Source organism: Amblyomma maculatum, chromosome 5 (assembly GCF_055883805.1).
Source record: "Amblyomma maculatum isolate TAMU_Amacu chromosome 5, ASM5588380v1, whole genome shotgun sequence".
Taxonomy (NCBI): Eukaryota; Metazoa; Arthropoda; class Arachnida; order Ixodida; family Ixodidae; genus Amblyomma; species Amblyomma maculatum.
In genome coordinates, this window is record NC_139348.1 from 108,934,953 (window position 1) to 109,079,131 (window position 144,179).

A 144,179-nucleotide genomic window follows, 5' to 3' on the forward strand; every position below is an offset into this window, starting at 1 on the left:
ACCTAAGTCAAATTCGCATCAAGGCTTTAGAAGCACACATCGAACGCTCACTCCACACAATCGGCTCACAAGTCACGCAACAATTTGAGATGCTGAGCAAAGCTATAGAAGCACAGGGCAAACTCCTCGCTGCCGTGGTACCCGCGGCCCTTGCGCCGACACCCGTTCAAACCCCACAACTATCCCAGCCTAATCATGGCGAGCAGCTCGGGTAACACCACCATCTGACAGTGCAACTGTCGTGGGTTCGCGCGTAAGCGTCCGGTCCTCCAGCAGTTCCTCGCCGCGAGTGATCGCCCCGAACTAATAGCTCTCCAGGAATGCGACAAGAACACGAAACTTGCCGGTTACAGTACATACCTGTCGGAACGAGTAAAACCTCGAATAGCTACTCTCGTCAAACGTAATCTCACTGTCCTCCAGCACAATGTAGATCCAACTTTCCCCGAATACGTCTTCTTAGAAATATTACCTCGACCCTCGCGTAAACGTTGCACTAGTCTGTTTATAATTGATGTCTACAGCCCTCCCCGAGCTCATAAGGATATTTTCGGTCCGCTTTTCCTCAAAGCCCAGCAGCTGGCGCAGGGGCAACCCCTCCTCATTCTCGGTGACTTTAATGCGCATCACCGCGTTTGGGGCTACCACTATGACTCTGCTAAAGGTCGACGCCTTTGGAATGACTGGCATACGCACCAGCTGACCCTTATCGCGGACGTGTCCTACCCCACTAGACACGGTACGGGCCTACAGCGTGATACAACGCCGGATCTTGCCTTTACGACCTCCGGAGTTAAAGCAACTTGGTGTCACACTCACGAAAACTTTGGGAGTGATCACTTCGTACTCGAAATCGTAATACACGAGCCCACCAGGCAATGTACGCGGCCGGCTCAGGTGATTGACTGGGACTCCTTCCGGACGCACAGGAAACAGCAGGACAAACCTCCCGCTATTACTGATATCAAGGCGTGGACAACCGAAATTGTCAAACAAGTGGCCGACGCCACTCAAACCGTCGAGTTAGAGGACAGTATCCCACACTGCGACCGCTACTACGCTCATCTGTGGAAGCGCAAGAAGTCGCTCGAAGCTCTACTTGCCACCCGGAAATGGGACCGCAATGTCCAGCGTAGACTGGAGCGCGCACATACGAATATTGAGAACTATGCAATAGAACTCACTCGACAGAGCTGGCACAATATATGTGACCAGATGAACAAGACTCTAAACGCTCGTAAGACGTGGAACCTCCTTCGACATTTACTCGACCCAGCAGGAGGCAAGCTCCAGACACGCCAACAGCTCGAGCGAATCTTCCACCAGTATCCTGGCACGTCTGACGAGCTCAAACAGGAGCTTATAAATACTTACATCCGCCCTGAACCAACAACCAACCTCCCCTTCTATCAGGGCGCGGACAATCTCTGTCTAGACGCACCAATCACTTTTGCGGAGGTCCGAGCAGAACTCAATCGCCTCAAGACGACTTCGGCGGCCGGCCCTGACCGCATTTCAAATAAAATGCTTAGGAATCTAGACGACGCGTCCATTCATGTTCTTACCGACTATTTTCAAGAATGTTGGGCCAGCGGTACCATCCCTCAAGAGTGGAAATGCGCCAATCTAGTCCTCATCCCCAAGCCGGGCAAACCACCAACCTTGGCCAACCTCCGTCCCATCTCTCTCACGTCCTGTGTTGGGAAGTTGATGGAACACGTTATCCAGACCAGACTCTCACGATACCTTGAAGACAACCATCTTCTACCAGACACAATGGTCGGCTTCCGCCCTCATTTAGCGGCCCCGGACGTTATGCTTCTCCATCATCAGGCTGTCATGAGAAGTACACTAGACACGAAAGTCATCGTCGGCCTCGATGTTGCCAAGGCATTCGACAACGTCCTCCATGAAGCGATTCTTCAACAACTTCAAGCTCTCGGTGTTGGACATCGCATGTATGCGTACATCCGAAACTTTCTCACCGACCCCACAGTGCAACTTAAAGCCGGCACTGGAGATCCTTCCATCATCTCTCCGGGAAACCGTGGCACGCCGCAAGGCGCCGTACTTTCGCCGATGCTTTTTAACGTCGCACTGATAGGCCTGCCGAAGCTACTGGCCGACATCCCCCACCTGCATCACAGCATTTATGCTGACGACCTCACACTGGATCACGCGCGGCAGTGGCGGCCAGATTGAAGAGACTTTACAGACCGCGATCGAACGGATTGGAGATTATCTAAGTACAGTTGGCCTCACTTGCTCGGCGACAAAGTCCGAGTATATCATCATCCCTTCCCCGGGACGACGCCCTTCAAATATACTTCCTGACATCAACCTCCAGGTGCAAGGAAACCCGATTCCTCGAACAGACAACATCAGGATCTTGGGCTTGCATCTACAGGCCAACGGCAGCAACAACATCACGATCCAACGCATCGACCAGTCGGTTGTACAGATCGGACGCCTCCTTAAGCGAATCTCCAACAAGCATCATGGCATGCGAGAGTCCAACCTCCTGCGCCTCGTTCAAGCTCTCATCTGCTCCCGCATCACCTACTCTGGACCCTACTTACGTCTCACTCGTGCCGAAAGCGAACGGCTAGAGGCGTCACTTCGAAAAGCATACAAGACGGCCCTAGGTCTTCCCATGTCCACAGCTACCCATAAGCTCAAGGCTCTCGGAATCTCCAATACCGTGAGCGAACTGATCGAGGCAACCCTCACCGCCCAGTATGAGCGGCTCTCACTCACACACGCTGGCCGAGCAGTACTGCAGCAAGTTGGGGTCTCCCCGCCGAGATCGGCCCCAAGTTACGCTGAACTTACTCCGGAATATCGCCTAAATCTCCGCATTCCTCCCATTCCCAAACGGATGCACCCGGAACACCACGCCGAGAGACGGGCCGATCGGGCTCGTCAATTCGAGAAACGCTTCAGCGGACGTCCGGACGTCACGTATACGGAGGCCTCTTACCATCCATCGAGGCCAGCGATGGTGGCGGTAGCTCTCGCCCCTCACCGCAGCTGGTACACAGCCTGCAGCATTCTCAATGCAGAAACAGTCACCGCAGCTGAGGAGGTTGCCATTGCGCTAGCCGACCCTATACCAAAGTCGTCATCAGTGACTCTCAACAGGCTATACGCAATTACGATGCTGGCCGTATCTCTTGCCAGGCGTTACACATTCTACGTTCTAAAGCACCCTCTTCCACATCTCGCTTACTTTTTTGGGCTCCAGCCCACGAGTCGCTCAGCGGAAACGCCCAGGCAAACACTCTCGCTCGAGATCTCAGCTGCCGAGCCGAGAGTATGATCAGCCACCCTGCTTCCGCTGACGCTAATATATCACGCGCTTCTCTACTCACCACTTACACGGACATACTCCAGCACTACCGACTCCAAAGGTGCACATATCCTCCCGCACACCGCGATCTAACAAGACGCGAGGCCGTCCAATGGCGCAAATTACAAACTGGCAGCTTCCCACACCCCCTCTTATACAGCAGGATCTTTCCGGATCAGATAGCCCCCATGTGTAAACACTGCTCAACTCCGGCCACACTCATACACATGGTGTGGACTTGTACACATTACAACACAGACAACACAAACACCCCAGAGACGTGGGAGTCTCTCCTGTGTACTTCCGAGCCAGCAGACCAACGCTGGCTTATCCAGCGCGCGGTGGAGGCCGCGGCATCCCAAAGGATCCCCGCCGACCTCCTCTAAGTCAGCGCAACCGGCCCTTTGACTGGTCCCCTGTTTTTGGGCGCAATAAAAGAGTTCACCACCACCACCAGATGTGATGCAAGAGCGGTGCGACCACTACTTGGCCTCCGCCGCGGCCACAGCGTAAATGCGATTTTGCGGAGCTCACGCTATAAAAAATTAATTCAGGCTCTATCACGGAATATCGTGCAGCAGCAGGACGTTTTGACAGGATTGTGCATGCTGTGTTACATCTAGTAAATGTTATTAATGCGAAAGCATTACTTCGCTATGTTCACAGATTTCTGTCCGCAGGCCATGTCCGCAAAATCATGTCCGCAGCAGTTGTAATTGAGAAGTGGTAGAGGTTAATGAGTGGTATCAATCGATAGAGAGTGACGTAATTTTATCGCCGAAAAAATAATGAGGCCAATAAGTTAATTACGTAATTAATTAGAATAACTGGGTCTCAGAAAAGGAAAAGCACAGTATCTGCCACACTTGTTCTGTGGACACCTGAACCGCGTGTAAAGGAAGGAAGGAAGGTGGGAGTGAAAGTGGAAAGAGAGAAAGGGGTGCCATAGTGGATATGACATCAAGGATGACGTCACGCAACCGGAAGTAGAGCCGAACAAGGGCATAGGAAGGGATTGGAGCGCAATTTGGAAGTACCGAAGACTAAAATGGGCAAACAAGCAGCAGTATCCGTGCTTTCGCATTACTACAATGAAGATTCTGCAGTGCTCTTTAATTTTTTTGCTCGGTTAATCAGGCAGCCGTGCTTCTAGACCACACTTTGCATGTGCTTGAGATACGACCTTCTTAGGAGTAATGCATTTTAAGAACCCCGCCGGGGTGGCGCAGTGGTTACGGCGCTCGACTACTGTTCCCAAGGACGCGGGATCGAATCCCGCCCTCGGCGGCAGCTTTTCGATGGAGGCGAAAAGCAAGGTGCCCGTGTGCTGTGCGATGTCAATGCACGTTAAAGAACCCCAGGTGGCCGAAATTTCCGGAGTCCTCCACTACGGCGTCTCTTATAGCCTGAGTCGCTTTGGGACGTTAAACCCCACAAACAAAACCAAACCAAGCATTTTAAGGCGGGAGCCTTTATAGGCTCATGGAACGAAATCCCGTGCGCGAGAGTTGTGCGCAAGATTGTCATATTCCGCGCGATTCCACGACATTAGTTCTTATCTAGCGTTCCTGCCATCTGCAATGCCACACTTCAACGCGCGCCAAGGAACGCCATGCGACAGGAGCGATGGTGTACTTACTGTCCAAACACATTTTCCGAAGGAAGTGTGATATATATATATATATATATATATATATATATATATATATATATATATATATATATATATATATATATATTATAGATTGGTTGGTTGGTTGGTTTGTAGGGTTTAACGTCCCAAAGCAACTCGGGCTATGAGAGACGCCGTAGTGGAGGACTCCGGAAATTTCGACCACCTGGGGTTCTTTAACGTGCACTGACATCGCACAGCACACGGGCGCCTTGCTTTTCGCCTCCATCGAAAAGCTGCCGCCGAGGCCGGGATTCGATCCCGCGTCCTTGGGAACAGTAGTCGAGCGCCGTAACCACTGCGCCACCCATTATAATTATATGTAGCACTGCAATGAACGCGATAAGAGACGATTTGATTTATTCATAGGAAGGGTAAGGCGCGGTAACTGTCTCGCTTGTTTTTCTGTGGACACCGCAACCGCGCCGTAAGGGAAGGGAGGAAGATGGGAGTGAAAGAGACGAACGATCACAGGAAAGTGACAAGAGAGGAAGGGAAGGCGCTCACCAGAGACCCTCTTATTAGCGATGGCGTTAGACACGAATCGCACTTTGTACGAAAGTCTGAGAATTGCTGTTGCGCACGGTACATCGCTTGCCCATTCTCGAACACAACCAGCGTTCCGTCGAACGCATCAAAGTTCACCGGCGTTCTATAATTAGTTTACAGGAAAGAAAAGGAGCAGTATCTGTCGCGCCTAAAGGGTCAGTCAAATCGGCTTCAGTTTTGATGAACGCGGGTAGTATAAACAGCATAGAGCTTGTTCACATGACGTCACTGTAGATTTACTGGCAACCATGCCGCGCAGAACGCAACCTCGGAGAGGCAGAAAGAGGGATAGAGTGGGCCTGCGGCGAATCATGATGCGATGTCGCTGAAATCCGAGCTTTGGTTGGACGGCGTTGCAAAGCGTCTCAAGTGTCCTACAAATGAGCGGAGCACAGCAGGGAGGAGGGTGGTAGACTGGCACCGACGCCTCAGAGCGGGAGGTGGCGAAGGGTGGTTTGGGGGGTTGTTCCTGGCTTGCGGCGGGGGCTAGCCTGCCACCGAATTTTAAGGCGAAAACCTTTATGGGCTCATGCTGTCGTGGACAAAGTGAGTCCCGCTTTTGCGGCGTTCTGATTGTTATGATTGGTTTATAAGGCGCGGTAACTGTCTCACTTGTTTTCTGTGGACACCTCAACCGCGCCGTAAGGGAAGGAAGGAAGGTGGGAGTGAAAGTGGAAAGAGAGAAAGAGGAGCCGTAGTGGAGGGCAACGGAGTAATTTCGAGCACCTGGAGATCTTAACGTGCGCTGACATCGCACAGCACACGGACGCCTTTTCTTTTCGCCTCCATCGAAACGCAGCCGCCGAGGTCGAGGCGGGATGTGTTCTTTGTAGTTGTGGCTGTAGGAAGATGGAAAAGAAAATGCACGGGCCTGCTACTGGCTCTGTAGCTGAGCCACCTACGCTGCCTCGTGCAGACAGAAGAGATTGATTTATTAGATTGATTTATAGGAAGGGAAAGGCGTGGTAACTGTCTCACTTGTTTTCTGTGGACACCTCAACCTCGTCGTAAGGGAAGGGAGGAAGGTGGGAGTGAAAATGGAAAGAGAGAAAGAGGAGCCGTAGTGGAGGGCAACGGAGTGCGCTGACATCGCACAGCACACGGACGCCTCTTCGTTTCGCCTCCACCGAAACGCAGCCGCCGAGGTCGGGTTCGAACCCGGGTACTCCGGCAAGACAAGAGAAAATAGAGAAGAAAAGAAAGAGGGAGAGAAAGACGCGCGCCGCAACAACTAGCAACAGCAGCCGTCGTCCACCACCGAAACGGTGGCAGGCAGCGCAGGGCTGCCTGCGAAGGACCTGCTGCGGAATCTGCGCAGCCCGCTCGCTCGGAAGCGCGTGCCACGCGCAGTAATAATTGGTTCACTGGAAGGAAAAGGCGGAGTATCTGTCACACTTGTGTCGACACCGGAACCGCGCCGTAAGGAAAGGGAGAAAGGTGGGAGTTAAAGTGGAAAGAGGAGCCGTAGTGGAGGGCTACAGAATAATTTCGACCACCTGGGGATCTTTAGGGCACTATATTTAGGGTGCGCTGACATCGCACAACACATGGACGCCTCTTCGTTTCGCCTCCTTCGAAACGCAGCCGCCGAGGTCTGGTTCGAACCCGGGTATTCCGAACAGTAGTCAGGCGTCTTACCACTGAACCACCCCGGCGGGGCTGCCACGCGCAGCCGCACGTGCACGCGGAGGAGGAGAATGAGGAGGAGGGCGATGGTCGCGTGCAGACGCGCGCAAAGACGGTGCTCTTTGCTGTGGGGTTTATTATAATTTCTTTTTGTTCCTTAGCTCGCAAAGAGGCTGGCTGGAAACGTTTTTTATCCGTGCTTTCGAAAGCGAGAAATTATAATTGATCGCCGTGAACATTGTTTTCAAAGTGGCGGACGACGGCTGTTGTTGCGGCGCGCGTCTTTCTCTCCCTGTTCTTTTTCTTTCTTCTCTTTTCTCTTCTGTTCACACGAGGCAGCGGAGATGGCTCAGCTACACAGCCAGTAGCAGGCCCGTGCATTTTCTTTTCATCTTCCTACAGCCACAACAACAAGAGCGCTTGTTGGCAGGCTCCGGCTTAAAAAAGACATGAACGCGAATTCGCTGTTCGAGAGGCAAGCGACAGGTTTTGGGGCGGCACCTCTTGATGTCTCTGTCCATATGTTGTTCAAAAATGAAGAGTCCAGCCTTCTCGTGGAGAATAATTGATACGCGTATACACAGAGACGAGTGCTCAGGGCGGCGCATGGGGAGCTTCCTTTCCCTTTGTGACTGCTCTTGAAAGAGGCCCATTAAACTCTTTCGGGACAGACGTTTTAGGCGACCCCCCAACAAAGTGAACGAAAGTAAACGTTGCCATCCATAATGACCCATTCGCTTCAACAGTGTAGGATGCTACCGGCGCCATATGGTGCCTCTTTTCGGCGCGTTTTGTACGCGTTCCCTACAACGGCCCAAAGCGTACCACCTTACCCTTTGGTTCATGCCGACAGCAGCCAGGGTTCGCTGCTGCGGCGCTGCCATCAAAAATCAATGACTTATCTACCTTTAACGATGAAGGGTTTCTAACGGTATAAATTTGGGCAAGTCGTTGTTTTGATCCATACCATACGAGAAGTGCAACACCAGGACGACGGACAAAAGGGGAGAGAACACACACCACAACAAAGGCGCTGTCTAACGACCTGGGTCACTGACGAGAAGACGAGCCATGCCATTTTTGCGGCAGTTTCCTCTCTCCACGAGACGAAGAGCGAGGAAATGTCAGACGACTTTCCATGCAGACGGGGACATCTCTCCATGGAATCCTTTGTCTTCATAATTCCATGGCTATAGGCTGTGCAATTCCTAGGGCTTTTTTTTTTCTTTTTTAAGCAAGATTGCCATAAAGCATATTATAAAAACTCGTGTAAATTATTATCCGTAAGGAACTGGAAGGCCCCCTTATTGTCGTCAGTAAGCCATTTAGAGAAGTCCTCTTCCCTTGTTGCGGTTAATCCCACTTCCTGCGGAATCTTTATCCAACTGATGCCCTTGTACCCGCCCAAAACATCCACTTCTGCAGCTGGCGTGAAGCACTTCGGACTTGTGGTGGGTCCGATGCCTTCTTCATGATTCCTATCGGCATATGTTATCCGACGGGGTAAGGGCCGCCCCAGCTCTTATCCTTCTAAGGGAAACCTCCTCCAATCTCGTTAAGTTATGAGGGAGGGGGAAAGTACACGGGGGAATGAGATCACGTATACTTTTCCTTAAAGAGGATGCTAAGATGGGACTAGCGGAGCGGGCATCAAAGGAAGCATTGTGGGGGGTGCAATAGTGTGGAACTTCGTGTGTGAGGTGGTCAACTTTTTTCTGCTCAGCGTTCTGAGCATCGTCTTGAGTCCAGTGTATCTGGATGCGTATCTTTGCTTTTTTTATTCAGTGCGTGGATTTCCTGGGTTACACATAGTGTCTGTCACTTTCTTCAGTTGTTTAACGGCGGCTAAGGAGTCTGTGTGGATGCGGGCTTCCGTTATTGAATCTATTCTATTTATGGCCTCCATAGCATCGTGGATTGCATATAGTTCCATCACAAGCGAGTCCGGGTATTCTGATACATATTCATTATGTACTTTTAATTCACTGTGCGTTAGGCTAGTAGCTGCTGTTCTACCGCCATTTTCTATAATTGATGCGTCCGTATATGCAATGCAGGTACCTGGAAGTACATCAACCAGAGGCCGCGATGCAAGGTTTCCTTTACGACGAAGCCGAGCTAGTCGTGAATTCCCACGGAGGGGGGTCAGCCATTTTTGGTGTTTGCACTATTACTTCGTCATACAAGGATGTTATGGGCATAACATATTTTCGCTTCATATTCTTTGTTGCCTCTCGTTGTTCAATTAATTCTGTCACTGTATTCAACTGTGCACATTCTTGGAGAATAGGGATAGGGTAAGTTTTGGTAAGGCCGTGATTGTGCGCATTGCGTTTCTATTTATTTTTTCCAATTCCGCCCACTGCCACCTCGCGAGTCTGGAATTGGGCCTGGTATAGTATCCTAGACTGTAACGCCAATTGTACAAGACGCCTTGCCATGACCGCTCGAGCTCTTCCTCCCCTAGACGAAATGCGTTTTATCAAGTTTAGGGAAGTCGCAGCTAGTTTTTTAACTTCATGTAGCCACTGTGTTCCTTTGATCTCCTCTAACGAGTGCGCAGTTTTCAGCTCCCGAAGCAGGATCGCGTATGAGGGTAGAATTAACGATTGACGTGTACCTGTTTCTTAAGGCCGACTCGGTTCCGCGATGGCTGCTACGGCACCGCCAGTTACACATAGGTGCGAGTACGAGCAGTACGAGTATAGTGTAGGCAGTTGTAGGTACGAGATACCTGAAAAAAGGCAGACAACCATCCCGTTACCGTCTCTTGCGTGGCGTCTGCATCGAACATTCCACCACATACCAGAAACGTCGTTTTCCGCGAGAGGAGAGACTAGCCTTTCACGCATCGGCGTCATCTCCACCTTCTCAGCTCTCGGCGGCGATGATGACTCACCTGGCCGGAAAATACTAGTTTCGGCCGCGCCTAACCAATCACGACGCGCGGCTCGGCGGGAGGAAAAGGGAACGCCTAAAGGAGCGAAGTGTACGAGTGCGCCAGATATGCGAGGGGGCGGCGCTCATCTTGTATGGCGGCCACATCGCGACTCTCAGGTTCTAGTACACTCTACTTCAGGCGTCGGTCTGCGACAGTGCCCGGTGAACAATTTGGTGTTTGACTCCGGTGTACTGTTCAGTGTTGTAAAGCCGTTAATGAATGCCTCTTTAGTTGCATGCTTAGCATTGTCTATCTGTGAACTGTATCGTCTCTTGCTGTGTCTTTTTCTGTCATTTTAACTTCTTACGGCTTGAACCGGCGAAAGCTGGGCACCAAACGGCCACCCCTTTCTGCCACTACAAGGTAGTTTACTACCGGATGGGCTTGTCACACGTCGAGGACATCTTTGCGACCGGAACATCTACCCCCACTCAAAGGGTGTTTGGGAGTGTGCGCACCATTAGTGGCGTATCACTATTAATGGTGACAACTAGCAAACCTTCGGCTATTCACTGTACAGGTGGTCTACATAACTTTGATACCAACTGTACTTCTGCCAGCGAAGAATGCTAGTGGGAAGCTTCACTCAACCATATGAAGGCAGGATTCTGGACAAGGACACAAGCATTTTTTTTTTTCACGAACAGAAAAAAGTTCTTTTTTTTTATTTTTCGACCTCTTTCATTCACATGGGGGGTGGGGGACTTTTAAAGTCCAGACTCCAAAGCGGGGAAGGGGAAACGCTTGGTCCCCCCCTGCCCCCCTATTGAAATATATTTACACAGTGCCCCAAGGCGCGAGATCTGAAAAAACCTTGTGTTCCCTTGACCCCAGTGAACCACGGCCCCTTGGGTTTGACTCCTAGGCACCACCCCCTCCATACACCGTCCTCACGGCACAACCATCCATTTTTTTTTGGCTCCGTTGGTGCGACTCCCCCTCCAAGAAAGACACCCTATCCAAACAGTCATCTTTATCACTTTTTCTTTAACCCTCATTGTGCTCCGGTTGAAAGTGGCATTCGAAACACCTTTTTCCCTTGCTCATTCAGAACTCCGATGAATGACCAACAAACAAATTTCTTGCCCTCTGTGGGACACAAGGTGACACACAAGTTCCAAGGCCTTTAGAAAGACACTTGGGCATTGGACACAACTCTTCAATGTAGGCATTTCACGAGCGTTCTCTCAGGCCATTTGTTTTAGACTCTTAAGTCATTTTGCAAATTGAAACTGAAACAAAGTGTTCACACATTTTCATTCACAGAGTTATTCAATTTAGCAATTGCATGCACATTCATGCATCAGTGGAACAAAACAGTGCAGAAAGAACAGCACACAGCATTACAAGTCTTTTCTAAAACCCTTTCTTTCAGAGACCCCCTCCATACTAACACATTTAGTGCAAATTCTTGTACTGTCAATAGTATTATTACACATTTGCAAATAAAAGCTCTGTAGCATCAAAGGAGTCACACACACTGCTCGATGAAATACTGAAGTTTGTACTTGCTTTCAGGAAAGTACATCACCAATACCAAGTCCAAACTTTCTGAACAAGACAAGGCAACAGGAGCAATTACAACACCACTTCCACACATTTTTGTGTTACAAGTTTTTTTTTCTAAGTCCCACCCATTTTGTTCAATGTGGTCACAATGATCCGGAGCAGTGACAGACCACACAGTGCGACACTGGCAACCGGCCGCGTACTAAAGAACACGCGCTCCACTTCTTTTATTCGCTACTTTTTCGTTCAATGCATAAATTTTCACAGTACAATTATTAATCTGCCGAAAACTTCCAACAAAAGTTGGCGGTGTGAGGGGGCAACAGCAAAGATGATCGCAGGATGTTATAATAACACGAGGCACCCATTTCGAGGCTCTCACTCCAAATTCCAGCCTACACTCCAAGACTAAAAAAGGGGTTTAAACCCCTTGAACGCCAAAAAGCTACGAAGGACAATAAAAGAAAACAAATGTGGGGGACACATGGCAAGACGGTAAACCGAAGTCTAGTGCTCGAGCTAACGGCCCTGCGACTTCGCTGGCGGAAAGAAAACTAGAAACTGTCAACCACATACCCAAGAAACACCATGTTTGCACCAGCACTCAGAACCAAGAATACATACCATAGCCAAATTTCTTTTTCCTTTCAGAAGCACTTTTTCCCCAATTGCGTGCAATAAAGGAGGACCGCCGTGAGACCACTTGCTTGGACCAGTTTAATGAATTTTTCCATTTCTGGTCAAAAGTACAAAGACCATCAAACTGCCGAAGGCACTACAATTATGGCAACTAGAACGGCGCCCCAGTAAAGTACACAGCCAGCGACGACTCGTCACTGGCACGGTCGCTCAAAAAACTACAAAACATAAATGCAGCGACCAAATTCCCACGGCCCTCGCCAGCGCAGCCACAGAAATGCCGCAGGTCAAATTCATTCCTTAGTATTTATATTTTATATATATATATATATATAACGCACGTGCATAATAGATATATATGTACATGGCCACGCACATATGTACACGTCTCTCTTTTCAGCTGGCACTAGACTTCGCTTTTCAACGTACCAGGTGCATATAAACACATCAAAAAAAAAAAAAAGCCTTCAAAACTGCTGCCGATGTTCTTGTACAAGTTAAAAACTCCAGAGACTGGAGGAAGTGCCATTAAGAGTGCTTCTCCATGTGAATGGATGCAATCGCCATCAGCGTCAGCAAAACACTTTGCATTGGGGGTGGAGAGAGAAACAAAAGAAATACGGACTAAGGCAATAAACGTGCGCTCTCTCCGACGCGAGACTAGTCATTCGAGAACTCTGGCCTGAAAATATGCCAACTGCCGCGGAAGAGGTGCTGGTGCGCAAGGCAAGAACGCACTTGCCTTCCACAGCTTGCGGAGGACGACTATGGAGACCAAACTGCCGAGAAGTAAACAGTGGAACAGAAGCAGCACAGCCAGTTGCAATTACACACAACTCGAAGAAAGGAGACGAGAGAGTGGGGAATAGAGGGAGAGTGGGAAAAAGAAAGGACGAGTTGTGAAAAACTTGCACAGGCCAGCCCGGCAAGAGGAAAACTCCTCGCTTCAGTAACACGTGCAAAACAATAAACAGAAAAGAAAGCGTCGAAGAATGACCTCTTTATGTACATGTGCCATCATCGATGAGCACTGTGATCCATAAACAAAATGGCGGGGAGGCAAGGAGCAAAGAGGCACAGATGCCGAAAGTTGTGTCAAGTGTCTGCCGTGATGTAAACGAAAGTAACGAGACGCTTTATGGTACAAGATGACGACCAAGGGGACGGAGGAGGTAATATAAAACAGCTAGAGGCAGCAAACAAGATGCGTGAGAGAAATAGAAAAGAAGGTATCAGGAAACAGAAGGCATCACAAGCACTGCACAAGCATACGGAGCTGCATTTTTTCTATGCCCTCCCACCAAATATCCTCCTACCAAATCACTAGCGTCTCACTACTCTGCACTCTAAAAAAAGTAATAAAGTACGTGGCTGGTTGCCAGTCGATCGCAGCACACGCAGCTGCTCACCGTTTTCTTTCTCTCTTCCCAGTTTTGATACCGTGTGTTGTACATTCCCTAATGCACAACTACTACCCCATCTCTTCTGGAGACCAACACTTGGCACGCTGCAAAAAAAAAAAAAAAAAAAAAAAAAAGCAAACGGGCTTGCCACGCTCCCAGGACTGCATTTGTTTACAGCGTGCTCCGCAGCCCGCATGCGCACCGGAGGAAAAAAAGAACAGATTGCCAAGCTTTGTGCTCGTCAGTACGCCCGTCCATCCAACTCCATCCCGCACGAGAAGACACAAGAGGGGGCTTGTGAAGCAAACGCGGCGGGACAACACGCTCTCCCTTCTCCCAAATGTGATGAGCAAAGAAGAAGACCAGAGGTAGCGACACAAAAATAAATACAAAACTAAAAAAAATAATTGTGTGAAGATGCGAAGACTGTGAACACACTACACGACAAACGCTGGCAGGCTTGTGTGTTTGTCCCCCCCCCCCCCCCCGCTTACGACGAACAAGGGGGGTGGTGGTGGATGGTGGCTGTTCGCCGAGTCCAGAGTGGTGGCATGGTCCTCTTCTTCAGGTGAACTTTTTCAGGCATCCCTTTTTTTTTCTTCTCTTCTTGCATGCTCAGCCCTCCTTCCCCTCTATTGCGCAGCACAGGTGTTGATGATGATGACAACCACAGTGCCAAAAGTGGCAACCGAGAGGCAAAAATAATAAAAAAGGGCAAGAAATGAACAAGGAAAAAAAAAAATAAAAAACAAAAAGCACAGAGCCGAGGGGGAGGGGGGCAGCAGCGGCATCACAATGCCCTTGGCAGGCTGTGCTGAGCAAGGACGCCCGAGGAGAGCTGTTGCGTTGGCGGCGCGGCAGGTTGGAGTGTGGCACGTGGTGACGGTGGCAGAAGGGGAGCGCATGGAGACACACAGGCCGGAGAGAGAGTCCCAGGGGGGGGGCCGAGGCATGGGCGCCGAAGAAGCCCCACACTCAGTTCAGATCTCTGTCTTCTAAGTACCTATACTCGAACGTGAAACCTTCCTTGCGCCTCTGACTCCACTTCTCGTAATCGAAGTAGATGTACGTCCCCTGCAGTGAGAACAAGAATGCGTGAGAATGGGACAGAGTTAACAACGTAAAAAGTCCGAGAGCACTGAGGAATCTACACATCAGAAATGCGAAAGCCTGGGCGTTGCTGCTTGCTCTCATTATCAACTAGACGCACAGTCGTTATCATTGCTAATGCCGTCATTGCCATTATCACCAATTTCAGCGTCACTGTCACTGCAACTATCAACCTCATGGTAGATGAGGATAATTAAGATGTGCGTTTCACGATCCCTGGAGTGGCGCAGTTGGTTAAAGCGCTTTTCTGGGCATCTGAGGGATGGAGGCTTGATTCCCGGTGGCGATGAAATTTTTATTTTTCTGATGACGTTACTTTCGATTTCAGGTGATGATGTCATTTGATTGACAGCTGTGACCGGACAAACGAACGAATGAAAGCCGACAGTATGAGTCATTATTGAAGATGGACTGTAAGTGCATGGAAGGTGGGATGAGAAACAAAAAATGTGCCAAAGTGGGTCTTGTCTCTTTCAGTGAAGCAGCATGACTACCACTATTTTGAGCAAAACCTAATCGAATACAGTGCAACTTCGATGTAATGAACTTCAGTTTAACGAAATCCTCATGTAATGAAGTAGTTCAGTTTCTCTAACTTCGGGCACATAGAACACAATGTATTTTAGACCCCTATAACAAAGTAAATTTCGCCGAACTTTCAATGTAACGAAATTTAGTTGAAGGCTCAATGCCTGAACAAAGGTGTACCATGAACCTGAGCGGTTGAGAGCAGCGCCCATCAAAGCGCACGCAGCCTGAAAACAAGAGCAGCGCGGCCAAGGTAGGTCGACCTTGGCGCGGCGGCGCGGCAGAGCCAAGTACGCTTAAAAATGCGACGACGATAATATGATGTGGCATACACTGCGCCATCTGATGTACTAGTGCGCTGGAGATGCAAACATGGTGTTGAGCAACTCCATTACGCGGCATGAGCATTGCCCCAGTTTAGGCGCAGCATGCAGGCTCCCTACCCAGTTTATGCCCATTTTTTACGCAGCACACATGGGCGTGTAGCATGTGTGCATTTGTTTGTTGTCGCATGACTGGTGACTTGTCCCTCGTCATCGTCGTAGCTGTGACGCTTGTCTGGCGGCTCCGTTCCAGCAGCATGAGTGGCATACGAAAAGTGCTCTCTCTAGAAGTGAAGGCCAGCATATTGGATGCTGTCGCGAAGAGTGAGAAAAAGAAGGATGCCGTCGCAAAGTTCAGGATACCACAAAGTTCGCTGTCCATGATTTTGAGCTCCGAGGAATCCATCTTCGACTCCTTAAAAAAGGGGACAAGCAGCCAGCGGAAAAGGTTGAAGGCAGCGACCTATGACGACGCGGATAAAGCCATTTTCAAGTGGTTCATGTCAACCCGGGCGCAAAACATTCCCATCGGTGGCGTGGTCGCGGCGACTTCCAGGCCAGCAGCGGCTGACTGCATTATGTTTAAGGCTCGACGCTCGATCGTTGGCAAAAGCCTGAGCGGTGAGTCGTCATCGGCTGACGCAACAGAATCGGCTACCTGGATCACGAACGCAGCACCAGATATTCTCAAGCGCTATGATCCACCAGATATCTATAATGCTGATGAGACGGCATTGTTCTACCAGATGCTGCCTAATCGCGCACTGCCTTTGAAAGGTGATCATTGCCACGGCAGCAAGCATAGCAAGCTACGGATCACAGTGACAGGCGTTTGCCGCTTGTGATCGGGTGCAGCAAAAAACCACACTGCTTTAAGAACACGCGGCAACTCGAGATTTTCTAGACATTGAACAAAAAGGCATGGATGACCCGTAGTATTTTCTGCAGTTGGCTGCAAGATCTTGAAGAGGACATGAAAGAATTCCACGTGTGCCTCACCCTCGACAACTGTTCCGTGCATCCCGTTGACAACTTGGAGCTTGCACCATGTGGAACTGAAGTTTATCCCACCCAACTGCACATCCCTCATCCAGCCGCTCGATCAGGGCATAATTAGTTTGAAATGTGCCTATCGCCGAAGATTAATTGACAAGCTGCTCCTTGACATTCGAAACGGTGATTGAAAGTTGATTTGTTTAAAGCGCTTGAGATGCTGTCCGCATCCTGGAAAGTAACGCCGAAGACAATCATAGAAAACTGTTTTTTAGGGGTGTGCGAATATCAAATTTGTCGAATACGAATCGAATATGAATACTTAGGTTCAAATATCGAATAATTAGTCAGGCACATTTAGCCGTTACAAAACTTTTATTTGAGAATCCAAGAACATCACAGCTCAAAATTGAGAGTAAGTGAACACAAAAGGTATGGCTGCACAAACCACATCACATCACACCACATTACCTAACACAGCTAGCACAAAGCAATGACTAAAAGGCTAGCTTGCCGCACAAAAGGGGCTTGTAGGGATGAGCATGAAAGGTTGTCGTGAAGGAAAACCAATTGCTCCACATGGCCACAGAAAATGCCCTCTCACTTGGCACTGAAGTGGCAGGTATTGCAAGGTACTTCATACCGAGCTTTGATAGACTGGGATACCTGAAAGAACCAACAACCCACCACCACTCGCATGGATCACTGTCACGCTTTAACAGTGCCTCCTCTGAGTAAGCATCAAACCCCCATACTGCAGCAGGAACTGCCTCAGTTCCCTCAGCATTCTCTGCCAAATTGTCAAAAGCATGCCAGATATTAGATGAAGGCTGTTGGTGCAGTTCTGGCCTCTGCTTTTTAGCTGCTGGATCTGTTCCTTCCACAGGTGCACATAGGAATATTTCATGAAGCACTCATTTCATGAAGCACATCATTTTTTCTTTCTCGGCTCTAAATATGGTGGATTTGAAGCGCGGGTCTAAAAACATGGCCAGGCATGCCTCCTTGTCCTCTGCATACAGGGGGAACCTTGTTTTGACAGAACAAGCCAGTGCTGTATCAAATCCAATTGTACCAGTAAAGTTGGCGAGATGGTGCAGCATTCCAAAAATGAGGGGTATTTGAGGTGAAAGTGACGGATATATTTCCGTACTGGCAATAACGGTGGCTTCAAAGAATGGCTTTAGCACTTCTACATATTCTGAAGCCTCTTTCCACTCCTGTGAACTGAGCCCATCAATATTGTTGCCCGAAGTGGCAAGGCCTACAGTGACTGCCTCCTTCAGTTCCAAGAGACGAGACAGCATTAGGTATTGGCTATTCCACCTAGTTTCAACATCTTGCACCAGACGGAGAGGATCTTTGCCCGTTTTTTTTTTTTTTTGGTATTCCTCTAGTCGCTTTTGTGCCGATGAACTGTGCTTATAATGGCCAACAATCTGTCTAGCTTTCTTGCACAGAAGATCGATGGGCGGCGTACGAGATCTTGCATCGTTAAGGGCAAGCTGTAGGGTGTGGTCGAAGCACGATCGCTTGGGTCTATGGGAGTCTTCTGACAGCGGCAGGGATGTTCTGTCCATTATCGGTCACAATATACTTTTCACAGTTGTCAGGTATTTCCCACTCGCTGCACATCTCGTCCAGCATAGCTGTGATATTTTCAGCATAGTGGCTGGCAGCCATGTAACATGTGTTAAGCGTGTATCGCTTTATTTGAAAATTAGGAGACAGAAGGTGGCAAGTGAAGCTCATATAGCTTTCGTTCGCTCGCGATGTCCACATGTCGCTGGTAAAGCAAACAGCTACAGTTCCCCCTTCAAAAGCATTGCGGAGTTCCGTTTTCACCTTTTTCGCGTATTGTCATACATGCGCGGAGCAAGCATGCGCGAAAGTTTAGAGCGCGACGGCAGGCGATAGTTTGGAACAGCTGTTGCCAAAAGCTCTTTAAATCCGCGGTCTTCAACGATGCTGTAGGGCTGCAAATCAAGCGCCACCATAACAGCCACCTTACTATTTAGTGCTTGCGTCCTCTTTTCTGAAAGCGGCTCCACCGGGCGCACAAAGTCGGCCATGGTAGACTGACCTTTTTCTGGTACACCTGCAGCGATCTTACGATACTCTTTAATCAAGGTCGGATGCAGCTTCAAATGGTTGACAAGCGGCGTTGTCGTACCTGTAGGAATTTGAAGCACTGAGCTGCACGTCGTGCACTGCACCGTCGATGGCGTCTTTACAAAGTACTTCCAAATGGAACTCTTTCCTTTTCGTTTCGGCGGTATGTCTGCATTGTCCTCCCGCTTCGCGGACGGTCCGCCACAACCTTCGTCTGCCATGACACGAATTACCGAGTCGAATGCGCAGTCGTAGGTCGCATGCGTCCATTACGGTGGTTACGGCATGGTCCAACGTTAGGCTACAGTTAGGCATCAAGCACTATCACGGATCTGGGTGCCGCCATGTTGCTATGTCGATGTCGATAGGTCTTGCGGACAAAATCGAAACCAGTGCTCGCAGTGGAATATTCGGTTGATTGCGAATATTCGTGTCTTATCGAATATTCGATGCAAGACAAATACTTGATTTTCGAATCGAATATGAATAATAAAAATATAATATTCGAATTATATTTGAAAATTTCGAATATTCGCACACCCCTACTGATTTTGAAAAGCAGGCCTTGGAGCAGACGCGTCCGCAGCAGCTTGACCTGGAGGTGGTTTGTTTAAGCTTGAAACAATAGAAGAGCAGGCACTTAGGAGTTTTGGGAGCGCCTTCGCAGCGGTGGTGCTGTGCCGGGGGGCGTCGAGATCAACAATTTCGTTTTTGGCGATTCCCGTCTCCTCGCGACAGAAAAGGTGACCACGGAATCCATCCTGAACGATGTGGTTCAGGAATTGCAAGGTGAGAGGTGACGGTGAAACGGAAAATCAGGACGAGCGCGACGACATCCCCACCTCCCGTGAAGTAGTCGATGCGATTGACGTACTGAGGCGTTTTGCGGGCTCTACAGGAGTGGAAGAGGCTATGCGGTCGTTGTGGGCCTATGAATGGTGCATAATGCCGTTGTTGAATGCAAAGAGGACTCAAAAGAAAGTGACAGAGGACTATAAAAGTTCTTCCATGTGTGCTTTGCACCAGCAACACCATTTGAGAATTTTATTTGCATGTTCAGAGCCTAATTTTGACGTAACGAAATTTCAATGTAACGAATTCAAGTGCAGATTTTACCGACTTCGTTATATCGACATTTAACTGCACATGATGCCTCTAGAGTCATGCAAAAAGCCATGCTAGTGCCTGTGTCAGTGGTCCGTGTGAAGTAACTTAAATGTGCCTGTGTTTTAGTGCAGTAGCAACACTACTAGCATTCTGAAGAAATCAGTGGTTTGTGTGTTGTACTTTGAAAGTGATACAGTAGCTGACCGATTTTTAGGACTCCAATAATTCGGACTTGCGCGACAATTAGGACTTTGTTTGGGAACGCTCGCACACCCAATAGGAACATGTACCGTACACATTCACAGCCGATATTGCAGACCAAAGTAGGCACCGTGAATACGGACCAGTGTTTCTCAAGGCCAAAAGCTAGCTTTTTTTTTTCCGGCATGGTGTAGACGCAAGTGGGCATCCCTGTCACAACAAAGCGGTCCTGTGAGGCAGTAAAAGGTACCATTTTGCATTTAACTCTTTCGTTACCACGTCACAGTGATTCGATCAACAGTGATAAAAAAACTTTGATGTTCAAATTTTGCGCCACCAGCGCCGTAAAGGACTTCCTGCACCATCTACAGTCGAACCTGGATATATCGAACTCGAAGGGGATCGCGAAATAGTTCGATATATCGATAATTCGATATACAGAAATCAGCTTGTGACGGCACTTACGATGCGAAAAAACGATACCGTATTTGTCGCGTAATCAACCCACTCGCATAATGAACCCACCCTCCCCTTTTGCACCCGAGAATTTGAAAAAAAAAAAATAATAAAAAATGCGTTAAGGCTAGCTCGCTCACATGCAAGCGACGAGCGGCAGCGACAGCGAAAATTTTCAAACTTGTTGCAACTGCGTCCCTCTCGCCGCTCGAGCCACCGCGGCAGCTCAAAACAAGGTTTCTGTGTTGCATGTCGATGGCGGTAGTCTCATCCACAGCTCACTGGCAGGGTGCCAAGATGCGATAACGTCAGGGCGCGTTTATCTTTTTATAGCTCCTGCGGTGGCGGAGAGGGAACTTGGCAGAGTGCCCGTGATGGCTTGATTGCACAAGCCTGGTTCGATTTATCACGCCGCGCTTGGGGCGGGCGTCATGATCGCAGCAGCTGACCGCGTGCTTTCGCTGATTCATACATGCAAGGATAAACGATAAAAAAAAAATAAACAATCCGCAAAAAAAAAAAAAAAATGCCGTTTTTTAACGTCCGCAGCCGCCATATCTTACGCTACGCCGCACGTACAGCCCAACGATAGGAAAGGATGACTCTCGCAAAAAAAAAAAAAAAAAAAAAAAAAAAGAAACAGAGAGCTGGCGCTTCTTAACATCCGCAGGCGCCATAGCCACGTCCGCCGCCGCGCCGCCGCACGTAGAGGGTTCGCAACACACGCTGGAGAAAGCGTCAGACGGCTGTCTGAAAATGGGCTGAGCTGGCTTGGCGCATGCGTTGCGCGTGCTGAAGGAGAGAGATAGCTCAGCAAAAGAATGGGCACACCCACGCACATGGCTTGCAAACGACAACTGCAGATGCGCCTACCACTCTCCGCACAGTCATCTTGTTAGAACTGTGATCGCTACAGATATAACAAAGGCATATGATAACATCCTTCACTCAGCCATTCTTGCCTCCCTAGAAACTCTTGGTATTCCTCACAGGTTTCTCCTCGCCATTCACGCCTTTCTAACAAATAGAACATTCAGTGTGCGTGTCCATGGAAAGCCCTTTGGTCACTTCCCCTCAAACAGAGGAGTGCCCCAGGGCTCCGTTCTCGCCCCTACTTTATTTAATGTGGCCTTCATTCCACTTATTCGAGCCCTAGAGGCCATCCCTTCTATACGGGTGCTTGCGTATGCCGATGATATAACCTTATGGTGCTGTCACCCAGATACGTCTGTCCATCAGGCGGCCCTCCAGCATGCGCTGGATATATTGACATTTCGCCTCCCTCCTTTGGGCCTAACTCTTTCGCATACAAAATCCTGTTTCATTCGAATTGGAAATAAAGCTGGCTTACGGAAAGCTCCCAATATAAATTTTATGATAGATAATACCCCAATTCCTCAGGTACAAACCGTTCGCATTCTTGGTCTTCTTCTACATTCCTCTGGGACTGGCACACCGTGGCTGACAGCCATCCGTAAGACCGCTCACGCTACTTTAGGCCTCATTCGTCGCATAGCTATGCGCTCTGGCGGCGCGCGTGCTCACACGGCCCGCCAGCTTGTTCGCTCTGTCCTCCAGCCACGTATAATATACCAGGCACAGTTTCAACGTCTCACCCGCAGACAGTGGGACTCCCTTGAGGCCATCAATCGTGAGGCTATGCGTGCAATAACGTACCTCCCCCGCCTAACACCCATACCAGTACTTCAGGAGTATGCCCAGCTAAATACGCTCACTGAACTCGTTGATCAGCGGACGGCAAACAGAGCTCGCAAACAGTCTTTACAACTACATCATTTAAAGACACTACCTCCATGGTCGTACTGCCAGCTCACGGACAATCGCCCCACTGCTTCCCCGTCGGTATCATCCGCACATCTGCCTGAAGGGTGCATATTATATACCGATGCATCACATACTGCAGAGCGAGGAGTTACTGCCGTGTATAGTCCCTCTCATCCGCATCTCAACACTCACGTGACATATACCGCGGATACGTGCACCCCTCTGGCACTGGAACTCCAAGCAATTTACAATGCTATACATTCCCTCCCACCAGTTCCTACATTCAATGCAGTTCATCTTTACACAGACTCTCTCACTGCCCTTAAACAGCTTAAGGCCGTTCGACGCACATTCCAAATAACACAGTCCATACATTTGCTATGTTCAAAGTACCCATGTCCTATTCGCATACACTGGATTCGCGGCCATGCTCGCGATCCCCATAACATACAAGCAGATGCTATGACGCATATAAACACATCAGAAGATCCACCACCTTCCCCTCTTCCCCCAGATCCGTTCCTGTCCCACGTTTCCGATTCGCAAGTTCTGCGCCACCGAACACGCGCTCTCATTCCTCCGTGTTCGCACCCTCTCCCCCGTAGTCTTACTCGGCAGGAGGAGGTGACAGTGCGCCGGATCCGGGCAGGGGCGGCTCTGACCCCATCTGTTCGACATCGATGGCGGGAAAAAGACCTACCAGTGACTGACAGGTGCCCTCACTGTGACACTCCACCTGACGTCTGCGATGTGCGCCACTTGTTGTGGACGTGTCCATCAACAACGCACATCAGGCAACGGATAATCATGAAGGTGGGCCTGCGGTGGAATCGCGATAGTGATTATGACAAATGGACAATGGACAATCGCTATACTGCCAACCTTCTCGAATTCATAAGCACAACTGGACTACACTCCTTCTTTTAACTTTCTATCTCCTGCATCCCATTCCCCCTTTCTCAACTTATGCCTTGTGGCAAACGCTTCGAAAAAAAAAAAAAAAAAAAAAAAAAAATACTGCAGATGCGCGCGCCTTTGGGGAATGGGCGCGGCGCTGCCCAGACCAGCCGTCGCCGAACTGTCCCCCCTCATTCCTTCCGAGCGTGGCTTGAAAACGTCACGCGGCAAACGGCCAAGGGTAATGCGACTGTCTTTGGGGAAGGCACGCTTTCCAGTGCGTGGTGCGGAGTTCGATATATCGAACGACCGGTGAAATTGAGTTCGATATATGACGCGGCTTTCCTATACTTTTACATGGGATTTTCAAGGGGATATTTCGTGAGTTCGATATAACCAAAATTCGATATATCCGGGGTTCGATATAACCGGGTTCGACTGTAGTTTGTGCTTCAGACATTATATTTTTGTTTTTGGCGTTGTTTCTAATTTTTTTTTCCCACATGGTGGCTATTTTTTTAAACGCCTCTGAAGTTCATGTTGCAGCGTGGAATGCTCCCAACATGACATCAGCCATGAGAACAGCGCTTGTTCGCAGAAAAAAAAAAAAAAAGGGGGAGGGGGGGGAGGGGAGGGGGTGAATTTCCTGCCGCTGGAGCTGAATTGTTGGATGCTGTCAACAGCCGCAGATCAAAAAATGATGTCGCATTTTTGGAATTTGATTGCAACGTTGAAACTCGGCAACAACAGCGCAAAACATTGACGAACTTATTGGTTTTTGCCTCTCATTTGATTGTTCTTTCTTAGAGCTTGTTCACTTGATTGAAATACAGTCGCCGACCATTTTTTCGGACTTGAAGGGACCCGAAAAATGGTCCGAATAATCGAACAGTCCGAAAAATCCGTGAAGCACAAAAAATCACTTTATTCAGAGGAAATCGGCTTAAAAAAGTCGCCGATTTTACCTTGCGGCAAATTTCTTTCGCTGGCGACGATTTGCGCTTGTATTTGCGCCAAAGTTGTCGTTTCGCTGTACACGCTAGACAGCAAGTTCACAGCGTTCGTAATTTGTGCAAGCGATGGCTGTGGTAGGCTGCCCGAGTCGTCGTTGGAGTCCGACTCGTCTTCAGGTTGAAGAACCTGGCGTACAAGTTCGTCGTCCGTGAGGTCCGCACACATATCGAGGCCGTCGTCCACTTCAACAAACTCGCGGAACGTGGAGCCCGTTGGAATGTCCATTCCGTTCCCGCGAAGGTCAACGATGAGGTCTTCGCCACTGTCTGCAGTCAAATCCTCAGAATCGTTGCAGTCTTCTACGTCGTCGACTTCATCGGCGGAGAATCCAGCGTGCCTGAAGCAATTAGCAATTGTTTCCGCTCTCACTGCCTTCCACGCGTCAGCCAGCATGCTAACCGCCACAAAAAGATCCGTGGCGTAACACGCAAAAATGAGGCACTTTTCGTTCAGAGCGGTGGAACCGCCGGACGCAATCACAAAACGGCCAAAGGATTGACGGCGCGCCACTCGGTTGACGCGGTCGGAGAAACTCGTGTGACAACACGGCGGACGTATGAGACAAAGCACAAAGAGATAGCTGCCCGCGTCAGCGTTGGCGACAAAAGCAGGTTGACGGCGATGACAATCCGACTGCCACCTCGAAGTGGCAGAGATTGCAGGGGCCTCTCCTGGCAAAAATGGGGCACCGAAACCATGTCAAGCCAATCCAACTGCAGAGCCAATCCACCTCAATCCAAGATGGCGCTTGTTGCGCCGGCGAAAAGCCGATAAGATGGCAGATTTTGGCCTGCAGGGGACTGAAATTAGTCCGAAAAATCGAACTTTCGGACTTTTAAAGTCCGAAATATCCGTCGCGAATATGTATGCGCTTCTATGGGGTGACTGACGGTGCCTCACTGAAGTCCGAAATATCCTACAAGTCCGAATTATTGGAGTCCGAATTACCCGTCGGCTACTGTATGTCATACTTGATATTTTTCTCATGTGTAGTGCTTCAGCAACAGATGAGGAGACGTTCTTTCGCCATCGCAAAGAAGGGTTTCGTTTTAGCCAAGTGCGACTATAGCATCGACAAAAATTTGACACTCTGGAGCAGGCCTTCTGGTTGCTAAGAAGCATCAGTGTATAAGGTTTACCAAAGTAGCAGACTTCTTCAACCCGTTTTCATCGCGGTAGTTCTAAATCACATATCCTTGAACACCAAGAAGCATGAAAAGCTGTATTTTCGTACATGCTCGATAAGTTGGACTTTTTCACGGCACCACAATATGCTCCATAGAGTTAAGGTATATGAACACCTGGAATTTCGGACACACTGTGACTGAATGCTTGATTTTTTGGACTTTCTTTGCCCCGCTACTCTTTGAAGATGCCTCACCGTAGGGATTGTGAGGGCTATGTCGTGAAGCACCCATCTAATGCAGGGTTCAGTGCGAATGCGCAGTCGTCGAAGGTCACATATTTGGTCACGACGTGTCGATGGCAGTGCAGCCATTTAATGCTTTCCGAATGGATTTTTGGTAAATATTAAAAATGTCTACGCCTTTTATTACATCATGTTTTGTTTCTAATTTTCATATCAAGAGTTCATCACAAATGTTAGGGCAGCTATACTTTTTGTTTTGCAATTTTTTCCAGCGTTTCAGTGCACTGGTTCTTGTAATTCTGAGTCGGTATCTGCATGACAAAGAATAATCTAAAGCGTAGCAAACAAATGTATGTATGACACAGCGTAAGAAAAGAAGAGGAAAAAAAAACCCGAACATCTTGGATAAAAAAATAAATTTTTGCATCACTAGCGTTTCAATTGCTGGGCAAATAAAGAACGACTCGGCAAAATTTTATTCACGGAGGCACCCTAGAAACATTGGAATTTTTGTTTAGTGAGAGGCCGGCAGCGCCTGCATCCACTTTTGGGCCCAGGGATACGGGCCAAGAGCGCCATTTTCAAAAGCCTCATTCCTTCCTTTCTCCAACACGTACACAAAACTGAAGAGGCAGCAAGAAAATCGTAGAATGGCGAGCCCTAGAACAAATGTCTTTTCGAGCTATGCGAAGGCTCGCTTTGTCGTACTACGCTTGATCGCACCTGGCGTTGAATCTCGTCAGCTTGCTTTTCTGGTTCCTTCAAGCATACAGAATCTGTTGAAAGGATGCCAGCTACGTAGTTCGCTCGCACGACTTAGGTAGACAAAGCTGCTTCACGAAAGTGAGCGGTCGATGAAGCACAGGCCAACTTCTCAGAGTAAATGTACAGACAGCTGCAGGGTTGCACTTCAAGCAGAGGAGCTGAAAAGTTTCAAGCAGAGGAGCTGAAAAGTGTCTTATACTAGCTGGACACTGCATGTAGTGCACACGCTGCCAAAATTATACAAGTGAGCAACACACTGTGTGTGGTGCAGGTGAGAGCAGGAGCACTTCAGTAGAGCTGGAAGGTGACGAGAAAATTAGCGGCAACTTGAAGTCACTGCTGCTGAGCAGCGTATGGATGAAGAAGGACTAACATATGCTGGTGCGATGCTTTCTTGAGCATTGGAGCTTGAGAATTAAAGTGGGGCAATTTTCAAACTTCGAGTACATTTTTCTCAATTTCTGTTTCTTCAGCAGACTGTCAGGTTAGAAAAAATATCCTCCCGCTACTACTTGATATTATTATTACGGGCGAGGAAGAAGAAGTGGGCACTGGAGTGGGCAGGCGCGCTCGCGCTAGGTTCGCCATCTTTCATTAAAAGCCATCTACCATCGCCATCAGTCACATCCTTGCCGCCTCGTAACATTCTGGTTGAAGGTGCGAGGTATGTCATCATCACTCATCATCCTGGCCTGGAACTTCGGCGCCCAGTGTCTTCTTGCATCGTTGGCAGCGGGTTCCTGGTACGGCTCCTCACCTGGCAGTTCCCCAGCCTGCCGGACCTGACACGACATCACCGTTCTCTACCCCGCAGCTGTCCAAGACATGAAAAAAGGCAAGTAGCCCGTCGTTAAGACGACACATCACAAGACACAGCACATGAAAGACTTGATTGACCAAACGATCCAACCGACCCGAGATAACGACTAGACGAACCCACTGACCTGATACAACAATACACGTGAAGACATCGCATCACGCCATTTGATGTGTGCCTGGGACCCAGCCGTCAAATCCTGCCGACCGAAGCAGCAAAAGCTTCCTGGGCCAGGCTTCATCGGTCATCATAGCAGCAAGCCGTTACCTTCTTTCTCTTCTGTCTTCACCGACCCACACAAGATCATAGTCATGTAATAAATCTGATTAACTTTGACTACTTCTTCACCAGCCGATCGGGATGATCGCTCGATGGCCCCGAGTAGTGTTTCAAAACAACGGTAGCAATGAAGAATCCAATGCCGTTCTTTATGCGGTAGAATCCCTTAAAAATGTAGCAAAACTAAGAAATATCATTCCAGAGTTGTGTGCTCTAGACATCCATGAGGTCACATAATATAAAAAATCAGGAAAACTAAATTTCTTTTCTGAAAAGTAGTTTTGCCAAGCAAGTACAGTCATACTTGTCGCACAGGTTGCACAACACCCTTCATACCTTTTCTAGAATAATGACATCTGACAGAGATGGTCCCGTCAGTGCTATAAATTAGCCTCGAAGTTTCAGTGAAATTGACCAGAGGGTCCAAAAGTTCACTCTTCAGGGTAATGCACCCCATTATTCTGATTGCAACTCAGAAGCAAAAAAGTGCTTGGCAAGAGGAAGCTCAGCCATGATTTTATGTGCGGGCTGCCAGGTTAACCACCAAAATGACAAAACTGAGCCATCAGTGCGCGCACATTTCGTAGGAGGACGCTAGTCGCGCTCAGGAGGCTCGACATCTGCATAGACAAGAACAGACTCTTCTCGTCGCAGACTGCAAAGATTATCGGCGGCCTAGCAAGATAGGGGCACGGCGGACGAGAGAGCGGAGACCAACTTTCAGAACAGCTATCTCGTAGCAAGTTCATGCTAGGAGGGCCATGCTGGAGTAAGAGTGCAGTATTTGTCAGTGCTAGGAAACCACTAGCTCATGCCGTTTACTAGCTAAAGGCATGCTTTCATCATGCCACCAATACCAGACTAGAATGCGGCCGCCACGGTTCATGGCGTGAACACATCACATAATCGCGTGCAAAGCCAGAAAACCTAATACCAACAAGAAGAAGCGTAAGGAAGAGAGCACCTCGGAGTTACGACTGGCCTCCCTTTTTTACGCATCACAGGAACCGTAATTTATCTCATGCCGAATGCTCCTTTGCACCCTTTTCAACGCGATCACGCACGCTGCATGGCTCAAACGCTCTTCTCTTTGCTGTAAGTACCATCAATGGCTGCAACGAGCACTTTAATTCGAGTAGCAAAAATGGAGAACAAGAAGCCAAATCAATCCAAGCCAGTCTGTCCATTTGACTCTGTCTAAAATTCAACACGGTGCCTTCCATGGCAACGAAGAGCCAGTTCGTGGGGACAGCAAAGCGCACTAGTGCCTTGTTGGCAGAAAAAAAGAGAGAGAGAAAAAAAAAAAGGAGAAACACTACTGCTGGTTTCCATTTCCACCCAAAAGCCAAAGTTTTAAACTTTGCAAAATATCAGTCATCAATATGTACAGGTGCTGCCAAAAGTGAATGGAAGGCAACTCTCAAAAAATTTTTTTTTACTTTCAAAACCTGCTGATCAAAATTAACTGCTGGGCGGGATAATTTGCAAAGAGGCAATTAGTAGGCATACATCTATTGAAGTACGAATAAAATTATGGGGATGAAAATAAATGTTTCCTCAGATATCGTCTCGAATTTACTTTTGCGAGCACCTCACATTCATCGAAGGTACATACTTGACAGTTTCTCAGTAAAGTCCAGAATACGGCGAAACTCTGAAATACTGGAGTCAGAAATATCGGTTGGCTACTGTTAAGTATTAGGTGGCGACTTGATAGAGACTGTCGCAATCAACTCCCAATTCACAAAATATTAAGAGCAATAGTACAGCAACACAGCGAAAAAGGTATGCATGCATCAACAAGTACACTATGTACAGTGGAAGCTCGTTAATTCGAACCTCGATAATTCAAATTTTCGGATAATTCGAACTACACTACTTGGTCCAGTCAAGCTCCATAGAAATCTGTATATAAAAATGCCCGTTAAGGGAGGACGCGGGCTTTGAAAGTCGAAAAATCATGAAAAAGTCGGCTTTTCAAAAAGTACATATCTCGGCTGTATATGTTATAAACTACCTTTCCTATAATTATAAATGCCTAATTCATCGTGGAACTGCTTTAAATTAAATATACAACTGGGCGCGGCAGCCCCAGAGTCGCGAGCGAACGGCAAAAGTACCCAAACTTCGCGCGCGCGCCATTTCTCTGCCGCTGAACCGAGCGCCGCCTTCTTGGTCTTGTTTTGTTTGTGAATGCTTGCCCTTTTCCATAATGCCTTCGCCGGCGGCGTACGCGGCGTAGCAGAAGCATGGCTCGCTTGTGATTGGGGGCCTCACAGGGATTGTCGAGCTTCCCGCGTCTCGAATTCGGGCTGTGATTAGACAAAGTGCGCGCTCCGTGAGAACGCGCGGGATCGCGCGACTGCTATTGGCTGCTGCGCGCGCTGACGCGGTGGCCCCTCCCCGGCGCGTCGTCTGCTCCGGCTGCCTACTGAGCTGGCGTTCTTAGTGCGCTCGCTGAATCGCTTCACGTTTCACCATTCTGAGATCGCCGTGATCATCGCTCGTTACGAATTCTGGTGGCGTGTTCTGAACAGTTATGTGCACTTTGTGGATTATTGCATGGTCGGCCACGATGCGCGCTAAGAAGTTCAAAACACTGCATAAGTCGTCGTCCGAATAGCGAAGTTAGCGAAAAGGGTTGCCAACAGGCGCAGAGACGCTTCTATTAGTGCTGCTTCTGCTACATCACTACTAGACCGAACTGCGCTGCCACTTCCAACTGCGTATCTTTCGCGTCAACGTAAGGAGCCGGCGTTTGAAGCGTGCCTGCTGTACCGACCATATCAACCTCGGCGATCTCGCCCTCCCGTATCGCGTCTGTCATCACAAGCGATAACGCGTCGTCAGCGTCGTCCGCTGTTCGCATGAAAATGCACTTTCCGAGGGAATCGGGGAGGTGGAGGCACAACGTGCTGCAGTGAAAAACAAACTTTAGACTTGAAAATGCTGTTTTAAACTTCAAGGGCCATTTTCTCAGAATGAATTTTTTTCATGGTATGGTTGCTTATTCCCGCAGTATTTCTGGAACCGCTAATCGGATTCCCACCTGGTTTTTTTTATTGTGTGCCTGAATAAATTTCCTAGGGCAAGACAAGCTCATTTTTTCAAATTATGGAGTCTGGAATTTATAATAAACAATCAAAATTAGGCTAATGCAAGTCCAATTAGTGGCACTAACCTCAATGCACTGCTAAAATTTTTCGGCAGGGAAATTAAAAAAAAGGGCTCTGCCTTGCCCTGTGGTACCTATTCAGGCATCTTCATAATGAATTTCATAGTGCCAACACATTTTGCAAGTTCACCAGGCATGGAACAAGGAACCCATGTGAACCATTCTGATATACTTCTCTAACTTGAGTACCAGTGTGCGCAGCTCCATGAAACTTTGCAGTTATTCAAATGGCTGTGCCATGAGTCTACCCTGAAAATTTCATTCAATTATCTCAAGAAACAACAAAGTTGGTATTCAAAGGTAGCCTCCCCCCTTAATTCAAACGCGAGTCGACTTTGTTACGGATAATTTAAACTACGCGCCGCCGCGTCTAGGCGGCTTGGCGCACATCACGCGACTAAAGAAAAAAGTAAAACACAGTAAACAGTAAAGTAAAAAAGCACAATTAGACGCTGCGCACGTCCAGAAAGGGGACAGAAAATGGAACCAGGTAAAACCATGAAAGAGTGGGTAAAACTCAAATGGCGCTTTGACCGGCGCAGCGGCCGCAGCAAGGTCAATGCATGGCCGCGGCGGCGGCTGCCTGCTCTCTCTTCTCCGTAACTTCCGTAGCTCGCAACTACTCTTTATTTCCAGCCCTGCTAATTTGGAAATACCCATAAGTACTTCCAGTGCAGTCCCAGCCAACGCCCATAAGAGGCTATGATCTCGAACTGGCACTATAGGTTAAACTTTCTTTTTTTTTTTTTTTTGCGATAGCCATCCATCCTTCCACCCACCAGTCGTCAACGGAAGCACGCAAGTCAGCTGCGATCATGACGCCGGCTTTTAGCATCGTTCTAGCATTTCTAGCATCGTTCGCTGCAAAGGTCGCGCATTCCAATGATTGGAGCGGCAGACGGCGCCCACCCCAGTCACTCATAGCATGATAAAGTGAATGTACTGTACTAAAAAGGAGGCTGGCACAACCGGACAAGCGCTGGCACTTTGCAAAGTTCGCAAATCGCTTCCCCCTCCGCCCTGCTGGAGCTAAAGTCAAAAGATAAACATGCTTATATCGCTGCGCAGTATCTTGGCGCACTGCCAAGAAATGTGTTGTGGACCGTGACTATGGGAAACAGAGGGATGTGCTAACGAATAACTGCCTTTTTTTTTTTTTTTTTCCAGATTCGTAGGCAAAAATCGGGACCGGGTGGGTTCATTATGCGAGCGAGTTCGTTACGAGAGTAAATACGGTACATTTTCCATAAAACAAATGGCTCTTGTCCGTTTTTTCGAGGCCATTCCATAATTCAAACATCGGATAATTCGAACTTTTTCCCCGGTCCCGTGAAGTTCGAATTAATGAGCTTTTACTGTATGTGTATGCATGTAAAAAACTAGGATCCTAAGGCGCAAGAAAGAAAATGTGGCTGGTGCCCACGTGTATAGCAAGCAGCATGTTCAGAGCCTATGGGAAGCTGCTCCTAGAGACCCCCAAGTCATTGCCTGGCGTGAGGCTGCCTGTCTAAGTAAGAATGAAGCACAGAAAGGTAAGCGCGTGTCAGGCACGCATGAACTCCATTAGTCCATCAGCCGTCTTGCTCCAGTCCAAGATGCCCTCCCGATGTGCAGTCCTTGTGTGGTTGGTTGCAGCCTTCCCCGGGCCATTCAAGCAGGTTATGTCGCATCTTGGCTTCGGAATGGTGGAGGCAAGCCCGTCTTTACAGAGAACGGGTGTTGGTAACGGGGATACTCGGCGTGGAGGACAGCTAGCAAGACGGCTGACGGACTAATGGAGTTCATGTGGAAGACTGTTCGCCTCATGTTGCCGTCTCAGAAGGGGCGCGCAAGTGTACAGGGTAAACTGTTGATCCTGGGAGACGAGAAGTTGGATGTAAGGTGCAGGCGGATCTTGGAGAGTGAGCCGAAGTTTTGTCTGCAACCCCATGCAAGTCCAGTTTATCTTTGGTGGTGTCTCGAAATATTGCTCGTCATGTTTCGGAAGATGAGAAGAGTCGGTTTTTGAGTGAAGCCACGGACGTAATAGCGGCACAGAATTGTAAGCAGAAGCCACGGTATAGACTGAAACTAGTATGTGACTACCTAGTCGACAAACAATTGCTTCTGGTGGTATCTGATAAGGAAGGCTTCTTTGTTGTTGTACTCGACAGCTGTTTCTCTGAAAAAGCCTCGGCCGCGATTGCCAAGAAGTTTAAGAAGGTGAAAGCGAGGCCATCATCTTACAGGAAGCAAGCTATTGCATGGCTAGATGATAACAACCTGAAGGCTTTAAGTTCAAGGGTGAAGGCAGCAACAGATGCCAATTTGGATGTTTTCTTCTCGGCGAAGATGCACAAGACGGACATTCCTTTCAGGACCATTGTTTCGGAATGTCGAACCTGGCAGTACGAGATTTCGGGATTTTTGAAGAAGCATCTAAAGATGTTGAAAGTTCAGGACCCGTTTTTGATTCCGAGTTCTTCTAAGGTGCTACAGTTTCTAATGGACTGAAATCCTGGTAGGTGCTCTAAGATGAGCATCGATGTGGAGGACTTATAATATTCTTTGCCACAGGACGGACTTCTAAGGTGTGTGCAAGACTGCATCACTGTGGATAATGATGAACTGCTTTTATTAATGCGTGCGGTATTTTGGTTGCTAGTTTCTTGGAGTTGTTGTCCTTTTACCTTAGTTCCACTTTTGTCTGTTGGCAAGGTAGCATGTACATCCAGAAGTCAGGGGTATGGATAGGGTCGCAGGTCGCTCCTATGCTCAGCGACATTTTTCTGTCTAAAGTTGACACCTCATTGAAGCCAGGTTTAGATGCTTTCGGTATAGTAGCGTTTCGCTACGATGATGACTACTTAATTTTCTTGGATAAGGGTGGTTTTGATAGGTTTACGCAAGATGTGTTAGGAATGTTCAAACAGCAAGGTCAAGGCCTGTCTTTAACGTACGAGTTTCCTGAAGATCAACATTTACAGTTTCTTGATTTAGACCCGTGCTTTGGAGACGATCACGTGTGTTGGGGCTACAGCCCCAGGTCAGGAAAGCCTCTGCTTAGCTTTGAATCGGACCACTCGAGGTTGGTAAAGGCGGCAAGATCACTAGAGTGATGGGCAACACAACATAGTATGAACAATTTCCCGGTGCCAAACTGAACAATCACAAGCATTAACTTTTTGTTTTTATGCTTCCCCTGATCGCGGTAACCACAGTGGCCCTCATGAGTGAATCCTGCTAACAGAGACAGTAGTGCCTTGCCTGTTCATACTCGTCCGTGATGGTCTTGGGCTCCTCGTGCCTCTGGAACCACATCATGTACTTGGTGTGGAACCTCCAGGACTGCTTCTTTAAGGCCTTGGCTGCCAGGTACTGTGCCTTGGATCCCTGTGTCCAGGAGAGGAGGAGGAGGACAGTGATGCACCCCCACGTTCACAAGGGTCGACCACGTGCACGATGATCACACTTCCCCCTCACCTCCATGTAGTAGAATACAAAAAAGAGCGTCTCGGTGGACAGCTTCTGGAAGAACTCCACCGTGTCGCAGTGGGGCAAGCTCTGCGGGTAGAAGTTGGGCACCAGCGTAGGATTCCGCGGGAGGTAAGGCCTGTGCGCGAAGCGGGAAAGTAGGAGACGCGAGTTGCGGGACGGCCCTAACAGGCGCAACGACGAAACGAGGCAACAAAGGTTTCATTTCAATTCCGCGCCATAAGCCTCAGGAACAACATGCACTTGCAACAACACATCATGCAACACGCAAGAAATGAGGGTGTGGGGCACAAATCTCCCACCTCCAGACACCCTTTGCAACAAGTGCTGCAACGCGGTGGCCACACCACACAAATCCCTCGGGAACACCAGAAGTGTGGCACATCATGAGATTGCACCTATTTGTGGGGGCAGTTACACTCGCCCGCACAGAACGAAAGGTGATGCATCATGTGTTTACACCAAGCTTTGAATTAAGAAATACAGTGTTGCACCTTTGTATTAACCTTAAAGAGCCCTCTGTTTGGGTTTAATCCTTTTGCTGTCGGATGATCCTGGCTGTGACACACACCTAGTTTCAGCTCGGTTACAAGAATATCAGATATCAAACATAACTTACTTCTAAGTAATTGTTAAAGTGATCCAAACAACATAGTTCAAGGAAAATGAACGTTTGAGTGCTCTCAACAACACATTTTAAACACAATTTGCCAGAGGCATAGCCAGGGGGTGTTTCGTTGTCAGAATAATACACCGTAAAATTTCCAACACAAAAGAAAGAGAGAGTGAGAGAAAACCACTCCTTGGAGGCACTTACAAGATTTGATACATAGTACCACAGCGGCTGAAAATTGAAAACCAAAATGCCAGGATTCAACACCCCATGAGAGTCATTTTGAAATTTTGAACATGCACATGGCACTAGAAAATGACTCGAGACAAGCTACTAAGCTCTCTTTTGTCAGTTCAGTCGTTCAGTCGTGTCCGAGGTACTACTTACTGCGGCCTCTGGTAAGTGCTACACAGTTCACCAAAAACAAGAAATCACTGCTAGATGTAGCGCATTCAGAAGAGGCTGTGGGTTCAGTATGCACACAACTGTGTACAACACTCCTCAAAGGGTAGAGGAAAAATTAGGCTGGCACATCTTGCCAATACATTTTCACTTTTTAAACCTGGCTACAAAAAATTCAGTGCGAATTACACGGCTATAGCTCTGCACGGCCTGACAATTCACCAATCTGTAATCAAAACTGCACGGCAATAACGAATGTGGCCAAACAGGCACCACATAATGCCGACTATATTTTACTGAACGATTCATATTGGTCCTGTCGAGACAACCTAATAAATAACGAATACTTCTTTGACCTTCCAATAACTTCCCCTCGAAGGGGAGACTTTCAACACAGTGCCTGTTACAGGTCAGCCTACAACACAGACGACAGGGTCCACGTTGACACTACAAGAAAAAAAAAATGAAGTGGATAATTCCACAATGCTTACTTGTAAATCCTGAGGAAGAAATGACACAGCACACGCGACACAGTTAGTCTCACAGTGACACACAAAACAAACAAACAAACAAACCTGCTGCAAGAGTTGCCGGCAAGCCAAACAACTATAATACAACAGAAGACAAAGCAGAGGTTTCTGCAATGCTTACTTGAAAGCCCTGAGGGTGAATACAAAAAAAAAAAAAAAAAAAAAGGACGTCAATAAATCAGCAACCAAAACACATAATAAGTGCCGTGCAAATGAACAAACGACCAAACACGAGGGCACTGACCTGAGGCGCTCAGAGTCCGAGGGGTGGGGCATGTGCATGGAGGCTGCCTCCAGCAACCGCAGCTGATAGTAGCACTCCTTGGACAAGGGGGCGGGGCCTAAGGGGGCCACGCCCCTTAGGGGAGGGATGTGCGCCTCTGTTGTGGCTGCAGGCTGTTGTTGTTGCTGCTGAGGCCGCGGTACCTCTTTGCTGCCCACTACCGAGTCAAACAGCCCTGCAGACAGCATCGGGCAACACACCGTCACACAGTGTCACGCGCTCTAACTGGGGACCCGTGTCACCTAAGCCCCTCAAACAACACAGAGATTTGGAATTGGGGGAACCAAGGTTTGGGGGACCCAAGAGAACAGCATGCCTGCCACAATGTACGAGCCGATCGGCGAGTTTTACACAGAGGTTTTCCAAACGCAGCAGAGCCGGTCTTGCGTTGGCCGATTGCAGCGCCCTTACGGTAAACCCCCAAAAAAGCATTTAAATATAATTAAAAGCTAACCTTAAAAGTACAAGTAATATAAACCGTTCTCTTCGGACAAGACAAAATCGCCCAATTTCAGCCAACCCATGCTGAGCCGAAATGGAAGCTTCGAATGGCTCATGCCTTCAGTAAAAAACGAAAACGGCAACCTCGGACGCACAAGGAGTCATCAAACCCGCCAGCACCGGCAACAACTAGTACACCGAGCCAGTGCAGTGCACATACGGAAGGATCGGTGGCACGTGCTGTGCCAACGCCTGTCGTGCCACCTAAGAGTGTGCGCGTCGACACAGCAAAGCTGATAAACTGCTTTGTGAAATAAGATCTAAACAACTTAAGATTCTCTCTCACAAATTCAATTATACTACTGGGATCTCGAATTTAAAATTTTCACACTTTAATGGGTCCATTCCATTAGCCGATAACTTTTATACTAGGGAAGCAAAAATCAAGAGTGATATAGTTTCACTCCCTGGTTCAGAACACGCAGATATCAAATTTTAATAATTTTTGATAAGGAAGTTATTACGAACTTGGACAGAATGATCAGTCACAAATTTATATATTTCAAAATTGATCCATGACAGGTAAAAACAAACTGCATATTTGTGTTCAGCCCACATTAGGCATGCTGTTTTAAACCTCCTCACTAATAAGAAGTAATTACTGAGGATGAAAATTAACGAGGGATGTGAAAATATATAAAATTTCAATTATGAATATGTTTATTATTCGCTCATATTTGATTAAAAAGTCACCACTTCCCCCTTTTTTGCTGCCTGTTATCATTATTTATTAATATTAAGTATTTATTAATTATATTTTTATTAATATAATAGATAATTTTTGTAATATAATAAATAATTTATTAGCATTATTATAATTATTTTGACTACTAATAGACTAATATTAAAACTAGTACTAGTATGTTACTACTACCACTACTACTGTATGTTATGCTATTCAGAATTATGCCACCATAATTCAGCAGCTGCCAGCTGCCATTTGGACACGCCCATAAATCTCCGCTACCACTCACCTCGCTCACATGAAGACTGCACCTGCTGCTGCACCTGCTGCTGCTGCTGCTGTTGCTGCTGCACCTGGTGCTGTTGCTGCTGCTGCTGCACCTGCTGCTGTTGCTGCTGCTGCTGCACCTGCTGCTGCTGCACCTGCTGCTGTTGCTGCTGCTGCTGTTGTTGCTGTTGTTGCTGCTGCTGCTGCTGCTGCACCTGCTGCTGCACCTGCTGCTGTTGTTGCTGTTGTTGTTGCTGCTGCTGCTGCTGCTGCTGTTGTAGTGTCTGTTGAAGCGACTGCTGTAACGATGCTTGCTGAAGCTGCTGCTGCTGCTGCTGCTGTTGCAAGGATGGTGACTGTAGGTGACTCTCGAGACCAGCGTTTAGGACTGCCTGCTCCGCTATCGACTTCAGTGACGACATCGAATCCCCACTCTGCATGGTGGAGAAAAGGTGGGAGAGACGGCGTTACACTCCAATCGACAGCAGCTATGCGCTCACTGGTGAACGGCTGCCCGTGGCCAGTTCTACTTACGCAAGCTTCCCGCATTCCGGGGCGGCTGCGTGACAGAAAATTCTGTCGACCTACCTGCAAGCATCGCAAAGCTGCACTAAAGTTGGAGGAGAAGCAACAAAGCTTGCTATGGTGCACTAGACTAGAGCTCCTGCGCCACCTGTCACCGAACTGCCCCGCTTGGTTCAGGGGGAGCCTGACAACATGCATGTGCGCCTCTCCGAAACACTTCACACACATCGAGCACCAACACTTCTGCACTTACAACCGAGGGCGGTCGAGGGATACCCACTGCTATGCGGCAACGCACTGGTTACTTCTCACACGTTGCATTTTCCCCGGAGTCACATTTAGCAATGTACAGCTGTCACCGGCCATTTACCCTACACTTATTTATAAAACCAGAAGCATTTTTACAACCCGTGCACAGGGCCTGGCTTCTGCAAGACACAAGCAACGTACCGAACACACCAGAATTTATACATTCCACACTCTGAGTGTGTTGGAATTTCCCATTCATTAAGGGGCAATACTAAACATTTCAAAAACAATCAAATGTTTTTACTCAATTCGTATTAGAAAAACAGATATTCGGAAATTTTCAATATTTGGAAGTTTCCGAATTCCCTGCAGCCTCCCCACACTGCACACTTCGCACGGGAATCGCAGTGAAGCACCCTCAAAGCGTTCTTAAGTTTCCGCTCAAATGCAGATATCTATCAAACGCATTCATAACAAACTTAACTGCAATAAAAATGGTTTTCAGCATTTTTTCAGGCCTATTTGATAATCCGAGCTTTCCCTTAATTCAATCATTTTCTGGTAGTCTTTTGAAAGCCGATTTAAACAGAGTATTTGCATTTAGCAGCAATATGACAGGTTCACCCGCTTTCATGCAGGTCGTTCCTGTACAAAAAACAGGTGTACAGAATCCTCTGAAACTTATGTTGGATTTTCGTAGGGTATATACACTTCTGCACAATTTCAGTAAATTTTATTTGCAAGAGCCATATTCTGAAATAAACAAGACTAACAGTGGTTGGTAGTTTTTATTTTTTTTTTTTCCCTGATCAGGCATTTGATATTCGCAGGCATTTTTTTTTCCAATGTTCGTATTCGACCCGTATTAGAAAATTTCTTTATTCACACACTCCTACCACTTGCGCAAGTCACGAAGGCTGTGCAGCTGTTTCAGTAAGAAAGTGAGGACAGTCACGGGACGGCCATGTGCCGCTCGGTTTCCGTGCCTCGCGATTCCGACTTGCTCGAGGCAACAGTCGACACTGTCAACCCACCCTTTGGTCAAACGTCACAACCGGTCACGAGCCCTTCGCAACTCCTGCATAGGTCGCATGCTGCATGTCTCATGGGTCCACTGAATGCTGCCCAGCTCTTCCTCAGTTCTGAAGGCAAAGAGCAGGCCCTCCGCTATGCTCGGACTTTAGACAAAACAGAAGGTGTTGGTTGCTGCCTTCCGGGAAAACAATGCAGGAAGTGTTCACAAACTTACTAAAATAATTAAACAGTGCAATCTCGTTATTCCATTACTTTTCATTACTTCCCAACTACAGTGCACCATATTTTCTGCTCACTTTCTACTTTGAACTTTAGAAATCTCAAATTGCATTGATACCTCAAGTGCAGTTATAAATCAAAAAGCTTTCTCTATACTTGCGTACCTTCCACAATGGCACACGCTAAAAGAAAGAGAGGGCATAGGTTAGAGGTCAGGCAAAAAAAAAAAAAAAACACGCAAAGAGGGAGTGCTTCCAAAGGCAAGCAAGGCCACGCACCTTATCCACCAAGGGACCATTGAAGTGCAGTATCGACGGTGCCGTCGGCGAGTTTGGCCGGCCTTGAGAGCTCGCTAACGAGGCGTACAAGGAAGCTGCTGCTGACGACACTGCTGAGCTGCCATGGTCCGCCATCGCTGTCGTCCCACTGTGTGCCAGCTGCTGTGACCCACTGGCCCAAACAGGAGACACGCGCGTAAACAACTATCAAAAGCTCCACCTTTAGGCATCCGTGCAAAGCGAAACTGACCACCGAGAGCTTATATCAAAGGGCTCATTCCAATCGGAAATCCAGAGCCCCTTTTCTCGCTCCGCGAAATGAAAAACGCATTTGATTGGGCTGGTCGGACTGACCCGAGTACCTCAGTCAGGCTGCCCCGACTTCCCCAACCAGTCGGGACCGGCAACTTGATTCGAATAGTAAATTTCATTTTCTCTATTCCGCGACAGAGTTTGCGCTACCTCTCTGGCTGACGGGGTTTCTTCCGATTGCCAATTGGAACTGACCGTCAGAGACTTCAAAGGATGCAGGCTTGCACCCTGTAGCAACCCGCCAAGTGCAGAGAACGCACCTGCTGTTGTTTGTGGTGACATTGTTGGTGCTGTTGTGCTGTGTGGGCGAGGGCGCCCGGTGGAAGTGGTGGTCCACACTGACAGCTCCGTCGATGGAGGGCGCCGTCGACGGCGGAGGGGAGGGCGTGCCTGCACATGGCGCCACCACCCGGTTAGAAGACTTTTATCCCTTGGTAAAACCCACTGTGAGCTTGCTTTAAAATACAGTCAAACCCACCTACAGCGATACCGCTTTGAACAATATAGTGGATATAACAATGATCAGCTGTAGCACGGTCAACCTTGCCACGTGTTCCATGGTAAAATAGCACGCATATAGCAATACTGTAACAGTAGATTATTGGTTATAACAATTACATTCGCTCACTGAATGCGATCTCTAGCAGGAAAAAAGCTCACAAACACTGCGACCATGCCAGCCAAACCACATCACTAAGTCCCAAGAATGATCAAGTCCTCGTGGGACATCACGTAAAAATCTTTCACTCAGCTTTGCGCAGCAGTCGGACACCCTGCAGAGAGATGTGAACAATATTGGTGCGAAGCGGTCAAATCAAATTTAAGCTCAAGCAAGTGAAAAGTGTAAGCTACCTCCTTTTTAATAAAATTGCAAAGTGTCTTAAGTTTTCTTTGTTGTTTTGGATTGGCCCAGTTACAACAATTAAATTATGGTTATAACAATTATATTTTCTTGGCACTTCCACACTGTTGTAAGTGGGTGTGAGTGCACTTGAAGTGCCAGCCTGCACTGCATCGACCCACTACCTTTATCGTAAAAACCTGCATATTACACGAGGCTTCTTTCCAGATTTAAGCACGTCAGATTTCCACCTGGTTTTATATGCAGATCCAAATAATTTTTCAGCCTAAATTCGCGATTCTGGTCTCATCCTTATTCAGTGCTATAATCATCAGTCTCCCAGCCAGAGGAGGCGCTCTCTAGCAGTGGTGCCAGATCACTGGCACTTGCCCCTTCTTGTGCGAGCGCCCCTCTTCCTTTTTCTGCTTATTCCCCATTGCCGTGCACTACCAAGCAAGTGCCCTTCCTTTTCCAAATACAAGTCCCTAAAAAGAAAAAAAAATTATTTCTGAAAAATTTGAGTGTACACACGTAATCACACCAACAAAAGCCCGTTCTTCTTGGTCACCCAACCAACCTGCCATTCTACTGTTTGATGGTTGGTTGGTTTGTGGGGTTTGAGTTGCAAATTTTAGGTAGAGACACTTGAGTGGCAAGAGGTGTATCAGACATTTCCTGAGTTTGGCTCTACGGGCTGAGGATGGAAAGCTACACAATTGGCTCACAGAGATTGGTGCCATTGCCTCGAAGACCACAATGCGCTGAGGAACGAACGAGTTTACCTCGTTTTCGGGTCGGATTGCGAGGAACACTTCTACAGCTATGACGGTGACTAAAGAAAAGAAGAAGAAAAAAAAAAAAAAAAGAAAGAAGATTGCACCAGAGCATGCTTCGCAAATCAGTTCTGCTAAAACAGTGAAGACTGCACCACACACATTTAGTGGGCACTGTTTTCTTCAGTTGCCACCTTGGTTGTTCGAGTGTGACTGGTCAAGGGTCTCATGTTTCGTGATATATCCCTAGACTAGAGGGGGGCACCTGGTATTTTACGGTAATGAGTGCATGATGCAAGAGCACCACGCTCTCCCACCATTTTCGCTATCTCGACATTACCCCTCCCATTATATCCTGGTCCATATTCATGTTGGTTTTCGCGGTACTTTTTTTTTTTTTTTTCGTTCCACAGTATATGTAAACAAACTAGACCCATACCACCTACTCTCGTGCACTGTAATCAAAGTAAACCCTGGCCCCCTTCCCACCAAAGACACAAAAAGGGACCATGAAAAAAAATAAATAAATAAAATAAAAATAAAATAAAGTCCACCTTTGGCGTTGGCTGCTGCCGCAACAGCATAGGGCGTAAGAGGTGGTGATGCCACGGCGTGATTTTGATGGGAGTTGACTGATGGCGAACTGTTACTGCTGCTCTGTGATGATGTGCTGCAACACAAGGAAGCGAGAGACGGTCTCAGCCAAGTCTCCACCAAAGATTGCGGCAGAGAGCGAAAAAATACCGCAGCCAACAACCAACTTGCCAACTCCTGATTCTCGGCCCTGCCTGATATTTCGGACTTTACTCCAGAACCGTCACACACAGACCTCACAAAAAACATGCACATTCAGGCCCAATGTAACACGCTGCGGGTACTAACTAGCCTCATGTTGTTGCGAGAAGCAAGACCTTGGATTTGAGCAATATTTCACCTCGCAAGCGGCTTGCAGCACCTATGCCGATCTCGGCCAATCGCAACGTGAGCCGCACAAATGCTTTGCTCTGTGCCAATCATCTCATGACTGGTGCGGAATACCTGTTCGCGAAACATGGCGCACCATTTAGCAACAGGCCGCCACAGTGCTGTGTTTGCAGAAATCTATTTCCAATCGCTGCAATAATTGTTCAAAAAATTGTTTAATAGTGCTCCAGTACTTGAGGGACTATTGCCAGATTTTCTGCCCCTTCGATTGAACGAGAGTGCCGGAGGTTCCGTAGTGCTGCAACCAACTTTGCAAGATGGAGTATATATAACAACCAGATGGGCGGCAAATATTATTCAAAAACTACTCGAAATTTCAGATATTCACACGCCCTTAGCAAGAACTCTTTACCATTCCCCCAAGCAGCCATACAGCTACAAGGAAGAGCTAGCTGTATAGCTCTCTTTCTTAGCCATACATATAGCTGCGCTTGAGTGCATGTTATCGAGTGACCACTTATTGCGTTTTTTCTTTTAGTACCTAGTCACTTTAAATGTCATTTTGTGACTCATTTTCTATGATCACCTTATAAGTTTTGCAGTGTTAGCTGATAAATCGGTGAAGATTTTAAAACAAATACTGTATAAACCGAATATAGGTCGAGAGTTTTACTCACAAAAAGCAAGGTAAAGTTGCCCCTCGTCTTATATAGCCGTCTTTAGCAGAATTTGAGGCACAGTCTGGCAGCAAGTGGCGTACCTGCTCATGAGCAGATAGCCAAAACCGTATCGACATCCTGCAGTTCCTCGCATTTAATTTTCCATCTCAAGCGCATCTATCTTCGCGTGCGCTCTTTCGTTCGACCTATATGAGTATAAAATGCCTCTTTAGCAGTGTGGAGGCAGCTTACAATAAGTTTTAAGAAAAAGTGATGTTCACCGAAGCGAACGGCAACCTGGCCGCCCTCTCGGCGGCAGTTCGGCGGTTCAGAAAAATGCATGCGGGCCCGTGGACAAGATCAGCTGTTCGCATGCAACCTTTCAAGAAATGATGCATAAGCTACACGCTCAACTCCATGACACACTCTGGGAGGTGGCAAGCAGCAGAGTTGTCTTGTGACGACGCTGCTGGTTTGGAGTGAGATCATAGCTCCGGTGATGCAGGGACACCGCCGATGTAACTAATATGCGCTTCTCCACTTACTTTTTCGTTTTATTTTTATTTACTGTTTTTTTCTTTTCACAGTAAGGGGGTCAACCTATATACCCACTCGTCCTATAATTCGGTTTATACAGTAATTGTTTCTGTGCAATGCCAAGTTTTTGGCTCAAAGTATACATACAATTCTCAAAAAAAAAAAAATAAAAATTATTGCCAACTGAATTTTTCTGAAATTTTTCTTCTATATCGCAAAGACATTCAAAGACCCTCCCCCCTTTTAGCATATCAGATTCACATTTTAAATTTTCAATATTTGTCCATATTATGTAAATGACAGAAAAGGCCATATAGGCCCTCAAAATATTATGTAGCACCTTTCCTATGTCTGGATGTTCCGCCAACGGTTCTTAAAGTTGGTTCTGTGGAACTGTTCAGTTCCCCGAGCAGCCTTTACCACCATTCCTAAACCACTTCATGCTTGGGAATATAATCACAATAACTGCTCACAGCAAGTATTACTGGGCAACCCCAGTAATTATTTAATATTTAAATATCTTTACATTTTCTGACAGGCCTGAACACTTGCATTCTCCTTTTTGCATCCGTTTCAGATTACAGGAGACATTAGCCAAGACACCCTGGAATCCTCTCGGCACAAAACGTGCCGGGGTTCCCCAAAGAAGGCCCGAGACCCCTGCATTCCACAATCCCGCCTTCAAAATCCAACGCGGCTGTATTTTGCACTCCACCAACCTGTTGTTCCGAGAGGTGATGGGCGCCGGTGCCTTGCTGTTGACTGTCGCGTTGACGCCGGAGTTGACCACCACACTCCGCGCCGTTTTGACCACTTGACTGCTCTGCTGCACGAGACACATTGGAGCGTTTCTTTCCAGAAGCCCTCGCGAAATCCTCACCACACCAACACGCTCAGCTCGCAAAGGAAGAATAATGCAGAACTTCACGGATGCAGCAACCGCCCTTCTAAGATTGTACCACAAGCGCATCTACAGCTGCACTGCAGTGAAGCATGGCGCGTACTTCAGCGGTCCACAAACCGTACCAGTGTTTTGTTTTTATTTTTTTCTTGGGGGGGGGGGGGGCTGGGAGCTCTGGGGTTAGGGTATTGCACCATATTGAGCATGAGCTCTAATATATGACGCTGAGATGACACTGCTTCCCTCGGTCGCAGCTAAATCAAAATCAGGCATTCCTGTGTAACATTACAAATTTTCTAATTAACTGACTTGGTGCATGCCACAGCTATCAATTCTTCAGTAATATTTACATTACAAATCATGAGACTGCACAATTTCTTCTATTTATCCGAGATTTTGAATCAACCAAGTTTGAATTATCTAGGTGTTATAGAACAGTTGAACTCCTTCATAGTAAAGTCACCAAGGCAGTACCTCGATGATACGAATCTCACGAAAAAAATTTGCATCATCCGAAAATTTGTATCATAAAAACGAACGAAAATAAGTATGCAGAAGCATGGGAAAGGCAGTCGCGCAGATCTGTTTACGTCCAAGAAGGTTTATTACAGTCGAGGTGTTATAGTACAGTTGAACTCCTTCATAGTAAAGTCACCAAGGCAGTACCTCGATGATACGAATCTGACGAAAAAATTTGCATCATCCGAAAATTTTTATCATAAAAACGAACGAAAATAAGTATGCAGAAGCATGGGAAAGGCAGTCGCGCAGATCTGTTTACGTCCAAGAAGGTTTATTACAGTTGAGGTGTTATAGTACAGTTGAACTCCTTCATAGTAAAGTCACCAAGGCAGTACCTCGATGATACGAATCCGACGAAAAAATTTGCATCATCCGAAAATTTTTATCATAAAAACGAACGAAAATAAGTATGCAGAAGCATGGGAAAGGCTGTCGCGCAGATCTGTTTACGTCCGAGAAGGTTTATTACAGTCGTGCGGTCACATCTCGCCACTCGCGACGCACAGTGCGACATGTGATCACGATGTCGGCGACGTGCGAAATGCGTGCCTCCGCGGCGCGTAAAGCACAAGAGATGGCGATGTACAGCGCGACTAGCGGTCGCATAGTCTGCAATGTGCAGCCCATGCGCGTTGCCGCTGACTACTACTCACGGCCGCGCACCGCTGCAAACCTTTCGCGGCGTGGAAAACGATCGCGATGTCGGTGATGTGTGATCCGTCCGCCTCCGTGTACAGTATGACTAGAGATGGCGACATCCGAGCCGCACGGCGCCGCAAACTGCTCGCAGATCGCGATCACGAAGCACGCAATGTCCAATCCATGCGCACCCGCTGCGTACGCCGCCGCCAGCTACGGCGGTTGCGACGTCTGCGGTTTATCCGCCCCGCAACGTTGAAAGCTTTTCGCGGCGTGAGCACGACAGAAAATCGCAACGCCGGCAAGGTGCGGATCACGCGTTACCGCAAACTGCCCGTGATGCGTACATACAGCGCGGCTGGCGATTGCGGAGTCAACGATGTGCAGGCAGTGCATAGTGCTCAAGGTTACGGCCGCAGTTTGTGCGTTCGTATAATCCGTTGTGGCGCGGGAGAGTGTTCAGACCATCCGAAATTTTGCACAATGTACGCAATGCACTCTGGCCGGGGAATTTCGCGAATTCGTATCATCTCGAAATTCGCATCACCGAGGTTTTACTGTACATCAGATGATGCAAGTATTTGCTGGCTGACTGCTTCAGTCTTTGTGCCACGCAATATGACCAAAATGTTCGTAGCATTGAGAATGAATTCGAAAGAACAGAAACACCATGCACTGGACGTGAGAATTAGTGGGCCGACAGACGCACTACAGAAGCATGGAGGGGCCTCATGCAAGCATTCCACAACAGAACAGGGTCGTACCTCACTAGACCTGGAATGATTGGTGAGCCCAGGGCTGGGCACCGGAGAACTCGAATTGGTGGAGGCTGGCGTGTTGTCAGTGCCAGGTGCCTCATCGTTGGCATTGGCTGACCCGTCCATGATACAGTTGTCCGTCGGAAGCTCCAGGCCAGTGCCCGTGGTGGACTTGGTGAGGAAGTCTGCCATGTCCCTTAGGTCCAGGTCGTCGTACAGGAACTCGTTCTCCTCAAAGTCCGGGTCCTGACAGGACTCGATGTAGTACTCGACATCCTCCTTGATCTTCTTGATCTTGCACACCTCGACCGTACCGTTGTCGAGCATCCGCATTAGCGTTTCCAGCTGCAGGATGTGGTACCGGTGCCGCGCCAGCAACGCCTTCAGCTCGTCTACCCGGTCCTGCATGCGCCAAGGGTGCACAGCTGCATGACGGATCCGTTGTGATAACACAACTTAAATCGCATGCACAACACTTCCACACTCTCATTGCATCAACAAAAAAATTTCGCCTCCCCGTGATTTAAACAACCCTTCCCATCAGGTAGATTCTTGTCACTCACAAAAGGCAGGCTTACTGCAAATCACACTTTTCCATTAACACTGTGCGAACCCTTAAGGAAGAGGAGGGGGGCGAAGAGAGCCACTGGAACATTTTTTTTTTATTTTTAAAACTAAATACAATGAAAATGCAATTTTATTCAGTTTTTTTTCTGTGCTGATTTAAAATATGTTATTACTTTAAAAATTACAATTAGCTTTCAAATTAGCTGACATTCTCACTCCTTTGTTTATAGAAACAATGGAGAATAATCCACTAATCAGAAAACTATTATTGACATGTGGCTAGATAGTGTACAGCATAAGAAATACAACGTAAGAACTACACTTTCAATCAAGGCAATTAGTGATTTTACACATTGTTGAAGTTCGATGCAAGAAAAATCTGTTTATGAGCCATTAAATTAGAGCGTGCAAAAAAATTAGCAAGCATAAAATTTAAAAAATCTGCTCCCAAAATTGTACAGTTTAGTCATCTAGGAGCATATTGAAATAAAGTTTATGCTTTTGTCTGCTCTAGATGTGACGCTTTTTGTAAACCAGCAATCAAAGTTTTGACAGAACGAGAAAACATTGACTGAAAATTTATTCAGTTCGCTTGCACCTTATAAAGTGGAATGAATGGTCCAGGGAGTGAATAAATTAAGAGGTATGTAGACAATGGGTGGAAGTTTTCGAAGAAGTCATTTTCAAAAAGCCGCTTTTTCTCTTTTCACGATTTTTGACCCTTCAAGAGACCTGTCCCCTCTTAAATCCTTGTAATTAGCCATTACTCGCTTAAAATCGTCATGGCTCTGTATACAAGCAAAATTGCACCACTAGAGGGCACATTTCGCGCTTGCGTGACCGAGAACGAAGTAAACATGACTCTGTTGCCAGTAGCACACATTGACATCATGAGACTCCCTTTTCTCGCAGCTTTTGCCCGACTAGAATGCATTGCGCTCCTTATTGAACGTTGAACTGTGCAACGACATAATTTTCTAACCTGCAGAACACCTGCAGAAAGCGCATTCGAAATGGATAGTTTCTTTAGAAAAAAAGAGGCAGAACTTTTGCCCTTTTAAACAGCGGAGTTAATCTTCACAGCGAACCAAAATGACTGATACACGTGGAAATATACGTCAACACGCTGACAAGCTGCCTTAGAATTGCAAATGAACCACAAAACACCAAGAAAGAGGTCGTAATGTAACTCCATGGTCATAATGTAACTGAGACTAAGGCTTGTAATACATAGCCTCTACGATGCTCGCAGCTAATGCTGGATGGCATCACACACTGCGTCATGTCTACGACACACGTGCGGTGCCATCAATACAATGGACTGTACAAATAGGCTGTTCCCTTGTTTACAATGTGGCAGTGATACACAAGGCCAATACAATCACACTGACGAAGTCCCTATCAGATTAATGATGCTTGCAGCATTGACCTGGCAGCAAGCTTATCACCGAGTTCTTATCACGAAGGTAAGCTCAAGCAACACTAGTGCGTGCATGTGCATTGAATTTTATGCCACATAAGCAGCTGAGGCTGCAATGTGCTAAGCTCGGGGCTGGAAAGCTCGGGGGGGGGGGAAGCTCGGGGATTATTTTTGCCCACTACTGGTTCTCAAAGTGTTAAACACATAATTTTTACTGATCATATTTGCTTCTTTTCAGAATATTAATCTGCAATAAGTTGACTACTGTATTTCCTGCCAGGATTAAGTTATTGGGGCTACACGGGTCTGCAAAGAAATAGCGAGAAAGTATTTACAGTAAAACCTTGTTAATTCAAATCTCACAGAAGTGAAAAGAGGAAAAATGTCCGAATTATCCGAATGTCGAATGAGAAACAAAAACTGCATGTGAATTTTTTTAATTGCGTACCTTTACTGCGAGAAGAAGTCAGTAATGCTAGTTTACTTTTTCGCGGGAAAGCTGGGCAGTGAGGACCAGTTTGCGGACATGAACAACCCTTCCAGGATGAGCGTATTGCCAGGAGCATCGTAACAGAAGTCCTCTAACACTGTGAGAGCATCTGCAGCTTCTGTAGCGGTACGATGCACCGGGGGCTCATCACACGGGCCATGGCTCATCGAGCGAGCCCTCTTCGTCGGACGCCTCATCCGCCACACCGAGGCCAGCGACAACGTCGTCATCGATGAAAGTGCAGTAGGCGAGATTCACTTCCGATGGGGAGCAGGCCAAACTCATCGTCGCAGCCTTCCTCTGCTACTGGCCAAGCTTTGTGTCAGGCTGCACAAATCCAGTGCCTAAAACAAGTGGCGACCACTTCTGCTGGCGTGTGTGCCCACACGTGAGCCGTAATATGTATGGCACTCAGAAGTGTGATGACGCATGCTTGCTTCCGATCCATGTAAAGAAGCATACACTCCAGCACTTGCTTATGATACTTTTTTTTTTAGAAATTGGATAACGCCTTGATCCACAGGCTGAAGCACGGCGGTAGTGTTAGGAGGCAGAAACACGAGCCAGATCGCCTGCAGGTTGGGGACGTTGTAGAGTGTAGTGCAGTTATTAATCACGAACAGCACCTTGACTTTTTTCGCGCCGAAACATTGGTCGAGGGCCTGCGGCCAGGCACAGAATATCTCAGACATCCTCCAAGCTTTACGATTTGCTCGGTACTCCATGGGCAGGTGTTTAACGTTGTAAAAACATCTAGATTTCTGCGCCTTGCCGATGACCAGAAGTGGTAGGTGGTCCGTGCCCGTCATATTGGCTGCCAGCAACACGGTCACTTGCTCCTTGCTTCTTTTTCCGCCGCTGCATGTATCCCCTTTCAATGTGTCTTGTCTGGGAGCGCTTTGAAGAAGAGTGCAGTTTCGTCTGCGTTAAAAATGAAGCTTGGATCATAGGCTGCCACGTGTTCTTTAAGCTGGACGTTGTGCCACTCTTTAACCATGTTTTCGTCCACTTTCCCCTTTTCATCGCCCACAGCTTTAAAAACAAGGCCATGATTGTCTTTAAAATGTGCAAACTAACCCTCTGAGGCCTTGAATGAATCAATATTCATTTGGAGGGCATAGGTCTTGGCTTGTGCGCAGATCAATGATCCGCTTAACAGGAGCTTCACATCACGTGCAGCAGCAATCCACCGCAACAATGCGTCCTCCAGGGGTGAGTGGGCTGCGGTTCGCAAGTGCTTCCAACTCGAGTGGAATTTCTCACCTTGAAAGGCTTTCATTATCAGTGCTTCATCCTTGATGTACGTTGATAGGGTGCTTCTTTTGACATCGAATTGACGCATCACCTGTTCTCTGGAAGTGCCGTCCTTTAACGCTTTAAGGATCTCCACTTTTGTCGCTAGATCCTTGGCCAAGTACATTGCACGTTTTGCCAGCACCGCCATCACGACAGAAAGCAGTAGCACCGGTAGCACTACCAGAGTCTCCGGGCACTACACATTTCACGCACGGACACAACACAAAGCTTTTTGCTCCGACCGCACTATTCAACCTTCCAAGCTCTCGTCTCCTTAGAAACTGGAGAAACTGCAGTAGCGAGTGCTATCTTTTGTACGTTAGTGGATTGCAGTTACGGGTGGATAGGAGGCGATCGCTTCTAAAACCATGGAGTTAATAAAAGTAAGAATAGAGCGAAAGCGACGGCGGCACTCCCATGTAAACTCTCTTCACCCTTTTACTAATAGTGTTCGCAACCACAATGATACCTCTCGCATAATACAGCTGTGTACAGTCAGCGTCCTCTAGTTCTAGGTAAAGCAGAGAAAATGATGCGAAACTATCAGCCTTTATATCACTTAAATTTTAATAATATAAGAAAATAAAATGTGAAAACATTTTTTATGAACTTTAATGCCTTTTTAGAGTCTTTTGTGTGAGTAAGGCAAAAAATACTTCGTGGGAGTACCATCATGGCGCTACGCGAGTGTAGCACAACCCCCACGCCACGCTTTACCACCCTGCCTAAAACCCTAAATCACACCTTTCAATTTTTGCACTTTTTTCGTATAGAGCAGTGTCGCATTCCGGACATTTTCGAAATGGCGGTTTCCGGTGCTTCCAGTCCTTGGGGAATGATGGCCGTAGCGATGCGTGCTCCGAAAACTAATTTCAACGGCAGCTTCGGCCCGTCTCTAGTCTGAATTAATCCGTGCGCATGCAATTTAGTGCCCAATTAAAAAGAGTTTGCTACCATAGACCTATATACAGCCGTTGTCAAAAATCTACGGCCCAAGGGTTTCACTTCTAAGCCCCGTAACGGAGCTCATTGCGCTTCTACAGAGCTCAATATCTTATTGATGACAAAGCTCGTCCTCACTCTACTCAAGCTTACATATATATTCCAGTACTACTTCCAGGAGCCCTATTACAAGGCTGAGAAGTGAACCCCTTGGGCTGTATATTTTTGACAAAGACTATACAGTAAAAGCTCGTTAATTCGAACTTCAGTAATTCGAATTTTGGGATAATTCGAACCGTACTACTTGGTCCGGCCTAGCTCCATAAAAGTCCATGTATAAAAAAGCCCGTTAATTCGAACGTGAGTTGATTCTGCCACGGTTAATTCGAACTATGCGCCGCCGCGCCTGGGCGGCGTGCCGCCTGGCACATGGCCAGAGCAGGCCTTGTCGCGAGGCTGCAGCGGCTGAGTTGCCTCCAAAATGGGGAGAGAAGGTAAAAGCGGGTAAAACCGGTGCCAGCACCCGGCGCAGAGGCTGAAGGGCAAGGGGTGGCAGCTGTGGCCTCAGCTACGCCCTCTCTCTACCTCCGAGAACTGCGGCTTCCGGTTTTGAGCCGCCGATCTCAAGAGGCCTAAGAATCTTGTCGTATAGCTGCAGTTGTTAACCGATGGATGGCGCAACCAGCACAAAAAATACAGCGAATCCAGTACATCGCAGCTCCGCTAGCACTCGAGAATTGAACGAATAGGAGGAGCCTTCGTCAACGTCTTTGTCCTGAACTCGCGGTGGTCTCGGCCGCTTTCGGCAGCCTAGAGTTTTCTGGTTTTCGGCGCGCTTACGACCTTTGTTGTGCGAATCGCTTGAAAAGTTAGGCCTCTGTGGTGTGCTTGACTGTGCTGACGTGCGGTTTCAGAATGGCGTGCGCCCGCGGTAAATACCGCGCCAAAACACTGAAGGATAAATGCGACATCTTACGGGAAGTGGATGCCGGAGTCTTGTCGAAACAAGAAATCGCCAAGAAGCATGGAATGCCGAAGAGCACGCTGTCCACTTACATAAAAAATAAGAGGGCGATTGACGCCTTAGAGGCAGAAGTTGCCAGTGAAAGGAAGAGGATGCGGCTGGCAAAGTACCCCGACCTCGAAAAAGCGCTTCTCCTCTGGATTAAGGAGATGTGTGCTCAGGACATACCGCTGAGTGGCCCCGTCATATTGGCGAAGGCAGCGGACTTCGCCCTGCGGCTGGGCTACGACGACTTCGCAGCTTCAGATGGGTGGCTGCACCGCTTCCGTGAAAGGTACGACCTTGTGTTTCGTGCGGTGTCAGGGGAGATGAAGGCTGTTAACTTGGAAACGTGAAAGTTGGCGCTCCGAGGTCCTACAAGGCTACCTACGGAAGTACTCTCCGCAGGACATTTTTAATGCTGACGAGACAGGCTTATTTTTCAAGTTACTGCCCGCCAAAACGATCACGTACAAAGATGACAAGTGTACGGGGGGTAAACAAAGCAAAGAGCGGGTAACGGTGATGGTTGCGGCAAATATGACCGGAAGTGAAAAGCTACCGCTGTTCGTGGTAGGAAAGTCGAGCAATCCTCGCTGCTTCAAGAACATCAGGTCTCTCCTAACAGACTACGCGGCAAACAGGAAGGCTTGGATGACTGGAGAGTTGTTTAAGCAGTGGCTCATGAAGGTAGACAAGAAGTTCGAGCGCTGTGGCCGCAAAATCCTTCTTGTCGATAACTGCTCTGCGCACAAGATTGAAGTTCAAACGAATGCCGTTGAGTTGGCCTTTCTTCCAGCCAACACAACGGCAGTGCTGCAGCCCATGGACCAGGGCATTATAAAAAATTTGAAGACATTTTATCGGCGCCACATACTAGAAAGAATTATTCTATGCCAGAATTACGAAGTGACGCTCTTGAGTGCACTGCATATGCTTGTGCGTGCTTGGGAACAAGTGACAGGGGCTCCAATAGCCAATTGCTATCGCCACTGTGGCTTCACCACGCAAGGTGAGCACGTGGACAAGCCACCTGCGCATGGAGACTGCGTCACTAGCGTCACCGCTCCCATGTCGGACGTTCTGAAAGACGTTTCCTTTGCCAACTACGTAGACGTGGATGCGAGCGCAGTTGTCTGTGGTGTGACCACAGACGAGGACATCATTTCCCAAGTTAAAAACATAGAGCCTATCGCTGCCAGTGACGACGACGAGGAAGACGACGAGGCACCGGTGCGGCCCTCCGCTGCGGAAGTCATGGCCGGACTTAATGCCGCCCGCCTGTTCTTCAGTTTTCAAGAAAGCGAGGAGGAAGCCTTCCGCAACATTCGCTCTTTAGAGCAAAAAGTGCTTGCTGTTGCCTTCAAAGAAAAAATGCAGACCACAATTACGGATTTTTTCAAACATTAAATTGAACTGGCGCCATGCCCTGCTGCTTCCTGGTCGCGGTGTCCTGTTTTTCTTCATTGCTTTCGTTAGTTCAAACTTCGTTTAATTCGAACTGAGATGGCGTCCCCTTGCGGTTCGAATTAACGAGCTTTTACTGTATTTTTCAAGTAAGGGAACGAGCAGGCGAATTATTCATATCGGGGGCCGAATAACGAGGTTTTACTGCATCCTGAAAACAACATTTACCAGCACGTTTATACATTCAAATTTCTCAGTTCAGAATACAAAAGCACCGTGCCTGCATAACCGAAAAATGGTCGAGAACGGCAGAAGCAACCGAAAGCTGCCGTTGCTCTGCTCCTTTTCATCCGACCGTAACCATTTAGGAACCTTTATTCCTTATATTGTCTTCCCTCAAAGGCCCCGCATATAGGGCCCTACACGAGGATCCAGACGAACTAAGGTTAAAAAAAGTTGCTGGAAAGCTCGCTCCTTCCGCCACGTTCCGAATACTTTGGCATAGCTAAACAACTGTGCACAGCCAGCTATTTCTCGCCTTTCCTGAAACACGTGACTGGCAAAGTGTAAAACATAAGGCGGCGATATTCGCGTTAAAAAAGATGATCGTAAATAAGAAATCGCCGTCAGACTTATTCTCCACTGCGGGGACACGTCGTCGTCATAGGGCTCGCCGGGCACTTGCGTCGATCGGATCGCGTTCATAGTCTTTAGTGAATGCGCTTGCTTCCTGTGCAATGTGGAGCACTGGGATGCAGCAAACAGCTCCAAATGACATTTTTTCCCCGCAATGAACGTTCCTCACCGTGGTCTCAATGCGAGAACGTGGCAAAACGAGGTACGCAAAAAAAAAAAAAGTTGCTGCCTGCATGTGACTTGCGCAATCGAAAAAGTGACAAGTGAATGTGCTGCAACTGCAAATAAAAATGAAAGAGGCGACACTTGGACGTTGGAAAGCAGAGACTACATCCCTGAATGTTTCTGGCCATTTTAGATTGTAAATGTGCGAATCGCACCAGTAAATGTATGTTAAAAAATCCCGTTTCTTTTTTTGCTCTTTTCTCAAAACATGCATTGTCAACCACATGCAATTTTGCGGCCTCAATATCCCGGCACCCAAAGCACACAGAATTTTTTTTTTTTTTTTGCAATGGGAAGCTGAATGTATGCTGTGTGAAATGTTGGAAGCAGACTTTCTGTTTTTGAAAGTTAAAAATTATTTAATTTGATGAGTTTATTCCCACTTAGTGCACGTGCTTTATATGCTGAAATTAACAAGGCTGCGAAATGAGTGCTAATTAACATACTGACAAAATGCTCCCAACATTTCATTCTTTACTCTTCTGGCTATCTGACCATGCTTTAATTTTAAGTTTCTAACAACCCATTATTTCAGAATTTGGGTCTTAAAGGGAATTATTAGTTTTCTCATTGTCTTTATGTAAAAATAAACCATACATAATGATCAATTATAGCCACAATATTGGGCACAATACTTCTCTGGCCACTCGGAAGATGCTTACCATGATAATTTGTAGAAACCGTTTTAAGAAGAATAAAATACTAAGAGAATGATGCGGAAATAGCATAAGTGTCGTGATCGGACCGGCGTGGCCAAATCCGCAGACTCGAGATTTCTGGCAGAGTTTCAAGGTTCACCCTCTACAATTTTACCATCGGGGCTGAGGAAGTCCTGCAGTTCATCCAGTCGCGGCAGTAGTCAGGCTTCAGCTGCCGCTCAAGTGAGGGTGAACTGCTGACTTTATTTAAGCATGCTGTCATATCATGGCTATTTATAAATTCTGTAATCAAGTGCTCGGTGCTCTTTACGACGATTCGCAATTTTCTATCTGATTCACTCGCTGCTGGTAAGTAGGCAAGCGGATGTGATGCAAGCGGAGACACTGCTTTGTCCCTTCCCATTACCATATCATTTTCCTATCCACAGCTCTCTACATTATTTACAAGTGAATTTCAAGCCTTTCGTGGTATCACAGCCTTGCCAAACCAAGATCTCTACCCCAAGGTTTGACTGCGTTTCCAGCTCAGAACTGCTAAATGACAGGGGGCAGCATTCAATAATGGGCAACGACAGCTCACCTGGTTGTCGTTTTTCTTCTTCTTGACTCCGATGGTGAGCGACTCGAGCTCGCTCTCGAATTGGTCGACATGAATGTTGAGTGACGCGATGGAGTTGGCTAACCACACCGTGATGTCCTCCTTCTCCTTCTGGGCAGGGTCCACCTTTTGGGCACCGCCAAGGCCCTCTTTCGAGTACGCCTTGGTCTTGGTCTCCCGCTCCACCACCTTGAACCTCTCCATTTGCTGTACAGGCATCACAAAACACGGCTCACCACGATATCTGGGTTGAAAATTCTTAGCTGCTCATCCTTTCATTGAAGAGATGTTGAAATTACCAGCACCCTCTAAGTAAGCGGATACCGAATCTCTTTTCCCGCGAAGTAGCGAATTTCAACATCTGAACAGTAGCTAGGACATCGGCACCGGCACAAATAACTAACACACCCAAACTACGAACACGATCGCAGCTTCTACATATTAATGCATTCTAGTTCTCACACCAACGTGGCCCTCAGATGCCTAAATGACACACAGCGAAGAAACAGCTACCACATTGGAGTTTCTTTTATGGTTCTGGTTATCTTGCACCGCATCGGTAACGTTCCGAAGACTGTCGACCAGCTGAAACCGAAACGACACTACAGCGCAAAAAAATTCAGCTTTAAATTACTTACTGGACAAAGGTCAACCTTAACAAAATTACTCCAAATTACTCAGGCTAAAATAACACTAAAACAAGCTACCAGTATGTACTCCAGCCCTATATCACAGGAAGGCTGCCGACAACGGCAAAAGCAAGCCTGATAAGTCTGGCCAATGCTCCCTCATCAATCACGTCCTTCACCTTGCATACACAGCACCTATCTGCAATATCAAGCAACCTGATATGGTAGTTACATTGCCACCTCTGGAATTTCCTACAGGTGCTGCCAAGAAAGACCACATTACTACAAGCATGTTCAGCATGAGAACAGATTAACTGATAAACGCTGCATTCAGGGGTCAGCTGCGAAATCATCGAAACATTATTTTAACATTATTGCACTTCCTGGTCCACAGACTTGCTAATTACCTTATTTGCTAACGAAAAATGCCCAATCCCACAAGCAGTCCAAAGTTCCTTTAAAGGATGCCTACTGAACTTTTCAGTCATCCCAAAAGAAAATGCCATACACACGTAATTAAAGGAGTATAGGACCTAATTTTGGGGCTCATGTTTTAGTCTTTGCAACAATGTGTAAGACGGCGCCGGTCATGGACCACAATACGATATTTGCCACCGACCAGCAAAAAATTTAAAGCTGAATTGTCTTTTCTCGCTTCTTTCAGTTTCAGCAGCGAAGTGATGTAACGTCACAGTCAAGTCTAGGCCACGGAAGGGATGAAAAAAACAACATAATCGTTCCACTGTCATTTTAACTCACTATAATGATAAACGCAGCCTGCCTCAAGAACAGGGATTAAAACAATTGGCCATTACACTGCTGGTTTTTGATCCCTCACGTGACAATAGAGCTCGACCTTTCAGTTACAGCCATCACGCAGCAGCTGAAACGGGAACCAAAATAGGTCAGAAAAGAAAATTCAATTACAAATTATTTAGCAGTAGCAGGCGAAGATCACGTGGAACGCCTTCCACATCTTAAGACAAGAAGAAAAATGTAACCAATATCTGCAATCGATGCTTTTTCGTGTAACACTGCATACCCCGGATCATTTACAACTGAGACTAAGCAGAGTTTAATAAATTAGATGATCCACTCAAATATCAGGTTCATCAATAACGCACCGAACACAGAGTGAGCCTAACAATGGTGCCCAAGAAGCTGAGGGCACGAGAACCAAATACAGGCAGCATAATTACACAGTGGCGGTGGCCACGTGCTAACGCGATTGAGTCTGAGCTCTTCTTACAGCCTGCATTACCAATATGTTTATTTCAAGTTACATTAAATGTTAAAATATGTGAGCCTTTTTCAACGGCATACAGACTGTCCAAATACTATCGTGTCTCTACAACTGACTTGAGGCAGGGGATATCGAAGTCAGTTCAAAATGAAGTGCAAATGATTTACCCACACACATTTAAATGCAAATATTATTCAAGCTGCTGACATCAAATAATGCTGTCAAGCAGTCAATGACACAAGATGCTAATGAATTACATGAGATGCTAATTTCATGCAGTCAACTTCCCATGTGACAGAGGTATTATGTACACTGGCGGGAGAGTTTACGACCTCACATTCAGAACGATAACAGTCCCGAAAAGCAGGACTGGATAAGAAACAAGTGCACATGTACAGGTATGAGACAGAACAAGGTCCCCAGACACTCACCGTCTCTATTAATTTCCGGTTGTCCATAAGGATCCTCTTGTCCTTGATCTCGCTGGACGCCATCCATGTTTTAATCTGGTCTCGTAACCTCTGCACGAAGGCGGCACACACAAGGTCAGTGCCCTTGCCACAATTCCACACAGATGGAAGATTGCACATCAACCCACTGGGAACCAACTCGCACAAATGCACTGAAGATGACACGCATTACTCCTACACCGTAGTGCAAAGTGAACAAGTGGTTAGAGAAGTTAGAATGGTTGGCACCCACTGTATCTCCATGACAGACCAATCCGCCAACAAAACTAGCAGGACAGCTGTGGTCTTTGCCGGGCACACACAGCACGATTTGGAATGATGCAAGAGGGGCCAAGTTATGCTGAAGATGCTATGTGAACCACTCAGACGCGAGCCCCGAATGCAAGCTAGTTCTCCCACTCCTTCCATTTACAACAGCAAAAAGACTGCTCCCATCCTGTTTCAACGCATACTGCCTGGCTTTACAGTCTAAATGCAGCCGGTACTAAATATACCGACTGGGTACAACTGCCAATTTTTGAGATAGCCCAGTCAACCGAGACTAAACCAAAGGTTAACATAATGTCACAATGTCAATAATGTCAGCATAATAAAACAGTACAACAATCGAGCACATTTCTTGTCCACAATGCACAGTGGCCTTGATTCATGAAGCGAAGTGTGACGGGTGTTGATACCACAATACGAGAGCCAAAACATTAATGCAGCAACATGGGACAAGTTACAGAATAAGCCCACCATGTACAGTTCACGCAAGCATAAGTGTGAGGCCAACACGGGTGCGCAGAACAGCGATTTATTGGAGAACACGCATTGTTAGAGTGACATACTTAATGTAAGGCACGCTTGCCTATGCCAAATGCTTGTTCCGTGTTGCGGCATGCTCTCAAATTTCATTTCAGCTGAAGCACTCGACAGCCTTCTTCAATGAGAGCACATGCACATCTGGATTGCAGGCATTAACAGCCGACAGTCCTAGATGTCAGCAGCTGCACCACACGTGCATTGCTGCCATATCAGTAATGGGAGCCCAGCTGAATCTAAAATACAGAACTGAACACGACCGACGCCCCATTACTGCTATACTTGCCAAACCACCATAAAAGTTAAAAATCACTGCTTCACCCTGAAGCGAGCAATGTTGGGAAAAATATTGCTGACTAAGGAAGGTACAGAGCAAAACTGCTGTGACTGGAAAATAGTGCCAGGCACATAATTCCGCTTCTTGTTGACACAGTAAATAATTTGGTCGAGCAATTTACAATATACAAACCTCTCCAACCAATGTCCCCTCTGGAAGATTCTGAATGTAAACAAGTATGACCAACGTGAACCGCCTGAATGTGATTTTGAAGTGAATAAACATTTAAATTAATCTGGGAGGTCTAATAGAATTGGACATAAAAAAAGATCACAAAAGCCCCCAGGCTACCAAGTGAGGACAATTAATTTGAGCTTTAATCACCACCACAGCCTCTTTTTAAGAATCACCTGCTTGCTAGAATAGAGGCTATTTCTGAAGGAAGGAGCTGCATACTTCCAGCAGAGTGTACAACCTAAAGAAAAAATAACTGCATCGTTTTAACTGTTGCAAGTGCAAGCTAACTAATGCACGAGGTTCAGTTAATGCGAGAGCAATGAACTGCAATCTCTGCAGAGCAAAAAATGCAAGTGTCTGTCATGCCAAGCACCCTTTATACACCTTTTCAAAAAGTGGTCGCTGGCCGCCACCATATTGCTTGCTGGACTGCATTTTGGGCTTGTCGCTAGCACAGTGGAAGCCGCAGCGGAACCGGTTTTTCTGTGCAAAATGCAGTCCAGCGAGTACTATAGCAGCGCCCAGGGAGCCCTTATTGAAAAGGTGTATAAGGTAGAGTGGAAGGCTGTAAGTCAGGCACTTCGTTCAGTTCCCTCTCTCTCTGTCTGTGTGTGTGCACGTGTAAACACTTAGGCATCAATAGCATGGCATTTAACCTCCCAAAGTGACTGAGGCGTCAAGGGCGGCCATAGTGGAAGGCTTAGGATAATTCCAACCCCTTGCACATGGACTGACAATGCAATGAACACTATACGGGTGCTTTGTGGGACATCATCATCAAAACATGGCCGCCATGGCCGGGATCAAACACAGGTCTTCCGGCACGTTAGTCAAGCATCCAAATGAATAAGCCACTGCTGCAGGTCAGCAAGGATATAGTAGTGAAGTGTTGACCACTAACAGTGCAACTACCCCAAAAAATGTCCTTTACATACTGAAGAGTGAAGCCTTCAGAACCACTCTGTTTCGCCATTTAGCAGAACTAGAAAGAAAATGTCAGCTGCATCCAAGCACAGCTAATCAAGAAGCTCAAAAGCTGCTCCTCAATGCCTAACATATTGGTTTGCCTAACAACAACAAATTTAACAGCAGACCTCTCATACTTTAAGCAGACAGTTATTCCTGGCACACAGCATCTTTAATCATATAAAAACTAACAAAGTATGACATCAATTCTCATATGAAGGTCCTTACCTGCAGCTTTTTAATCTCTTTCTTAAGATCCGCCTCATACTTTTCCTTTTGGTTCGTGTTGGTTGCATTGTAGACCTGTGAGCAGCAAAGGGAGAATACAAACCGAAGTCAGTGAAACGAGAGCTGCTCCACACGACAAAAACTAGCCACCCAAAAATGCACAGGGTAGGCCATCGCACTACAGTAACCCGTGGAACCACGACAGGAGCTACAAAAAAATATTTCACTTTTCTATGTAAAATCTCGCACTAGAGTGACTTTCCTCACTAATGACACATCCCTGAACAAATCATGCCTCAAAGGAAGTGGGGGACTTGAAAGCATTGCTGTTTGATTTCAGACAAAGAACTAGTAGGAAAAGCCATTATTCTTATATGCATATGACTATCGTTTCCCCATTCAGCCACTAGGCACAACTTTTGTCGGTGGTCAACGCCAACAAATCACGGGCGATGACAAAACACAACATTACCTATAGCCAAACTACTCAGACTAACACACACAAAAATCATCACTGAAACAAGCGATAAGTGGACAGGGCATGTAAGGGAAGAAAACCATCAAGAAAAATCAACGAGCGTGCAAAGCTGCGATGGAGGTAAAAAAAAAAAAAATGGTCCGCCCGTTTACCTTTTGCCAAATGTCCTCGAACTGCTCCACGCCTTCGGTTACTTTCTTTAAACACCGTTCTATTTCTCCTGTTCAGAGGGGCAAAGGGAGAGGACGATGACACATCGCTCAAAAGCAGCACCAGGCCAAAACAAGGATGTCAGCACAAAAAAAAAAAAAAAAAAAAAAAGAAAAGAAAAAGAGAGACTTAACTATATATACACAGACACAGTGGCATCACATTTCCAGTCATTAACCACGCCACACAAGCGCCCGCATGCACACCGACTGCCCACAGCTGGCAAATGTGCAGCTGCTGATGGGACTTCCCAACGAGAGCTGCACTACTTCCTGGCACTCGAGTTTCTGTACATGCAAACTGTTCAGGCAGAAAAAAAGGACGCAACAGTGCCGAACTTATGTTTTAACAATGAATTGCCGGGAGGGATTAAAATGCCGCCCCACTTTCTGACACTTGCCAATTGCACAGCTCGTAATTGTTTAGCTGAAAACTGGAGCGATATGGCCCTACGCAGTTGCCACACAGATAATTGGACACCACGACACAGATTACCGGAAAGGTCATTGCAAATGCCATGTCTTTTGGAAAGGTGGTGAGCAATAAGAAGCAGGTGGAACCCATGGTTAGGAGGATATAACTAGCTTGCCCCAACTAGCATAGTGGAAGGTGCCCAAACTCCTTTGCCTTTTCCGAAACCAAAGCTCCATTGGGCCATAAAAGACAACCCAGGAACATGCGAACAGTTTCTTCTTGCTCTGCTATTTCTTCGGTGTTCGAGCTCAGAAAGAATTACATATAAGTCACATTTTTTTTGCCTCCCCCCTTCCCCCAGTAGCATTCCCTCTTTAAGCAAAACTCGAGATTTGCAAGCATCAAGATGCACTACTAGTGCGCTCTGCAGCAGAAGTTACACCACTGACTAGAAGTGTCCCCACTCTTACTTTTATCTTCTAACCAAAAATAAAATTGCGACAAATATCTCATCAATTAACCTAATAAATATAGATCTCGAGGCTACATAAAGCGAAGTTAAAGCTGGCCTCTTCTATTAGCTGTCAAAGGTCACGAGAAACCACACCAAACCTTTACTATCAGTAATTAAAATTGATAGACATGTGCATACATGCACAGAAAGGTTCTATTAGAGACTCCTTTCGCTAAACACATAGCAAAAAATAGCTACCAAAGAAGGCCCACTGCCATTCTGTTTCGTGCTACACCACTGTATCACGTTGCAAAAAAATCGGCACAACTCGTTAAGCTCACTGGTAGTGAGCATGAATCAACGAAACTTAAAGAAAAAAATACGAAACTTTTAAGGCACGTATTGCATTCAACTAAAAAAAAAAAACAATTTGAGAGTTTACATTTATACTTTTCGAAAAAAAAAAAAAAAATCCTAAAGATCACACAGGCAATATGAATCTCTTGCAAAACCACAGAAATTCATGAATGCTGAACGGTCATAATTAAAGCCCTGTTCTTCTAGCAAATATTTATGCACAATTATTTCCCTTATCCAAACACTGTTTCTGTAACAAACAGTCTGTGACAGATCTGTGTAATTTAAACATAACAACATGTGAGAGGAAACAAAAAAGTATGGTGTCAGACAGCACTTCCTGCCCTGTGACATCCATCTTCATTTCTCTTTTCGAAAAAGTGATTTGAGGGGGGGGGGGGGGGGATAATGGCCCTACCATCCTGTGATGCAGGGCTGTCAAACGTAGCTGCTGTCATCTGATTTCGCGAAAAAAAAAAAAAGCCCTAAATTCTTTGAAAACAGTTCTGGTGCGCAATCGTAGAGGGTTCAATGCAAAATGGTTCTTGGTAGAAAGTAGAGACATCGCTATCCCATTTAGGGTTCCTTGGCATAACTGATCAGAGACTACACTACACACCACTATCCCATACTATAAGGTTCCTTGCCACAACTGAAAGCTAGGAAAACTTTCTGGAACCCAAATTCCAATTTCAAATGCACACAATCGCGTTACAGTTCACAGTTATGTGATGGGAAATTTTCCAAGCTACACAATTATCACATATAGTACCTTACACCATTTTAATTTTGCGATACTAGGGAATTGTTCTATCTGACACCACAACATTTGATCTCTTGCAACCAGGGTGTGTAGATAAATTTTTTGGACTCTGTACTTTAGAGGATAGATTAAAAGTGTAGATTAAAAAAGCACCTTTATGGCACTGCAACGAAGCTGAATTTCCACTATTATCAGGTTGAATTAAGCTGAAAGGTATGCTAATGCTTGTCAATTGCATAACTGTGAGACAAATCAAATGAAACCTGAAAGCAGGTTATAGTTGAATACAAAATGCAGGTTTGATTCTTCACAAGCTGTTAACAAAGACCACATGCAGATTCCTCAGCAAGTGCATTCAACACTGATAGTACTTATCCCTGCACTAATGCAACAACCTCAGCAGAACTCAGAAGCACTATTTCATAATAGTTATTGTTTCATAACACAATGAATGATGTCACAACCTTCACTGTTTGTACAAAAACACTGCGTAACAAGGGCAATTTGAAAAGCTTCCCATGCCAATGCTTTACGGAGATCTGCGAGATAACGATTTCAACTGTCACCCCCGTTATTAACCACTAAAGAAACAAGCCAGAAGCAAACCTTGATGATGCACATTAACCATGAAAATTATGCAAAAGTAGGCTTGTCCATAGGAACCACAAGAAAGGGAGAAACTGAAAGTAAGATATGATCGCACTCAAAAGACCACGGAAGAACTTCAGGCAAAGTAACGCCACAGGAAGCAGAACAACGGCACAACAAAAAGGACAAGCGTTTATACTAAAAGATACGTGAACCTCACACTGTGGCAGGTTACAACGAAAACCTAGTCGCGAGCCAGAGAATGGCAGTAGACCTGAGGAGCCTGCTACGCTCGCTCGAAGTCAGCTGCAAAACTTGCGAAACCACAAGTTTGTGAGCAGGTGTGCCTTGAAGTTCAACCAACAGGAGGTCGAGACAGCACGGCGACCGTATGCGTAGACGACTGCTACCTTCGAAGCGAGCGGAAAATAACTCATAAACAAGGCTCACCCCGAAAGGACGTTTCGACAATGCCACACCGCATTGTGCCACAAAACGACCAGTGCAACCTACTCTCAACCAGTGCCGGCGTACAAAAATCGACAACCGCAACAACGGACAGGGACAATGCAAGGGGGAGCCTTAAGTTTTCCGAGCGTAACACGCTCCGTGCACACGGGCTACTACTTGGTCCAAAAACACGCGACACAGCAGTCGAGGCTACGTACCCGAAAGCGGGACAGTAGTCCCGAAGAGTTAGGCTTATGGTACTGCCAAAAACAGGCTTTACAGACATTAAACTGACTTCGCACGGCACACACGTCCCTTCGTTGCTCGTCTCAACGCTCGAAATAATACAAGTTTTCTCCGCACGCCCAATAACAAACACAGAAAACGACTTTTCACCCCCCCCCCCCAACCATCACCTGGGCGCTCACACAAACACACAGCATCACCGACAGCAGTAGATACGACGGCAAAAACAACTGCAAACGGGGATTTAGCTCTCACGGCTCTGCATGCTAACGCTGGAAAAGCCTCGGCGACCGTGTCCTCTCTCTTTAGCTTGGCGATCCTCCCCGGACGAGTAGAGATGTCGCGGTCAGGGTTCAAAAACTAGAGCGCACCCCTGCTCTGACGAGCCGCACACCGTCCCGTTTGAGGCGAGCGTGCTCCGTCGGTCGAACCCCCGGCCAGCACGAAGCCCTACTACAGGCACAAGCTCGATCCGAGCACCTCAAAAGGGATGGGTGCAGCCGCAAACGAAACTGCAAGTGTCGCTCAGACGACACGACGCTTAGCCCACGTCCGACCTCGTGTATCGACGCCGCTGAAAAACTGTCAAATTGCACCGTAAACGTCGTCCTGGGGATCGCTGATGGGGGGGCACCCGTGCGGTCTGAGGAGCGGGCTCAGCGGAGGGCACTCCCGACTCGTCTCGACACTGCGCAGCTGTCTGGGACGGCTGGGAACGGCCTGCCCCTGCCCTGCCGCGGCGGACTCGCAGACTCTAGGCGCAGATTTTCGCTGTAAATTCACCGATTTTCGTCCGAGGGCATCTTAGGCTTAACGCGCAGTCCCTCCGCTGAAAGCGGTGTACGATACCCGTTCAAGCAGCAGACAGGTCTAGCAGGCAACAAGCACCGAGATTTTGACAGACGTTTTTTCTTACCTTGGAGTTTCCTTCTATCAGCCATGGCTACGAATACACATAAGAAAGTTGCTGGAGCATAGTAACGCGTGATGAGAATTAACTGCAGAGTGAGCACTTAAAGAGAATTTAATCCCAAAAAAGATTGCCAATATCTTTGTCCACAACCAAAATGGCTACCGTCTGCTTATTACTTGCAGTTCGGCCGGACTACGTATTCTTCCGCACAACAGCCCGCCAAAACGTGTCTTCAGCGCGCGCTGAATGGGACGCAGGCGGCGAAAACTTTTTATTAACAATTTCTCAGGCGCGAAATTGCAGATGCCAGACAAATTGCGCCTGTTTGTGCAGCGAGCGCAGTTTTATAAACAAAACGTAGTTCCCCGCGGAAGCGTCCAGCGGTGCTGCGGCACATCGGCTTGTGGTGCGTGAGGTTGTTTTCAAAGCAGCTCTGCGTGGAAAAAGTACTAAACGGGTAGTTGTAATATCAACTGCACAGTCGAATGATCCCTTAGAGTTTTTAATTTGAAAGCTCTTCTGCGATACCAACCTTTAGCACTGAGCGAGGAATGACAATTTCAGCAGCTACGCCGTACTTCTGAACATGATGAGGGGCCGTCCAGCACTCGCCACCAGCGCTCTGCCTCTACCTTTTTCTTTTTTTTTCCTTTATCGCTACGCACGCGCGCCGCGGTTCAAAACAAACAAGTTCACAAGCGCGCCTTACCTGTGAAGTAAGGCATCGTAGGCGCTCCACGGCACGTCGAATCTGCAGCGGTGCACTCGACTTTAGTGCCGGTTTTATCTAGTATGCATCAGCTGACTGAAGCTCGTCGTCAGCACGTGGTTTAAATAGCGCGATGACCCGTACTGCGGAAGAAATGCTGGCGCAACGATTGCCGGAGCGAACTCCATTGTCGTGGCCTACAGCGCGCAAATCTCAAATCAAAGCTCGCACCAAAAAAAAAAAAAAAAGAAGCTAAGCCGCGTCTGCGGACCGGTGTTATTCAACGCTAAAACGGTACAATTTTCGACGAAATTTGCTTGGTTTATTTCTCCTTGGAAGTTAGATTTCTCATGTGAAACACGAACTCGGGGAAGAAGCAATGAGAAGGTATTCAAAGCGAAACTGGCCGGTTCGTTTTTCCACAGCAGTGAAGTGCGCTTTATTTTACTTTTTTTTTTTCATAGTTTTTAGGCTGCAGCTTCACAAATGCCGGTGGGAAACAGTTGCAAGGACTGTTGTGACCTGGGTGCGAGACGCTGCGGGTCCCAATTTCTAAGCGACCTTATAAACAACAGCATTGAGTACAAAACAAATTTCGAGGAAAAAAAGCTCTCCGAAAGAAATAAACATGCATCATGTAAATGGGTCCTACAAACTTTATATGTCCACTTCGGAAGCGCACATACGCACAAATCTAAAAAAAAAAAAAAAAAAAAAAAGCTTTCGCGCAATCACCACCGATGTTCAACCATCTTCAGTTTCTAACCAGCTCCCCACGAACCACACTTTTCACAAGGAAAAAAAAAAAAAAATCTCCCCCAAGAACATCACCACCACATTCACTCGTGGGACAGACAGCCCAGCACACAAGCATAGCTGTTGTTCTGACAGTACTATACGGACAGAGGAACAGGAACAGTCTCTGTTGCACAAACAGGCATAAAACATAAAAAAAAAAGGACCCTTTTCCAGCAAAAAATGAATGTGCGCATAGTGCCACCAGCATTCATAGCTGAAGGACGAACGTAAACAGAATGGGACACTGTAATAGTCTCTCTTTCGGTGCTATTTGTGGTATGGAGTCCAGATGAAACCATCTGCAGCTGAGATGTGGCCTTCATTGGCATTTCAGCATCCCATTAAGACTCCTCTTACGTCACTACTGCCTCGACTGACCACGGTTTTGTATGAGGGCAAGACTCGGCAACCTGAACCGTCCTAGGTGCAAGTGGGCCACGGCCCGAACACCATTCACACCACACACCGCTTTAGTTCAGCAAAAGCAGGCAGTGCATTTTTTTTTCTTCTTTTTCAGCCAAGCGCAGCACGTGGGTAAACATTGGCCTGATAGACACGGCGGAACTATCACCACCGCAAGCATACGAGAACCCGCTGTCCTTAACACCGACAATGATGAGACACTGCTTCGAAGAGCGTTCGGGGGCGATGGACGTTGTGCCCCCATTATTCAACACAACGTGTTAGTTCACTGCAGAGATGGACGACCAGTCTGCGACAGTGTGCCAAAGCCACAACACCGTATTCTCTGCACCAGTCCACATTTTTCATACTGGTTGTAGCGTATCCAGTATCGACCCCACAGGTGGACACAGATCCATCACTTCTGCACCACCAATCGAGGAGGTGTTGGCAACAACTCCACTCAACAGTGATCGGCCACAACCGTCTGGCTGATGCGGTTATCTCTCCAGCTGGTTTCACTTGCACTGGCTGTAACACGTGGAACTGTTCCTCCGACACCTTGGTCACTATCGCGTGCGGCTGTAATGGTGTTTCCGTCGGGGTGGCCCGTAGCCGGTGTGCTGCCGGTTGTGGTGTCGTGCGTAGAACGGTGGCGGGCCCTTATGGAACCTCTGAAACTGGGCAGAGGGAAATGGCAGAGAGAATAAAACAGCCCAGCATCAGTGTTAATGCATTGGCTGCTTACACTAGACATTAAAGGGCAACCACAAAAAACACCGAAGCTCTCCCCAGGTCTCCTGGAGCAGCGTGCACTCAACATTTCAATGTCGAACATTTATTTGTTCTAATGAACTGAATGCTGTGCATCCAGAAATGCTAAAAATTTCAGACATTTCTTTACAAGTTCTCAAATACAGAGTAAATGTGCTTAAGAATAACCTTATGCCTGGTGCTCCAAAAACGACTGCCATGACGATTAACATGCCACGTTCCACTCTCAATAAGGTGTCGATAGCCTGACCTGCTGCACGGCCGTTTATCACGATGTCGCCATTGCCAGCAATTGAAAGCCTACTTTTTTTTTTTTTCATACTGCGACCGGTTCTTACTGCTACATCATTCATGTGGCCCACGAAAGAGTAATAAGGCATTGTATTACAGTAGCCAACCAGTGTTTCAGACTCCAATAAGGCAAACTTACACAGCATTTATATAACAATACTGTCAGCCCTCGTTTGATATTTCTTAAACACTCCAGACTTTGTCGAGACACAGTCACGCACTGCTGAGGAATGTGCACATATTCACAATGGCTACTTCAGGCTCTACAGTGTACAGCAATAATAATAATAATAATAATTGGTTCAGAGGAAAGAAAAGGCAGTATCTGTCACACATGTTATGTGGACACTTGAACCGTGCCATAAGGGAAGGGAGGAAGGTGGGAGTGAAAGCGGAAAGAGAGAAAAGGGTGCTTGTAGTAGACGACTCCGGAGTAATTTCGACCACGCGGGTATCTTTAATGTGCATTGACATCACACAGCCTGCAAGAGTACAAAATTTCAGCACCTGCAATACTGCGGAAATTGCTTTTCGGCTGAAATTTCATTTCCTCGACCTAGTTAAAAGAAAACGAGTGGGCATCACAGTAAGCACCAACCGGACGTTCGCCACCGTAAAAGGCCTCATCTCGAATTTAAACAGTGTCGATCGGATGGACTGGCAGGATGGTCTTGGATACTTATTGCTGTCGCTCGAGTTAATGGTGTTAATGACGCATGGCCTGCTGCAATTGACGTGGTGGTCTCTAAACAATGTGCAAATCAGAGTGCAATCGTGTTGAAAATGGAGATGTGTCCTGGCAGTGAGCTATGGCACAGTCCAGGGGAAAAAAAACAATATCCATTCTATCGCAGCTATAAAGCAGAAATATAACCAATTTGAAACAGTAATATATGATTGGGGTGTGCAATAATAACTAGAAGGCAACTGCAGACACTGCAGTGGGAGTGTGCAAAAGAGCAGTGCCGTGACCTACTTTACCTTTTTAATTATTTTCATTTCACTGATTTCTTTTATGTTTGCTCTTCATTTTAAGTGCTAACATGAATTACTGCTATCAAATTATTACTACTCATTGCCGCAACTAATTATTTTTCACCATTAATTACCACCATTAGTGATTACTGACTCAATATTAATTCTGAATTCTTCACACCCCAACTCACTTCCGTCATGACTGCCGACGTCATATCCAGTGACTCATTTTGCGGAAAAGCCTAGTTAAGACTTTCAGGCAAGCGTGCACTGGTCTGCGGCCTAACTATTTGGTAGTATAGCACAGTCAGGGATGCTTCGCACCTGCAGCCTACTTCTCCAACCCCGAGTATAGGCCTCGCCTACCTTGAGAGGTCTACAGCAGCTACCTGTCACCACAAGCCCAATAACTTCACTATGAAATTAACAGAGAAGGATTTCTCACACAGCTTCACCAGTGAAGCAAGTAACAATATATATATATATGCACCAGCTGACGGCACACACTTAGAAGGTCCAGGTCACACATGCGTAGTCCAAAACTTTGGAAAAACTGTCAGACAGCAGATTGCACAGTCTACTGGTGAGGACCAACGGCCGGTTCATGGACACGGAAGTTGATGGCACACCATTTCTTTTTTAAACTAGGGAAAACTCGTTTTCTAAAGTGGAGAAGCAAGATGAAATCGGGTGCGTTTCTGTACACCAAACCAACACGAGACTTGGATGGTGTGCCGGATGTCGCAACGCCCATTGGTAACGCCTTGCTAGCTCTTACAGCACCCAGTTCACAACCTTTACTGCTGCTAGTATACAGTGAGATGCATTTCATTTTGCTGCATTGTCAGGGGCAAGGAAAAGGAAGGCCACAGCCAACTGTTTGACTATAATTCTTGAGGAACCACCCAGAGAGAACAGTATACGCCATGCTACAAATGCTAAAGTGGCTCAATTAGGTGTTGTAAAGAATGCAAGTTGTCATCAGTGGATGCCACATCTGCACTAAGCTTCCGGCACACCTTGCGCATTGCGTTTGATTTGGTATGGAGAGTTTAATGTCCCAAAACGACTCAGGCTACGAGGGAGGCCACAGTGGAGGGCTCTGGAATGTTTTACCATGTGGAGTTCTTTACAGACATCACACTTCACACGGGAGCTTCGCCTTTCAATTTGCTGCACACAAAAGCGTACCTCATTCTCTTGAGCTGCAGTCCTATGGAGAACGTCGTTTCCTTCAGTTCAAAAACTGAAGCGGTAGTGTTTTCATCTGCGTTTACAAATTTACTACAGGCCTTTACCTACAGATTGTGACAATAGCAGTCAATTTAGTCACGTAGACAACTAACGTGTAGGTGTTATGAATGTTGAAATTTTCGACCCTGAATCAAATGTGAATATGATGAAAAAATCACTGAACATTCAGTATCTGTACAGTAAGGAAAAAGTATCTTATAGTGACAATCCAGCAACTGATGCTGGTGAAATTTTTTTTTTCTTAAATATACAGAAGGAACCCAAGAAAACTGCACTCTTGGGTAAAATATGTGAGGAAGTGCCTGGTTTTTCAAAGAGGCGAGAAAATTAAAAGAATCCACTTAAGACAGACACTTCACAGCACTACAGTTATGAAAATTCATGGCCAACCGCACTCCAACTGTGCAGCATTCCTCAAGTACAGCACTTCAGAGGAAAGCAAGCAACAAAAATTCACTTTTCGGTGCGGGTGACTCGCGAGCGGGACTCGCGGGACAGGATGCGCAGTTCGATACATAAATGTTTTCAGATGAACAGGCGTTTGATAAACGCGAACAACACTGCTGTACTTTTGCATCAATTCTTCGAGCGGCTATTATGACAGCTTGATGCAGTAGAATCTCGTTAAAGAACTATAGACACCTAATTTTTGGGTTTGTGTTTTATCATTTGTAATGATGCCTATATATAAGTGAATTTTTTTTCTCACCTGTTTCGGTTTCAACAGCCAAGCGATGGCTGTGATGTCACAGTCAAGTCTCGGTCACGCGAGGGATGAAAATACAGCTATGTAATCATGGCTGTGTCATTTGAATTCACTACAACAATAAAGCCAGCCTGCCTCAATAACAGGAATCATTACAAGTGAAGAATGAGCGATTATATCGCTGTTTTTTTCATGCCGCACATCAAGACATTACTGTGACGTCACAGCCATCTCTCGGATATTGAAGCTGAAACTGTTGAGAAAAAGAAATTCAATTAAAAATTATTTAGTGGTCGTAAGCGAAGACTGCGTGCGGATCAATATACAGGAATAACTTGCGCATCAATGACAAGAAAAATGCCACCAAAATTTGGTGTCTATGGTCCTTTAACCTCATCAGAAAACAGCCCTGTCACATTTTGAGGATGCTCTACTGCTGAGTCTGTGGGGTGAAGAGTTTTGGTGAAGTGCGCAGTTGCAGCGCATCGGAATCATCATGCAGTTTTTAAACTTTATCGGCAATGCAGCTTCAAACATTTATCAAAAATGTGCGTTTTTCAGCTCGTAAAGTTGGCTTTCCACAATGCAAATTTATATAATGGCACCGCTCGCATTTTTAATGCAGCAAATACAGATGTCGTTTGTCTATTTTATGCTGAAGAAACAGTTAACATATTTTCTGCAACAATACCATGCCCAGCGATGCCATTTTAAATACGCAGATTGCAGGAAGCCAACTTTGAAGCTAAAACATACATATTTCAGATGTTAAATATTTCGAAATGCACTGTCAATAAAGAAAATTTGAAACTGGACACAACTTCTATTTTTATGGCCTTCAACTTCTTGATACACTGGGCCCTAAAGTAAATAGTTGATTAGCTATTTTATTAAATTAATAGTTAAACCACTGAACTCTATCATGCACATAATGTCAACCTTGGACTGTACCCACTATCTCGCACAGGGTTTAAAAGAACTATCTGCAGAAAGTTTAAATTAATAAGCAAACAAAAACACCTGGTAAATGCGTGGACATTAGAACAGCATGGAGGCATTCCAAAATCAAAATAAACAGCGACTCAACCAGCCGACGCACGTGCCCGATCGCAGTGACTAGCTATATTTTGGAAGTGGGGAACTTCTCATTGCCATAACACGTGCCATGGCATGCACAAAGTTCGTGAGCACCACTTTTTCATGCAATTGCGGTTCGGAGGGGTCTATTTAGGCGGTCGCATTTTTTTCTTTCTTAGAATTGCCCTCGAAACATTAGTTGCATGACAGCAGACAAGTTTGCAACTTGGAGCTTCCAAAAATTCACCAAGAGTGGCAAACTTTACATTAACCACCGCACCACAAAGCACGGCCACTGTTGAAACGGTTAATGTGGCACACCAACCTGGTGATGGAACCGGTGGCCACCGTTACCACCCCGCTGCTGGTTCCTGAAGTTATGTGCCTCCTGAAACGGGTTGGGGCCATTGCGGTAGTGCGAGCCAGTGTGTGGGCCAAAGCCGTTACTCTTCCGCTTTTGCTGCAAATAGGAAGAATAAAAAAAAAGGTGTGAACACACCACAAGCGTTAGCAGAAGCTTGGTAACAGGTGTGCACACTGAATCAACAGAAATCCCGGGTTCCTTGCCCTCAGCTTGGGTGCACCCAATCCCCTCCCTCCGCCAATACTAATAATGTTACTCTTGTTTTACACACCTACCCACAGCTCTACACTTGGTAGGTAATTAGCCTCCATTTTCATTGACACATTAAACTAACACATTGCTATTTCGAGAACATAGGAATGCCCTTGACCAGAGTGGCATTAACAGACATGCAGACATAACTACCGAAAACTGCACTGTACATGAAATCATAAAGGGAAAGAATGTAGAAAGGAAGGAAGGATCTGCCCTTCTTCAGGCCAGCTGCACACCTTGCCCTTGTCATACTCGTCGTCGTAGTTGTCGTAGTCATCGTAGTACTTCCGCTTGTCCCTGTAGAAGCCATCCCCGCCACCTCCGCGGTCACTGCCATAGCCATTGTGGTAGCCGCCACCGCCTCCTCCGGTCGCTGACACCTCCCGCCCCCAACCGTTCACGGCGTAGCCATACTGTCGAGATCCGGAGTTGTGGAAGTAATTTGTGATGTCTGTCTGCTTCTTGTTGTTGTTGCTGCTGTTCCCATTCCAGTGAGAAGTCGACGCATCCTTGGAGCCGTTTACACTAGGCCTCGCATCCCACTTGTGAACAGGGGCTGCACAAGAGGTGACGAAACAATAGTGCATCACTACGCTGCCCGTTAACACACAAAGCACACCAGCTCAGGAAAAGCGTTAAGCTTGGAGTGGTTTTACAGCAAAGGCCAGTACATCATGCGTCGTGGGAGATGTGGCGCAAAGTCCCAGGAGCAAAAATGTTGAGAGTCCAAGCACTCCACCTCGACTTAAACGTAGAGATGGCGAAGAAAGTGATTGAAGTGTTGGATAGCTGATATAGAGACTGCAGCATGATGCAACACGCCCGCCAGACAAAAGCAAGACAACTTGAATGATGGTCCAAATAGGAACGCCATTGGCATCCACAACATTGCCAACCATACATGAACAGGGTGCAGTGTGATAAATGAAGTGCTAGAGCAAATGACAATCGGCTATAAACACGTGCACGCACAAAAATGGCAAAAGAAAATGCATCCTGATGAAATGCGCTTTCACCTGTTAAGCCAACAGGACAAGCATACATGCATAAAGAAAGAGAATGCTTTTCCTTTGCCTCCGTGCTTGTCCTTGTGATGCCGTGACATAGCTGGCCCAAATCACTATCCTTTTGCAGAGAGAGAAAGTTGGTTTAATTAAAAGCCAAAGCCAAACAGCTCTCACAATGAATACGACTGCACGAATTCAAAAGAGAAACACTTAAGCAAAGTCAGCGCTGAGGAGCACTTTGAATGAACAAAGAAGAAAACCTTCCATGGTTGCCGGAAGGTAATAAGGGCAAAGTGACTTTATTCGCGGAAGAATTCACACTTCAGTCCGGGTGTTGCAGTAACTCCTCCAAGAAAAGCTAAATTCATTTTTGCGCTAGCGCAATAAAAAAAACGCCTGACACAATGTCATCCGTGGTTTGACGGACCGCCAACCAACGCAGTTTAAGCTTAATCTTGCAATTACAATAGAACCCCTTTATAGTGGTCAGCAAAAATCTTGACTATATCACGGTCTTTACTATATCAGTTTTTGGTGATGACATCGTCTTGGAGATGCTATTAAATGGCTATTTACTGAACATGTCTGGTTGGTTATTGAAAAAAATAAACTCTGAAATGCCTTCCATCTCTCTCCTATCACCTCTTCATGCTATTTTTTCCGTTATAAAATTTTTCGTTTACATCTTGTGGAAGTACCTCTTAAGCATGAGGACTGTGTGGCAATGAATACAACCAACTTTGATTTCATGTGAAAAGCAAAGCCTCGCATGAACATGACTCATTTTCCGCCCTTTCTGTCTTGTAAAAGGCAATATTAGATGATAAACGCGCGCGGCAATTATGTGCTGCAAGGCCACACACGCTATGCTCCCCTTCTTGCCTCGTGCTGCACGGTGCTGCAAATGTTCACCCGTCTCTTTCCCTTCCCTATTTCTCGTTGCACTTTTACTCTCCTTTACTTTCTGAATGGACTGCGCCGCCTTCCTTTCACGTTTGTAGACAGCCTTTTTTTCCCCTATGCGCTGCATGCTTTCCCTCACGACTTCAAGGCGTACGTAAAGTTGGCTTCTCCTGAATGCTGCTAGCCTAGTGGTAAAGCCATCTAAAGAAAAACTTTTTTTTTAATTTCCGGAAGAAAAAAATCTTTGCTCCGCGATTCTACGTAGGATGCGGGCGGTGACATCATTTCATGAAAAGTAGTCACCGTGGCCACACGCACTTTACTAAAACCGATTTTTACCAAAAATGTCTTTACTATAGGAGGAAAAATGTACAGTCGTCTATGGAAAATGAACTGGGACTTTGGTTTCCCTTTACTATACCAGAGGTTTTACTATATCAGAGTTTACTATAACGGGGTTCAACTACATCTCAAACGCCTCAATAATTCGAACCCAGTATTTAGAATTCCCAGGTAATTCGAAGAAGTTGATGCTGCGAGTGAGCAATCGTGCCACGCCTCTTATTGAAGGATGGCTGTGTGTGGGAAAAGTATAGAGCAGGTTCAAAATGCACCTTCATATACACATCTCTCAGCCCCATATTGGAAAATCAAAATAACTTCACTCAAATTTTGCATTACCAAGCGTTGTAATCTTTGCTAATTTTGGACCCCATTGGCCCTTGACTGCTGCCCTTGGGTTGCATCGTTTCAAGCTTATTGTGCGCGACTGCAGATCCTGTGAGAAAGTATGCAAAAAAAGTGCGGCGGCGGTGTCCAGCAAAGGCTACAATATGGAGGGTGAACTTTTAGAGAGCAATAGTATATGGCAACAATGAAAAGCTTTGTCCAATAAAAATAATTTGTTCCTGAAAATAAATATTTTGTCTGTGTCCCATATATATATATATTTTTTTCACTGTGTTCTGTTCATTCGAAAACCCAAGCAGGGAGGCAGTAGAACCCTGCTATAGCAAGACCTTATTAAAAAGCGAAAGTGCCATACTGCTTATTTTGCTTTGGTTAGGCTTAAAAAGGGCATTGCAGTGGTTAAATAGTCAACGTTACAGATTCAAGGACAATCTCAACCACAACAGAGAATATGAGACGCTGTACCTGCTGCCAAAAGCCAAGTGGTGGTACTCCATAGGTAGTAGCACCATGACTAAGCTATAAATCCACACTGTGACCTCTGGCTCGTCAAAGGACAAGCAGCCCGACAGTATGACCTTGGCTGACCCACGGCGCAGTGAAGCTGTCGCTTCAAAAACACTAAAACAGCACTTTGTTTTTAGGGATGGCATGGCTTCACTACTAGGCTCTTGAGCTTCGCAGAGAAGCAAAATTGTTGAGGGCCTTGGAGCCGCGAGGCAAAGCATGCGGTGAGCAGGAAGGAAAATAAGAAAAAGCTGGCTACAAACGTGGAAAAAAGGTGGCGAGGTTCGCTGAGGAATTAAGAGTGCAGCCAGAAGACTGGAAAGGAAGAAACAGCCGAACGTTTGCAGAAATGGGCAGTGCTACGCGCGAGGCAGTGGATGCAATTAGTGGAGGTACGGTGACATGGCACGTGCGGTTTTGCCGTACTTGACTGTGTAGCGCGCATTTCTCAACTACTGCCTCTTAAACGATTAAATGACACAAGGAAAGCGAAAACGATTGCAGTGCTAATCAAAAGCCTCAGTTTCCCGTGAAATCAAACGCTCCGTATTCGCAGCCACGTTGCATTCATGCTAAAGCAATCAAAACTTCCACAAGGTGTGAATGAAATCAAAAGCCTCGTTACATAAAGTCATAACTGAAAAAAGAAGAAGAAAAAAAAAAACCATATAAAGAGACAATAATAGAAGGTTGGAAGGTATTTCTGTGTTTTATAAACCAACAAGAAGTGTTGAGTATGTAGCCATATAATTACCAGACAGCATCTTCAGGGCCACGTCATTATTACCAACCTATGTAGTGCCTGATACAGTAAGCATTTTTGTCAGTCCCAAGTGACTTTACAAAAGAGGGGATTCTACTTGTTCGATGATACTTTTCATGGTCCCACTGACTTCAAATTAATGATCCTTTATTGTATCCATAACAAGGGGCTAACACACCAGATTCTGCAAAACCTCCGTTTGTATTCAAGTGAGTTTAGGGTTTAAGCACCTCAATGCATACCTGACTTCACCCCCCCCCCCCCCCCCATTTGACACTAATCATACCATTAACTATGTCATGTTGGTTCACTACACATCCAGACATCAGTAAATGAAATGGGACACTTGGGAAGCCACAGCATGCATAATTTTTTTAGCATGTTTAGGAGGCCATTAACATATCCCAAGGCTGAAAAGATTGAGATACCCTGCCCATACCCATGCAGAAGACACTTCCCACCCAACCACAGCATCTCTCGGTGAGGACAAGCCGACACTTTTTCTTTTTACCTTTGCTGCCGGCAGAGTGTCGCCGCTCGGCAGCCAGTGTTTCCTTGGTCCGTTCAACCCACTCATGCGAATCACTGCTGTCATCCGTGTCAGCCGTCACACATCCGTTGCTGGTGGGAGCCGGCGCCGGCGTCGAGTTCGGCGGAGGCACAACAGGCCGCACCGGGGGCTCGACGTCGGGGGCGACGCCGCCGGACGTGCCTGCAGATTCACCCGCTGAAGGCAGCGCGTCACTGCATCCCGCACTGTCACCAGGAGGCCCAGTCTCCGCGGTATCGACGTCGATGACGTCAGCGCGTCCGTCACCAAGAAAGGGCCGCAGCAGCTGCTGTTCTTTCTTGTCCGCACCGGTGGCGGCAGTGTCGTCGTCCCCGGCGACCGGATCGCTGGCTGCTTTAGAAGCAGCACTCTCCTCACACCCTGTCGAAGCTTCGACACTTTTCGAAAAGGAAGCAGCTGCTTCCTTTGAGCTCCCTGGTGTCGCCCCGTCAGTTACAGCAGGTCCAGTTGATGCCGGCGCCGGCTCGACCACAGTCCAGCCTGGAAACTCTTCAGCCACAGGCTTGCGTGCCTCACTGGCTCGCTCCTTGTCCGTCACGTTCCAGTCCGTTGTGGAGTTCACACTAGTCGTGCTGGACTCTACGGACACTGCAGGTGAGAGAAGGTTGACATCGGACACTAGCCATGTTGAAGAACTCTTGGGTCTCAGGACATCAGGTGCATGATGCGTTTGCGCCATCCCACCGCTTTTCCGTCGGTCAATTGTGCCGTCCGTTCTGTCACTATCTGAGGCATCCGACGAGTCCCCGGCGTAAGGTACCAGGCTCATGTCCCCGAGCACAAGTGGAGTAAGTGGCTTTTCTATTGGCTTCTCCACCGGCTTGTCCATTAACTTCGTCGCCATCGTCACAGCTGATGCAGAAGGTTTCAACGGCGACGATGAGGCTGACGAGGTGGATGGGGAAGAAGAGCTAGCTGCTGCCGCCGTAGACGGCCCGCCGATGCCAAATGCAATCTTTGGCCGGTTGGCAGGGAGCGGTGTGCCCGTGACTGCAGCCGTCCGAAGAGGAGAGGGCTGGCTTCCTACCGAGGCTGCAACAGTGGCTATGGCAACGGCTGCGGGTGACGAGGGAGACCTGGGCGGGGGCTGCTGCCTCGGCCGCTGCGGGGTGCTCCTCTCCGCGGCCACGGCTGCAAATGAGCCGACGACCTCGGCGTCAAGAACCACTCGCCCGCACGCAGCACACGCAACCCCCGCCACCTCCTTGCGCCTTCAAGAACGCTAAACCTCACCTCTTTCCTCGCTCGTCCACACATTCGCAAATAACACTGGCACCGGTGACCACTCTCTAATAATAGGCCTCTCGAAGCAGCAGACATCACTCAAGACTGCATAACACTGAAATAACTATAATAACTAGGATAAACAACAAATGCACTAAGAAATAAAATAATGTTTATTGTTCCTAGCATCACTACAGAGGAAGAAAGCAGCACAACGTTGCATCAAACAACTGCTCAACTGCAAAGCACATCACACTAACAAAGTACCCTGCACACAATCTACCCCTGCGAACCCTGCATAAGGAAATCCAATAGGCTTCGCAGAATAAAATGTCCCAGCTTTCACTCAGTGGTGCGGGCAAGCTTTAGGAGAAAATCAACCATCGGCGATACAGGGAGAAAGCAAGAACTTGACATGGTAGCACCTTCGGCCTGCTTCAATGGAACAACCTCAGCCGAAGAAAATTGAAGACAAAAACAAACAAAGCAAGTAATGCAATGCCTCTAACTGTTACACTGACAAAGAAAGGGCCAACACTTTTTAAGAGCTGCTGATATGTCACTGGCTCGTACAATGCCTCACTACAACTGTTCCTTCAAGAGAAACCTGCACCAAACATAGCAGCTGCCCATTTAGGGCAAATGATTTGAGGCTCGCAAAAAGAAGAAAATTTGGTTTGGTTTGGTTTGTAGGGTTTAACCTCTCAAAGTGACTCAGGTTATCCACAAAGGTAACAAACACTTACAGATCTGCCCGTTCCGGAGCGGCTCTGAGGTTGCGTTATTCCGGCTCGACAGGGTGGCAGTGGAGTTGGACTTCTGTTTGAAGAGTAGCGGAAAAGAAATACATTTTCACAAAGGTGTAGAATAAAACACATGCCGAAGCCTCAGCATGGCGGATAACACAGTTGCAAAGTCAGTAACAAAGTCATGACTTCCGATAGTCATACAAGGCGGCACAAAGGTGCTCCCGTGACGTTCGCACAATACTCAGTTACAGGTCAAAGACTAAGTCGCAACGGATCTGTTGCTGCGGCTAAGACTAGGAGTTCATATCTTGAAATTTGTTTCAACCAATCCCGTATCGTTGAGATCTTACTGTGCTATGAAATGTTATCATAAATATAAGTTCAATAAACGCAAACTGTACTGCTATAGTTGTGCTTGAAATTTTCTAGAGGATGTTCTGCCCATTTCGTACAAGTAATACTTTGATTCACCTCGGATCAATATCTGGGTTATTATACAGCGATAACAAAGGTCAACATTTTGCCTAATGACAAGCCGACTGTCAACGGCGCGACCGGCAGCTAGTGCAAACTTTCGACAGGTTCCTCAAAAATTGACCAGCAATCAACAGGAGGCTGCAGGAGCTTCCCACCTGCTATTTAAGCATTTTTATAAGCAAAGTTATAACCACACTGTTACGATTTTCTTTTAATAATGTACCGTTGCTCTTGTTGTTCATGGAATTTAACATATTTTAATGTTCTATTTTGATCATTTTGTGTATTTGTTCCAAGTGTTTTGTTATAGGAGGTACACCCAACAACTTCGCTTTAGGACTTGCTTCTGTACCAATTAAACAACACTAATTTTCAAAATACTTTCCTGGCAATAAAAACCTGAAAGTCCCGCTCTCAGAGTAGCCCTTCTTTCATCAAAGCACGATAACCAACAGACAGCAGAAGTAGAAGCCCGCGCCCACCTTGACGGTGTGGTTCTCCTGGGACTCGGGCGGCGTCCGAACGTAGAAGAGCACATACGCCTGCTGATTTAGTACCTGGCCCAGGCTCACCTGATGCACCTGCAGCAGGTCAAGGACCACGGAAAACGCATAAATCAACAAATGGAAACAAGACAGCACTTCTGAAATTTAATGCGCAGCAGTGGTGGTGCGCGAAGTTTCAAATCCCGAAGCAACGCACAGGCCACAAGGGACATCGTGGAAGAGGGCTCTCGATTTAAACAGCACCACTTAGGGCCGTAGTCGCCAGCACTGCATGGGTATAATAATTGGTTCACAGGAAAGCAAAGGCGCTGTATCTGCCACACTTGCTTCTGAACCACACTGTAAGGGAAGGGAGTAAGGTGGGAGTGAAAGCGGAAAGAGAGAAAGGGGAGCCGTAGTGGAGGGCTACGCAGTAAATTTTGGCCACTTGGGGATCTGCACTGACATCGCACAGCACACGGACGCCACTTGACACTTTTTTTTTTCTAATCCTCCAACCAGATACGGCCGCCACAGCCAAAACCCACAACCATGGCAGCCTACATTCACAATAGGTAGTAGCAAGCTGCGCAACAGATTTGCTACAACTGATGCTGCATTACACTAAGAAGCGGAAGAAAAAATAAGAAAAGCGAACAGAGTAAGATGCCCTGCAATAAAGAAGAATTACTGGAAAAATGGCAGTGCAGTTAAATCGGGAAGGAACAGAATTGAAAGAAGCCCGCGATTCTTCATTCCATCCAGAATTTCGCTTGAAGAATCGAAGAAAGGACAGTGCAGGATGAAAACCAAATGAAGAAATGAGTGTATATAAGATCACTATTGCGCGGGTGACTAAATTTCAAGCAACTTAGCATTAGAGAGCAGACAGGAGTAGCGAGATTGCTGTACCAAGGTCAACCAACACGTAACACCTTCGTTACATGCTGTTCTCTACTACATGCGATTCAACGCGCTGCAAAACTAAGGAACTCCATAATACTGAGGAATTCACGACAAGGAGGTACAGGCATTTAATCGTATACAGTGTAGTTAGCTGCAGGGTGGTAGAGTAAAACCCAGGTTTTCCCAGTACTTTCTGGGCCGCTTACAGTGCCTTTCTGGTCCACCGAGCACCTAAACCCATGTCTGCCTCAATTCTCACCAACTTCCGTCTATCCACTTTGTTCTAGTGCTAATGCCCACACTAATTACTTGCAGCTAACTGCCTCACTAGAGTGCCAATCGCGAGTAATTGAACTTTGCGCATTCCTTGAAGGATGAAGGACCATGATGCACCTGTATTCCCAAGGAGGGATGAAAGCTTGAGAAAAGAATGGTTACCCAGGACCGCCGTCAGGTATCCCATGGGCTTCAATACAAAGCACTGCTAAATCTTCCAGTGCCTAGTGCATAAAGTGAGGTCTCAGAGTGTGCGACTTATCTGAGCGTCTTTTAGAAACGCTAGTCAACACAGGCGGGAGGGAGGGCGGTGAGGAGGCAGCGGTGCTCACCCTGGAATCATCCATGCAGTACCAGCTGCCGTTGGAGTTGCGCACAAAGCAGAAGTAATGGCCAGAGTTGCAGCTAGCTCCCAGGTGGACAAGCACCGCATTCAGCCGGTACGTCACCGGGTCACCCTGCAAGTAGGTGGCAGGCAGTCAAAATGCGCTCGTTCCAATGCCTCAACGACGCCCAATGAGCGAAAGATGCCAAATTCAGATGCCCAGAAGATAATCACAGGTTTTACAGCTGGACCTTGATAACTCAAACTTACAAAAAACCAGACCTTTCACACTTTCACATTCACAGAGCAGGACCGCCAGTTTGAATAAAATATATGAAACAAAAGTCCAAATTCAACAAGTCTGAATACACAACAGTACATAGTAGTGAACCCACAGAAGAGCAAGCCTCACTGTGAAGTATCCAATATGGCATAACATTGGGCAAACTACACAACACACTGACCATCACGCTATGTACGTACCAGAAAGATGGTCCGCACAAGCAGGAAGGTTTTTTTTTTTTTTTTTTTTTTTGCAATACAGCATGCTATCGCAGCATTGATCTTGCCTCTACATTAACAAAGTAGAAGTGCAATCAAGCTTGCAATGACACACAGCATATCTAGCAGCCTCAACTGTATTGCACTTGGACTGCATTTTCCTTTTTCGCTTTTTTTTTTTACCCAATTTTGCAGGTCCGAACTGCCAGCTGAGCTGACGAATTTTAGGCTTTCCCTGTACCAAAAGCATAGACCTAACTGCCACCGAGGGTTAAAATCACTTCAACTCACTGCACACAATTCGCTGTACACAATAAACTTTCAACATGACGTACAGCCATAACAGGCATCAGCAAATCACTAAAACACTACATTAGTCTGCCATACGCACAACTCCACCTGTGAGTAGTAGTAAGAGCAGCCACCACGCCTATCAAGGACACCATAAACACTTGTGCATCACGCAGAAGGTGCAAGAAAATCTGCAGAGAGCATCCACAAGAGAGAAAAACTTCACCGCTTGCAGATCTCGAATGTTGAGACAACCAACCACAGCTCTCTGGCCTCAACAACCGACAAAATCACCCACCACCATCAGTTGAATTCAACCCACTTCCAGAGCTATAATAGCACCTCTCAGCACTTTCCTACTGTGGTGTGCAAAGTATGCGTGCTTCAAGCAGAGATGCCAATTTCTTCAAGTCATGAATTCACTACAGTCGCAACCACTACAGAATACTCTCTCCTTCGTCCCTACTATCTAACCCACGATTCGAGCAGACCATCTCCCATGAGGAGCGGAGCAAGGCCCACCACTCCTCATTCAAACCTCTGTGTCCCGTCAATTCGTTGTCTCAATCCATGCCACTCGTGCTGAGCGAGGTTCAGCCTGCGGAATCCCCTTAAGGCCACTATGCCGCCCTCCTTTCGGCTCAGGAATGAGGTTTGGTTTGTGGAGCTACTCAGGCTGATGCCGCAGTGGAAGACTCAGGAAATTTCGACCACCTGGGGTTCTTTAACGTGCACTGACATCGCACAGCACAAGGGCGCCCTGCCTTCCGCCTCCGCCGAAAAGCGGCCGCCGAGACCGGGTTTGATCCTGCATCCTTGGGAACAGTAGTCGAGCGCCCTAACCACTGCGCCACATCGGTGGGGAGGTTCGGGAATGAGGAGGCATGCCACTTACGTGCTTGTCCGACATGTAGGGCCGCATCTCCAGGTGCTCCGGGTAGGTCACGTGCTTGGTGATTTTGCCACCAAACATCCGGTTGGAGTCAAACCTGCAACAGATGGTGCATTTTGGCAGCCACCCACTCAACCCAAGCGGCAAAAATAAAAAAAAAGGCAAAAAGCACCAATTTCTGAAAAGAATATATCCTCCTTACTGTCAAACAAATAGCAATGGCACAAAACAGAGGTCAAAATTAGAGGACTGCGGTTCAAAACATGATTAAATAAATGTACGCAGCAATATGTCTCTGCTCTCAGCACAATTAACACCGCCTGCCACACCATACAGGCTCACAATGACAACAGCACTTCCCCTTCCGAGCTAAACTGGCAAGCGGCACCTGAAATGGCCAACCAAAAAAAGGCGGTCCATGCCCCAACGCCCACACCACTCACCTCTTGAACTGGAAGGTGGCCACATTGGGCGCCCGGTGGACGGTGAACCGTTTCTGTGCTATCACTTTGATGTTGCACCGGGGGCACTTGTACGCATTCTCGTTCTGCAGGAGCTCGGGCTCCACAAATTTCTCCAATGCCTTCTCTAGGCTGGAGGCATTCTGGAACATGGGAGAGGCAAAGGCGGGCGCCACTCTTGAGCATGCCTTTAACCTGACCACAGAACCTAACCAACTTAAACTTCAATGAAGAACAGCACACCACAAACACTGGGCTTAGCTCTGTATGTGTGACCTAAAGCTGAAATCTAGTGAAGGGCACAGTGCTCACTCACCTAGTCAGAATTTTTGATCAACTGCGCTAAATCGGCCATTATTACTTTCTGTTTTTGTCTTCAATTTTATAGCCTACTGTTATTAGTTTAGCTTATTATGCTAATGGTATTTTATGAATAAATAACCTCGCTTTAGTATGGAATCTTACCCTTTTTTTGCACTGTATCATATCAGCTGATGTTTAACGAAAATGCAAAATCACGGCACAACCAACATCTCACTTCCCACATAAAATTCTCCAGACAGGTATTGCAGGAGGTATCGAAAAATTCAAAACGATGGTCACCACAGCAACCAAACTAATTAAGCCACACTGGAGGGTATAAAGGGCAGTTCACCGACTCTCCCCAAGCACGAACGGTAACAAAATGAATGTACGAAAAAATTTAAGACAAAATGACTAAGCAAGCCAATGAGTAACAGCCAAGATGAACTGCATTCGCTACTAGCAAACGCAACATATAAACGAAACTAAATATATAAAACTCACGCCTTCCTCTACAGACCAAGCTCCTCTCGGCAGCTTACCTTGATGTCGAGGATGAGATCCATGAAATGGTCGTACGTGTTGCTCTTCTCCTTGCATTTCATGCAGATCACTGGGATAACGAAATAGAAGAAAAGAAACATTAAACGCATTTCAGCCATCAGACAAGTCTGCCCGCCCCGCAAAAGCACCCCAAAGAACACAAGGCCGTGAAACAGTTGAGAATGGTGTGCAAACGCCCCAGAAAAAGAGAGTGTCCACCATACCTTGACTCCGGTGGTATCCACCAAATATCTCGTTCACAACGGTCGTCTCCTTGCTTGCAGGGTCCAGCCTGGAGGGAAAGGCACAAAGGAGGAGCATCTTCAAATACAGTCTCCACAACTGCAACCATTCATGCTAAAAGCATGTTAAAACAACTGCGCCCGAACTGCACTCTGCTGTGACTCACCCTTCAAACAGCTCCAATTCTCGAGCGGGAACCAAACTTAAGCTTTAGCATTAGCGGAAGCTATTCTGCATATATGTTCCATTAAAAAAACAATAGAGCTGAGAGCTCAAAATGTCCAGAAAAGTCAGGAATGGTACGCCTTTTGGCCGACTCAGTGATAGCTCTCACGAGCTCAAGCCATCGTAGGCAAAAATTTTACAACACTGAAGCCAAGGCTGGCAGAACTAAATAGAAGCCTTCAAAAAGCCAAATGAAGCTTTGTCAACATCAAGCAAGACTGTCCCATATTAAGCAAGCCTAAGTCAATGGCCATACGCTCAGTCTCTCAGGATGTAAAAATAAAAAATAAATAAAAATATCATTTATGAGAGTCTGAGAAATAAAAACCATGGCACAAGCTATGCGATAAACCGCAGTAAAGCTATTTGTGATTGGTTAGGCTTCAGCGATTGGTACGAAAAACAAGGAAGTCACTCAATATGTCAATAAAAAAATAAAGCTACAAGTACAGTAGAATCTCGGTGATACGAAATTCAAAGGGAGACGAAAATTTTCGTATCACCCGAAATTTCGTATCACCAAAAAACGAGCAAAATTCGTTTTCAAGCCTTCCAACAGGTACGAAATATTTATTTTCGTTGAAAGAAATCGCGTATATCCTTCTGCACCTTTTTTTCCGCGAGATCTGATAACAGAGAATTTTGAAAACTGAAAAATTGGGCCGCTGTCTTCTCCCGCACAGACTCGGAGGTCACGGCGCGCCGCAGAACATCGATGGCGTGCATCGTTTCTGCTGCCGTCGGCGGTGGGTCATCAACGCTTTGGTCGTCGTCATCTTCGTCACTGTATGGAATGCCAGGCTGTGATGACGTTTCCTCTGCAATATCTTCAACCGTGCGGAGACCACAGGTGGCGAGGTCGTCGTCCGCGGTGACGAAATCGTCGACGCAACAGTCGACGTCAAGTTGATTCCAGACATCGATGGGAATCGGGTCTGGCACTTGCGAGGCAGTAGCCACAGCAGATTTGAAAACCCCACACTTCGCGAAACAATTGGCGATGGTCGTAGGAACGACGCGATCCCAGGCAATTGCAAGAAAATGCACAGCGTCCAGAAGAGTGATCTGGAGATTCGCGTCCTTCCTTTCAATCTTCGCGAGGAGGAGGCGCACCAACAAAGCTTTAAAATGGTGCTTAACATTCCTTATAATCCCAGCATCCAGTGGTTGCAAATGACTTGTTGCGTTCGGGGGCAGGAACACCACCTTAACACTCTGTAGTGTCATTTGTTTTGGATGGGCGGTGCACTGGTCCAGCAGCAAAACTATTTTTCTGTTGTGGCAAGACATCTTGCGGTCGAGGTACGTGACGAATTCCATAAACAAAGAAGACGTCATCCATGCTTTTTTGTTCGCCTTGTAGACGCAGGGCAATCGACCGGCTGCCTTAAAGCATCGGGGCTTTTGATATTTGCCAATGACTGTCAGCGGCATCTTTTCCGATCCGTCGGCGTTGCAACAAAACAAAACTGTGATACGTTGTTTGCTCTTTTGTCCGCCCCGGCAGGCATCGCCTTTAAAGCACAAACTTTTTTCGGGCTGGAGATTGTAAAACAGCCCTGCTTCATCTACATTAAAAACATCACGTGCCTCATATCCCGCTATGTAAGACGGCAGTGTGGTTGTCATCCAGTCTTCCACAGCGGAGGCGTCGACCTTTTTTCCTTCGCCACAAACGGTCTTGTATGAAAGATTATGACGCACCTTGAACCGGTGAATCCATCCACCGGAGGCCTGAAAATCATCAATTCCAAGTGTGAGTGCGATGTCCGCTGCCTTCTCACGAAGCACTTTTCCGTCGATGTTGACGCCGGCCGCCGTGACCTCTCTGAACCACGTTAGAAGAACCTCTTCCAACTTCACATGATGGGCAGTTTTGGCTTCTTTAGAATTCATCGCGAAGTGCTGCACATTCTGCATAATTTGGTCGCGCTGACCAACGATCGTTGACAACGTTGACAGCGGCAGGCCTAGCTCCTTGGCCATGTCAGTGCGCCTTTTCTTGGGCTCTTTGTCCACCTTATTTAAAATTTCCAATTTGTCTTTAAAGGTCAGCGCCTTTCTCTTCCGTGACATTGTAGTATGATGTATCTTTTCGCGTTGCTGAGATGATCACAAAACGACGCGCTATCAACGCGTTGTCAGCCTCAACAAACGAGAAAACGAAGCAACGTGTTGCCGCTGCAGCGGAGACTCCGGAAATCGGAAGAGCGTGGCCTGCGGGGCGGCGGAGAAATGTGGAGAGGGCCGCAAGGCCGTGCGCACAACACCAGTAGCAGAAAGCAACAACGAGATAAAAAAAAAAAAAAATGCGGGGGGAGGGGAGAGAAAGAGAGAGCGGGAGGGGGGGGGGGGGGGGGCAAGATATCGCTGCCTTCTTCGCCAACTTCGCTGCTGCCGCGGGTTGCCAAGCCGGTTTTTTCCTCGCTGTATTTTTTTTTTCTTCTTTCGCGCGCGTGTGCGTGATCCGTGCTATCAGTGCTGCGCCGCTGCGCACGCTTTTCTCGCTGTGCGTGTGTGCGTGGGCCTCGACCGGTCGTGATACTGAAGTTCGTATCACCCGTAGCGAAAAGAAAAAGTGTTCGGAACATCCGATTTTTTGCCCACTGAACGCAATGCAATTCGGCCGGGGAATTTTATGAATTCGTATCACACCGAATCTCGTATCAGCCGAGTTCGTATCACCGAGATTCTACTGTAGTACAGAACAAGCAGATACAGCTGCAATAGTGCATTCAGAATCCTACAGAAAAAAAGCAAGTAGAGTATCAATAGCAAAGGAGTATGTTGCTGCAACTTGGCATACGAGACACAACTGGAAGTTAAAGTACCACTTCCTCAGCAAAGTTTACAACTACATCAAACATGCTGAAAAGCGAGTGGTTAGTTTGGCTTGCAGGATAACTTCCCAAACGACATCAATAAAAGCAACAGGCAGTCAAAATTTTATGAGCACCCTATTACGCCATTCCTCAGTTGAGAATTCAAACATGAATGGGAACCTGAAATTTTGTTCAGAGTTCAAATGACCGCACAGAGTGAACATTGATAAATTCAAATAATCTGGCGGCTGTTCAAATTAGTCTAACGAAAGTCCGGTGGAAGGGCACAAAGGAAGAGATACTCACTTAACACCGCCGTCATAATTGGACAGCGCTGCCTTCCAGAGGTTGTCCACAACGTAGCGGAGAAACTCGTGGGCATCTTCCTGCTGTCCAAACTGAAAGTGCTTTGCTATGGCTGCAGACAGAAGAAAAAAAAAAAAAAAAGAACACTGCATTCAGTCATGATGAACACAAACACACAACACAGACACACAAAGACAAGCAATGGATGTGGCAGAATCATCAAAACACGAAAATGAAAACACAATGCACTGGCAGCCTTAGCTTTTATAAACTGACTTTTCTCGCAAGAAAACAGAAAGCGGCTGATCAGAAACACTGAGCGCAAGCAATTGCTACAAGAAAAAAAAGAAAAATCCTGGGGTTTAAGCATGGCTTGAACCTAGTGATAGAGCGAAAGTGTTGCAGCTATAGCCTCTGTAACACTGCTTTTTCTATCCGCGTTTTATTTTCCGCAATTTTTCCTTCAGTTAGAATTTGGGGAAAGGAAGGCGCCTTATACTTTTGAACGGACACCCCGATCATGGACACTCACACGTCAAGGTCTCTTGAAGGTCAAACTGAGTGACATGTGAAGACCGGCACTACCTAGCATAGTGAAGCTTTTACTTCAAAGAAAAGGAACCTCTCGGAGGGGCAGAACTGATAAAAAAAATGAAAATTGTTATAGATCATTTCCAGTGCTTCTAGGTTCTTTCCAAACATTTGAGAGATCTAAGTTTTCTTTTTACACGTTTATTATGACCCCTGCTACGCACTGCAGTCAGATATAAAATTTTGACCTCTTTGCAGCGCCCAACCTTTCTGCCCACATACATCTCTATCTTCTTTTCCTCAGCGTTACGTTTCTTTTTAAAATTATTTTATGCAATTATGTCCTAACTGAATCTGTTAGCCTGCCGCACTGTTTAGGCTTTTTTTGTTTGTTTGCTACTGCACGCCCCCCACATACGGACTGTACATACGGACTTGCCTCCACAAGTACTGTAGCTACAGGCATAATAGATAATAGATGTATAATAAACTCATATACCATGTGCACAAGTAAATGCTGCACGGTGAATAAAATGGTTTATGGTGTTTAATGTCCCAAAGGCAGGAGTGGATTACTTTGGGCCCCTTTGGTTCTTGACATGCACCGGCACCCACACAGAACACGGCATCACTTTCCTGGAAAAATGGCCGCGGCTGGAATTAAAACCACGTCTTGTGGCTCAGCAGGCGAGCACCTTAAGCACCGCAGTAAGCGAGTCAACAAAATGAGCGTTCCGAAAGGTTTGCCAAAATGCAAAGCAATGGCCTCCTGCCGCTGCATTAAATCAGCGTCCGTGACAAAAACCCAGCAGCCTCACCTTTGAGCCGCTGGTATATGTACAGGGGTTTGATGGCGTCGCCAGGCTTCTCGAGGGCCCGCTTCATGTGCCTCTGCAGCTCGCACATCATGCAGAAGTTGATAGTCTTGCCTGCATATACAGAAGGATGCACACGTTTCAGGCCGAGCAAAGGATTGCAAGCACCGGTAGACAGCATCGTCCGGCTGCATTCCCAAAAACCAAGAGTCACGCTTTTCGCAGATGATGCAATGAGAAGTCACAATCACGACCACCAATGGCCACGGTCCATCCACTACAGGGAAAAAGCTGCCCAAGTGTGCGGAGAGAATGCAAAACTCTAACAATTTTCAACAAAGTGATAGGCTTTTCTTTTCACATAGACCCACAAGATGAAGGCAAGGCAATCATACAAAGAGAAACAACAGACATGAAGTCGGAGCAGGTTAGTACTAAAGAAGCAAGTGGACCACACACGACTTCAAATTAAGAGCAAACGAGCATGGGCAGCGGCACGGCATGTAATGCAAAGTAACTGATGGAAGTTGAGGGTAGTAACTAAACTGGACTCCTACAGTGAGGCAAGCACATTAGGGCAAGGCAGAAAGTTATGCGAGTCAGTGAATTTGGACATTTGCAGGGATTGGGCTGTTGGCACAGGATCCACGTGAAGGGCCATGGCAGGGACTTTTGCCCAGCAGTGAATGGCAAGGCTTGCTTGCAACAGTGACTGCGAAGCACACTGCCCATGCCCAGTTGTATTTTGCTGCTCTCTTGTGTTTTTAAGCCGTTTTTTTTTTTTCCGAATAAACCATTCAGTTGCAAGTAAGCGCTTGTGTCATGTCTTCTCTGCTGTGTTCGTCTTTTTGCGCTCGACTATTATGAATACTTACCAACTTATCAAACTTCTCATGTTAATGCCTAAAAACACTTCCCAGCTTGTCACCCCTATCCCAGGGCAAACACAGTCTCAGCGATAGCCACCCTCCAAACCGCAACCATGCTGATGGCAAGACCAAGCGCAACAAATGGCCAGACATAGCACGCGACACCAGGCCCACTCACACTTGGTGCAGTGGTCGTCCTGGTGGAGCAGGTAGTTGGCGAGCGGTGGGCAGTAGGTGAGGCACTGGATCACCGTGTTCATGAAGCACGTGTTGCCCAGGTTGACAAGGCCCGCGCCAATTCGCCGCCGTTCCCGCCAGTCCAGCCACACCGCGTCCGACGAGTGCAGCCGCACGCGAGGCTCTGGGATGCCGTCCTCCCCGTCCTTGTCATTCTCCTGGCCACCGTTCACCACAGCGTCCCCATTTGTCGTGGCACCGTTCGTCGTAGGCTTGCCTGCAGACCAGTCGCCACAATCAAACCGGGAAGCATGTTCAAAGCAACAAGTGCACGAGGTTGAACCAGTTAGCCGTTACAGTCATTCTGTAACAGCATATGTGACGGAGTAGCAGTTAAACAACACAGGTACGCACTGCCCCAAGACAAACAAACACCACTTAAATATTACCTAGTAGCCTCATTCCGTCATTTCAGAGATCCACTGTACGGCACATTATTACAGGCCAAAGCTACAGTCAGTTTCACTAGATAAACTCTCAGGCTCCTTTAAGTGCAAATCAACAAGTGTGTAACCTTCACTGAATGAATGTTTACTTAACAGGTCACAACAACTACCTTTGTCAGCCCAAGGATGTTTACATGCTAACCTAAAATAATATCTACAAGAAAAAAAAAAGTGGCCTGAAGCTCAAAAAAAGGCTCGCATGAAATGCATACTTGTTACGAACGAAACAGCAAATAAATAAGCAGCAACTGGCTTTGCAACGCACCAAGCTTGTGCAGAGAGTTGTTCTTGCTGAGCAGACCGTTGTGCACCGGTGAGGGCGACAGGGGCGCATACTTGGCACGAAGAGCCTCGGTCGACAACTTGCCACCTCCGTCACACGGTTCAAAGTCGATGTGGGACAGAAGCACGGAAGACCGCGAACCACCTGCAACCTGCAATGCAGCACCACTGAGACTGCTGCCACCCAGGCTAGCAGGCGAGAAGCATTTTTCTACCAGCAGCTGCGCTACTGTGAACAGCACCTAGGAAACGATGCACTAGTAGTGCTTATAAAGGCGTTCGGTATGTTCCACCAGAACACTAAAGCCCTATCCACTTCTGCAACGACCTAAATATGTATTTTTTTTTTTAGGCTGACAAAACTAGATATGCCAACAAAAAGGGCGAGGCAGGTGAACGCTTTTTAGATACAAAGAACAAGGCTTTTTAGAGAACAATAAAAGAGAAAAAGGAAAGACAAGACAGCTTAAAGCAGAGCTGAAATAGCGCACAGCATCTGCTTACTTCTTCAGAACAGTGAGCACGTCATTACTTCCGACGTTGAAGGAAATGCCTCTGCTACCCTACATTCATTATTTGTAAGCTTCAAAATGTCATGCTTGCAAGCAGCGAGCACAGATGTGCCAGCGCATTTTCTCTCCTAATTATGTGCGCCTTGTATAATGTTTGAAATACACAAGTTGCCTTTACAACTTCAACATCCCGCAACCATCAGTTGCCTAACTTTGATTATGCGGATAGTGTTAAGCCGTCACTGTGACCTTTAGAAAAGTGAAAATAAATCTGGTGCAACGCCATACCTGCTGGTTGAGGCCAAGTGGGCTTCGGCCAAGCCCCAGGCTTATGGAGTTGCTGATCATCTTCAGGCTTTCTTGAGGCATCTTCACTTCACTTGTGTATGGGGCCACCGTCAATTCTTACAACCTACAGGGGATGATGACTAGACTTGTTCCTAATGTCTGGGTTACTGCAAAAAGAGAAGGACCAACAATCGATACAACAGTTTGCACATAATCTCATCAATGAAACCAGGAAATAGAGAAAAATAACTGCAGCTGTAAACAAAGTCCACGAAACTGTTTTTCCGGCATCAATATCCCCACTTTAAAACCCAAAATGCAACCATAAACTAACGTGAGAGACACAAAGCCCCCGTCAACTGTGCTGAAGCAGGGTTCTCAAGTGAGATATAAAACCTCGGGGATTACCAAAAGAATGGGTAATTTGTTTTCATATCAAACCACTGAAGCAGGAAAAGTGTGTACTTCGGAATCAACAAAATGGCACTTATAGCTATTTTCAAGAGCGATCAATGGCTTTCAGGGCTGTATCTTGTCACCTTACAAATGACAAATGTCAGTCATGGTGGCGCGACATTCAGCCTCTTCCAAAAATATTTCAGTTAAAAACTGACATTCAAGCTTTAGTTGCGAAGAAAAAAAAATGCGAAAGCAGGGACAGCTCTCCCAGGATTATCCGAATATAGCTTGCCACTTCTGCTAAGACACTAGTGTTCCATTTTCGGGATTTCCCGCCATTTTTCTGCCTTATTGCAGCTCACACTACATGTGCTTGTTTATGTATGTAGGTACCAGTTCAAAGACAGTTCCTAATGGCAAGGCCTATAATGCACTCCCAAGTCTCAAAAGGCCATAAAAAACGCTCATGATCAATCCCTTCACCATCCTTGCCTAGGTGCGTGCATGTATAATGTAGTAAGGCAAAACTGCCTTGCAACATAACCTGCTGCATGCATTAATCGAAGCACCTTTAAAACATGCGATAAAAAGTATGCAATATAACCGGAAAGATTTCAAGCATTTACTTCCTGTTACTGCACTTCACTGATCCTTTCGTTGGGGCACAGATTGGGACCACACCACAAAGTGAATCAACCACCTTCAGTACAGCTCCATAGACATAAGAGCACATTATAAGCAATAAAATAACAGCCTTAGGCCACAAAATGAACGCAACAGTTAAGTGAAACTAAGAAATTACAAGCAGCATCTCAACGGCCAGCTCCGAATAACATGCTGTGCTACACAGCTGAAAATCGCTTACTTCATCACAGCGTGACACGAAGGAGCAGGTTTTTTTTTTTTTTTTTTTTTTTTTTTTTAATGCGCTGGATCTCTTGGTCAAAGGGCTTCAGCTGCATCATCTGGCCGCCTACACCACATTTAGCTGACATAGCGCGTGGATTCACTGAACAAACACAGATGCAGAACGCCGAGAGGAGTTGCGACAACACTGTTCGCGGTGTGTACTACAAACCGTTCGTCACGGCGCGCGTTTTTGGCAACCCCCAGCCGGCTTATCTGGACCCGAGCCAAGGACGAACGCGTCCTCCGCTCATCGCTAGACCAGATGCGGCGGCGGCAGCAGTACCAAAAACCAGAAGCAGTATGCATGAGGCCTATCTTACACTGAGGACATGCACGACCAAGCTTCGCTAAGTGCAGTTTACGTCTCTGAAAAGATGAGCCTGCACGAAACCTTCGTCTGCAAAAAACATCGTCTGTTCACGCATATCCTGTTTCAAACAAGAGGATAGCAAAGATTCAACAAATCAGGCAAGTACACAAACCATCGTACACTACCCACTGCTAGCCATTACTACCACGCATCATCCGCGGCCTTCACAACCTAAGGTTCGAATATATTTCTACTGAGGAAATACAATGCGCTGTCAAGCACTAGCGTAGTGGGAGCAAGTGTCAGAATTTTCTTTTTTTATATTTTAAGTGCAAGGAACCAGTTTAGAAAGCGAGCAGACCATGCGCACGCGGCTTCCAGCAACGCAGAAAAAGAAAAGAAAAAAAACCGCATTCAAGTCACGTGGATTTAAAATAGGCGGGCTGAACCTTCCGACAAGGTTACCGATCGAATTCTTTTCGCGACGTACTGTCGTAGGAGCCAAGTGATGCCTTCGTCAGCGACCGTCCGCATATTGTAACTACTCCCAGACATTTAATAATAATAAAAAAAAAAATATTACGAGAGGCTGCACTACAACTTTGCGTTCTGTGCGACGCCGGTTTATCGAGCTGCCGGCATGCCGTGGGTGATAAGATACGAGGGGGAGTATAAATACATTCGCATAAAGTTTGCGGCTGAAGCGAAAGAAAAGCAAGCTAGAGAGAGCATTTCGGCACTTCCGAAGAAACCCCAACCTGAGAACTGCACTGCTCTATTCTAGCAGCGTGCGTCAATGGCGACAGAGAGCAATCAATTCGCACAAACCGTGGAACAGACCCTGCGCTCATTAACCTAGTTGGAACGAACCGTACTGATGAACAAAAAATAGAAATAAACCGGAGAGATCAAATTTTAGCAGAATGTACGAGCTCTGGAGCCAGCCAAAATCAACATCGGTGAAGGAGACGGTTTCAGCACACAACGTTAATAATTCGACGTGTTCACTTCCATCTCTACACCATCCGTTTCACCACGAAGGCCCAAAATAGCTGGGTGATTGACAGAACACTTACCCGACTGCGAGGTTCAAGACCGCTACTTTGTACGCGCGCTAGGTAACACCACCAACACGACTGCGCGCAGTTTCCGCGGCTAGCATTTCGCCGGCTTTCTGGGAGCCCCGCGGCATTCGCTCCCATCAACCATAAACACACGTTGCAAGAAACATGGCCTCTCCACAATCCGCTCGTATTACGCTGTCTGTTTACAATTTCTTGCGGTGGCCGGTGATCGGCACGTACGGAACCGGCGCTGAGCTGAACACGGATTGGTAACGCAGGGACACGTCAAAATAGGCTTAACTAGCCGGCCCGCGGCGGGCACATGGGACAGTCGGCGGCGCACTTGAAGACAGACTGCGCGCGCGAAGCCTGCGGTTAGCAGATCACTGCGCTTCCGACCCCTCGAAAGTCATTGCTGGGCGCACTAACGCATGCTGGGCCTCTCAGAAACGAAGTTGTGCAGCCGACAGGCCCTGCCTGCCAGTTTCACAGGACCTCGCGACCAGACGGATCGAGAAAAACGCAAAACGTGCAGCAAGTCGGCACCGCGAGAGGCAATCGTTTAGGCCTAGGTTTCGCCCGTCGCGTCAGCTGCGGACGCACAGTCGCTGGACGCGGGAACCGCGATCGGACCGTTCGGCGGACGATAGCAGAATCGAAGCTTACCTGTGACAGCCGTTCCGTGTGTCATGGTCAACAAGTATCCGTCACCGGCGTCGCCAGTCACTGTGACTACGATACTTTTTTTCTTTTTTTCAAACGCGGTCACTCGTTCACAAGCGGGCCGGCCGAAACACACAAAGGACCGCCGCGCCACCTGGTAAACGAGCTTACTTCAGGTTCAGTTCCTAGCTTGCAGCACAGATGGCGCTACAAAATCCTTTAGGAGAGGCGCGAAAATTCGGTTTTGACAGGATACCCACTTTCTGCACCATACTGCTGACACATTCGGGCATAAATATCGAAGAAAATGATCCGCAAATGTACGCAGACTTAGCGTTGAATACCGCTCGTGCTGTCCACTTGACCTTCTGAAACTTCGCACACACCCATATGTGGGGATTTAAAGTGTATATATGCTACGTCCGTATTTGCGGTTCATTTTCTTCCTCAAATATGTCTGATTAACTGACCCAAAGCTTTAAATTGTTGAAAAATACTCATAGGCGCGAAGACGAAACCGCACAAGCTAAAATAGCAATCGCAAATGATTAGTACACACAAAGACAGAAATCTCAGAAAAAAACAGCATACAGGTTTTATTCTTTTATATGTAAGCCAATGAAGATATTGTTTGGTGCGGTGGCGTGTCACTTGCAGGAGTCAAAGATCCCATGCGGTGTCTATGTGCTGAGTAGCGGCCATATCACCAATATCACAGTCACAGATTTGTCAGTATACCATATGCTGTTTCTTCGGGGAAGTTGCAATCTAAAGAATACTGAAACCCCGAATGCACTGCCATTTCAGTCGGTATTACTCTGCTCTTGATTGTTTCCGAGCATCGTTAACTTAAAATGAGCTGACAAACATTGAGTTTGCTACAGGACGTCGTGACAGCAAATGAATGAATAACAGCTAGGCAGCATGCCGCATGCTGAATAATAAGTCACTGCTGCGACATAAAGCGATACGGAAACAATATATATTACCTGAAAAAAAAAATGCGCAAACAAAAGCGGATAATCTGGCCTGCTAAAGTTGGGAGCCTATACAAAGAAGTCACATTTTGTAAGGAGCATCAGCACGTTGCTTTTTTTTTCCCCCTCGTGCTAAGCGCTCATTTCGCTCAATCGAATGAGCTCTGCTTCGACTGCCGCCTTGTGAAACTCTTCACTGTTCATGAGGGAGGCTACCTCCTTAAATCTATCCATTTTGTAGTGGAAAAGGGCATCGGCCTCGGCAATCTCGTTCATCTTCTGCTCACGGGCCCTTTGAATCTGCTCGGCATCTAGCATGGCGGACTGCACTTTCGAGATTAGCGAATCCCTCTCGGACAATTCACTCATTCCAGTTGTCTCGTATCGGACCCTTACGATGCGTTCGTCCAAAATTTCGCCAAGCAGTGCATCGTTCCTATTGTAGCGATTGCGGGCCTCCTGCTTCAACTGCTCGCGAACTTCCTCGCTGCCGAGCGGAGGTGCTCTCGCGAGCGCCATCTTGCCACCGCTTGGAACAACGGCGCACTTGCCGTTCAGAACTTGACCGCCGACACCGAGCCTCAAGGCGTTCGCCCAGGACGCGGGGCACGTTTGAAATCGAGTGGTTGCTGTCCTGACAGTGGCGCTGCTGCCTGGTGATTTGTCACTCGCAGCATACGATGAAGCTGTCATCGTCGCTGTCGTCTGCTGCGATGTTCCGGCGGCGCCACGATGCGTGGTCGCAGACACACCAGCGGTCGCGGCCGCCGCAAACGGTCTACTGGCGACCTTCAGGAATGGAAAAGGATTGGAAGGTGGCAGCAACTGCAGCACCTTCTGACCTGCCTGGTCGCGCAGCTCCACCTTGAAAGCCGTAGTCGGAATAAGCAGGATGGCCTCTTGGCCCTGAGAAGGCTGAAAAGCGTAAGCGATGCACGTCGTCGTCTGACCCGGCTGTCCGAGGACCGAAGTAGGGCCCAGCGTCGTGGCCATCGGAGACACGCTGGGTCCGGTCTTTCTGTCGACTACGTACGGGAGAGCTCGGCTGCGAACGGCCGCTGTCTTTTGGGAAACTACAGACGAGAGCTGCTTGGCCTGAGCCATCACTATCACACCGCGGGAGCGTCTGCTAAACGGCTGCGCTACGTACATACAGAGCAAAATGAGGAAATAATGAAAAGCTCGTCGAAAACTTGCAGACGGACGAGGTGGTGGCACTTGCAGAAGACCGAGATCCCATGCAGTGCCTTTATGTGCTGCGTCGCGGTATTAGAAAAACACGGAAGCTATCTTGATGCCTCTGAAAAATTTATCTCAACGCTTTGCTAAGATAACACACAACGGTGGATCTATGCACGTTTTTGTAGTTTCGTTCATAGAAGAGCGCGCAACAGAAAATTGTTATCTCCAATCACTGCGAAGTCTGCGGCGGCTTCGTGGCTTGTTTCGAACATTCAGCATCTTTCTTAGGGCCTGTCATTCGTAGGCTAGTGAAACCACGACTGAGAGACGAAAGAAACATCTGAAAAAAAAAAAGAAAAAAAAACCCACATGCAGCAACGCTTATTCATTCACCGTTTGAAACCTAGAGCGATAATGACGTCTGTACCGGCCACTCCGCGCCGCTTACAGCTGACTTTTTGCGACGCAGGAGTGTACCATATCGGAACGAAATCAAACGGAAACAGCATCTGCGATCATACTACGAATTTTCGTCTTTTTCATGTGCCCAGGTGTAGCGGATGCTGTATATACGCAAATGTCGTTGAGGTTAGATATATTAATATGTTGTAAGCGATTTGAGTAAAAGTCATCTTCATCTGTACATCAAGCCCGTTATCCTTAGCGGCACGGGCATAGGCAGATTATTATTTGTTACTTTTGGGTAGTCTCACCATAGTATATTTACATATTCATCATCATCATCGGTCATCTAGTCCTAAGAGGGAGACGAAATGTGGATGAAATGTGTCTAGTTGATAGCTGCTAGCTGCCTCGGCTTCCTCCTGTCTCACAAGTGAACACAACCAGCAAGTGATGAAGGTGCTGCGAATCAATTAGTTTCCAGTACACTGCTTTAAACGACCACAGCAGAGGAAGAATTGGAGCACCGGCAAGTTCACCTTTCTTTTGCCAGATTAGCCGAGGCTGAGGCTGATAAAACTTTATTCACAATAAGTGGGAGGGATAGGGGAAGTCAGCTAGCGTGCCGCAGGCCGTGGAGACTTTGCAAAGCCGGCCCATTCGACGTCCTTGAACTGAATGCCAGGGTCGTCGCTGGACCTTAGCTTGTCCCAAGCTTCTTTAGAGGGATCAGGCAAGAGTTCTGGGGGAAACTTATGGGCTTTGCAAGCCCAGATCATATGCTCGAGGTTGTCTTTCTCCCCGCAAAACCGGCAGAAGGGATTAATATCCTTATTTATGAATTTTGATATGTAGTTTGGATTGGGGAGGGTCCCCGTCTGTAGCTGTCTTCTCTCGAGACCAGATGACCGATGACAATGATCGATATGTACGTACAGATGAAGACGACACTCACTCAGTGTGCTTGCATTATAGTGAACTAGAATACTTCGTTCTATATAAGACCTATTTACATGGACCCTACAATGTAGGGTCGAGTTGGGGAGTTGAGTTGAGTGGACTCGACCCTACCGGGTTTACATGAACCCGACTCGACGAGCGCAGAACCGGCTCTGGACGAGCGGCAATTACGGCGGCACCTTTAACGTTTCCGTTCTGTTCTCCTCTCCCAGTGTGCCCCGACTCAACCCGACAGCGTTTACACGCTTCCTGCAGCGGGGTCAAGTCCAGTCAACCCACCCTTGCATGGGAATTGAGTGGACTCATCCCGTGGTCTTCTCGACCCGACCCGACGGGGTTTACACGGACCCGGTAACCGGTTTTCTACCCCTAACTCAACTCAACCCGCCGCTGTTTGGCCTATGTAAACGCCGCGATAGTACACCATAGGCATTTGCGTGTGCAGCTCTCACAGGACTAGGAGAGATATGGGAAAAGCATTTTTTTAATAACGTTGTTTTTTGCCTCAGGGCATAATGGAATATGTAAAAAATAAAGGGGGTATTAAATGAAAGAAAAAAGGTTAGCTGTTCTCATAGAGTTCAAGAGAGAGCGATGATAAGGCCCTTGAGTCCGTGCAATGTATGAAGATGAGTTGTTCGGCGAAAGGCCCACTGCATTGTGCGCCGCTTGGATGATGATGATGATGATGACGTAAAGGCAGCCTCGAATTTAGTATATGCCGAATGAAGGAAAATGTTGGCAAGAGCAATCATAGAATTCAATTCAGCGATATAAGTGGTGAAAACCACAGTCAGTCTGGTATATGTGTCGGGCAGGGGTAGACCTTGAACCAACCCTGCCGCTACGCCAATGCCGATGGATAGCCCACTGCGGTAGCTCAGTGGTTAGGGCTATTGTGCACTAGAATAAGTATTCTAGTTCTATATAATCAAGATGCTCTTCTACTGAACCGGAGTAACCGGATTGGAACCGAAACGCGGCAGCCGCGTTTCGATGGCGGCGAAACGCAAAGGTGTCTGTGTGTTGGCATAAGATACTCCGATGGTCAAATTATTCCAGAGCCCTCCACTATTGCACTTCTTTCTCCCTTCTTTTAGTCTTATCTTCCTCCCTTCCCTATTGTGCGGTTCAGGTGTCCACCGAGAAGTGTGAGATACTGCGCCTTTCCTTTCCTACAAACGAATTCGCATTCCCCAGGTGGTCAAAATTACTCCGTAGTCTTCCACTACGGCAACTCTTTCTTCCTTTCCACTTTCACTCTCATCCTCCTCAGATCCCTGGCGGTGCGGTTCAAGTGCCCACAGAAACAAGTGTGTGTGAGGAAGGGGTGAAGGGTGGCATTTCCTGGGCCTACGGGGCTGGGACGGTAGGTCAACGCCGTTTGCGGTGGGGGCTTGTTGGCTATAGCCAGCCACCGAATTTTTATCTGTTATAGGCCGTCATTGCACCCGTCACCGTTTAGGTGGTGGACGACGGCTGTTGCGGCGCGCGTCTTCCTCTCCCTCTTCTCTTTCTTTTTTCTCTCTCTTTCTCTCTATTTTCTCTCTCTATTTTCTCTTCTCTTCACGCAGAAACTCGGCGAGATACGCGTCGCAGCATTGCCAGAGCCAGTGCAATACTATCTAGTCATGTCAGTGCACCTTAGAAAACCGCAGAGGGTTGAAATTTCCAGAGCCCTTCACTACGGCGTCTCTCACAGCCCGAGTCGCTTTGGGACGTTAAACCCCACAAATCAACCAAATTAACCTTTTTTTTTTAGCCACGAGGCGGCACTACTTTGCCTTCAAAAATTTGAGTGCCTTCTATACACACACCCTCTTATCGCGCTCGTATCGAGGCGCCCTATTAAAAATAGTCTTCAAAATCATATATGGATGGGAGGCGGCGCACCATGTAGGCTTCTTATTCACGGTTTGTCTTGAGGGAAAGCGCGCGCACGCTTAGCAAAGAGCGGACGCTCGCACTCGAGACCAGCCGTAGCATCGGTAAGCGCTTCGCCAGTGGCAAGCTTCGTGATATCGAATCACGTGATTGGAGCGGCAGGATCTAGTGGAGTAGGAGGCTTCGAAGGCGTTATGCGAAACACAATACACCCCGGGTTCTGCGACCCCAAATGCAAATATTGCGGGGAAAAGGCAGGCCTGCACCACATGGTGTGGACTTGCCCACACAATACTCCAGATGATCCGAATGCAGTGCCAACAATTGAGGGGTGGGAGGCTGCCCTATCCAGCTCTGGACTAGAGGCCCAACGGGCCATCGTGACACGTGCGCGGGTAGCAGCGGCAGCCGCTGGAGTCCCGGACTAGGGACCCCACCTACACATCCCCCTCCCTTAAATATACTTAATAAAGTTTTTCACTCACTCACTCATACCATGAGCTTGATCACTTTTGCACCGGCTTCGCAAATGTCTCACGCTTCACAAGGTCAAAGGTCTAGTGGGATTTCTATTGGAAGTGCCCCGAAGACGAAAATTGTCTGTTGGCGCCGTCATCTGTGCGAGGCATATCTGGGTGGTAAAGAACCAGCTATAACGAAACACTGGCTAAATGAAACATTGTCTGTAGCGTGGTAATGACACTTTGAGAACAATTACAAAGCCGCTGCTGAAAGAGCATGGATGGGATCATGTTTGAAGTACTATGTACCATGAGAAGACCGATTTACTCACCTCTGCATGCAGTCCTCTGCAAGCGCAGGCCGCAGTGCTAAGAAGGATCCAGACTCGATCCATTATAAGCCCCCACAAGTCGTCGTTTATTGAGAACGGAGAGTATAACACCGCATGCCTAAATTGTCAAGAACTGGCAACCAAAGACCACATCTTATGGCGATGTGAGGTCGGTTGAGCCTCATGTCGCATTCTCCTGCCAGCTTCCTCTAAAGAGACCTGCAGTTAACTGCTGCTTAAGCAGGAAAACACAGCACAGGAAGCTTCTGTTAAAACTGGGCCTTGGAGGTCACCCCTGTATGGGGGTTACATCGAGGTGCAGTCGCTCACCAACTTCCGATCCTTAGAAATAGAAACGAATAACGTCAGCTAAAGCTGATGACGGAATGGACATTTATGTAGGCGCATTATAAAAGAAAAAGTGCTAGCAACAGCTTTTACCCAGAGCACCCGTCTTTCAACAGTTCTCACACTCGATCGTTACGCCTCGTGGGTTATTCCGACCGATGGTGAGCTTCTGGGGTTCTACGATGCGCTAAAATACCCACAGTCGAACCCTATATCAGCCATGGGCCAAACCACACTCCAAGACACTCTTCACAGAAGGGCCATTTTTGTAACTTATACACCAGCTACACCAGTGGAGAAAATCTATACCTCCAATGGTTTTTAGCTGCACTAGTGTAGCTGGTATATATATATATATATATATATATATATATATATATATATATATATATATATATATATATATATACACGAATGCAATAGCCACGCTGTTGAAACATTGATACAATGCCATGGAGTTTGGTCAAGTTTAAGTTAGTAGCAGTAAGTTAATTTAGTTCAAGTGTGGCAGCATGACAGTAGGGCCATTTTTTAATATATATATATATATATATATATTATAAAATGGCCCTACTGTCATGCTGCCACACTTGAACTAATATATATATATATTAAAAAATGGCCCTACTGTCATGCTGCCACACTTGAACTAAATTAACCTACTGCTACTAACTTAAACTTGACCAAACTCCATGGCATTGTATCAATGTTTCAACAGCGTGGCTATTGCATTCGTGTCGTATGGACTCCAGGCCACACTGATGGTGGTACAGGGAATCAGTCTGCTCATGAAGTGGCCAGGGAGCGTCTACTTACTCCCTTCTACTCCTCCGCTGGACCCTGTTGAGGAAGACATCCCGCGCATGACTCCCGAAGTTCCATGCGATAAGATGAACATATTGACATCCACCATTTTCGATTGAACCACCTCAAGAGCGCAAGTCGCTGTCGGCTTCATGAAACCACCCCTCGGGGTTTTCTCGTAGATACCTCCAAGCTATCTAGGGCTGAAGAAGTGTTCATTATCTTTATGCTAATTCTACCTACACTCTCACATCCTCCACAAATGGCTAGCACCGCATCGCCCGCGATCGCTACTGCCGATTTCTCAAGACCGCAGCTTACTGAAGTGACCGTACTGCCACCTTATTTGCAAGCCAGACCTATTATTGCGAAAACAATACTGCTAGCACTTCGAGCCTTTGGCGTGTCGTGTCGCCTCCATACATGACCTTTCACGTGACCGTGTGACGTCACGCCAGACCGAGAGACGGGGCCCCAGCTCGCGCCATTGGATGGTGGCGGTGTCCTTACAAGAGCCGCAGCGGTGACGTCACGCCATTTTCACGGACCGTGTGACGTCACGCCAGACCGAGAGACGGGGCCCTAGCTCGCGCCATCGGATGGTGGCGGCGAGTCCATACGCGGCGCTGTGTCGCAACCGAGAGAGGGCGCTCGCTGTTTGTGACGTCACGCTAGGAGGATAAATGGGACTTGAAATTAAAGTTTTAATCAATCAATCAATCAATGGGACTGTGGCTCGGCTCCTCGCAGTAGTCGGGGTGCAGCCGCCGAACAAGGCGCAGTCAAGGGTATTGCTTTCGCAATCTTCCAGGCTTAACCAAGCTATGCCTTCAGCCAACTTTTTCATCTAATATGGCACTGCTCCTCCTTTGATCAAGGCAGGAGCGCCTTGGTTACCAAACACTACTCACCCTCAGATGCTATCGCCTTCAATCAACTTCTTTCTTTCGGCTCTCAAGGAGGACCTTGCTGCCTATGGTAGACGAAGTGGGCCATATAGGAGAAGTAAGCAAAAAGAAATTAGAGGCGCGGCTTGCGAGTGCAGGAACGCTCTTTTAATTTCTCAAGCAACAACATAAAAGTTCGGGCGTACAACAAAAATAAACATTATCCTCCTCCTCAGCAAAGCATCATGGGGAGACGAGGTGCTTCGCAGGCGTTGACGGCCCTCTCCGGTACCGGGACGTCTCAGCGAACTGAAAAAAGTGTTCAGGAATGTTAAAAGATCTTGATAACGACGCCGCACAGACAGTAGTCCAAATCAACACTTCATGCACAGCGAGAAACGCGAGGGATATAAACGCGCAAACTGCAAATACATAGCTATGTTTCAAGAGGAAAGGCTTGTCCCGCTCTAACTGTAAAATAATGCGATCATGTCAGCGAATGCTAAAGATCCCCAGGTGGTACACGCTTATTTCCCGTTCTATACTGCCATCATTCCAAACAAACTTTCTGCCTATCTCCGCCAAACCCTGGTCAATATGTCCCCTCGTAGGCAGATGCCATGTTAGTAGAGGCAGTCAATATTAATCAAGGAGCTCTTAGATTATGCCAGTTGAGGAAGCTCCGTGCAGGTGCTTGCGGTAGAAACATTTGTGAGCAGAAAAAGTTGCCGAAGAAAGGAGTCCGTCAATGAATACAAAGCACTCTGATTGCGCCAAAATATTGAGGTTATCGATCCCGACCGTTGGCGGCTGCGTTTCGATGGAGGCGAAACGAAGTGGCGTCCGTGTGCTGTGCGATGATGTCAATGCACATTAAAGATGCCCAGGTGGTCGAAATTACGTCGGAGCCCTCCATTACGGCACCAGTTTCTCTATCCGCTTCCACTCCCATCTTCCTCACTTCCCTTACGACGTGATTCAGGTGTCCATAGAGCAAGTGTGACAGATAATGCGCATTTCCTTTCCTGTGAACCAATTATTATCATCAGACTGTCACGCAGTATGCATCCTTTAAACCTGCTATGCAGCGCTGCTCTACATACGGATGCAGTGAAGAAGCCAAGCGTCTTGGTCGCGGCGGTTGCTTAGCGACTATGACGCTCGGACGTTTAGTCCAAGGACGCGAGGCCGAATCTCGGCTACGGCCGCTGCATTTCGATGGAGGCGAAAGACGCTTGCCAGATAAGAGATGGAAGCCCTAGAAGGTAAAAATTATTCTGGAGCTCACCACTTTCGCACCTCTCAATGCCCAAGTCCAGCTTCGGGACATTAAACGAAATAAAGCTTTTATTACACTGTACCACACCGCATCGTACCGTGCCGTAACGTACCGTGCCGTACCGTACCACACCAGGTGGCCGGGTGCCCTCACCAGCCAGGTGACAAACAAGCTGTGTTAACCGTCACGAAGCGGTCACTGGGGATATTGTATAGCTACAGGTTTTGAAGCTGAATTTCAGGTTATGATAAAAGTGCCCCGAACTTTATCACAGACAGGTTAATGATGAACGTTTCATGGAAATTCCAATAATGAGTAGTACACGATAAAGATTGCACAGCTTCGGTAGAGTGGATGGACTTCTGAAGGAGCTCCTTTTCTACTTCCCACACGTATATATCGGCGCATATGCTAAAATACTGAGAAAGAAAGAGCATGTGCGGTTTAAGCGCATGTACATGAGCACCTTCGCGTGTACACGCATTCTCTGTTGGCCCGTGAGCACAGACTTGGGCAAAAGGTGCTTTATTCACCACATCCACGGTTCTCCGCCCAGGTGAAGTGGAAGAGTGACGGCAAAATAATGTCAACCAGAGGTGCGTCAGTGAAGAAAGTAAACATTAAGGACCACACCTATGAGAAGTGTTGCCTTCACGGAGATATAAATAAGAAAAAGTTTTATTTAAAACGAAGTTCGTGTCATGTGCAACGGGTGCGGTCCTCGGACCAGGACTCCAATGGCTTAGGCAGCTACTTTCCTGACCCAACCTACGAGCCAAAGCTCATTTTCACGTGCGAAGTCGGAATGACTATAGGGTTCAACCGAATAGTGGATTTCTGGACATGCTTTGGCATACATGCTACTACGGAGAACGAAAAAAGGAGCGATTACAAGCGCGTAGTTCTCACCTCAGATAATCAGATGTGTTGCTGGGGCCGTATCCCGCAGTATTTAATTTCGTTTCGATTGGCCTTGTGGGATTGGTCGCGGCTTGCTGGTGACGCAGACCAAGGACCATGACGTGAAGCTAACGGTGGAAAAAAAAAAGTTCATGTTACCATTTATTTGCGTGAACGTTCCCACACTGCCAATGAGAGAGGCGTGGTGGCATTAAAAGATGCCTCCTGAATTATCGGTGCGCGATTTGCATGCCACGTAGCAGGCCGGCGTCTTTTACCACAGGCCGACCTCTCCGTGTTTCTCTCTCTTTCTCTGCACTGCAAAATTATAAGAGAACTGTGATGTAATTGAATTTTAGCTTATCAGCCGGGGCAAAGGTTCTACTTGTAGACGGTGGTCGACCTGCATCTCAGCGTCAGAGAGCGTGATAAGGAATTTGAGACCCGTCAAACAAATGAAAAGAAAAATATAGAGCTTGGAGCCTAGCAGTCTCGCTTATGTCATTAGAGATATTTAGCTTACCGTGATCCGCCACCGCGCGTTCCACTGCGCATGCCCATATCCCTTTGACGCCGATAGATGGCGTCACATACTTAGATGTCAGTAGGGTGCCTCGATGTCAGCGCCGCCGTTCAGGGTGGTGCCATCCTTTGACCGGCCCCATGCCGCCTCTTTCGCGCCACGGCGCCATGCTGAATCACGACGGGCGATCGGTGCGGTTATAGTGCGGTCGCAGTTGCGTGGGGCAAGCAGCGAAGCTTGCGTTGTTCGAAGCTGCGGATAACTCGCTGGTGGTTTTACTTATTTGAGATTGTTAGACCGCGTGTCTTACGAGCTTGTCAAGTCAACAGAATGAACATTACAAGAATTTGAGTGTGCCGATATGCACTGAGTGAACCCGTAAAGGACTAGGTTGTTTTCATTTCCCCTGGGGCTGAAAGGGAAGATAGAAGTGGGACCGACGGAAAATAACTAAGTCATCTACTGGCGATGTAAGTTTCAAGACAGTTTTAACCTATATTTTGTTTTGAGCATCGTTTTTTCTATTCGCGTAGTGTCATAGCTAGAGTCGAATGAAGATGCTTTTTGGTAGCGATGTCTCGCGGATCTCAAGTCAAGGCTCCTAGCTTATTTCTTTAGATAAGTACATATTGCACCGTTGTAATCGCAAGCGATGTAGCGAAATTTTGTTTGCGGGTATATATTTGCAACACGACAATAGCGCTGTTCATTCATTGCCGTACTTTCTATTATGTTGCGGGGCAAAATGCCTAAGCATGATGTGACATATGTAAACATGCCGTCAACACGCATTATATTACTCAAATTTTTCCTTGGTTTTCTGGATCGACATCTGTCGTAGACAGCGCATTGTTTATAAATATGCAAGGTTCGGTAGTGTTCAGCAAATTTTTTATGAAAACGTTCTCTTCATTACTTTGGATAATATTTTTCAAATTATTTCTTTGTATGACTTTAAATTAACCTTACTAATCACGCTTGGTGTTTTATCTTTCCTTAGTAGCACTTTGACGAGGACGAGTTTGGAGAGAAATTGATAGGATGGACGCCGTCTGTTAAATTTCAGAGCTTTGACCATGCTCTTTTACTGTAGATGTAACTGGAGAGTATAATTTCCTCAATTTCCAGTGATTCAAAACAATAGCACTTGCTTTTAATTATTTATTCAGCTCAACAAAAGCCGAGTAAACTCTCTGCGAGACGGCCTGCCTAATGTACACCTCCTGGAAAGGAAGACAGCAGCTCCTCCTCAACTGTTGGTGCAGAGGCCGGCTAAGCAAATTTGAGGATTGTGACGACAATTATGGCAGCTATACTTTGCTGATGTCAGCTTGGTGTAGAGTGCTTTGTTTTAACTGTTATACCACACTCTACACATCAAATTTACCAGTCTTTGTTGCTCGCTAGTTCGTGGTTGATGTCTTTCCGTTTTTGTTTTTTTTTTTTTTCATTTTCATTATTGCTGCGAATGCTTTCACACTGCGCACATCAAAATGTTTGCTCTAAGTTTGTTACATAATTCTTCATTTGCATCTCTTTTCACGCTTTGCTTTCATGTCTTTTCTACAAGAGTTACAATCGACTATATGTACACAACATATATGTCCTTCCGGCTCAGTAATTTATATTACAGTTTGCATTTTTTTTCATGTTCGACTGCACTCAACATTAGAAAAATGATTTGCATTCTACGTGAAACAAACAAAAAAAAAACAGCGGAAACGACGCGTTCATAAGAGTACAGGGGCGGCGCTGGAAACACAAAATAAAATTTCATGGAAAAAAAAAATTCAGTGGTGTTTCCAGCGTCATCTGGTGTACTTGTTTTCATTATGAACATGTCGTTTCGGCTGTTTTTTTTTTTTTTTTTCACGTACCAGGCATCAACTGGATCAACAAGCTACGCCTTTTCAAATTCGTATCGTATTCGGTTTTGTTGTCTTTACTGTCTGCGAGGGGTGAGGTTGATAAGTTATGTTACATACTTGTCTGCATCAGCAATAAACATCAACCTTTAGGCGTCAAGCATTTATTTTTACAGCAGCCTGACTGTTCAGTACCCAATCAGAAAATGTAGTTCAGGCACAGTCAAAATAATGCAGCTTTTTCAATCAAACCCTTTATGGTCGCTTTATTTTTGCAATGAATGATTGTTTAAAGTCGATTACGCTTAATTTCGGATTTAAAATTTTCAGAAAACAGCATCTATAGTTTATGATGACCTCAAATTAGTCATTTGTGTAGGTTCTCAAGCATAGTTTAATAATCAGTAGATATCGCCTTGAATAAAATAAAGCAGATGGATCGCAGTCGAGCAACCGCGGCATATGTCCATGATGCAAGCGAACTCGACATGCGAGAAAGTTCACGGACTTCCAGCGAATGGGCGCCCATGAGGAAAACGAGACGAGTGAAAACCTTAATTAATCATGTATGCTATCAACAACTAGAGAAGTCAGTTTTCGAGGGAGCCGAGAAAAAAAAAAACGCTGTCGCAACGTTCGTATACTGAAGTTCACGCATCATTAGTATATACCAGCGTCTGCCTGTAAACAGATGTAATTGCTCCTTGTAAGCAATATACGGCCAAAGAACTCGCATTTTCACTTCGAATGATTAGCAAGAGACCGACATCAGTTTCTGAGAGCTCAAAAAAGAGAAACAGCCCGCGCAAAGAAAGCAAATCCAACCGCAGGGCGCGAGCGGCTGACACGCGGCTGTCAACAAAACCACGGATAAAAAAAACGCCATGTATAAAACAATAAGATGATTTCTTCAACCCGCACAGGGCAGCAGAACATGCTGGCGAAGGGCTCTGTTAAATATTAACAGGTTTTCCAATCCCACAGCCGCACAACCTCGGCCATTTGAGGCCGTAAAATTAAGTCGTATAATTACGTATTCGACAATTCGATGTGTAAAATGGCTACTGAGAGTGAAATTCCACGCAGTGCGATACTGATGATAAAGACAATTCAACTCAAAGCCCTCTGAAGCGCCGAAATCAAGAACGGCGCCGTTACGCATTCTAGCGCGGCGGATCCCGTGTGCTTCAATATGGCGGCGTCGGCGAGTTTGTATCCACCCTGGACGGCGGCGCTGACATTGAGGCACCCTAGATGTCGGCACATAGACCTACCGCGTCGGGACCAATCAGCTTGTGTGCTCCGTCCACGGGCGGTAGAGGGTCACGGTGGCGGATTGCGGATCACGGTAAGCTAAATCTCTCCATTACCTCCTCTTGCTGGCGTTACTCCTGACGTCACGCTAAAATGAAACGAATCGTTACAAAAAAGCCCATGCAAAAGTCCCGTCCGATGTTGGGGTGGACACGAGTGCAAACATATTTTCTCGCGTTCCAACGCACCTGGACCAGACATCCTCTTGTCACCGCTGGCGCGCAGGTTCTCGAGGAAGGCCGCGTCTGCGTCCAGCCAGTGGCGGCGCTTGCTTGCGTGCTGCTCCTCGAGTTCGTTGACCTCGGCTTCAGAGTCACGCAGCTTCTTTTCCAGAATGATACGATGGTCACGACGCTTACACCACACCTTCTCCCAGTCCTGCGAGGGTCATGCTGAGCGTCAATTCGTGCGAGGCTTGCTTGTGCGACAGTGTACTACGGAGTTAAGAGGGGCAAGTTTATTTCCAACGCAAGCTTTCGCTCTTCGCACAAAGCATGAAAGAGATCGATAGAGAGAAACTGTATTAGCAGCATAACACTCAGTCTCCAGTGATGTGTAACCAAGACCTGCTAGTCCTCCAGGCGGTAGGGGCGAAACGAACATATCCGCGTCGATAACGGCACAGGGAAAAGGGTGGTCTGAAGGACTAGAATAAGGGAAATGAGCTTTGTTTTGCCATTAAACTGGGCACCGGTACATGTGAGTGAAGGTCGGCCTCACCTACCCTCGTAGGTAAGGTACAGGTTGGCGAAGTACCTACTACAGCAGGCGAGGTGGGAACAGTTCATGGAAGGTGAGGGTCCGTAGCCCCAGGGATCATGGCTAATCTAACCGCCGTCAGGGATCAGAAAAAGTCGTTATACGGACTCATCTAACAGGTTTGGGGGGTTATGGCGCAAATAGGATGAAAGGTTGGCCGGGCGGTCTGTAAACGTGTGTTCCGCTTTGGCGAGTGTTCTATAGGGCATTTTGGAATCAATGGAGGTACAGTATACAGCGCTATCACTATATGAAAGACTTTGGCGGCTTCACGACGCTTCCAACGCAAGGACATGAGCAGATCTTGGATAGCATATGGAATCCATTGTGTCATTGTGCCTTGTTGCCTTCTCGTTTATCGTAGCCTGTTTTTCGTCAAAAATGGCGAGGTTGTGTCTGGCTGAAGCATCGCCATGGCCTCCAAAAGTTTCTAGCACTGTTCGCTCCACGCGGAACATGGGGATATATTACGCCTCACGAAAGAACAGCCGTATTACTGCAGTTACTGCTGTGTCGCGACCTTCTTCAATGCTAGCCACGCCATCTCAGGTGGCATGATCAAATGCACGATAACGCTAGTAGGACAGTTAAGAAACGTGCATTGTAAAACGCTGACTTTGTTAACATGAGATCCGGAGATGCGAACATGAAGCTTCACACGTAATGGCGGTGAAGAGCACAGAGAGCTCATGTCTTTTGATTCGACATCGATATGAATACAATGAAGGCGAAACTGTCTGGCACGGATGGATGGCGACGGATGTTCATTCATCCGTGGTGATAGTCATCACCATGCTCAACCTTTTTTTTTTATCTTCAACGTTAACGACTTCACTTTTAGATACGGTTTATAGTTAAATATCCTCGCTTAATTTCGATTTAGCTTCCATAAGTCCCCTCCCTGCTATTTATCCACCAATCTTCCAAACGTACCTTGCTAAGCTCTACCGCCGATTCATTTACGCTTCCTTTGTTGCCTCTAAACAACTAGGGCCTCGGCTAGAGTGACTGTGTCCGCATCGACATTTGGATGGACACTGCCACACTCCAGTATAAGATATTCAATCGTTTCTGGGCATCTACCGCACATAGCACACGTTTCATCATCTTGATTAAACTTCCTTCTGAGCATCGGGTTCTAAGACGGCCTGATCTAGCTTCAAAGACTTGAGTTGTCACAGAAGGTTTCCTTCTTCCTCCTATGGTTTCCAATTTCCATATATATCTCGGGTCGGCTTCTTTTCCATTGAGTTATTCCAGTTTTTAGCCTCTGTGTTCTTTACCTGTCATTTAATGTTCTTTATTTCTCTGCCCTGCCTTCCTAAATACTTACTGGTTAGTTTTCTGGTCCTTTTCTGCCACTGTGTGTCAATGCCCTTTCGGTATAAGCATTTAAATACTTTAGCTGCTCACCTGTTGTCATCCATTTTCCTGAGGCGTTCTTCGTGCAATATATTGATCTGAGCCTTTCATGCCTCTAAAGACACCCAGCGCATGTATCCCTGCACTGCTTCGTTTGTGGTTTTGTCGTCGGCTCCAAGTGCTAACCTTCCCACAGATCTCTGATTTATTTCTAACCTTGACTAGACTTCTGTCCTTATAAGCACAAAACCGCGTTCTCGAAGGTAAGCCCTGGTACCATTGTTCCTTTCCAAATACCTTTAAGTACTTCATACCTTGTGTACCCCCTAACACCCTGTGCTTCATTATCGCGCCATCCCTTCGTGCCTTCACCCTCGTGGCCTGCTCGTATTTTTCCATGTATACCGGTGCTTTGTTTATCCATAACCCGAGATATTTATATCCTGTCAGTCTTGGTATCGCACTGCAAGTAGCGCCATATGGCGCCCTTATCTGCACATGCGTACTGACGGCGCACGGTACCGCTAGACGGTAGCGGTAGGCGGTAGCGCTATGCTAAATATCTCTATTAAAGCGTATACCGCTGTGCAAAGTGCCTGTGCACTCCGCTTCCACCGCGCGTGCGCTAGGCGTGCATACACAACAGTCGAGCGTGCGATCCGACGAAGATGAGCGATTGATCGAATCCCAACCTGGCCTATATATACACGATATTGACCGCAGTGCTGTTGTCTGCACCTGAAGCGATGTCACGTGCACAAAACGGCACAGTAGACAAAACCAAATTAAGTACTGTCCACCAAGCTATAAGGCAAAGCCTTTCCCCGGTGAAATGTTATAGACGGCGATTCCCATACGGGAACTATCGGAACATGCGGAGTCTATGTATAGGCTTTCTGGGCAAGAGTATATATGGAAAAGTACTTACCTTCTTCCATACAGCAGCGGCCATAATATCAGACAGCGCGCTTCTGATGTTAGTAATTTTCCCTTGTCGAGAAGATATACCCTAGCTACATGAATCCATACGTGAGCGCACCGCAGGGTGTGCTGACGCAGTACGTTTACGGTACTTGCAAATGTTCACCTGGTTATACACGTGACAAACGCTCTGCGTTAAAGCTATTCCCTATCATCATTGTCGCGACTGCACGTCATACGACCACGCATTAATGCAAACTACACGCGAATATTATATGAATACCGTACGGAAAATATATTTTTTGTGCATCTTCACAATGCCGTCATTATAGACTCCATTTTCTTGACGGATAAGAGGGCGCAGACGGAACGAGGACACAGAGAAGAATAAAAGACAATCATCATGATTGTCTTGTATCATCATCAGACATCATGAACAGCTTTCAACTAGCTCAACTTTTAATTCTGCTGAACTCCATTTTCTCTCAAATTCCACGTGCATATCGTTACGCATATTATTATATGCTGGTCAACGGCTTCGCGTCTGGCTCGATAGTTCAGCCCATTATAAAGTTAGAGCGCAAAAAAAAAAAACAAAAACAAACAACAACAGATACAGAGCAACGACAAGCGCTTGTGTTGTGTGTCGTTAGTCTGTCTCTATGGTTGTTCTATTACGCTCTAACTATATAATGTACAATATGCACCAACTCGTCCAGGAAGAAGTTGTAATGAAGTTCAGCCCAACGTCTTTATCCTTTTCTTCCGTTCCTCTTTTCAATCTCGTCTTTAGGATTGCTGCAGTATATACATAACGGGTCGGGAAGAACGTTGGAAACAGCTATAGGGCCTTGGCACAAAACTTATTTCTACAATCACAACACCTGACTCGGGTATACCTTTGGCTCGGGGCGACAGACGACGTTCGCGTCCATGAGTGAGAACATGAGAACGGCGTTGCGCCAGTGACGCTTGGAAGCCAAGATGGCCTCCAGCGACCGGTCGGTTCCATGTGGTTCGTCCAACACGTCGGAGGCCTGCACCAGCACGGCCGGTCCGGGACCCGTGCTGTACGGATCCGACGTGTTCACTCGTTGATCTCCCTGCAGCCGGCGGCCGAGGTCCAGCAAGCTGAGCGCGCTGCCGAAAGCAATGTAGAACGTGAACCGCGAATGAGCGAGGTGACAAGAAAAAAAAAACAATTTTGAAAAAGGCAAGCCAGCCACACCAGTGATGAAGTCCTCAAATTCGCTTTTTCTATCTTTTGGCGACTTCCGGCGTTTGAAGTATAAATGGTCTCCCGTCAGTGCGAGGTGTGTCTGACAAATTTCAGGTATAGGATTCCTCCCCTTAGCTTTTATCTTCGCAGATCTGGCTGTTCTTTCTCAGCCATGCCCAGTCGGAAAAAGCTACAGAAAATTTTCTGATGTTACAACAGAATTTCTGTGCGGTTTTTGACGGGAAACCTGTTGCGACAACAGAACATTCTGTCGTAACATCAGAATTTCCTGTAGTTACAACAGAAATGTGCTACAGAACTACAGACAACAGAAATATACTACAGAAAAGCTACAGAACTACAGAAAAATCTGATGGTTACGACAGAACTACAGGATATTTTGTCGTATTTTTGACACAATTCTGTAGTTTTTTTCGACTGGGTGTGTTCATACTGCAATGAACATGAGACGTTGGATCATTTTTTTTCCTGTCCCGTCACCGTTTCGCTTCCCCCTGAAAAGAAAACTCTTCCTTCAAATTGCTTGTAAAGTTTATCTACAACCCTGACTGTTCCAAATTTGCTTTCATTTTTGTCGCTATTCAGCTGGGCTTTCAGCAGCGGAACGGTTCGCTACGTGGTACACAAATCTGCTAACACCCTCCCTGCTACTTGTGCCGATTACGCCGTATGACCCCTTCATTTCCTGATTAAGTCGAAATTAATCTTTTTTTTTTCTGATCTGTGGGGCCTTTTTTTCAATCGTAGCGCATATTTATATGTATCAGTGTACGTATTTAATCTCATATCAAACAGCATAATACCCATTTTTGCTGGATTTACGTCTGGCCAATCCCTCAATCGTGGGTATGTGCCATTATCTAAGGGCACGACAACAAGAACACCACCAGTGAAGGGACGAAGGCAAGGGGAGAGAAAGAAACGACAAGTTAACTGTAAGGCAAGAGAGCATCGTAACACATCATTACGAACTTACTGACGGGAATGGTATAACTTCGCGACGCGTGTATAGCACAGTCTTTTCTTTAGTGTTTGCCTATATCGATCGGACCTAGTATAGTTAAGGCTGCCATAACCGAACCAACTGTGTGTATTTTACGCAATTAGTGGCAGAATGCAGCAAGCTTTACGCGAGAAGAGCATTGGTGTTCCGAAAGGTACGCTGAGGAAAAAGGTGCAGTTGGCTTGGCCTGTATCGATAGAACACCTGCTCTTAATCACACATCACACCACTCTTACGGAAAACAAAGCTCTTATAAGGTAGAAAAGAGCGAAGAAGGAAATGCAAGTATCGCTGCCACAACACGTTCTTCTTGCAAGTGCTACAAGCGCCATGACGTGCAAGGGATCCCGGAGGCTGCCTAACCTGCACTACGGTTACATGACTCAAAAGTAAGCTATGCTTCGAAATAATAAGTACTACAAGCGCCATGACGTGCAAGGGATCCCGGAGGCTGCCTAACGTGCACTACGGTTACATGACTCAAAAGTAAGCTATGCTTCGAAATAATAAGTACTACAAGCGCCATGACGTGCAAGGGATGCCCGAGGCTGCCTAACGTGCACTACGGTTACATGTCTCAAAAGTAAGCTCTGCTTCGAAATAATCAGTACTACAAGCGCCATGACGTGCAAGGAATCCCAGAGGCTGCCTAACGTGCACTACGGTTACATGTCTCAAAATTAAGCTATGCTTCGAAATAATAAGTACTACAAGCGCCATGACGTGCAAGGAATCCCGGAGGCTGCCTAACGTGCACTGCGGTTACATGTCTCAAAAGTAAGCTATGCTTCGAAATAATAAGTACTACAAGCGCCATGATGTGCAAGGGATCCCGGAGGCTGCCTAACGTGCACTACGGTTACATGACTCAAAAGTAAGCTGTGCTTCGAAATAAGTAGTACAAGCGCCATGACGTGCAAGGGATCCCGGAGGCTGCCTAACGTGCACTACGGTTACATTACTCAAAAGTAAGCTATGCTTCGAAATAAGTACTACAAGCGCCATGACGTGCAAGGGATAGCGGAGGCTGCCTAACGTGCACTACGGTTACATGACTCAAAAGTAAGCTGTGCTTCGAAATAAGTAGTACAAGCGCCATGACGGGCAAGGGATCCCGGAGGCTGCCTAACGTGTACTACGGTTACATGACTCAAAAGTAAGCTATGCTTCGAAATAATAAGTACTACAAGCGCCATGACATACAAGGGATCCCGGAGGCTGCCTAAAGTGCACTATGGTTACATGACTCAAAAGTAAGCTATGCTTTGAAATAAAAAGTACTACAAGCGCCATGACGTGCAAGGGATCCCGGAGGCTGCCTAACGTGCACTACGGTTACATGACTCAAAAGTAAGCTGTGCTTCGAAATAAGTAGTACAAGCGCCATGACGTGCAAGGGATCCCAGAGGCTGCCTAACGTGAACTAGGGTTACATGTCTCAAAAGTAAGCTCTGCTTCGAAATAATAAGCACTACAAACGCCATGACGTGCAAGGGATCCCGGAGGCTGCCTAACGTGCACTACGGTTACATGACTCAAAAGTAAGCTATGCTTCGAAATAATAAGTACTACAAGCGCCATGACGTACAAGGGATCCCAGAGGCTGCCTAACGTGCACTACGGTTACATGTCTCAAAATTAAGCTATGCTTCGAAATAATAAGTACTACAAGCGCCATGACGTGCAAGGAATCCCGGAGGCTGCCTAACGTGCACTGCGGTTACATGTCTCAAAAGTAAGCTATGCTTCGAAATAATAAGTACTACAAGCGCCATGACGTGCAAGGGATCCCGGAGGATGCCTAACGTGCACTACGGTTACATGACTCAAAAGTAAGCTGTGCTTCGAAATAAGTAGTACAAGCGCCATGACGTGCAAGGGATCCCGGAGGCTGCCTAACGTGCACTACGGTTACATTACTCAAAAGTAAGCTATGCTTCGAAATAATAAGTACTACAAGCGCCATGACGTGCAAGGGATCGCGGAGGCTGCCTAACGTGCACTACGGTTACATGACTCAAAAGTAAGCAGTGCTTCGAAATAAGTAGTACAAGCGCCATGACGTGCAAGGGATCCCGGAGGCTGCCTAACGTGCACTACGGTTACATGACTCAAAAGTAAGCTATGCTTCGAAATAATAAGTACAACAAGCGCCATGACGTGCAAGGGATCCCGGAGGCTGCCTAAAGTGCACTATGGTTACATGACTCAAAAGTAAGCTATGCTTTGAAATAAAAAGTACTACAAGCGCCATGACGTGCAAGGGATCCCGGAGGCTTCCTAACGTGCACTACGGTTACATGACTCAAAAGTAAGCTATGCTTCGAAATAAGTAGTACAAGCGCCATGACGTGCAAGGGATCCCGGAGGCTGCCTAACGTGCACTACGGTTACATGACTCAAAAGTAAGCAATGATTCGAAATAATAAGTACTACAAGCGCCATGACGTGCAAGGGATCCTGGAGGCTGCCTAACGTGCACTAGGGTTACATGTCTCAAAAGTAAACTCTGCTTCGAAATAATAAGTACTACAAGCGCCATGACATGCAAAGGATCCCGGAGGCTGCCTAACGTGCACTACGGTTACATGACTCAAAAGTAAGCTATACTTCGAAATACTAAGTACTACAAGCGCCATGACGTGCAAGCGATCCCGGAGGCTGCCTAACATGCACTACGGTTACATGTCTCAAAAGTAAGCTCTGCTTCGAAATAAGTACTACAAGCGCTATGACGTGCAAGGGATCCCGGAGGCTTCCTAACGTGCACTACGGTTACATGTCTCAAAAGTAAGCTCTGCTTCAAAACAGCGTGTGCACTTTCATCGCACAAAGAGGACGGCAAAAACAGAGCTTCAGTTGCTTTGGCGTTCCAGTGCAAAGAAAAACCATGCATTTGGAGGCACGTGGTCACTTTCGAAATGTTTCGGTTTCGGCTCTTCGAAAATCGCAGCTATGGAATGTTTATGGCCACGTGATTACGTTTGTGCCGCGTCTCAGCTTACAAGTGCGGAGGGGCAGCCAAAGTTCACGTTCTCCTATGAAGAAATTCGTACCTCGGCAAGCGCCACCGCAAAATCTTGCATGAAATTTATACCGTTTGGGTATGTTGGTAAGATAAACCTGCACAAAATTGGATAGCTGCCGTAGAAGGTGAATCTGCATTAATTCGAAATGCTTTCTAGGGCTCATGGACTGCAGAAATGCATGCCTGAAATGTCCGCAGGAAATGTATCGTACGGACCGATAGGTAAGAAAACAAAAGTTGTCCGCGCAGGGAACCGAACCACTATCCCTCCGATCCCCTGCCGAGCGCGCCAACCACTACGCCACGCCGGTGTTTATTTTTTTTTCTCAACAAGAAATATATGTACAAAATAAACATAATTTGCGTAGCGGTAGAACAGAGTAGCAACATGTAATATAACATACTTGCCTGTACCAATAGCAGCACAAGAAGAGTAAATTCGACCGAAAAAGACAATAATTCACGATTGTGCATACAGATACGTATGTGAAGTTAATATAAAGATAGAGATGTAGCTATGGGGAAGCGAGGGTCAGTGTTTAGGGAAGGGATGATGGGTTTGGTCCTGTAGGCAGCGGGAAAATGTCTTGTGAGGAATAGAGTGTAACTCTCCTTGTTCAGCGTGGGGACAATACTAGCGACGACAACGACGATGCAGTCAGTGATAATTATAATGATGGTAGAGCGGTGACAATAACGGTGCATTTGGTTGACAATAATGGTAATATTGATACTAATGATGGTGACAGTAGGGATGACAATGACGATGCAGTTAGTGAAAACAGTCGTGTAAAGCGGCTTTCGCATTGACCCAAGCGAACAATTAAGAGAAATCCACCTAATTTGGGTGCCAGTGCACGCGGCAAACGGAGGCAATGAGGCAGCCCACTTGCACGCTCGAGTAGAAGCCGGCCTAACCTGGATCCTTTCGCAGAGCCACTCACCTTACACCACGATTACACCACATTAGAAGAAAATTCCTACCCTGCACTGCTCACTATTCAGAGAGCAACAAGTGATGAGGAGAAAACTTATTCGCTAATCCATACATTTTTCAAAATTTCTTAACTCAGAAATTAATTAGCCCTACCTTTCGCTTCTGGGCTGAAATCGCATCATTAAACCCTATAATTGGGGATTATTGAGCCCATCTACCTGCCAGGGAGCTCATGCCTGATCCCTAGCTCTTGGAAGGTAATAAAGACCAGTGACGGCCCGTACATTCAGTCCCGAGCCGTGGTATGCGCCTGTCTCCAGGGATCTTCTATGGTATCGGAGGCATGTGCTGATCGATCCACCTTTTCAACCCCTGCCTTTCCTCTCGCTAATTCCTTCCTTAGTTTTCGCCATTTCAGCTCTCAAGACCTAGCACAGTCCTGTAATTTTTACTGAACAGCCGCGATTGCTTAGACAGAAAATGAAGCTGGAAAGAGTTATAATATTTGAAATGACGCAGACACTTAAGAGGAAAATTTAAAAAATTAGAGAATCTCTCAGATGTCTTTTAAGAGGAGAATGGCTAAAGCTTACCCTTCCTCTCTTACCATTTGCCTCTCATCGCGTGCCTCTTATCGGCGTTCACTGCAGTGCTAGATATAATTATAATTGGTTTACATGAAAGGAAAGGCGCAGTATCACTGCGGAGCACTGACTTTCGAGTAAGAAACCTAACACCAACGGAAGCGCCGAACAAACGGTACTTCGTTTGGCTCATATCTCGCCGACAAATCAGAATCCGGCCAGATAACCTCCTGCAGTCATATGGTCGTGATTTCTCGCTCCGGAAACACCGACGGTGGATTTTGTGTAAAACAGGGCTCAACGATTTCGCGTCAAATTTTCTCGGGGGAGAAGAGGGAGAGAGCGAGAGAAAAAGTGGGGTGTGGTGAACCGGAAATAGCGGTCGCCAATCAGAGATGAACAATGGGGAAACCAGAGAGGGGAGGGGGGGGGGTTACGACACTGTGATGATTGCATTGGATCGGGCAAACGGCGAGTGGTATACGGCGCGTGAAACGGTGAACTGACGGACTATGCAGCATGTCACCCCTTCGTGCGGTTTTGAACACGTCAACGGTGACCGCATCCGTCGTTACACTAATGCTAATGCGCGTATTCTTCTGCCGCATGATTCGCAATGGCCACACTAGAATTTGTTTCACAGCTGCGCCTTGCTGCCATACATGTTCCACTCTCCGAGTCATCGAGTAACACGCAGACATAAAATGAACAGCCATGCAGTCATGAAAAAAATATGTTACCAGTCATAGTCCCGGTCCTCCCTGGCAAGGGGTGGTATCACGATGGGCCAGCAGTAACGTCCCCATACGTTCGTGGTCGGCTGGGAGTCTCCGCCAGAAGGCGCCGCGGCCGACGTTGGGGCAGGGCGCCATCTGCCACTGGAGGCGGCAGCTGCCCTTTTGTAACGCCATGACTCTTCCTTTGCACGCGCACCATTCTCGCGGGGCATCCTGGATGGATTAGGAAATACAAAGATGCTCTATCTGAAAATTGCAAGCCCGTCTTCTAAAAGCAGAAAATATAAGAGGATTTGAGTATGGTGTCTACCACTACGAAGCAATGTTTCCACACGTTTTCAGAAAGCGAGCAACCGCTTTCGTACTAATCACTGCGGTTGCTTAAATTATTCAGTTTTACACGGGTCATATAAATAAGTAAGCTAATGTTATGAGAAACAAATTAAACTGAGTTGATTACACTTATTGATTACAAGCAAAGGTTAGTATGACAACAGCGATCTTGCCTCGACCGTATCCGACACACCGTCTGCTCTCTTTTGCTCAGGTGCCGCGCGCGGGCGCGTGTACTCCTCACACTCTCTCTTCATCGCTCTCTGCTCTTGCAGACGGCTCGGATTGCAGACTGCCTCGCTTTCAGCGTTACCTTTGCCTGGCTTGCAGGCCGGCCGTTCCGCAGGGAGTCTTCGTTTGTCGAGAGCTGGCGTTCACATTCGGCCTTCCTGTTCCACCGACCGTCCCTGTCGGAATCGTCCTCGCATTGAGATTTTTCTGAGCTTGTCTCCATGAATCTCCGGTCCCAAACTTTCAGCTTGTCAACCGGTGCACTACTGTTGTAAGCTTTTCGCCTCGCCCGCGCTTGAGGCATATTCTTAATGCGGTAGCGGTCGTTCGGCAGCCTTTCTCGCAGGATGTACGGTCATTTGTGTTTTGCTTTCAATTTTCTTGATTTAGCGCTTGGGTTCTCGTTCCACTAGCACATCTCCGGGAGTGTTCGTCGGCGCTTCCACCCTGCTCTTGTTGTACCGCTCCTGTTGCTTACATTGGGCCTCTCGAATATTTTGCGCCGTTGAGGCTCGCCTGGCTTCAATTCCGTGGTCAAATTCTTCGCCGAGGGCATTTTCCACGCTGTCGCCTTTAACGCCCCGTGACCTGAAGTTGAAGAGCAGTCCGAAGTGCGCAGTTTTGGTAGCTCGGTGAAGCGTATTGTTGATTCCCCACATCACCTGAGGCAACGCCGCATCCCAATCTCTACCGTTCTTATATTCCGTCATGCTCGGCACAGCTGGGGTCATCGTGCGATATATATTTCGATTTGACCGTTAGCCCGCGGTGTGGCGGTTGCGTCTTTGACATGCGTAATATTGTTAAGTCTCGCATGCCGCTTTGAAGTCCGCATTTGTGAAAACTGTCTCACGATCTGTGGTCACCAGTGCCGGTGGGCCAGATTCCTGGCACATTGCGTAGACAGTGCTCCGCTGGTGCAGCTAATGGGTTGCAGAATGCACGCAACAATACAAACTTTGTGAAGAGGTCGACGACTACGATTATGTAGGCGTTTCCAGACTTGCTCCTTATATAAAAACGGACCGAGGTGATCAATGTGTATTAACTGAAATGGCTTGTTGCCATTGTAGATTCTATGGAGCTTGACCGGCCTCTTTCAATATGGAGTCTTGTGGAATAGACATTCGATGCAGGAAGCGATATATCGCTAACGTAACGCATCATGCTTGGAAACCAATACCTTTCTTTTAGTTTGGTCAAAGTTTTGTCGACACCAAAATGGCCAGTGTCGTCGTGACATGACCTGACCATTCTCCAGCGAGCCGGACTCGGGAGCAGCTTTTCGTCCGAGTCAGTGTCTTGGTTTTTCTTGAATACGATGCCGTTACGCAACCGGTATCCTTTTATGACGGGCTTGCCTTCTTTGGAGAGGTCTTCTTTTTTTTCCATCCTTTCCTTCAACTCTTGCACCTTTGGATCGTTCATCTGGGCAACGGTGAAGACGTCCTTTTATCTCTACGCACGTCTCAAGGACTTGAACAGCAGGAACGATGTCTGTCTCTTCGGGAGGGCCGTATGCTTAACGGCTTAGTGCTACAACATGTGTCATTTACGTCCCCTTGTGATATTCCATGTCGAAGTTGAACTCTTGCATCCCCAACCACCACCTGGCTATACGGGATTTGGATGGGAAAACATTTATTGTCAGCAATGAGCGATTTGTGGGCGCTACACTTAGATGGCTTCAAGTCCGTTGCTCTCGGCGACCTTTCGAGCCCACTCAGTAGCCCGAACTTGCGTCAACGCGTCTGAGCTGGCCAGTATAGCCTCCCACCACTCTAAAGAAGGGACTGGTAGTAGGTCCACTGGTGGCGGCGCTTTTTTGCAGCTCCATAATATATGATCGTATCCTGCTATTTCGCCGCAGTGTTCACAATTTGGATTGTATTGTGCTGGGTACATGTGCGCTAATTTAGATGGGCTGATGAAGGCACGCGTCTGGTGCCGACGCCAGATTACTTCCTGCCTTTTGTCTACTTGTCTGGTGGAGGATATATCCGCCTCTCTAATTTAAAGTGATTAAAGGAGATTCATTTTGCTCATCGTTGCACGTACTGAGTTGCAGTCGGTGACCACATTGAAATTCATCCCAATTAGGCACTCTCGAAACATCTCTAACGCCCAAACGACAGCTGGCGCTTCTAGTTCGTACGAGTGGCATCTCTGCTTGTAGTCGGTTGTTCGGCGGCTTGCGTACACGACAGGGTGAAGCTGCCCATCCGCTTGCTCTTGCAAACGAATTGCCCCTAGGCCATCTTTGCTTGCATCCGTGTGCACTTCTGTTCTTGCATTGAACGAGAAATGCGCCATAACTGGCCTTTTTGTCAACCTAATTTTCAATTCATTGAACGCGGCATCGCGCTCCGAGATCCACTTCCAAGCTGCACCTTTAGACTTCAGTTGCGTTAGAGGTTTATCAATGCTGGCGAACCTCTCTAGCTTGCAAGACCCAAAAACTGATGCGCCTGGTGTACATTGGCGGGTGTCGGGAAGTCAGCGACGCTTTGGATCTTTAAACTTCCGGGTCGTACCCCTCTGGCCGAAATATCGTAGCCGAGGTAGTCGTCCTTCTCGTAGAAGAAACGGCACTTGCTTGAGCGCAGTCAATCCCGCTCCGCGGAGAACATCCAAAAAACATCCGTAGGTGGTCCAGTCCCTCTTCCAGAGTTGTTATGGGCAGCAGAACGTCATCCATGTAGGTAAGAGTCACGGTGTATCGTAGGGGACCCATGCAGTACGGTGTTGATCATTCTCTGGAACACTGCCGGTGCATGCGTTGGCCAAGCCAAATGGCATCCGAACGAATTCATAGTGGTCGTCTGGAGTAACGAACGCAGTCTTGTGTCTTGATGCTTCGGTCATCGGGACTTGGTAGTAGCCTGACGCAAGATCTAGGCTTGTGAAGAAGCATTTTTCACTCAGTCGGTCGAGTTGATCATCAATTAACGGTAGCGGATACCAATCCCTTTTTGTGACACGGTTGAGGGCTCAATCGGTAGTCCACACAAAGTCGTTGTTCCCCTGTCTTTTTTCGCACGAGTAGGATAGGACTTGCATAATCTGATTTAGAGTAGACAACACTGCCAGCTTGTTTTAGTTCTTCGATCATTTCCTTTTCTTGTTTCCTTCGCCCGAAGGCATACGGGTCATTCTGGGAGCTCTGTGATTTCAACTGACTGAAACTTGTCGCTATCGTCCACGTTATCGTGCTCATCAAATACCCGTACGGTGTCCTTCCACCTCAAAATCGTGACGCGTGGTTGCTCGGTAAAAGAATTACCCACAAGGGAATGTGGTCTGTAACGCCCAGTCGAAAAAAACTACAGAACTGTGTCAAAAATACGACAAAATATACTGTAGTTCTGTCGTAACCATCAGATGTTTCTGTAGTTCTGTAGTTTTTCTGTAGTATATTTCTGTTGTCTGTAGTTCTTTAGCACTTTTCTGTTGTAACTATAGAAATTTCTGATGTTACTACAGAATGTTCTGTTGTCACAACGGGTTTCCCGTCAAAAACCGCACAAAAAGTCTGTCGTAATATCAGAAAATTTGCTCTAGTTTTTCCCGACAGGGCACGGTGTTGGGCAAACCAGCACAGGAACGTCTGCTGTAGCTTGATCGACCGTGAGAGTGGTGCGAGCTTCTCCACACGGTGTCACATGCCCTGACCCATTGTAAACGGCTTGATCAATTTTGAGTAAGCGATTCTGATGCGATATGCATCCTCTTTCCACAGAGTTACGCATGTGATGTCGAGATCGAAATATGATCGTATGTCGGAGCCGTTTGCTTTCCCCATGATAAAATACTTTTCGTTCGCCTTTTCAGCGGCTCAGAGGTCAAAAATTGGCACTGGCTTAGCTCGGCTGTGCCAGGATATACGTAGGGAAAGCTAACGCATTGGACGTTAAACGTGCCCTTCTCGCGGCGGCGGCGTTTTTCCTGGGCGATTCGTTTCCTCTTCATTTCGCTCCAATGTCGATTCCAGGCCTCCTGCTTAGCAGACTTGTCGCCGTCCATACTGCCGCCTCAACTGTAGTTGTGGCGCAAGCGAGCTCTCCAGCTCTCCTTTTCAATCCTCTGACGTGCTATCGGGCATGCGACACAGCTGGCGAACCGAGCGAAGGCGAGCGCCTTGTGATGAGGTGTAACGTCATACCGAACGGTGGCGGCGGCTCCGCAGCGAGCGCGCGGCGTCCGCCAGCTACGCCGGTTGCTAGGCAACGGCTCAAGGTCTTTCTGCCATGTAGCTTTCGCTACAAAACCCACGACGTTCTGAGCGACGAGCGCCATCTCAATGCTTTTGCTCTGCAGTCGTTTTCTCGATGAACCACTCGCCCGCAAACTCTGCATCTCGCCCTCCGCAGCGGTGCCGGGCAGTTGAGAGATGCGTGACCGTACTCGCTCAGTTCCTGTAGTTGAAGCAGAGAGATTCTGGAACTTTTGGAAGCGATGTCTCCTAACCTCTCCAAGGCGCTTCAGGCAGTGAGGAAGATCCTCTGGTGACTGCTACGCGCGTACGCTCACTGCTCTAACGACCTCGTAGAGCCTCGTGATGAGGTACTCAATGCAAGCTTCATCTCTGAGGCTGCAACGAGAAGCTTTGGAGAGCTTGCCATAGTAATAGCACTCGATGGGCTCACCTCGCTTCTGTCGTCTCTCCTCCATTTCCCTGTGGAGTCGTTGCGATCGCGCTGTCAAGGGGTAGGCGCGCTTGATTTTTTTCCATTCCGGCCTTTCCATTCCGACGGAGGATCCATTCCATTCCGGCGTTTCCATTTCGACGGAGGGTCCACTCCATTCCGGCCTTTCCATTCCGACGGAGGATCCATTCCATTCCGGCCTTTCCATTCCGACGGAGGATCCATTCCATTCCGGCCTTTCCATTCCGACGGAGGATCCATTCCATTCCGGGCTTTCCATTCCGACGGAAGATCCATTCCATGCCGGGCTTTCCATTCCGACGGAGGATCCATTCCATGTCATCACAGGTCCTTGCCAGATCAGCCGGTTGGACCAATGGTAGACGTGTGCCAAGTCGTCCACACACGCCGTATCCACGCGTCTGCCGTTGGAGAGCTCGAAGACACCGGATCAAACGAAGGCACCAACCGAGCAGTCTCTGCCGCGCCGATAATAGGTGTAGCCGCTGCTTGCTGCGTCTGAAGCAAGGCAATTTCATTGATGGCTTCTCTCACTGCTGCCTGAACACTGACTTGCAGGATTCCTGCCACGTTGATCGTTGACTGGGGCATCTGAGGTAAGTTGCCGATGGTTACCGCGTCGTAAAGTGCGCCTTGACCTGAGACGTCATTCCCGCCATCAGTGCCAGGTCGTCCGCCATCTTCGTTGGTTGTATCCGTTGAAGATGCTCCGTTGCGGGTGACTGGCATGATGAGGCTTGACGGTTACTTCGTAAGTTCAGGCGCACGTTGCCTACCCACCTCTAAATTGCTAGGAGCAACAAAACGTTGCCTACCCACCTCTAAATTGCTAGGAGCAACAAAATAAACTGAGTTTATTACAACTGATTACAAAACGATAGGTTAGCATGACAACGGCGATCTTGCCTCGACCGTATCCGACACCCCGTCTGGTGCCGTGCGCCGGCGCGCGTCCTCCTCATACTCTTTTCATCGCTCCCTGCCCTTGCAGACAGCTCGGGTTGCAGACCCCGCCTCGCTTGCAGCGTTCCCTTTGTCTGACTCACAGGCCGGCCGTTCGGCAGGGCGTCTTCGTTTCTCGAGAGCTAGCATTCACACTAAGATAGTACTGCATATAAAAGATAACACTACCGCCGCTACCTCTGCATCGAAATTATTCGATCTCACACGGGACATAAGAAAAAACAAGCTAAGGTGGAACTGCCTATAAAAGATATAACACCACCACCGCTATATCTGCCTGTAATTACTGAGTTACTTAAAGCCAATTTATGCAATTGCAGGGTTGCATACTCTATCATGTAACAGTCTTGTTGATACCTAATGACGTTCGTTTCGAGTCTCATCCAGTGATAGTTTCGAGTTCCGACTGCAGAAGAGCCTGAAGGAAATTAGAAGTTAGTGTACTTACCGTCGCGCATGCACAGAGCCCAGTAATGTGGATATTGAAGCGAATGCGCTGTGGCATCGCGCATGCGCAGAACACAAGAATGTTCGCTGGCAAGTTCTCCCTCATTGCATCAGTGCCTGATTGATTTCCCTAGGAGAGACTCCTTAAACCCTATAAGGGATACAACTGTTTCTGCAAAAACAAAGCACCCAATTGCTCCTACAGTGCAAAGCGATATTCAAGATCTTTTAAAATTAATTATAGGGACACTGCCGTTTATGCGACAACTGACGCGGCCGAATGTGCTCATATTCTCGACTCCTGCCCGGCACACTTACCACCGCAGTGCACGGGAGGCTGCTTTGTCCAGCGCCAAGGCGGAAGTCCAACTTCGGCTGGTGACGCGGGCGGAGGAAGTCTCGACTAGGCACTCCCGAGATGCCACAGCCGGCAGCCCGAAAGCCGCCCGCAACGCTGCTTTATAATTTCGTTTTTTTTTGTTTGCTTTTTTTGCCTCTGTAATAAATGTTTTTCGTCACCATCATTGCCGTTAAGGGTATCGCGCGATAGCGTTTCACACACACGGACATTTTTCACTTTTCCAGCTTTTTTAATCTTTTTTGAACCGTTAAACCTTTTTATACACATGATGTTTAGCATCAGCAAATACTGGCGTTCAATTATGAGCAGTCTGACGCCTTAATAATAAATAATAATAATAATAATAATAATAATAATAATAATAATAATAATAATAATAATAATAATAATAATAATAATAATAATAATAATAATAATAGTGGTAATAATAATATTATTAAAAATAATAATAAATTCACAACAAGGGAAATGCGCTGTATCTTTCACGCTTGTTTTTCTGGGCACCTGAACCGTGCCGTAATGTCGTTGTTGTGGCTGTCGGAGGAAGGAAAAGAAAATGCACGGGCCTGCTACTGGCTCTGTAGCTGAGCGACCTCCGCTGCCTCGTGCTGACAGAAGAGAAAATAAAGAACAAAGAAAAGGAAGAGGGAAAGAAACGCGCGCCGCAACAACAGCCATTGTCCACCACCGAAGCGGTGGTGGGTGCAATGACGGCCTACAACAGATAAACATTTGGTGGCAGGTTAGCCCCCGCCGCAAGCGGCGGTGACCTATACCTGCCCCAGCCCCATCAGGGGAGTGCTGGGAAGGAGATCCCCGGGTGGTCGAAATTACTGCGTGGCCCTCCACTACGGCTCCCATTTCTTTCTTTCCCCTTTCCCACCTTCCTTCCTTCCCTTACGGTGCGGTTCAGGTGTCCACGGAAACAAGTGTGACAGACAGTGGCAGCTTTCCCTTCCTGTGAACCCTGTGAACCCAGGTTCCAGCGTTGCTACGGCCCACGGTATATCACTCGCCCCTTGTAGGGCTTTTTCTTTGCAAGGTCGGGGCTCGTGTCGCGCAGTATAGTAATGTCCTTTCCTTGACGCGTTCGCTTCCGCGCTTTATGTATATATAGTTGGCTTACAGGAAAGGAAAGGCGTAGTATTTGTCACACACTCTCCGGCGTGTGATTACATGGTACAACGTCGCTCCTGTCGTGTAGTGTTCCTTAGCGCGCATTTGTTGCAGTGCTTATTATTTAAGTGAGGGATTGACGGTACAGTGTCGCTCCTGTCGCGCGGCGTTTTAATAGCCACGTAACATTCTGGCGCAAGCCGGAAGCGCCTGAAGAAAAGGCGACGCGCACGGACTTTCTAGGTTTTTCCATCTCGCCACTTCTCTCGTCCCACGACATCATTGCGCCGCCGCCCTCTCCCATTACGTCACGTTATTCCTACGATGCGCCATGACGTCAGCGGCGGTGGTCTCCATGGCAGCCACGTTGATATGACGTTAGATAGGGAGAACAAAGATGTGTTTCTGACGTGCCAGGCTTGGCTTGGTAAACGCGCTCGACTGGTGACTGAAGGGATTGGAAATCGAATCCCGGTCGAGGATGATTTTTTTTTTCTTAAAGGATAAACAGAACCCCGCCGTCATTTGATAGTCAGGTTATGTGACACTTTCTGAGGACGGACGTACCCTCATGAACCTATTATAAAGGCTTTCGCCTTAAGTGTTAGACAGATCGGACAGTTGTCGACACAGCCGAATACCCCAACCGCGATGCTTTTTCGATCGCGGTAGTAAACCACCATCGTCGACCGTCGGTTGCGTGCTCCATCCCCGTCAGATCGTTGAAGAGGCCGAGCAGGCGGCCATAGCCTTGGCGATAGCCTCTACTTCTGCAGATACCAACTTCAGGGACGCTAAATCTGCAATTCGTAATTTCACAAAAGGCCAGGTCTCCCCCGCCGTCGTATCCCTCCTCCACTTCACCAAAGGGAAGGGAAGAAGGTGGGAGTGAAAGCGGAAAGAAAGGGCCACGTAGCATTTTCATGCAACTTCACTGTCACGTGACCTTGTCACGTGATACTCTCATAGCGACGTGTCATTTTTATGCAACCTGATTGGCGCATGACTTTGTCACGTGATACTCTCATAGCGACGTGTCATTTTTATGCAACCTGATTGGCGCATGAATGACTTTGTCACGTGATACTCTCATAGTCATGTAACATATTTAATGATCGTTAATTAAAGACAACTTATGACTTAACAGCATGACTGTATTAATTAATCATTGCCTTTATACACTTCTCCACACCATTTTTCGAATCATGATTGGCGACGTCACCAACTGATGACGTCACATCCAGCGACGCATTTTGCGGACACTTCCGGTGCAAATATAGCCTAGTAAGGATTTTGCTTTAACAAAGGCCCGCTGCGAGGTCAGCGTGCCGGGAGACGGGAGCGCAGTCTTTTCTGATGAAAAAAAAAAAAGAAAGTTCAATGAATAAAAAAAATATTAAAACCTCTCGCAACATCATTTGAAAATCGGGTTTGGTAAACATTTCCAACATTCTGCGCAGCGAGGACTTCGACCAGCAACGAGGACTGGTTCGCAGGGCCCACGCTGCGGCGCATGCCACTAGGCTGCCGAACAAGGCGGGCTTAGAATTTCCATACAAAATTACCAGCTAATCAATCAATAGGGGGGATAAGCATCCATCTCGCCATCAGTGTTGTTGACTACCTGTGTGTGACCCTTTAGACTTTTTAACGATGGTTATCAGCCATGGATGTGTCAGGGACCCTTTGTGGACCAGTGGAAGTGGTGGGGACCCATTGAGACCGGGAGGGGGCGGTAGCGACCTTGTGCAGATTGATAATGCACTTACGGGAGCAGGTCGTAGGCTTGGAATTGAATCAAGACTCCTCCACTCCACTACACTGTACTCCACTCATTCATTCATCACTAATCCATTCAATATCCCGAGAATGCTGGAACTTCATTTGAACGCGTACACGCCCGCAAGCACACACATTAATTCATTTGTGCATGAAATTCAAAATACTCGGAATTCTGGACTAACATTTAAATGCGTGAATGCACGCACACACACATTCATTCATTCATTACTAATATCCTTCTACAATTGAAATACATTGTTTATCCGTTACTAATACATTCAAAATCCCGAGAATGCTGGAATATTTGAACGCGTGCACGCACACATACAGGCACACGCGCGCACACACACACACAACACACATGTTCATTCATTCATTCATTCATTCATTCATTCAGAATACACAGAATGCTGGAGTAACAACTGAACGCGTGCATGCACCTACACACATATTCATTCATTCATTCATTCATTCATTCAGAATACACAGAATGCTGGAGTAACAATTGAACGCGTGCATGCACCTACACACATATTCATTCATTCATTCATTCATTCATTCATTCATTCAGAATACACAGAATGCTGGAGTAACAACTGAACGCGTGCATGCACCTACACACATATTCATTCATTCATTCATTCATTCATTCATTCATTCATTCATTCATTCATTCATTCATTCATTCATTCATTCAGAATACACAGAATGCTGGAGTAACAATTGAACGCGTGCATGCACCTACACACATATTCATTCATTCATTCATTCATTCATTCATTCATTCATTCATTCATTCATTCATTCATTCATTCATTACTAATGCATTAAAAATCCCGAGAATGCTGGAAACATTGGAACACACACACACACATTAACTCATTCGTTCATGCATTCAAATTACTCAGAATGGTGGAATAACATTTGAACGCGTGCATACACGCACACACATATTCATTCATTCATTACTAATCCATTAAAATTCCAAGAATGCTGGATCATTTAAGTGTGCACGCACGCACAAACACGCATTCATTCGTTCATGCATTCAAAATACTCAGAATGCTAGAGTAACATTTGAAAGCGTGCACACACACGTATATTCATTCATTCCTTACACTTAAGCTCCACCGTTAAGGAGGCATAAGAGTATGGCGCGATAGCGTTTCACATAGACGGACGTTTTGTTACATTTTTAATTCTTTATACCTGCCGGGCACTGACGTCACCGCTAAGCTCTGGCACCGCTTCTTGAAACTTGATGCGTCCCACTGCGCGTTCATCGAAACAAGTTGTTTGCGTTCAACGCAACGTCGGAGGACACACAAGATCCACCGTTAAGGGTATTTACGCGATACAATCTCACACACACGGACGATGTTCTTCCTTTTTGAAATTTTTATTTTTAATATTATGCTTTTATACACGGTCATTTAGCATCAGCAAGCATTGCCTCACCATTCCGAGCATTTGGCACCTTTGAAAACCCTTTTTTCCGTTTCATTTTTTTTTATCAGTTATTGCAATTAGTTAATTGCACATCGACATAGAAGCTCGGCTACTTTTCTGGTGTGGCCGGGTACGAACCGAACTGCGGCGGCCGCGTTTCGATGGAGACGAACCGCAAAGGCCCCCGTGAGCTGTGCGATGTCAGTGCACGCTAAAGATCCTGTGGGTTCGAAATTAATAATCTGGAGCCCTCCACTACAACGCTTCTCTCTCTCTCTTTCGCTGTCTCTATCTCTCTCGTTTTACTTCCGCCCATTTCACGTCTCCTAACCACGGTACGGTAACGTGCGGCTCACAGGCCGCAGATGTCCACATAAAAAAGCGACAGGTACTACGCCTTTCCTTTCCAATAAAACTATTTTAAAAACGAACCCTGCCAAAACATGATTTCACCAGCCTGCAGAACAGTTAGCGTTCTCCGCGAACACATAAAACCACCAGGTATTGTTGCTAGCGGTTCCAGAGGGGTCAGAAACGTAATTGAACTGCTTTTTGCGCCGAGCAAAAAGAAGCAAGGCCTTGCTGCGTTGCGTTGTTTTTGACGGACGGCGCCAGTTTGTGCATGGACACTGGGCGGTGAACATGGGGAATTATAAGCAGTTCTAGGGAGCTTCAAACAGGTCCCTGACTACAATTTGTCGCCGTTTTGGCGAAGCGCGGGTTTTTCGTGCTAGCGAAATGTGTTCCGAAGGCGTCCGATAAATTACAACTCTGCGCACAAGAGCTAGCGAAAGCCAAGGTTGCATATTGCCCTCGCCCCAACAAACATCTACAATATGCGTGAAATACAACTGTATTGATCCACGAAACCTTGATGAACTGCTACAAATGTAGGCTGCAGTAACTTTTCTGCAAAACGCAGTCCGGGACCGTCCACGATCCAAATGAGTAGCATCTCGAAGCGCCCCACACCACATGTTGCAGGAAATAAGGAAGATTTTAAAACAGCGTAGTGAAGACTCACCTGCAGTTGCGGATACGAAGATCACGAGCAAAAATAGCACCGAAGTAGAAAGCTGGAAGCTGCACAGTGAGAAAATCCAAATAAAAGGAGCCGGCTCGATGAACACAATTCCTTATTGTAGCACACTTCGCTGTCGTGGGCGCCAACGGCTTCTTGACAGTGTCGTCTTGCTCGGAAAACGTGAAACAAACACCGGCGTCTCGTCCTGGCGTCAATAAAATAAGCGGGACCAGACTTTGTTGGCGTTAACGATACCTGATTTCACTGCGCCTATTCACAACAAATCACATCAACTGTTGTCAACAAGACACACTGACACTTTAGCGCGAAAGCGTCGGTAACGGGCGCCTCGTTTCGAGCACTTTTCAACAGTCAAGAGGCTTAACTTCGATACAATTTTATGCATGGATGTTATTAGATTATTGCGCCACCTACGTGTTTAAAAAGAAACTAATAACCACAAATTGCAGCGCTTTGCAGTTTAAAGTTAAATTGGTTCACAGGAAGGGAAAGGCGCAGTAACTGTCACACTTGCTCTGTGGACACCCGAACCGCGCCGTAAGGGAAGGGAGGAAGGTGGGAATGAAGGTGGACAGAGAGAAAGAGGAGCCGTAGTGGAGGGCTACGGAGTAATTTCGACCACCTGGGGATCTTTAACGTGCGCTGACATCGCACAGCACACGACGCCTCTTCGTTTCGCCTCCATCGAAACGCAGCCGCCGCGGTCGGGTTCGAACCCGGGAACTCCGGCACAGTAGTCGGGCGTCTTACCACTGCGCCACCCCGGCGGGGCGCTTTGCAGTTTAAATTAGTTGTTTACCTTGATGTGTGTGGTGACGCGAGTCTGCGAATCATAGGAGTAATATTTGCTTTTATTTTTTGTCATCTTGAGTTACCCAGTCGACTCGCCATTCCCACTTAACAATTATTCTCAACTAAAGGCAGGTTGAAACCTTCTCGAGGCTGCGGTGATGTCACGGCTGGGCAATGAAGCTTCGAAGTGTTTCGTGAAAATGAATCGGCGAGTTTACGGCCGTGGAAGTACACGGTTAGTTCACAGGAAGGGAAAGGCGCAGTATCTGTCACACTTGCTCTGTGGACACCTGAACCGCGCCGTAAGGGAAGGGAGGAGGTGGGAGTCAAAGTGGAAAGAGAGAAGGCGGAGCCGTAGTGGAGGGCTACAGAGTAATTTCGACCACCTGGGGATCTTTAGCGTGCGCTGACATCGCACAGCACACGGACGCCACTTCGTTTCGCCTCCATCGAAACGCAGCCGCCGTAGTCGGGTTCGAACCCGGGTACTGCGGCAGAGTAGTCGAAGGAAGTACACGGTATTTCGCTACAACAAGAGGCTATGGGAGGAGGAGGTGGCTGCTTCTGGCTTCACGGGGCTGGGAATGGTAGGTCCCCGCCATTTGTGGGGGGGTGTTGTTGTAGTTGTTGTGGCTGTAGGAAGAAGGAAAAGAAACTGCACCGGCCTGCTACTGGCTCTATAGCTGAGCCACCTCAGCTGCCTGATTTAAAACTGATTTATTTATAGGAAGGGAAAGGCGCAGTAACTCTCTCACTTTTTTTTCTGTGGACACCGCAACCGCGCCGTAAGGGAAGGGAGGAAGATGGGAGTGAAAGTGGAAAGAGAAGCCGTAGTGGAGGGCTACGGAGTAATTTCGACCACCTGGGGATGTTTAACGTTCACTGACATCGCACAGCACACGGACGCCTTTTTGTTTCGCCTCCATCGAAACGCAGCCGCCGAGGTCGGGTTCGAACCCGGGTACTCCGGCACAGTAGTCGGGCGTCTTACCACTGCACCACCCCGGCGGGGCTGGGGCTCTCCCGTGCGGACTGAACAGAGAAAGTAGAGAAGAAAGAAAAAGGAAGAGGGAGAGAAAGACGCTCGCCGCAACAGCCGTCGTCCGCCACCTAAGCGGTGGCGGGTGCAATGACGGCCTACAACAGAGAAAAATTCGGTGGCTGGCGAGCCCCCGCCGCAAGCAGCGTTGACCTACCAGTCCCAGCCCCGTAGGCCAGGAATATCCACCCTTCATTACCTCCTGCCGGTCCCTTCTCTGTCCGCACGAGGCAGCGGAGGTGGCTCAGCTACAAAGCCAGTAGCAGGCCCTTGCATTTTCTTTTCCTGTTTCCTACAATCGCAACAACAACAGAAGGCTATGTCCCCGCGGTAATGAAAAACTACCATATATTTCGTTTAATAATAATAATAATAAAAATAAAAATAATATTAATAATAATTGGTTCACAGGAAAGATAAGGCGCACTATGTGTCACATCCTCTGTGAACACCTGAACTGATTGATTCATAGGAAGGGAAAGGCGCGGTAACTGTCTCACTTGTTTTCTGTGGACACCTCAACTGCGCCGTAAGGGAAGAGAGAAAGGTGGGAGTGAAAGTGGAAAGGGAGGAAGAGGAGGCCTAGTGGAGGGCTACGGTGTAATTTCGACCGACTGGGGCTCACGCTGACATCGCACAGACGCCTCTTTGCTTCGCCTCCAGCGAAACGCAGCCGCCGTAGTCGGGTTCGAACCCGGGTACTCCGGCACAGTAGTCGGGCGTCTCACCACTGCACCACCCCGGCGGGGGTGAACACCTGAACCGCGCCGTAGAGGAAGGGAGGAAGATGGGAGTGAAATAGGAAAGAGTGGAGGGCTCCGGAGTAATTTCGGCGACTTGGAGATCTTTAACTTTCACTCACGTCGCACTGCACACGGACGCCTCTTCATTTCGCGTCGAGGGGAAGAAGTGGTGAAGGGTGGTGGTCCCTGGCACTACGGAGCTGGTTGTTGTGGCTGTAGGAAGAAGGGGAAAAAATGCACGGGCCTGCTACTGGCTTTTCAGCTGAGAGTAGCTGAGCCACTTCCGCTGCGAGGAGAGGAAGGTGGCTGTTCCTGGCCCTACGGGGCTGGGACGGCAGGTCAACGCCGCTTGCGGCGGCGGCGGCTAGCCGGCCACCACTTTTTATCTGTTGTAGACAGTCATTGTACCCGCCACCGCTTAGGAGGTGGACGATGGCTGTTGCGGCGCGCGTCTTGCAAAAGACGGTGCAATGACGGTCCGCAACAGATAAAAATTCGGTGGCTGGTCAGCCCCCGCCGCAAGCGGCGTTGACCCACCGTCTCAGCCCCGCAGGGCCAGGGACAGCCACCCTTCCCTTCCTACGGGGCTGGGACTGGTAGGTCAACGCCGCTTGCGGCGGGGGCTGTTGTTGTGGTTGTAGAAGAAGGAAAAGAAAATGCACGGGCCTGCTACTGGCTCTGTAGCTGGGCCACCTCCGCTGCCTGATTGATTGATTTATAGGAAGGAAAAGGCGCTGTAACTGTCTAACTTGTTTTCTGTGGACACCTCAACCGCGCCGTAAGGGAAGGGAGGAAGGGGGAGAGAAAGTGGAAAGAGAAAGAGGAGCCGTAGCGGAGGGCTACGGAGTAATTTCGGCCGCCTGGGGATCTTTAACGTGCGCTTACATCGCACAGCACACGGATGCCTCTTTGTTTCGCCTCGTGCAGACAGAAGAGAAAATAGAGAAGAAAGAAAAAAGAATAGGCAGAGAAAGACGCGCGCCGCAACAACAGCCGTCGTCCACCATCGCCGAAGCGGTGGCGGGTGCAATGATGGCCTACAACAGATAAAAATTCGGTGGCTGGCAGCCACCGCCGCAAGCGGCGTTGACCTACCGTCCCAGCCCCGTAGGGCCTGGATCCATCCCCAGTGGCTGGGGCTGGCCTTGGTAGGTCAACGCCGCTTGCGGCAGGGGTTGGCCTGCCACCGGGATTTTGTCTGTTGTGGGCCATCGTTGAGCCCTCCACCGCTTGGGTGGTGGACGACAGCTGTTGCGGCGCGCGTCTTTCTCTCCCTCTTCTTTTCTTCTTTACTTTCTCTCTTCTATCCATGAGGCAGTGGAGATGGCTCAGCTAGAACCAGTGGCCGGCCCGTGCGTCTTCTTTTCCTTCTTCCTACAACCACAACCACGTTTCGTCTCCATCGAAATGCAGCCGCCGGCGGTCGGGATAGAACCTGGGAACTCCGGCACAGTAGTCTGGCGTCTTACCACTGTACCACCGCGGTACGTTCGCTGTAATCAGCACTTAGTTCAAAGACAGCCGCTGTCTTCAAAGAGCCGTTGCGTAAGATCTGACCATGCAATGAAGCTAAGCGGCTGGCCATACGAAGCACCACCGTCTCTTTGTGCTTGCAGAACTTTGCTTTGATATGCGACAGTGTCGGACATAATGGCTTCTTGTAGACGGCGACCATGTTCAAACCGAGTGCACGGTCCTGTACTATGAGAAAGAAGTTATGTTCCTGATTTAATATGTCTTAGAGAGGGTAGCTATAAAATTGTAAGCATAAGGATAGACTGCTGACAACCGCCAGTTCCAGCCCAGTGCAGAGGGTAATGACGGAGGGAAGAGTGGAGGGGAAGAATAAACATGGATGACGTTGGAATCAAGATGGAATTGTAATGGAAGTGAAATTTAGAGTTTCCCATCTGCTTTGACGAAACAGTTCTCCTACCTTATATCTCCCAGCGAACTTTCAGATATTACTAAAGGTAGCAAATTCGAAATAGAAATAGAAAAGAACGTGAAAAAGAAATTCTCAGCCTCTACGGAAGTAATTTTTGTAACTGCTGACCTCATTGCACAGGTAATTTCTTGTTTAGCCATGATGAGTGCCAATGGAAATGGGAATTCAGTGCCGTGTACTTCACAAAACTACATCAGTTTCTTCATGAAAAAAAAAAAAAAAAACTCCGGTGGGCACCCAAGACTCTTTGCGTGCTGTGAATGGGAAATCAATATTTCATTTCATTTTTTGTTTTCCTTTATTTACTTTCTTATATTATTTTACTTTATATTCTATTCAGGACGGTTTAATTTTTATGTCAGGAGCCCCTCTGCGAGATACACTATTTCCATTCCATGCAGGTTCTTTGATCATACCTTTCGGGAAGGAGGAAACGAGGGAAAGAAGGAATCAGCATTTATTTTGCGGTATGAAGCCCTCAGGGCACTTGCAGTAACCAAAGTAAGGTCTGCAGTCCAAGGGCCTGTAGTGGCTCCGGTCCGGCCGCCGCTGTGGGGATTGCGATCAGCTCCTCTTGGACTTCCAGAATGGTGCTGGTCACCCAACCTCCCACTGCTCCGAGGCCGCATTGGGCAGATTTAGGAAGTGTAGGTTACGCGCGCATGTGTAAGGGATATGAAGGTTAGGGTGCTGCTGCACCAAGACCATGCATTCAATACAGCTTAGGGTGAAGCCGCTGTTCATGATGAAAAGTGAGAGCCTTAATTCGACAGAGCTTGTTCGGCGAGAAAAGGGCGGATTAGTAGGGGTGGTGAGTAGGGGGCAGATGCGTCGACTCAGGTGCGTAGTCTCAAGGAGAGGAAGGGAGATGTCTGGGCTGTGACCCTCCGCTCGTCTGGTGTAATCGCAAGCTAGAGTGTCAGCCTTGAAGTTTCATGCTAGACCTTTGTGATAGGGGACCCATGTGGTAACATCACCTTGGCGTAGTATGACGCCCAGTCTGTGGTGGGCAATAATGGCTCAGCCTTCGATGAGAGCCCGACAAAAAGCCTGCCGGTAGGTGACAATAGGGGCTGCACAGTCCTTGTCCTGTGTTTCGACGGTAAGTGCGACAGCATTAGCCTCCGCTGCAGCTGGTTCAGGGGTCTCAAAATATCAGTAAGGTAGCAGAGGAGTGACTGACAGCGGCGAAAGAGCATTTTAAGGGAAGAGGGTAGGAAATGCATCCACATATATCGCTGCCTTATCGCGACAGTGCTGACTGCGGAGGTATCGAACTTTGTCCTGATTTCAGGTATCCTGGAGTTCTCGGTGCGTGTGACGTGGGCGGGGATCAAGGCGTACTTCCACAGGCAGGATGCTTGAGAAGAGTAGGCCTCGTGAAGCTTGGGGGTCGTCAATATTGTTACGGACGACAAGGAAGAAGAAGCGGGCAGTGGCGCGGGCAGGAGCGCTCGCGCTAGGCCCGCGAACATTCATTAAACGTCATCTACCATCGTCATCGGTCATGTTCTGTCTCCTGTCTTCATCGGCTTGCCGCTTCGTAACATTTGGTGGAGGTGCGGGGTGCGGCATCCCCATCCTCGCTTTGGAGCATCGACGCCATCTTCAAGCCGGGACCCAGGACCCAGGCCGGGACCCAGGAACATCGCCGAGTAGCTTCGCCCCAGCCCTTCACCCAGACCTGAACAACTACCACCGCCCAGCCCCCAGCCCGGACCTGAAGACAAGGAGAACAGACATACCGATCAGAACCGAGATGAAGGACCCGAATGACCCGAAGGAACCGATGGACACGAACACGCAACCCCCGCCTAAGCTGCCCGACGTGACCTCGAGCCATCGGTCCCATGGACTCTGGTGACGGATGGTTGACAGCTCCAAGGCAGGCAGATCACCCACGCATAAGACATCGTACCGGCAAGCCGTTCTATTCTTCCTTCTTCCTCTTCTTCTTCAAGCATCCAGACACGCCCATCATCATGCCATAAAATCATTAACATCACTAAACTTCCTCGTCCACGATCGGGACGATCGCTCGGTGGCCCCGGGTCATGTTACGGACAAGGAAGAAGAAGCGGGCAGTGGCGCGGGCAGGAGCGCTCGCGCTAGGCCCGCGAACATTCATTAAACGTGATCTACCATCGTCATCGGTCTTTTTTTTTTTGCGAAGTTTATTGCCTCAGGGCATAAAAGGAATGTTATGATGGATGAAGGGTGTGGTCAAATAATTGAAAAAAGGTTGGCTGATGCAATGAAATCGAGGAGTGAACGATGATGCGGTCCCAGTGTCCAAACAGCATATGACTGCGGATTATGGGGGGAGAGGCCAGCTGCCACCAGGTGCCGGATCCGCGTTGGCTTCAACGCTGGACAATCCCACAGTAGGTGATGGATGTCAGCTTCTATATTTCTTGACTTGCAGATAGGGCACCCAGGGTGTGGATATAAATACCGAAATTGTGGCCACTTTCGGATCACTGCTGGTGTTAGGGCCACCCCAACTCTAATCCTCCGAAGCGCCACCTCCACTGCACGGGTTAGACCGCGGGGGAGGCTTACCGTACACGGAGGTATAAGAGCACGTGTACGGCGCCGGAGGTGCTCCTTTCCTGTTAAAAGCAGGGTGGCATTGTCCAATTTTATGAGGTTTGGCGATGTCGATGTTGAGTTTGAAAGGCGGGTCGCAGAATCTACTTGGCTTTGAGCACTTAAAAGGTCACGCGGGGTCCATTCAATACGAATTGGATTTGGTATGCGAGCCGCTAGACTGTGTATGTTCTGGCAGATTTCCGGGCTACTACTAACTCGTCTAAGTAGCTTTGTCACCTGGAGAGCATCTGTACGTATGATAATATGGGCCGTGGGAAGCATGGGAATGGCAGTCACAGAGCGAAGCGCCTCTTGCACTGCAAGCAGTTCCGCACAAAAAGAAGATGGAGGTTCCGGTAATTGAAATGTTGACGCCTTGTTAAATGAAGATTTGCTAGGACAGTAAACTGCTGTTATCACTTCACAGGCTTTGATGCTTGCGTCGACGTAAATTATAATGGAACCATGTGGCAAGCGGGCGTCTTGTTCCATAATTCGGTCGCGAAGTGACGACGCCGTTTCCTGTGTTCTTGGTCGGCGTAAATCAGTTGGCTTGTTATCGCTCAGCTGTACAAAACGCCAAGGAGGAAGAACTGGCAGTGGCGGTGGTATTATTGAATGTTTCGAAGCATAAGCCTTCAGAGCGCACGTTGCGTGAGAGAGTGTGGCCTTAAGCTTGCGTGCATCACGTCGTTGCTGCACCAGTTCATCTATTGTGTTTAGTTGTGCGTTTTCTTGGAGCGCCACGACTGGTGTAATGTGAGGGAGGCAGGTGATGACCCTCATTGCCTCTCGATTTATATCCTCAAGTCGATCCCATTGTGCCCTTGTCAAATGTTGAAATTGGGCTTGATGAACAAGGCGCGGTTGCACAACTGCCCTCACCAACTGTCTCGCAACATCTGAGCGAGCGCCGCCCATTTTTGGAGCAATGCGTCTAATTAAACCCAGTGTCTGTAACGCCTGTTTTTTAGCGCCAGACAGCCATGTAGTTCCAGTTCCTGACTCATGAATTGTTAAGCCCAATATTTTTACTGTTGGACTTTCCTGAAGTGGGGTTCCGGATAGATGTAGACGAATAGGAGTTGCCGATAGTTTACGGCGGCCCCAGCGGTTGGCGACTGATATGAACGTAGTTTTACTGGCGGAAAGTTCAAGGCCAATGGAAGATGCCTATGTGCACGTAATATCTAAAGCTGATTGCAGGGCCGATGATTGAGTCAGTAGGTCGTTGTGTGTGCTCCACACCGTGATGTCATCAGCGTATATTAAGAATTTAACATCATAAATTTCATGTAATCGCCATGCAAGTGAGATAAACGCAATATTAAATAATGTTGGTGACAACACCGATCCCGATCATCGGTCATGTTCTGTCTCCTGTCTTCATCGGCTTGCCGCTTCGTAACAATATTACCAAGTGTAAATCTCCTTGCGTTGGGAAGGTGAGTATATTGAGAGGCGAGGACACCTTCCTAAACCTCTTTGAAAGAAATATAGATCCCAAAGGCGAGGAGCCCCAGAGCAGTCTTGTACAGGGTGTGTAGGAAAACGCTAACCTTCTTTAGGTCCACATGAGGGAAGCGGTGGTAGGTCAGGCCGTACAAGATGTTGCGCTGCTTATAGCGAGCACTGTGACCAGACAGAGACTGTCTTCTTTAAGCATGTCTTTTGAATAAACGGTGGTCCATCGTATCATGAGGGCAATATGATTCGAAGGGTAGTAATGATATGTGTAGGGCGCTCATCTTGTTGGGGAAAGAGACCAAGGACGCTTTCCATGATCTGGGGATTACGGATTTGGAGTTCAATGCGCTCCGGTGAAGTGCAGCTGCGGCAATGAATGCAGATGACTTTAGATTTCTCTCACGTACACTGCATGCCACTTGAGGTGGCAGGTTTCGCCTGAATATATGCCACATTGGAAAACAGCCTCTTTGTTGGCGAAGGAATCATGAGTGAGCCAGATGGGAACGTCATCTGCGTAAATTGTGTAGCCAATACCAGGAAGTGTAGAAAGCGATGTTGAATAGCAGTGGTAATGTAACAGCGCCATGGCGAATGCCTTTATTGGCAGTGGTGAAGGGACCAAAGCGATAAGCTGATCATTGCGGCGCAGTTCGATTAGTGGTGAGGCATTGAAAGATGCGGGTCCCACAGTTGGTGGAGTTGAGTCCCTCCAGTATGGTGTCGGGAGATTTGAAATGAGCTTTTAATGTCCAGAGTGAGGAGGAGATGCTCCTCGCTCCAAGAATGCCCTCAATGGCATACTGTTTCAGGAGGAGAAGAGCATTTTGGGCACAGAGGAGACCGATAAAAAAACTTTTATTAAGTTTATTCTTTTCTTCCTGAGTGGAGCCCTCAATCCAGGACTTCATGCGCCACACCGATCCTGTAAGCTCGCCAGAGCAGCTGCCGCTGGTCTTGTGTGTTGGTGCTGGTCAGAGTGGTCTCAAAAAGAAAATTCAGCTAGCAGCTAGCAGCTATGAGCAGAGGCTCCTTATCGGGAGAGCAAATAGGCTAGCACAGACCAGCAAAGTCCTCAAATAGGAGCCTTAAGATGAGGCCAGTTCTACAAACAATTAGATAGATTATCCACTCACTCATTCACTTTCTCTCACATGACTAGGCGGGGTGTCGCAATCGCTATCCCTAGTCTTCCTTCTGACCAGGTAGACTTCTGCCGAAACGTTCGTGTTCAGGATAAGAGATAGCAATAAAACATTGTAGTGAAGAATTTGAGCAAATGACGCCAGGACGACGACAAGCATTGCTTTCCGGCACACTACGAGCTGGCAGGTGAGTCATCCAGGGCCCAAATTTTAACTGCTATCAGCGGCCTTAATCAGCACCGTACATGTGGTGGGTGTGCCGGAATTCTTTTGGTCAGTAACATTTAGAAAGCGCTATTATGAATGCCTTTCAAACGTTTTATACGCGACCGAAGTTGCGATGTCGGCTGCGTTATTGACGTACTACAGTATCGCGACTTGCTTGCGGTAAAATACCCCGCCCAGTTTGAGCGCGTCGTCCCACTGACTGTGTGCGCCGACGCGTTCATAGAACGACCGGCAGTCGTTAACATCTTGAAGGTTGGTGGCGCTAAAGATTGGCGGATTCCATTGAAGAAGAAACCTGGAGCTAACAGCAGAAGCAGCCGTGGACGCTAGGTCCCGAGGTTGCGGTGCCGGGGTCTTTTATTGAGGTTGGGAGTCGCTAGCTGATGAAATCCATGGTGTGAAGAATAGATCGAATCTCCTGGCCTCCGCCAAGTGAAGATCTTTAACATATGGTGATCATTTGGACCATTTGGTCCGAATCTAACATATTGAAAGGCGAAAGACATATTGTGTTCGTGGGTCTTTTGCTGGTCCGTTATAGCCAGACAAGAGCAGAATTTGAGCAGAAGGCATTGAGTCAGGCGAAGGCGGCATTAATTTAAAACATCTTCATTTACAAAATCTTTTTATGTGTGCCGCCTAGTCCGCTAGCCCACTGGTTATCGTTGCCGTGTTGGCCCTCTCCACCAGCCAGTGCTGAAGGCCACGGTCTTCGTTGAGCAGAATAACTTCGCACTGATACCCCGAAATGTTCGGAATGCGTTTAGCTATCGGATTAATTGGTATGACTTCACCATGCTACCTCTCCGCAGTGAGTAGTCGTTGGGTTCTGTTGGTTTGTAATCTCATATTGATGTTCGCTTCCTACAAATTAATGGATTTATGTAGCGTTGCTTACGCCTTCCTAGTTGTTCTGTGTGGTGCAAAATGTTCGGCCTACATCGTTGAAGCTGCTCAGCACCCCACTTTGTCGCAGGGGTAAATGTCCGTTATAGAAATGTTAGACCATGCCCGTTGGCGGCTTTGTTTCCTACGGTGGAACAGGTGATTGAGGCTTGGGTAGGTGGATAACTAATTACAGCATTAACCTGCGAGACATCCGTCAAGAACGGTTGCGGCATACATTCTGGGAATCCACGAGTAGAAGGGATTTCAAGACGATAGCTTCATCCTCTTTGTGATGGGGGAAGTTCACCGGCGATCCTGAAGGCGATGAGGGAATGATA

At 47.4% G+C, this 144,179-nt stretch overlaps 3 protein-coding genes across 12 annotated transcripts; all 3 read right to left on the reverse strand.

Annotated features, from left to right (window-relative positions):
• Positions 1-11,625: 11,625 nt before the first annotated feature.
• Not3 (CCR4-associated factor Not3) lies at positions 11,626-66,345 on the reverse strand. Of its 8 annotated transcripts, none has more exons than XM_084604098.1 (15): positions 66,226-66,345; positions 61,274-61,341; positions 60,644-60,718; positions 58,093-58,182; positions 55,772-55,996; positions 46,553-46,948; positions 44,446-44,552; positions 42,161-42,276; positions 40,253-40,382; positions 39,681-39,852; positions 37,397-37,808; positions 35,883-36,096; positions 34,082-34,211; positions 33,866-33,991; positions 11,626-14,762 (listed from the first exon to the last, which is right to left on the reverse strand). In XM_084604098.1, exons 1-15 carry the CDS (start codon positions 66,239-66,241, stop codon positions 14,664-14,666), a joined length of 2,376 nt encoding a protein of 791 aa, XP_084460224.1. In that variant the 5' UTR covers positions 66,242-66,345; the 3' UTR covers positions 11,626-14,663. The 8 variants fall into 8 exon arrangements, with proteins under 8 accessions (XP_084460224.1, XP_084460223.1, XP_084460222.1 ...); XM_084604097.1 differs by lacking the exon at positions 66,226-66,345 and adding an exon at positions 65,520-65,742 and having other exon boundaries at positions 44,446-44,549; XM_084604096.1 differs by lacking the exon at positions 66,226-66,345 and adding an exon at positions 65,520-65,740.
• A 180-nt stretch (positions 66,346-66,525) lies between these two features.
• LOC146189203 (uncharacterized) lies at positions 66,526-96,079 on the reverse strand. Of its 3 annotated transcripts, none has more exons than XM_084604090.1 (17): positions 95,920-96,079; positions 92,572-92,738; positions 91,755-91,923; positions 90,985-91,260; positions 89,941-90,051; positions 88,592-88,703; positions 85,220-85,287; positions 84,995-85,065; positions 84,132-84,292; positions 83,692-83,785; positions 82,012-82,137; positions 80,495-80,593; positions 79,533-79,605; positions 77,503-78,693; positions 73,358-73,677; positions 72,828-72,962; positions 66,526-68,105 (listed from the first exon to the last, which is right to left on the reverse strand). In XM_084604090.1, exons 2-17 carry the CDS (start codon positions 92,650-92,652, stop codon positions 67,995-67,997), a joined length of 3,198 nt encoding a protein of 1,065 aa, XP_084460216.1. In that variant the 5' UTR covers positions 92,653-92,738; positions 95,920-96,079; the 3' UTR covers positions 66,526-67,994. The 3 variants fall into 3 exon arrangements, with proteins under 3 accessions (XP_084460216.1, XP_084460217.1, XP_084460219.1); XM_084604091.1 differs by lacking the exon at positions 95,920-96,079 and adding an exon at positions 95,266-95,909; XM_084604093.1 differs by lacking the exon at positions 77,503-78,693.
• Positions 96,080-110,117: 14,038 nt separating this feature from the next.
• LOC146189204 (uncharacterized) lies at positions 110,118-120,817 on the reverse strand. The gene is made up of 4 exons (XM_084605204.1): positions 120,609-120,817; positions 113,976-114,216; positions 110,223-110,412; positions 110,118-110,122 (listed from the first exon to the last, which is right to left on the reverse strand). The coding sequence occupies exons 1-4, from the start codon at positions 120,815-120,817 to the stop codon at positions 110,118-110,120; spliced, it is 645 nt and encodes a 214-aa protein (XP_084461330.1).
• Positions 120,818-144,179: the final 23,362 nt, after the last annotated feature.

Excerpts from the sequence above, each read along its gene's own strand:
- Not3 (XM_084604094.1), bottom strand. The coding sequence starts at position 64,391 with ATGCGGTGTGGCATTGTCGAAACGTCCTTTCGGG. Across the intron at positions 40,383-42,160 it reads GGCAGCAGCCAACGCCAAAG|GCACGCCCTCCCCTCCGCCG; the intron begins GTGGACTTTATT and ends CGCCATGTGCAG. Across the intron at positions 37,809-39,680 it reads ATGGTCCCTTGGTGGATAAG|AGTGGGGATTCGATGTCGTC; the intron begins GTGCGTGGCCTT and ends TCCACCATGCAG.
- LOC146189203 (XM_084604090.1), bottom strand. The coding sequence starts at position 92,652 with ATGCCTCAAGAAAGCCTGAAGATGATCAGCAACTCCATAAGCCTGGGG. Across the intron at positions 91,924-92,571 it reads CACTTGGCCTCAACCAGCAG|GTTGCAGGTGGTTCGCGGTC; the intron begins GTATGGCGTTGC and ends GCTGCATTGCAG. Across the intron at positions 90,052-90,984 it reads GGACGACCACTGCACCAAGT|GCAAGACTATCAACTTCTGC; the intron begins GTGAGTGGGCCT and ends CTGTATATGCAG.
- LOC146189204 (XM_084605204.1), bottom strand. The coding sequence starts at position 120,817 with ATGCCCCGCGAGAATGGTGCGCGTGCAAAGGAAGAGTCATGGCGTTAC. Across the intron at positions 114,217-120,608 it reads GAGGACCGGGACTATGACTG|CGCGCTCAGCTTGCTGGACC; the intron begins GTAACATATTTT and ends TGCTTTCGGCAG. Across the intron at positions 110,413-113,975 it reads TCTGTCGCCCCGAGCCAAAG|GACTGGGAGAAGGTGTGGTG; the intron begins GTATACCCGAGT and ends TGACCCTCGCAG.